Genomic DNA, 144,179 nt, shown 5'->3' with positions numbered 1-144,179 from the left:
ACCTTCACCCACTATCATCAATACAGTCCCTTTACTGTATCTCCCACCACTCCTATTAGTCTAGATCAAATGAATTCCATTTTCCATTTAATTTTGTTTTAGACTTAATGACTTTGAACCTAGATTTTTTCTTACTTTTTTCAGACTGTTAATTAAAGGATAGTTATGATTTATGGTGAATATTTGAAGACTCTCAGCATGGTTTGAAAGGAGATGGTAAAAGGAAGCCGAAGTAGAGAGCGATGCTTGTTAAAGTCCATTTTGCAGAGGGTTTTCTGCACATCACTGTATAGTTCCAAAAGCTATGAAACGGTTAAGTTACGGTTTGTAGCTAACTGCATACTTTTCTTTGACGTGGTGTTCAGCCTACTTGACTTTCATTAGCATTGCTTTGAATGTTGCTGCTGTGGCTTAAAGCTGAAATCAGCATCAGTGAAGGACGAGCATATTCCCAAATTTTCCCAGAGGGAGGGAAGTTAGTAGCTTTTGCTTATTTTAGGCAAAATTAATATGCTTTCTTTATTCCAATCACAACAAAACTACTAATGAAAGACTACGGCAAAGTCCATTTCAAGGAGTACAGTCATAATGGATGACATGTCCCTATAAAGAATCCTCTATATAAACCAATGGTTTTGATTCATCATTTCCTCCCAGTGCGGTTGTCTCACTCTGTCAGCACCACAGTCATGCATAAAGTCGCCTAGGTACAAGACCACAGAGACAGATATAAAATCATCGTATTGCAATGATGTAGTGTAAATTTCCATCCTGGATTAAGGACATAAATCAAAAAGGGAACTAGAGTTTTGTGTTTTACCCCAAAGTGCAGCTACTTGAAAACATGACCATAAAGAAAATGACTGAGCTTGAAAAAGAAGGCAAAAAAAGTATGCACAACAAAGAAAGGGTGGTGGGATATGTATGTGTGTGTTTATGTGATAAGAAAGACATTTTGTTCAAATGTTGAAGAGTTGTGTGTGTAAAAGAGAAGATAATGAAAAGAAGAGGAAGAAAAAGTCATTGACTGTTTAATTGTTCCTTCCTGCAGTTACAGACATAAAGTGAATTTCCCACTTTGTATGTGAGCATTTTCATATGTGTGTGGGTTCTGGTTGTAAAATATATAAACAACCACAACTGTTCCATCCAGCTTCTGCCTTCCTCTGCCACCCTTTTTATTCCCTCCTCTCTTCTCCCTCTTGCTCCAGGGCCTTGCTAATGTGCTTGAAAACTGAAGGCACCCCTAAAAAGAGGGCCTTTCCTGTGCACACTGGTCTTGTTGGAAGTGATTAAAAAGGGATTTGTGCTGGGAGGGTAGGGATTGTTATCACTGCATTTGATTTATCACCCCAAGCCTGTGCAGTGGGGGCCCCGCTGCTGTACGAATTCCAGGTGCATCCAGCACCTACAGTACAGAACCTCTGCCCGGGTGGAAACTGAATCCCATCCAGCACCTGCACTTACACCAACAAAACATGCCTCTCACCCATCTCTCATCCATTGTTTGGCTTTGGAAAGCACGGTGGCTTATATTGTGTATCTATTGTGGAAATGATTCTAACCTCTTAAATCACTTTCATATTCCAAAATGTGTGACACTTTTATGCGAGCATGTTTTTATTTTCAGTTTTACTGGCTTGTCGGTAAAACAGTGAGGGTGGTGCTGTTGCTTTTTTCTATTTGTTTACTCATCCTCTGTGGCTTTCACCACACACCATTGATTTGTGTGTTTGTCTTATAAAAGACCCACCTGACACTGACAGCAAATGCGAAACCTTTCATGATCCAGATGTAAATGATCACTTTAGGAATTTGGGTTAGAGAGTAGGAGAAATATTTTACATGTCAAAATGGAGTCTCAAATCTTGAAAAATAAAGATATACAAAAAAGAAACAGACATCTTTTCCTTTTTCAATTAAACTGTGAATTTCATGTCAGAACCACCTTTCATATAGCAGTGCAACAAACGCGCCAGTGACGCTCAGCTATACAGTTGTGTTTGATGCCAGAGATGTTTTCTCTTAGAGTGTTCAACTCAGTATTCTGGTATTATAGGCTGTTAACGCAGATGATCCCTTTCCAGACTCTTTTACTTTTTTCTTGTACATTTCCTTCTGATGTATCGTTCCAAATCCCAAATCTGTGAATTAGTATCACACACAGTACGATAATGGCCTCCTAAAGCACATGTACAGCACCGTTAGTGAGCCATCACTTGCAAATCCTCTCTGACAGTGGAGAGAATATTCACCTTTTTTTTAACAAGGACAGGATCCATTACTCTGAAAATTGTGGGAATCTTCTAAGATGTAAAACCACATTTGTTGCAATCAAAGACTTTTCACATCAGCATAAAAATATCTTCCTCGAGAATCCTTTTCTTGCTCGTTCATCTGTAGCTAATGGCTCAGAGTAACTTAGGGCCATCTCCTGTCTCTCACTACCGCTGCTACGAGGAGAAATAATGAGCATGCAGTTTTTTGTCAGGAATATCTGATTTTTCTTTCTGAGAGGGAGGTAAAGATATGCAGAAAGATGGGTGATATATCATGTTTTGCCTGCATAAGCCTCTTTTGATTAGAGTCCAACCATAGCACAGCCTGTGGATGACGTTGACTGTACACACAGGGGCTTGGGCTGAGTAATGGGTCAATTAATGGATTTGTGTGCGTCTGATGATACTACCAGACCGGGGGGGCTGCGTTGTGGTCAGGGAGGCAATCAAAAACTAGACCAAGAACAACAACCCCGTCCTTGTTAAGGCCAAACTATCTTGATAAAGTTCAAACTTGGAATTAAATCTTATGCAGGAACCAGGTCTAGAAGTGTGGTTTTGACCCATGACGACACTGAATAAAGTAGAGGATGATGTTACAAATACATGCATTTTTTTACAAGCGCTGCACACTGGAAATACAATACTGTTTTTATCTGTCTTTTTCTTCAGTTTTTTGAAAACGTTTTAAGATAAATACAAGTTTGTTTATTCTGCAAGATGTATTAAAATTGCATGTATGTATCATATTTTGACACTGTAAAAATCCCCTCACTGTCTCTCAACAGTTTTTTTAACCATCAAATTAGATGTAAAGCAGTACATCTGCCTGTGACTATAAGATGGTCTAGTCTGTTTTTGAAACAGCACTTTAAAAAGAGGGAAGACTGTGGGAAAGGAAAGGATTTTAACCTCCATTAGAAAGAACAGGGCCAGCCTTATGGAAGGAGACAGGGTCAACTGGGGAGATTTAGTTACATTAGTGAGGAGCGTGCTCCCTGAGTGGTGCTGGTGTGGGTCAGCCCAGAATATTAACGTACATTAGTCAGAACAAAGGGCCATACCAACAGTGGCAATGAGACGCGGGGTGGAGAAGGTCAAATGCTCCTCGGGGCCAGCTGGAAACCATAACAGCTGGCATTTTAGATAAAAATAGGGATAATATCGCGATGCCTTAGATCAGGGAGCGTAAACTAAATCAGGATGGATGGGTGTTCCACAGTGAGATTGTCAGTGTCCTTCAGGAGAGACCTTCTTATTTTCCTGTTGTGCACCCTCATTCAGTAACCTTGAATGATTTCATTTGTGGTCTCGCTCTTTGATCAGAAATTGGGACAAAGCTAATAACCTTATGAGTATGACAAGTAATATGACAAGAAAATACAGTTGGCTTTGCTGGCACAGCTGTTTAATGGGGGTAAACTCAATTATTAAGATTGAATTGACCGTAAATGCATCAGCGAGGAGTTATGTGGTGATACTGACGTTATTTATTGAGGTGTTTGGGGTCATTTACTGGCGTCTATCTAATATGAAGGAGAAAGAATCTCTCCATATGGTTGTTTAATTCCATGCACGGCCTATTACACGTTCAGGAAATTAAAACAAAGCTCATGGAGCCAAAGGCCGTCAGCTAATTTTTTGTGGAAAACAGCTCATTTTTCATGTCTTCCCCTTTCATGTTGGTTTGGGACTTTCAGTGAGTGTAGTGATCTGGAACACTGTGTCTGTACATTTTTCTTTTCTATGTACGTGTGGATTTTTGAGTGTGTGTGTGTACATGTGTTGAGAGTTTGTAGACAAGCATCTGGGCCAGCATGCATTCTGCAACCACATGATGACAGCGCCTGATGAAGTCACAGTAAACAGGGAGCCAGTCCTCATTATCACTCGTGTGTGCTTTTGGATTTGCTTCACTCCGTCACAAAACCCCCTGCTGTTCTTCAGTCAATATTCTTGTGACATGTCTCAGTACGGACATTCAGTTACAGCCCTCCAGTGTGGCCTTCAGTCCAGAGCCTCTGAACACAAAGTGACAGCTTCTGACAGCTTAAACCCTGGCCCAGATCTGCCTCCTAATTGTTGCAGTAAAATGTTTGAAGGTTTTGGAGCTGCTGATATGATATTGTTTGAATGGTAGTATGTAAGTGTATGCAGTTTTGCTGTAATACTTGAACAATGCACCACAAAGGGCTTCACCTGACACCAGCAAAATAATGATTTGAGTAATTTTGTATTGAACCTGACTTTAGTAAATACTTTACTTTACTACTTATAACGGCAATAAATGTTTAATACACCTGAAAAAATAATAATAATGACATTCATGGGTAAATAGCAATAAAAGTTAAACATTGGAGAACCATACTTATGATTATTTAATAAGAACTTAACACTCAGTAACCCAGTTCATCTGCTATATTGAGGACTGCATGTGGGATTTGATCAGATTTGACTGAAAGTGGCCCTGGAAACATAAGCAAACAGCTTAACAACTGTCATCAGTTTTAGATTCAAATATTGCTACATCATGATTGGTGCATGAAAGTATGTGAACTCGCTTTTCACCAGTTTGAAGTCCCACCCACTTCAATCTGGTGAAACAATGTTCTAATTATTCAGTGTAACCCTAACCCTAACCCAAAATGTTTTATTCTTTCTGAGCTGATGCCTCTGAAACACCATCATGTTTTACTAAAAATCTCCATTCTCTCTTACAGCAATATTAGATCTTTGTGCATAATTTTTAAGGTAGGTTGGGTGGTTATGGAAGATTTTTTTTACTTTTCATTTTGCAAATTTTGCATACTTTGACCTCTGAAGCTGATGGTTAAAATCACATTCTTATCAGTGGTAGTCAATACTGACTGGCCATTTTCCAGTTTTTTTTTGAAAGGCCAATGTCAGCCTGATATATTCGTCTAAACCCACCACACACACCATACACGCGCACACGCAACTGCTCTTTTCTTATTTTCCCTCTTCTTTTACAGCATGTGTAACACAGCCACAAACTCTTTTCATCGCCACCTCCAGTGACTTTAGCTTTACTCTCCATCCTTCTCATTAGCCAGCACTGGGAAATGAGGATTCAGTAAAAATACAGAGGATCATTAAACATTGTAAACTGTACATTTGGAATGGCAAAAGAGCCCTGTAAAAGGGCTGGAAGAGTGCCAGGGAACCTATTTAATTCCTCCAGCTGCTTGTGCGAGCTCCTGCAACAAATCACCCATGCTACAGGTCTAATTTGTAAAAGACAACAACATAAAAAATACACAGAACATAAAATGTCCGCTGAACAAAGGGACTCCATCGATATGTGAGACTTGGTTGAAATAATGCCTACCACATTAACTCTGCTCTCTTTTATGTTATCAACATACTACATAGTAAGGATGTAAAATGTAGGTGAAACCATTGAGTTAAAGCAAATTAACGGATAAATACAATGATGAATAAATGGAAACCTAAGTATGAAAGCCAACAAACAAGCTTACAGTTTGTTGGCTGATTAAAGTACAGCTGATTAAAGTTAAATATTTGGACAATGGGTTAAGGGTAGTCCTTTATGGTGCTAAGCCATGACTGTTAAACAGATTTCACACAAAAACATGAATAAAAGTAGAGACACTGTGTGTGTGTGTGTGTGTGTGTGTGTGTGTGGTGTTGTGTGTGGTGTGTGTGGGTGTAGGTGTGTGTTTGTGTGTCCGTGTGTTTTATGGCTCTTCTCTTTCTTTCAAATAAGGAAAATCAGTCCCAACTATTCAAATATGTGGTTATTCTTGTAAAATAACAATGGCAAAACCCTTTTCAAAATGTTACATTTTAGTAAATGTGTTATAAATAAGACATATAGGTCTGACAGGGTGAATGAACAAAGACAGCATGAAGAAAATGCTATTTTAAGTGGACATAAATAGTCTCTTTGTGTGCACTTTTAGCTGACGTGATTGGACGACAGACAGATCTGAGCACTCAGGAAACTCGACCAGAGTATTTAACTTGGAAGGTTGAGGTGCTACGAGACCGCCAGAGTGCTCAGAGAACCAGTTTACCTCACCCAGCCTCCCATAAATTCTCACCCTCTTCAGTACCTCGCATGCTGCAACGCCTTATCCATATTCCACATTACAGTGGAGATGAGATTCTCGGCACAGAACCGTGGCTTAATTGGAAAGTTATGCGAGTGTGATGTCAAAGTGCAGCTCGAGAGACACCGGAAAACAGACCAGGGGACTGAAAATAGGGCCGTGGACAGCAGCCCCCCCACCCCCCACCCCCCAGTGCCGTTATAATAAAGTCTGCTCCCGAGAGCGTATTTCAAGTCTGCCATTCGTCTATTTCACATTATTTTTATTTTCATTTAAGTGAGGACACAGTAAAACTTGAGTTGCCTCTTACCCTTCAGAACTCTTTATTTCAGGCGTATTACCTAAATCACTGGAGGTATGTTGGAAAAACAGGACACCCCATAAAACCCTGAAAAAGGCCTCCTGTTTTAACATACTCAGGGGGACCTGAATCAGACTCTTTGTGAAAAGAGCACTTGTATCAATGAAAGACAATGAAATGGGACAGACAAAGTTCAGGAGCATTTTGTTGTTCTTTTCAGGCTTTTTTCAAAAGACTGTTTGGTCTCAGGAGGGAGATGTACTGTACATTGTGTCCTGAGACAAAACCCAAGCAAGCTGTAAGTTAGCTGTTATTTCAGAATAAGACTTTTTTTTTTTTCCAGCAATGTGGCTGCACTTCTGAGGTTTAAAATCTAGCGGGACAAGTAAAAACAGGGGCGAGGGGTTACTGAAGCTTCAATTTTGTTGATTGACCGATGGGCCAACCTGTGGCCTTTTTATCTTGTTATCAGTGATCAGGGGGAGCAAGGAGGTGGAGTGGATGAGGAGGAGAAAGAGACAGAGAAAAATAAAAGTACATTAGGACGGTCAATATGACATCATGCAGGTTGAAGGACTTTTCATTGGTAACTCAATCTTGTAAAGTGCTTTACAGATTTACCAGATTACTTTATCCTTGCATATTTATGGGATTTGACACATATGCACTTGGCATGTGTGTAGGTTAAGAGACCAGAGTATAGAGCAGGTCATTTAATTGTCTGTTTACTCGGAAATTTGGCAATGGCAACAAAGGAAATAGAAACATTTTATCTTCCTTCCAAGATGAACAAAAAGGGTTTAACACCAACATTATCTTACAGCCCTATCTGCACTTTTTTTTTTACTTATTGGAGTACTGGATGGGTGGAACTGGTCCCATGTTTTGTTCTATAATGTTGCAAATCATTAAGTGAAATCAGAAGTGCTTACTTATTGTTTGACTGATGATGGTACACTCTTCTCTGACGTACCGTACACCATCTAAAATATAACAAACACCACATCAGGATATGTTTTAAGTAGATCTGAGATTATACTGGATGACACATTGTCTTGTTGCTCTGGTCCATTGTACTATAAAAGTGCCTATTAAATTTGTTGTTTATCTTTCACACTCAGGTGCAGTAGAGGTTCGTAATTGCCAAGTTAGATTTTCAAAGCCTTCGGCAGTAAATATATGTGAGTCAACAGACATCAACACCTTTCTCCTCAGTTTTATTCATGTTTTGCACTATGAATGTGCCTATAATATAAAATATATGATGATAAATACTACCCATGCGGTTTGGTCTGTGCATATTTCGAAAAGAATTGCCACAAATAAAAGACACGCTTGATCTGTTTAAGATCTCCTATGGTTAATCCCACACAGACAACCTTCCTCATGCATTTGTTTTCATATTGACATCCCAAACCATGCCATTCCTTTGGTCACGCCGGGCCTTTGTTCAACGGCGAGAAGCAGCATCAGATCCACCCTCTGAGTCCCAGTGCATCAGGCGAGTGGGGACTCTCTTGTTTCATGCGGTAACTATAAAACATGCTCCAAGTACTTGCAACAATTCTGCTCTAAGCCGCAGCCACAGTATTCCCCCTGAAACACTTAACAAGGGACAATTACAAACTTGTTGCAAATTATGGCCGCGTGCATTTGGGAGTTGTCAGATGACTAAAGTGGTTTTAAACACTTTCAAAGCTGAAGTTTGCAATATTGCTATTTATCTAGGCAGCAGCAGTGAGGAACGCTAGCTCAGGAAAGCTAAGATCACTGTCAAAGAGTGTTATATGATTTAACAAAAGGAAAGCAGCTAAAAAATAGAAAAAAATGCTCATGTCTTGAAACTGTGCTTTTATGTAAATCATTGAGTGCACAAAGTCACAGGAGATAATCAAATCAGGCAACCTTTTGCTCTCTTATCACATTTTTTGGCCAGCTCTTCATGGGCAGATAATGGATTCTGGTGTGTAAAGAATGAGATCGATATTTTTTATTGCCTGGTGAGATGTTTCTAACCACATTAAAGAAACCCTCTGGTGTCACAACTTAACCCCTCACAGGGATGATGTGATTTGTTCTCCTTCCTTACAGTTGCAATCTGGTAGCGATCATATTTTTTCATCTGCTTAGTGCATGTCGGCTAAGGAATGTAACATGGATCAATTGTTTTTAGATGAAGATGGATCTGATTTTCTTCATCTGTCTGCCTCACCTTAAATCATCTCCAAAAAAGCATGAAAAATGATTGGTATGCATCTTATCCTGTCAATCAGACACATTCACTCATCTTCATTCATCTTCACACACACCTTTACTGTGAATGCACATTTTTTCAGTCCCCCCCCACACACACACACACACACACACGCACACACGCACACACACACACACACATAGACACACAGTTAGGCTATAGCTAACATGCAGCAGATGCCCAGGCTGTGGGAGAGTGCAGAGCCAGTGAGCTGCAGAGGGAGGAAGTCAAGTGTAGTGTTTTTTACTCTCCTGCCATGCCACTTTTCTTTATTTTTTTTTCCAGCTTGGCCAGTCCTGTTGTGGCCCGTGATGCAGGGTCCCAAGGGCCTGGCGGTGAAATAGTAATATGGACCATCTGACACCTGTCAAAACAGCCCTGTTAGTTGAGCGTCAAGCCCTGTCAGCTTGCAGAGGAAAGTGCTACGCAGCCTCTCAATTTTCCCCCTCCTTCCACCAAAGTCTCCCTCTCTCTTCCTCTCCCCTGATCCTCTCACTCTCCAGCACTGGTTAACTCTCCCTCTGCATCTCTCTCCCCTTCACTCTTGAATCTCTTGCTAATTCCTCCTCTCCTTCCTTCCATCTATCTCTACTCTCATTTTCTCACATCTCCCTCATGCTCTGACACTCTGCTTTGCCCATTTATCTTCGTCTTTCTTACTCTCTGCATATACTCACATTGCAGATCTTCAAGCTGAACTCCAAATTTCTGCTCATATCATCATCATTTCAGATCATATGCAACAGGGTTCAAGCCACATCTGATACCAATATAAACCAATAGTGAAGAAGTGTCTTCCTGTGCTCTGTGCAAACATAGGCTCAGTCAAGCTCGGGATGCCAAAATCATGACAGTATTCTCAAGTTGATGATGTAACATTTACTTGTCATGGCAACCCTGACAAATTCATATTTGACACAAGTGGCATGTAAGATGCGTGCATCAGGATGTAATTGAATGAACAAAAAATGCATTTGTTGTTCACATTAATATTTAGAGAAGATGTTACATTTGAGAGAAACAATCTGAAGTGGACCATGTTTTTTTTCCTTATTCTCTTGCTACCCCATATGCATTCCTTTCTCTCTACCTCCCCAATTTTTTCCTCCCACCCATCTTACCATATCTTGACAACATTGGAGATAGACAACAACAGTAATACCACACTACCTTCAACAAAGTACAACAGTTTCCTACTGTGCTTACCCGCCTGCTCTTTTCACCTCACTTCACGAACAGTTTCCGCACCCCTGCTACTCCTTTCCTTACATGCCAGCAGATCCAGAGATGCAGCAGTGGAAGTGAACAGGGAACATCAGGCTCAGGGCCACTGCTAGGAAACGCGTCCTGTCACGGTCTGTGTCAGTTCAGCTCAATTCAATTACTATCAGCCCTATCTGTTTACATTGGATGTTTGCAATTGCTTTCCCAGTGTGGAACAGGAACTGGGAACAGGGGATTTATTTTGTGTGGTTAGAGGAAATTCATATTAAATCGTGGTCGATTTTTAGGCAAAAACTGTAAAGATAACTTCTTGATGCATCACAAATATTCCAAATGTCAATAGGTTGATGTTCTAATTTTAAAATAAAGCTTTGGTTCATTCCCATGGTTAGTAAAACAGATGTTCAGATACAATCCTAAACTACCTATCAATTACCTTTAATGCAATTGAAATAAAAGGTTGTTTTTGGATTATTTTACTGATCCAGGCCAAATAGTAGACAAATATGATGCTGTAAGGCTAGTGATAGGTCGTCTTGTTTTGTTCTACAAAAGCAATCGTGAAGGAAGATCACCTAAAGTATTACAGTATGGTACACTTGTTGAAAGGAAATAGTCATGAAAAGAAACAAGAAACAAACCAGCAAGTTCCTCCTCTGCTTTTCATGTGTTATTAAAAACATACCCCTGGATAATCTCTCATATCCTGCCTATTAAAAAGGCGAGTTAGAACTGCCACCACAGAAACTAAGGGCAATTGTTTCCAGTGTAAAGTCATTAGAACTCATAATGAGTCTCAGGCAGATGATTCCAATGTCCTTTTCTTTTCAAGTCATCCTTCCTGGTCAACAGCGATAGAGAAACCTTGGAATCATTGCACTGATTCTGGTCCAGAACAGCTTGAAAAAAGCATGATCTACCCTCCAGGATATGAAGTTCAATACAAGAATTCAATATCTAAACTATTCCACCCTGGAAAAAATGACAATAATATTGACAGTAATGTCTGTGACCTTAGTTGACATTGAGCAAAATCCTGCTCTTGATTGGATTTCACCGTGGCATTGATCATGACTCACATGAGGCATGCTATTGAGGTTTTCTGCTTCTAATTCAAGAACTGCCTGCAGCACCAGCAGCTGATCTTGATGTGTTTATGTTGCTTTGCTATTTCTCTTGTGTCGGCTCCACAGACAAGCACCATAAGAATACTTGCGGCAGCTTAATGATTCGAGCGCCCAACACATGCTGTCAATTTGTTCATAAAGTGATCTAATAAAGTCTTTGTTACGGAAGAGACAGTTATGCTCAATGTGGATCATCTTATAACAACAACGGTCCTTTGCAGTGCATCTACTCTCTCTTTGTCTTTTATTCTCTCACTCCTAAAAAAGTGATCCAAGGGCCCCATTAATTAAGGCAGAATGGGTTTGCGGGAGAATGGCCGCCTGTTCACAAGCACCGGAAAAAGGGGAAACAGTCCGCGTTAGATTGAATGTAATTGCCTTGGTTAGACACACCAAGAACCATATGAGAGGTTTCACTTCCCCAGCTCCCTTCTTCTCTTCTCCACACCAATAAAGCCACTCTGCTGCTCTGTGAGAAGATATTATGTACCATTCTATAGCCTAGTTACATTTAAGTACCTGCATTTGTGTGTCAGGATAATAGACCTTGGCATTGAGATGTATGAGGTGTATCTGATCCAAGTGGCTGGGCTGGTACAGAAAAGGCTGATGGGACCTTGGACGAGAACGGGTCCCAGCTAGCTTGGCAGACAAAATTATAGCAGAGATAAAAATAAACAGTCCCCTGCACAAGTGTTGGGGAATAATGAGCATAACCCCAATCAAAGTTAATGATGTCGTATTAAACAGCATTTATTGAGAGAGAGGGAGACAACAGCTGTGACATCTTGCATTCAGAGGAGAGATGGTAAACAAGATGTGGCGGTTGGTGGCATTTATAGGCTTGCGAGCAGATGATGGTGAGAGTGGGAGTGATGTTGAAAGGTCAATAAGACTCAAAGGGATGTTGAGAAGAGATTGTAAAAGTTCTTTGCTCCATAATAATGCTGCACATGCAAAGTTATTTTTTTATCCAGTCACAAATCCGCAGGTGAAGGTATCTGTTGGTTGCCCAACGTCAATCGTCAAGGGCAATTGAATTAAGGGCATGACTCATATTTAGTCTGACCAGTTATGTCTTATGAAAAGTGTGATGAGTGAACAACCAATGTAGCAGCATTTTCTAGAGCATAATAATCTGTGTGTTCATTTGTGTGTGTAACTCATATTAAATATGTGACCAGTTTCATTGAGGTTATGCAGAAAAAATGCAAATGAACCTATTCAAGAGCAGAGAATTAAAACCAGAAACCCAATTTTTATATTATTAAATTTTCAGACTAAGTATGACTAAATGCCTCTTAGTCAAATGGCGCCACTATGCTCTGAATGCACACCAGTTGCATGTACTGATCTGTTTCCTTAATCACGCTGCTCTGTCTGCACATTTTTAGAGCAACTGGGGTGGCCTCTCTGTTGTGCTGACCTGGTTTTGTGTGGGTCACAGGAACCTGATGGGGACGAGAGGAAGGCCGGAGGACGGGGAGGAGCGGAGTTGATTTTGGCCCGGGCCACAGATTTCTGAGAGGAGTTGGACCTTTCTGTTTCTCAGCTACACCTGGCCCAGCACCTAGGAGATGAGGCCCCGGACCAGCATTCTTGGCCTACATAGTCCAAAACAAACAGGTGGCGCTGGATATTTTCACGCTTGTTGGGCTGTCGCTTGCCATTGGCCAGAATAAGAATTTATTAAGGTGACTCAGCCGCTCATAAACAGCTATTAGTAGGGGATTTTCTCCAGCTCAGATTCGGCTCGGGGCTTAGCGAGATGGGGGACCAAACGATGATGTGGCAAGAGGACAACTTTCCACCTATTACATCATCGTCAAGGCACTCTGTGATGACCCCTCTAGCAGGATGGCCCGAAATAACAAGGTCAAAAATGATATGGCTTCTTAGCACAAAACTCAACTCCTTTCAACCTTGTGTCTTTGCTTCTCAGCTAGTCCCCAAGATCGTGCCTTGGGGTCCAATCCAAGGTCAGCCACAAAAATGCCCACCTAGGGAACAATCCAACAATTTAATGTCAGCAGTTCATGTCTTTTCCTCTTACTCCTCAACCTCAAAGTAAAAGAAAAATAGTGTGAATTTTGCTACATCTACAGTCTTGAGTTCTCCTTAGACATCAGATTGAATTGTTTCCAAACCTGAAATACTGTACCTCTCCCATTACCTGTCAGTTTCTATTTCGTTTTTTGGATGAGAAGGCATATTATTTTCCACTTTAATGGCATGATCTCTCAACAGTGACTGTCAGCAGCTTGGAACATGCTTTTCACTTTCACAGTTTTGTCCTTGCCTTAGTGGACAGACCAGTAAGAGGCTCTATTGTGAAAATGTCGACAAAATAAGTGCAAGAGCTGGTTTACAGCTGTATTCAGTGCAGCAGAAAAAGTGAGGAGGACGAAAAAGCGGTGATGAGTTGTATTTTATAAGTTTTCTCTTGCCGCATTGACACTGACCTCTCATTCTCGTTAACATGTTAAAACAAATAATTATGGGATTGCTGGGTATTGTTAAAATGTCTTCATCTCAATGTTTTTGTCTTGTTGAGTTACATAGAACTCTATTCTCACTCTAAGTAAGAGGATAAAAAAGAAAGTTAAAAATTTAGAGGAAAAAAAGGTTTTGCTACAGGAATTTGTGTTATTATTATAAAACTATTTGTATAATTTATGTATGTTATATTAACTTTTCAAATTGTGATGACCCCTCCCACTCTGGTGGTTCTGTGTATCTTTCCCTTGTTTCTTTGCAGGAGACAGAGTGGCAGGGGTGTGGCTATAAGATGAGCTACACCTGATTCCTCCCTGATTACGAGGTTTTATAGGGAGTGGATCAGTTAGTTATCTCTCTCTCCTTCCAGCCAGCAGGTCCTGGGTTTGTTGCTGTCTTTGGTTTGATAAATCCCTTACCTTTTTCCATACACAACAGTTTACCCATATCCACACACACACACTCACTACACTACTGACAACACTGATGTACATATATCTTTTATACTTTGTTTAGTGTGAATATTGGTTAATTAAATTTATTTTGCCTTAAACACTTTACTTATCTATGTGGTCTCCCTTGTTTTATACGAACTGTGAGCAGGTTCATGACACAAATGTATTCAAAATCAAATCAATAAACAGAAGTAATTTGGGGAAAAATAAGAGACTCATCACAGGCTACGAGCACCAAGTTTCTCACTCATCTCCCAAAACCTCACCTGGGCCCTTGATATCAAATATGCCATTAAGTAAGCACAACAGCGCTTCCACTACCTGTGGAGACAGCCTACCACCATCCATCCTTGAAACCTTCGACAGAGGCGCTGTAGCAACCACCCTGACTGGCTGTATCACTGCGGTGTATGGAAACAACAAAGCAAGACCCTGCGATGCATATTGAGGACAGCCGAGAAGATCATAGGGGTTTCTCTCCCCTCCATGCGGGACATCTTTCAGAGGCGTTGTGCCCTCCCCACCCCCACCACTCCTCTGCTCCTGCAACATACTTTCTTTCCTCCACTGACACCTCCATCATCACTGCTGTGCCTCTTATGTATAATGACCACTGGGATAATTTGTTAGATATTATTTTTACTATTCATTCTTAGTCTTTTACTAATTCATCTGTACAGCGGTAATTATTTTTATATCTATAATTTTTTAATATTCAATTCATTGTTGTTTTTACTCACATACACATATGAACAACACACTCCCATCACCCTAGCTTTTTAACTTTTGCTGTGTATGAATGTCCATTTATTATTTTAGTCCCATATCGTTTAAAATTAGTTTAAATTAATTAACATTGTTTAGTCTCTACTTCTACTTCTTACTATCATTTAAATTTGATTAATTCTGAAAGGAAGAAAAAAAGGCATTTGTGTGCAAATATTAGTTTCAATAGACAGGGCAATATTTTATTTCATTTTATTTAAGTTCTCCCACAGTTTTTTTCAGAATACTCAAAATGCTCCACCCATTCAAAGTACAACTACAACTACAGATTATTCAGTCAGTTGAATATATACATATGTAGATACAGATAATGATGTTGTACATTCCTATTAATAATTAATACTGTTTGATACGGTTCCTTAAGGTACATTTTGCAATGTGCAAAACCACATACATTTGAATTACTAACTGTTGTTGCTTCTGCTTTCTCTTTTATAACTACTGTTATGTTGTACCCTATTCATTATTTAACCTTTTTTTGTATCAAAACCTTAGCTCATATTCACACCTTTGCTGCCAGTGCTTCTACAACCTTGTCTTAATGTTCACAGAGCAAAATTATTGGAGCAACTGGAATTTGCTGCTTTGCTCAAGGATACTGACACACATGATTCCTATGATTTATGCAGGACTCGCTGTAAACATGACTACAATTTAATGCATAATTTTGGCTTTGTACAGCCTTTTTAACCTGTTTGCAAACAAATGTGTATAAATAATGCATTGCATTGTTTTAAAATACCACAGCCTGCTGGACCCTCTTACAGGTCACCACACATTGCTGGTACTACTTGCTCTGGGTGAAGATATGCATTTCTCTGTGGTGTGCACATGTTGTGGGTAAGAGTCAAAGCGCTATTTGGGTGTCGAATTAAGTTTGCTAATGGTTTGCTGAGTCCAGAAAGAGTGCTTCTACATTATAAATACTCCAAGCAGAACACTCCAGAGGGACAGGATTTCTGCTCTAGAGATTGGCTCCAACTTTTAGTTGCCCAACCGACTCTGTTAATTAAGGGCCTTTGGTCCCAGCCCCAGTGCTAGCGCTTCTCCATTCTACCACAGGGCCCCCAGGCTCAGTGGGCATCAGGGGGCCACTGAAGAACTGTGTGGGGCAATGGAGCATACTGACTATGTCACATAGAGGGTCACTGTTTTTACTCAACTGAGCTTTGCCTCTTTATTGGCCCCCAACATCAGGGTCTGCTGGTCACACAAATTAAGGGGCAATTAAGGCATTGAAACAGCAGAGAGATCAAAGTAGACTACTGGAGGAGAAGCCACTCTGGAGAGTTAAGCACTTCTATAAAGCAGCTATAGTCTGGCTTAATAGGAACCTGACCAATGAAAAGACATCATATTGTTCCCCATTATTTCCAAGTGAAACAAAGAGAAGATTGTTGTAAAATGGGTTAGCTACTGTTTAACCACTCAAGCTTGGTGTTGCAACTTAGTTGTTCTCCTACAAGATGTGCACATACACCATGTGTTTTGTATATGTGCAAAGTATGGTTCATTTCAGTAGGGGATATCTCAATCTTTCAGCCTGTCAACAATGAGAGATTAAAAAGAGAAAGGTTGGCTGGAATCAAGTCTGCAGAGAATTTCAACAGCTCTGAGCCATCATTGAAATTCCTGTATATCTCTACTAATTTCCATCAGCATGACAGAGAAAAGGGGAGGAAAAGGAACAACAAACAACAGCTTTCATCATCTCTCACTTTTGTTTTCTTGCCTTTTGCATGGCAGTAACTCAATGCCAATCTCAGACCAATCAAACAATTTCTTCAATGAAATGGGCTTCATGGATTAAAATGTAATTTGCTACAGTTAATGAAAATGCGTTCTGTATAAACACAGGAGTGCTTATTGAGTTGGGGTTTGGGAGGTGGGGGCTGGCTTTAAACAATGAGAACCAGCAGGTCTTTTGTAGAGAGGCTGTCTGATGTTTGCAGATGGGTCTTGCCGCTCTTGGGAGAAATGAGATAGCGTTGGCTAATTTAATTTCGATACGGGTGTAACAGTATCTGCCTGAGTGCATGTGGCCTTGTTTATCGTGGGTGCAAAGATGCATTTTAAAGACGGAGGCGTGCATATGTGTGTGTTTGAGTCCATACATGTGTGATTCCTCACACGTGTTCTTTAGAAACTTGGTAATATTTCATGTCTCTGTTCTATTCTTAGCAGAGCGTCCACCTGTCCTGCCAACGCCTCTTGAAAAAAAGACACAGCCCAAATGCAGTTAATCAGGGGCTGATTATAAACCATACTAAGTCTTTACTTTGAAGTTTTTCCTCTCCAGAGCGAAAAGAAAAACATCTGTGCGTGGCACTTTGCTAGACGGCCACACCTGTCTTGTTAGGACTATACATAACCGCATTTTTCAGCATGCCATGTTGCTTAGAAATATGCCAAAATCGTCATGTGACTTCTGTCTGTGACACCCAGAGAGCATATGCTGATAAATGTGTATCTCACTCAGCAGATTCACCATTGGAGAAAGCATATCCCTTGAGAATGTGTATATATAGGAATGTGTTCTGTGTGGGTACATTTGTCTGTCCGTGAGCACATTTATCTGAGTGGGAGAATATCTACTCGTTGGACTTAGTGTATTGCGTGACCGTGTGTGCTTATTCACAGAGATTTGCAGGCGTTTACAATTTTCCCATAGACCCCAGCAGCATAAAGGCATTAATTTGTATACGGCATGCCCTCATTAGGCTTGCTCTGCTATGCAGGAGCAATGCAACAGGGTAGGGGTTAGGTTATATCCACTGAGAGGCTGTGTGAGTGTGACTGTTTGTGTGTTGGGGTTTGCTGAGAATGTTGTTGGCTCTGTGTGTGCAAATCTATCTGTCTGAAAGCATCTGTCTGTCTGAATATCTTCTCGCATGTGTGTGAACATGCGTATGCGTGTCTGTGAAGAAGCAACTTGTGGCACGTCTCGTCTTCCTGGCACGGGGAGGGTTTCGCCTGCTGGGTGGAATGCACTCTAAAAGTCCTCAGAATAATTTGTTTTATGGAAAAAATTATCAGCAAAAGCCTTTACCAATTTTTCCATACCAAATCTCTAGACCACAGCACACACTCTGTTTTCATTAATGCCCACTGACACGCTACAAGAGTGAATAGAATGAGTAGAACACATACAAATTCAAATGCAGTGGTGAAAAGAATCACATTAGGGAGCCTTGCTTTGAGGCTCTTAACTGGTTATTGATAATGAAATTGATTCCTGGGCCAGGTCAACCCTTTAACCTCCTGGTGATACATTATTGATTGGAATTTGACCACAAGTCTGTGCCTTGAACATAAATTAACACCCGCTGAAGTGCAAACCCAGTCCTGCATTAGGAAGGACTTGGCACATGCTAAGTAATGACAGGTCCTCAGCAGCCATCTTGAGATTCATAACACCAGACACCAACATATTAAATATTCAAGTGGCAGAGGGGGGATGAAAGGTTTCTAAGTGTTACCACTTTGGTCTCTGTATTGACTTATTGCCTGCTTAATGCTCAAACCTGTGCTCAACGTTTGACAACGTCAGTGTGAAGGGAAAATCTGATAAGCTGGCCACTCAGAAAAAGAAATACAATCTCCTCTCTACATTTGGCCCCCATTAAAATTTGAGCAGGGCAATCAATAAGGAAAACAGATGTGTGAATTAAGTTATAAACAGCATGGGCGTCCTGACTGTTCACAGTCATGCTATCATAACACCCAGACCTCTTTTGATCTGAACCCAATGTAGTGTCTGACCTTTGGGGAATGGACTTGGAGGCGGGGGTTCGCCGCCTGTGGTAACTCTTGTGCATGTGGAGGGATGCTGACACGAACAGCACTGTCTGGATACAGAGCTTAAAATAAAGCCGTTAATAAAGACCTCTGAGGTGAGGGATTGCTGAAGGAAGGAAGGTGTCGAGGGACTGTGCCGTCCCATGGGGTCGGTGTTTCAATGCAAGCTTCCAAAAGAGGTGCTTGTTACAGGAAAGCAAGGGGGTCACAGACAGCAAGAGAATCCACACATATGCACCTCACCCCCACCCTAACATTACATCGGCATCACAGGCCTATCCATCTCATTGACAGGTCGATGGCGTCAAGTGCCAGGGGGTGTGACATTGCTGACACTGGAGTGTGCCCTACACACACACACACACATTACTGGAGCCTCAAGATCCCCCGCTGGCTCACATCTGGAGGGGGGCAACTTGATCTGTGACCACAGCTTGGGGGGTCGTAGCAGGAAGGACGAGTGGGGGCCCTTTCACTTAAGCTGATCCCTTCCATGCAACCCTGTGGCACTTACATATGAGGTCAAGATCGTAAAACCTCAGAATGTACAGTTGCTGGGGTCGCAAAGGATCTGCGGGGCCCCTGATTGCATGGCCGGTGTGTGTGTGTGTGTCGGGGGGGGTGTTGAAACCTATTTGTATCCATTGGTCTGTCGACATGTTTGGTTGTTTGTGTGCATGCTTTTACAGGATATGTCACAACTTGTCCTATAATATGGGAGCAGGGTTAGAGACGAGGTGACCCAGGTTTTCTTACTGTCAGTGCGAGCTCTATCTTCTCTGTGCACTTTGGGAAAAGTGCTTATTTTTTCACTGGGAGAATTTGTGTAAACATTCATGTGTGTGGGTGGTGGTGGAAAGCAGGAGGTCCTGGGGCAGCTGAGACTTTGCCCAACCTCAGCTGACCATATCTCCCCCATTCATCCTTGTCATGCGGATGGCATTGCATGCATATGTGACTTTCCCTCTATAATGAAAATTCCACATGTGGCACATCAGACATGGTTGACGTTAGCTGTCGTCACTACTCACTGCTCATCCTGGTATGAGGGGCCACTCAGATTGCACACTCACAAACACACACCAACACACACAAACACAAAGCCCCTGGAGGAAAAAAAAAAATGTTCTCCACTCGCCTTTCTCTGGGGAGATATAGTGACAGGCTGGATTGTTTAAGCCAGCACTTTCAAACCTTTCTGAGACAATGGGAACTTTTGATGGCACTTCTGTCCCTCAGCGATTAAAAGCCACAAACCTTATCCAAACATTTTTCAAGCTATTGTCCCTTGGATGTAAAATGAAGTCATTCTGAACAAAACCCTCTTTTATCCTCGTAGGGATTACTTTCAAAGGCACTAACAACTTGTGTGTTTGTGAGAAGCGCCATTCAAACACCTTTACAGAAACGATTTCAGAGACGTCAAAATGTGTTTGTCGATATTGCTTCGTTAATGGGTAATCAATGCGGTAGCAAGGGGATCACTTCAGTGCGAGACGCATCCCATCGAGCTGCAAATCGACCAAAGCAAATAACCAACAAGTGCATGCCAAAAAACAGCTCGTCATTGAATGTGAGTGAACATTTTCTGACATAATGTGAACCACTGTTCTGTAGAGCAGCTTTGAAAATTGCTTTGTGTTTTGGTATTCATCCCCCCCTTTACTTCTTCTCTTTTCCTTTTCTCTCACTCACTTTCTCTCTGTATGCTGTTGGCAGAGGATGGTGATGACGGGATGGGATGGATCTTTAATAGATTTGTCTCGGGCAGCACAATAGGAGGAGGGATCGCTGTTAACATTATAACGTATCGATCGCTTCGACTCCATTTCCCAAGGCCCTGTCAGACAGGAGCCATTACTCACAGCAGTCAACCCCGCTACCACCACACATACACACACATCCACCTCTCATGGCTGGCTGTGATAGTGCCTGTCTACGCCATTTCACTATGTCCATGTCGTATGACCCCTTTGATCCTCTTTTTATCCCACTTCTCCACAATTTAGTCTTTCATTTCCCTCATCTGCATGAGGACGTGATCGCTGCTTGAACGCATGCACTGTATACATCCAACTCAAAAGATGGTTGATGCTTTGTGCATGCTGATTTATACTTTTGCACTGAAGTGTGGTGGTCATGCCCAGGGGCCCAGCATACCAGTGGGTCGTTGAATGTATAAAAAGAAAAGCAGCCTTAGAATTAATTGGGAAAGTTATTAAACTGCAATCCAGCAACACAGAACATCAACCCCACGACCATTTTCATGTATTTCAAAGAACAAACAAATTACTTAAATTTTGAGGGAAATGATGGCTATTATTTTTCAAGTCTGTATTTTGCTCTGTATATCAGTCTCCTGCCCTCATGGGAACACAGCTATGCCGCAAGCTAAACACACTTCCAATAAGGTTGAAGGCAGTTGTTGACCTTTTTACTGCAATAAAAAAAATTGTGAGAACAGTATTGCAAAACAAATTACAATACAGAAAAAGAAGGAATACAAGGGTTAGATATTGTAAAAAATGTATTTGTCCAGTGACAAGGAAATTAGATTGACAAAAGTAGTCACTACCTGTCACGTAATTTATATTGTCCCTCAAATTTGCGACCACGAAGATAACAAACATTAAGGCTCCACCTATACTGTCAAGAAGAGTAAGTATAAAGAGTAAAGTGCATAACCTAACAGTAACTTAAGAGTTACTAAGAATGTTGTATTAGTTATGCCTTGGTCGCACTGCGTGACTTTCAAAGACATCAGGTACTGCACTGTTCACACTACACAACTATCCGTCTTATAATCACGAGTCTTATAGTCATTGTGGTTTGCACACTATGTGACTCATCAGCAGGGGGTCACACACTACATGATCTTTCTCAAGGTGCAATCCCAAGTCTGTCTGGTCTCCAAACTGGAGACTTCATCAGGAGTCATTAATAACACCATTAATATCAAGCACATCATATTTAATAAGGAACGTTGTTTAAAAACACAAGGGCAACACATTTACTACATACCGCTGTACAATAAGATGATAGTTAGCCTTATCAACCAGTATCAGTAATCAATATACACTATCAATAGTCAATTACTAACAGCAGTCAACATTAAACTTATACTGTATCCTAATGTTTCTGTTAGAGTGATCCAAAAACTCATGAGTGGAATATCAGGGCTAAATTGTGTGAAATTGGCATTAGCTTCAGACAGATAGTATAATGGCGACCTTGGTTAACAATAAACTGCTCTTACTGGTCAAATTAACTTTAAATTTCAATTCACAAACAGAAAACAATAAAATAATGCCCCAACAAGGGCATTTAGGTAGTAGATAAAAGATACTGGTCAATATCTACAATCCAACAAAAGGCTGTAACTTATATAACAACGTAAGTTAAGCAGCAACTGCAATAGAACGGTGCTAGTAGGGGTTGCTACTAGCAACAGAATGCCCAACTAAAGTTTCATTTATTGCAAAAAAATAACATATTCAAATATTATAACATGGCATAATGTGCCATATTGTGATTAAAACGCCCAAATGGAGGTTTTAATCCAGCAATGGCAACTATAACTGTGCCTGTAGGGACATAGATGACTGTGCCTCATCCAAAATGTTTCTACATGTGTAGATAGGCTACATGAATTAGTCTGCCTGAGTCACTTTGTATTTCTTCCATCTGTTTCCAATAGATTCTGTGTTTGTTCATAGACACTGATGGTACTCCATTAAAACATGGAGCAGGTGGAAGAAAGGCTAGTTGCTCCTTCCTAATAATGCCAGACCAATTAGGTCTTCTTCATCTCACAAAGCAATTTCCATTAAAAATCCTTCTCATTACCACCATGGTTACTGCTCTGCAGCACAAAGCGAAGGCGAGAGAATATAAAGGCAATTACTTTGCGTGTAAAAAGCACATCCCTGCCATCTAGCTTTGTGGTGCAACAGTCAATGGGATGAAGTCTACACAGAATTTCCTCTGGAAGTACCTCTAACAGCTGCATCAATTTCTTGATAAAGAAGTATAATTCAGCCTTTGTTCTGAGCGTAGTCTACCATTGAAGGACAGATATGGGAATAGTAGGAACAGACAGAGTTGTCTTTCTGAGCTGCAGATGTCTCTCAGCTGTACAGGCTGTATGGGATGGAACTGACAGGCTTGAAACTTCCAAAGACAATCTGCTTCAGAGGGACTGTCCAAGCCAATATCCAGGGCAATGGATCTTCCTGGATGTTAATGAGTTGCGATTGTTACCCGGCTACAGGCTTGACCTTGTTTAAGGTCCGAGTTGTGTGAGTGTGTGAGTGTTTGTGTGAGAGTGTACGTGTGAGTCAGTTATGTATTGTAAAACAGAAACATACTTTTTCACCACAGACACAAGAATATGTACATTTATTTTTTAAACAATTAAAAACATGCCTGTTCTCACACGCCACAGAAATCCCAGCTCTCTATCCAATTGTTCTTATTGCCTTCCAAAAAAATAAAAGCCACCCAGCAACCAGCAGTGGATCCATCACGATTGGTGAATCCAATTGCCTTGGCCTTCTCTGTCCCTGCCCATTTGATGACCTGCTGAAGATTGATGAGCAGAGCACCCCAGGGTCAAAGAAGATACCTTCTTTGCCCCACCACCATGACGGTGAAGACTTGTCTATGATCTTCAGGCTGAAATCTGTCCTCTTCTTTCTCCCGATTCCCCTTGTTGAATGATGGTATGGAAAATAGAGAGTGAGGCCTGATACTTAAATATCAATTTCCCGGACGGTCACGCATCACCTACAGGTTATCTGTCTCCTGTGTTATTCTTCTGAGGTTTGATTTACTCCAGCAGCCTACGTATGACAGGCCTGCTGTTTGTGAAATTTTAGTTTTGAATTTACTACTCTTTACTACGGAGTTGCTTTTCCTTGTTTATCTAAAAACTCTTCTATTTTAAAGGGTTAATTATTTTAAGACTAACTCTGCTGTTAAATGACTCATTAAGCATGCTTTTCAGCATGATAAAATGACATTACCAGACCTTTGATGTCAGTCACAGTTAGCTTTTTGAATTCCCTCCTCTCAGCTGAATTACTAAATGCTCAGTCAAACTTGCGGTCCATTGTCAATGTGCTGGATTATAGTGAACCCACAGCCTACTTTTGTCTGCTTGATTTCCCCTTTGAACACATTGTACTGCAGTTGGGCCTCACTTGAGCTTTGTAATGTGTGGTTGGTGCATTCCTTAAACAATGAGGTTTCATGTCAAGTTTCACGTATATATGTTTTTTTATGTAGATTTACCTATATATATTTACTGCACATATGCATAAATGTAAATTTGATCTTTTGTGTGAGATCATGTTTATACATGTAAAAGTTGTTGTATCATTGTTCATCTACGTGGCCGTGAGCATAACTGTGAGTATTTGTGCCCCCAGCACAGGTTTACCACTAGAAGAGAGAGGAATAGTGCACGTAGCAATCCCTTACCCACATCCCAATTTGGACATAATTAAAGGCAATGAAAAAGGAAACACTTTCTCTGCTGCTGAAAAAGCGTCTACTCTCCCAGGACATGTTCTGGTGCACATCTTTTGTAGACCGAGGTCCACAAAAGATGTGCACAAAAGGCTGAATGAGTGGCTGCGCAGCAGGGTTTGAATACTGACTGCAGGATGGCCCACTGAACAAATCGCTGAACGCACATTGAAAAAGGTTTCTGCAACCCCCCATAGAGAACACACTGAGTTGAACACCAATAAAATCGCCTTATGAAGGAGTCATGGCCCAGCCCAACAGCTGATTCAAACAAGCATGCCATTGTTATTTCTGTGACTATACCTGCTGCCTGAATAATATAAATAAAATCATACAATATTTAAATGTAGAGTTGTGATTACATTCATGAACCACAACGCGTGACTCCAGAAGGTCATTTGATGTGGTGCTTATACTAACAGCATAAACTGAAAAGTACAAAACAGCACAGTCCAAACAGTAAGTCAGTAAGCTTGATTATTATGTGGCTTAGATTTGTGAAATGACAAATATCATTAACAAAATGAGCATAAAAGTTGTTGTTTTTTAACTTTAAAACATAAAACCAAAAAAAAGCATGAATAATTGGTACTGAGGAAGACATGCAAGATTTTATATAAATATATATAGGCTACACATGCTGTCTAGACACAGGGCTAAAAATAAATACAAAATATACATGAGACGATCAAGTTCATTCATCATTCCATTCATTCATTCAGCAAAATAAATGGGAAGAAATATACAAATTCTAAAGAAAATTGCCATTAATGAATTGATGTGTCTCAAAGATATAAACTTTAATGCAGCACCATCTTGAAAGTTTTAAAACACCATGTAAACTTCTATTCTGTCAATGGCTGAATATTTTAGTTTCCTCCTGCATCGTAATTCAACACTATCTAATTTTCACCTGCTCCAAGGTGATTCATCACACTTTCCTGCATTCCCTCGTTTGATTATGCCAACAATATGCCCTGTCTGTTTTTTAGGAGCATCTGGCAAGAAGAAACAGTCACGGGCAGACTTGCCAGGCAATTACAGGATCTCGCAACATTCTCACATTAACTGCTTTTCTCTCACGTTTCTCCTGGCCACTCTGTTTCTGTGACCTAACTCTTTCTCCAACTTCTTTGCTCTCACTCGTCCTTCCTCATTAAGAGTCTTGCATAGTCTGTATCTCTTCTTTCATCTCCATCCCTTATCTCCATGTGCTCCCGTTTTTCTATTTGGCCAGCATTTTCCTTTACCCCCTGTCTTTTGCTGTTGTCCTACATTCTGTCTATTCTACTTTGTCAAGCCATCACCATCACCATGCCTGGTCTTCCAGAGGAGGCTAGACTGCTGTCCTTGAACTGGAGGGGGGTCGAGAAACTAATTTGTTGTTTGATTTTGAGGCTACCCAGCCCAGTCAGTGGCCCCGACCCTGTTCGAGCCGTGGTGAATTTTAATCATGGGTGAAGTTGTGCCAGGGTTGCCCACACCTGAAGGACAATCTGTGACAGCCGTCACTGCTAGCAGTTCCAGTCCTGACTGCATTTGTGTGTGTGTGTGTGTGTTTGTGTGTGTGTGTGTGTGTGTGTGTGTGTGTGTGTGTGTGTGTGTGTGTGTGTGTGTGTGTGTGTGTGTGGTGAATAGGAATCAGGCCCATGTTTTTGTAGCATCAGGGCAGAGACATAGCATACAGAGATTCACGGTGCATATTGAGATATGCAAACAAGACCTCACATACTGTGTAAACTGACACTCATGATAGTGTCCATGTCACTCTACATGTGTTAGAAAAACAGAGTGACAGAGAAAGAGATGAGGAGATTTACAGATTAGTAGGTGTTAGTGTGTGATATCCCTTGGGCAAAAGGAAGTGAAACAGAGAAACCAGAATTATTCTGATATTTGCAGAAGCACACAGGTTATGGATATAAGCCAAACAGGTGTATGTTAGTCAATCTGTTTCTGAACATGAAAAAAAAAAATCAAAAAATTTAGACTAAATTGCACTTTTATAAGAAAAAGACAGCTAAGGGCATTATACTTAAAGGCTTTTTAATTTAAAATGTCATAATCAATACATGGATTTACACAGAGTCAGTAATGATAGACTTACATTTGCACATTGTGGTAGAGTACCTAATTTTGGTTTGTGTGAATACTGTGGAATTTTGACTCAGCTATTTCTCAGCGTGGAAATGGAACAACCCCCAAAGCAGTGTATCAGATCATTAAAACATGTCAAATCCTGGATTTGATTTTAAGGTGGAAGTATGCTGTTTTGGATATTCCCTTACTGTTGACTTTTATAAGTGAGGTTTGGTTTAAAGATTTTGGAAAGATTCCTTCTGGCGCAGCTATACAAGCTCACACATTTTGTGAGATGAGTGAGCGGAGTTACTGTCTTGGCAGCCAAGAAACATAGAATTCTGATGCCTGCAACTATAAAATCTTCCAAAATATTAGACTGTGACAGTGGCAGTAGAACTATGCATTTCTTGATTTACCTGCATTTGTTATAACTTAGTAATTTGATATGAAGTACTTCTACATTGTAATCCAAAACAAGCAATAGTTTCCATACTTGTCTTTTCCCCATGTGACAGGTTGCTGCTAGATCCACTAAATGATCCCTTATATTCTGCTCCTGAGGTCCCACAAACCTCTCCACTCTTTCTCCCCTTCTATCCATCCGGTCCTCCCTCCTTCCCCCAAACACTCAGCATAGGGGTTGTGCTTGAGTGAAGCATTATAATAGCTCAAGGAAATGGCCCTTCTTGAGAAACTTTCAGGGAGCTGTCAAAGGGAGAAGATTAATGCCTGGCCAGTCTCTCCAGGGGACTGGGACACCCCTCCCCCCATTTCTCTCTTCCTTACCCATTTCTTTCACCCCCCTCCTCCCCCTTATCATCCGCACACAACCAACAATGACATGTCCCATGCAAACGAGAGATTCAGTAACAGAATCACTCTAAATGCCATGCACGCGTTCATTTAGTTTAGTCTCACTTTACTGATGCATTGTTGGTATTTTGTTATTCTGTCAAGGGACAGCAAAGAAGTGCTTTGAGATCATTGCTCATTATGGATGTTTTTATTTCACCCAGATCCAACTGGCTGTCATTTTATAATCACAATCACTTTAATCTTGTAAAGGACAGGAATTTGTCTCGTAGGCATGCGCCCATGCTCCTCACTCTTTTCTTTGAGTTTTAGGAATAACAAAGCTGAAAGCACAGAAACAAGCAATAAGCTATGGGAGTGACATCCCTCTACTTACACATTTGCCCTCGTTTGCCTACCACTGGCTGCTTCTTTGTCTGTCATCAAAACTGCACTTCATGCTGTTAACACTCCTTACGTGGAGGCCTGTATTCTCTCTAGGAAGTTCTTCCTCTTCGTTTCCTCTTGTTTTATCTCTCCACTTCGTAGCCCGCCTCTTTCTCCATCCATCCCTCACTTTGTCTGTCTCTCATCATTTCTACACATCTCAAAATTGATGTAGTTGACACAGAGGTCTGCTCTCCCTCTTTTTCTCCCCCGCATTGTACGTCTGCCTTCAGTCTTTCCCTCTGTCTCTCATCATCTCTGTACCTTTTGAAATTGATGTACTTGGCATGTCAGTCAGGTCATTTAGTCTCACACCGAGTTTATACTACAGGATGGTAGCCCTGACTTTCCACTTCCACTCGCCAACAGTTTTTGGAGATCCCAGACAAAAGCCCCCAGGTCAGAGGCAAATCTGTATTTTCTTGGCACTAGCAAATCGGCGCTCTATGTGTGAACTGTTCAAAGGCGTGATTCGAGAACTTACTGCCTCACAGGAACCCCAAAACACTTCAAGCAGACAAATATCTAGTTGTGTCTGTTACAGGTTGGGGAGCCATTCTACGAGCTACAGCCAGTGAAAGCACACACGGGCTGTCATCTGCAGTAGCTCTCTTCTTCTAGTCTTATCATGTCATAAAACATTGGTATACACACAAGCCTTTCACTTGTTGAAAGAAAATGCACAAGAATTTGCATTGCTTTCAAATTCAAGATCAATTCACATTCTTCCTAACTATATATTCTCCACGTGTTTGACATGATAGATGAATGACACATAGACTTGTTCACACACTCGTGAACTCAGACCAATCCTGCACAGCTGTTGAGAAGATGGGAGAATGATCAACTACTCAAACATTCCTGTCTCTCTAGTCCCCCCCTTCCACCCTCGTCTTCCACAGTTTTCAAAAAAGCAGGGGAAATCTCAGCGGGGCGCCCTCTCCCTCTCTGCTTTCTTGTAGAATCAGCCATCCTCCTCGAGGACTGCATGTTTGAACTTTCAAAATCAGAATTTGTAACGATACGCAGCAAAGCAAAGAAGATGCTGCCAGAACAGAGTGGCGCACATCAGACCAAGGCGAGGAGGGGCCAGATCAAACACACCCCTTAGGGAGTAATGATGAATCTCAGGGTGAAACCTCCGATCTCATCCACAAAGCATGGCTGCATGTAAGACGCCTTTTGTCTCACAAACGCGCCAAGTTTGTGACCTCAGTCTATCATTTGCATCCAAGCAGCGTAAACAAGCATGTTATTTCTGCGGCATTCCCCGGGCCACCCACCCATCCCTTCCACTGACAGCACAGAGAGAGAATTAAACCCTTGGGGCAATCCACAGTTTTTTTTTCTGCAGCATACACTTTGAACAAAGAAAGCAGACTGAAACTCCTCCTAGCAGGATTTTATGAGCCAAGATATTTCTTTTTTTACCCAATTCCAGGTCACTGTTGTACATTTGTGTTGGCTCGGCTGCAGTGGCTGCACGATAGAGATGACAGGGGTAATTACATAGCTTAGAAAACGTACACACAGAAATGAAAACAGTCATGTTTTTCTGAACGTAGGGTTGAAGCAGACGGCCGGTGGCATTGACCCCAATATCACACCATATTACTCTTCTGAAAGAAACCAGCCATGGTGCTGATTTCGTGCCACTAGGGTTCGTCTGCATTGCAGGATCCTGCTGTTTTTAAATTCTGTTCCAAGTCAAACTAATAAGTTGAAACAAACATTTCTTTGCTCTTTAAAGAATAGACTGTCCTTATTGGACACAAGTGAAACTAGACCAGTTCAGCACTTGAGAGAAAAATCTCCATATAAAAGTGTATAATCTTAGCCTGAACCTAATCTAGGTCTAAAGGGAACTTGCCCTGAGGGAAAATACTATGAAGACCTTCAACACCAGGTCTATCATGGATTATGGGAAATAAGTAAGGATTTTCTACAAGTGCTCTGTGAAACCTTTTCTGCTGTATCTAGTAACTGCGGCAATATGTAACAATTTGTACAGTGCAGCACATTGTGGTAGAGTATCAGTTTTTGTGTGTGTGTGTGTGTGTGTGTGTGTGTGTGTGTGTGTGTGTATGTGGCAGTGGAGAGATGTCTGTGGAAAACTGAATACCCCTCTAACAGCTTAAACCTTTGTGAGAAGGCCAAGAGAAGGTTACAGAGGTTTGGCTCGTATTTCACTATTTTTATTTCAATTTGATTCAATAAATGTCAGGTTCACTTCTTGAAACACCCCCCGTGCTCTGGATATGTTTGGGTTCACTCCTAAATGCAGAGAGAGTTACAAAATTGGCAGTCCTCGTGTTCAGTAAAACTTTCTGAGTATGTCTGTACGTGTTTATAGGAAAAAAATGCACAAAACATGCACAATATATGTGTTCACACGGACTACTTGTTCACACTGTGAACTGTGTGGTCCATCATTGCAGCCAAGACCACATTAGGTCAGGGCCCCACTGTAATCGCTTTCTTGACATTGGCCAGAGTGACAAATCGCTGTGCTAGACTGCTCATACTACAAAACTGCTGACAAAAAAAAAAAAGTACAGTACGTAATGGTACGACTGGGATGTCAAAGATAGGGTCACAAGCTCAAGACAGAAATTTAAGAAAGACGTTCCAACCCTCTGACATCAGGGTGGCCGACAAATAGTAGTCGAATTAGTAAGTTATTAAAGTAAGTTAAGTAAACAATGCTCATCCTCGTTTGTCATTTGAATGGTGACTTTAAATCAGCACAATCATGTTTTCACACAAAGGAAATTGGATATTATGTGGTTGAGATCAAGCATAATACTTGAGAGAGCTCATTGTCTACTGCATACAGATTGCTGTTTTTGAAGAAAACGTGTAAATATGAGTTAATTGTATTCTATTTTGTACATTTGACTGCTGAATCTTTTCTTCGTATGTTAGGACTGGGATAATCATATACCTGTGGATTGAATATATTTTATATTAAAATATACTTAATCCACAGGTAAAATAAAGCAAATTGAAAGTTATTATTTGCATTTTCAATAAAATTATTTATTAGACTCTTTAGAGTCTTTAGAGAGAATCTGAAAATGAAAAAAGATGCAAATTGTGCCCAGTTGTACCCATGGCTGCTTTTTAAGGCTCCTCACAGACATCCACAAAGACTCTGATATGGTCTTAAACTCATTTCTGGTGGGTCTATGTGCATTAGGAGTGATTAAGCATGCTTTGCTTCACCCACCAGCTCCAAGTGTTAAAGGTGTGTAAAGTGTTATTAGCAGTAGCTCTGCCTGACCTCCCCAGCACAGCTGCCTCCCCTTTAACCAGCAAGGTCGAGAAGGGTCACAGCTTAGCTAACCATGTGACTCGAAGGGGGTCACAGGGGAGAGGTTAAAAGATCAAGTCCACTTCCACAGAGGACAGAGTTTAGGGGCACCAGCCTGGTGAATTCAGTCACATGGGTATGTGAGTAATGGTCAAGCTGTTGTGTGAACATATGTTGGTTTTTGCTTTGCTATCAATATGCATTGTAAAGAAAAAGAATAAATAAAACTCCTGCCACTCTGGCCAAAACAGTGTAGTCACAGTTCATTATGGATATGTTTAGGCCTGTGGATGTGTGTGTCCTGCTGAATAAAGCATAGGCACGGAAATTCAAGTCTCTTTTCTTCTGACTTCAAAGACAATCACTGGCACACAGGCACACAAAATCACACAAGGACTCTCGCAAGTGTGTCAATATGCATACATGAATTTCTTTCCCTTTTTTCTTTGATCAACTTCTCAATCTCCTGTGTTTGTTTCTTTGCTTCCCCCATTTCATATACTCTCTCTCTCACACACACACACACACACACACACAGAAACACATCTGCATATATACGTGCACACCTTCACAGACATGTAAATACACATATATGCACATACAAAACAGACACACACACGTACACACTCACTCTCACTTCCTCTCTTCACTCACACAACCTGCCACATGGTTTGATTTCCTGATGTCTCCTATTGAAATAATAATATCTTTCCTGCTCATTTATCCAGCCTTCACAGACACGTTGCAGACATTCAGAACCATATGGAATGAGCTGATGAATTTGGAGTTTGCAGGTCTGATGAATTTTGATAAGATTCTCATATATTGGTTTGACTCCACCTGCAGAGTACAAATAAAGATTCAGGTTTTGCTATCAAAACTGAAAAAGAGAAGGAACTACACGTATTTTCCACTTGCATTCATTTGACTTACATCAGATTCAAATAAGGATCTAATATAATATTGGTAGGCTTGGCACTCAGGATGTTCATATTATCAGGCTACCACATTTTATTTTACCCCATGTAAACAAACCACTTTGTTATCAAGCCTACAAAAGTCTGGAGGAAAAAAAATCTCACTCCAAACATTTGTATATCAAGATGGACTCCTTTTTTGGTGAGCATAACCTGTCAAAGTCTAACCACAGCCCACTGCTCTCATAACCAGCTTCTGTGCCCTTCTGTATATCTCTGTGATCATGACAGAAAGCAAGATTATGTTTCACTTTACAAACATAAGAATTAACTGTGTTCTCATCTTCTTATGTTCAGACTGCAGATGACAGATACAGCAAATTGTACGATGTGTCAGCGGTCAGAAGGGACACTTTTCCATCTCCTATGGAAATGTTATGCAAGTCAAAGTTTGGACAGAGTTCTTAATTTTATAAAATGTAAATAAATATATAATTAATTTATTTATCAGTCATCATATTTTGAGTGCAGTTAATGTTATGTGTTTTGCATATATTAGCCAGCAATTGTCAAGCCATGAATTGGCCGTTAACCTTCAGGAAGTAGTGAGGAATTCAACTAACTAGTTACATTTCTGTGCCAATGCGTTTTCCATGGGGGATACAGAGTACCATCATTGCAGTCAGATAGGATGATGATATACACCTGTGTAGGTTATTATCCAAGTTACAGGGCAGGCACTATCTCACACATGACTTATTACTGCTGCATTTCATACTTTATTAGTTGTTAACATTTATCTAGCTTTAGATGAAAGGAAAGCTCTCACTTTTGAAATCCCAGGGGTTGGAGGTGATGGATTGATAATAATGAGGTTAGTTTATGAAAAATGCATTGAGGTTAAGTATAGTGGGATCAGACACATTCATTGTAACTGCCACCTTTCACTGAAGACATACCCACACACCTCCTGGCTTCCAGCAGCCTGATGCTTTACTTTATTCCCCCTGTCCACCCACCCAAACACCCACTCGCTAATCTCCTTTGCCTCATTGATGGCAATCACTCGCTGTGACTTCTGGCAGATAAAGTAGCCCCCAGATCACCTCCCCCTCCCTGCCCCCCATCCCCATTCCTTCTGCTGATTTCATCACTTCCTTACCATCCAGTCATTGGACATTTATCACTGGACTCACAAAGGAGGGCCGTGTACTTCATTCAGGATTAAACTGTTAACTAGGGTGTGACAAGTGGGAGAGGTCGTGCCTTTGAAATGCAAAGTGAACATAAATGGGAGGTAATAACCATGATGTGTTTTTTCCCTTCTCCATGTGAATGTTGGTCTGAATTTTGTCAAGGATTAAATTCATTGCTCGCTATGTATCAACTCAATTCTGGAGACTGTTTGTTCTCAGTCTTGATAGCCCTGAGGTCTGGTGTGACTTTGAAGTGGTTTTGTTCCAAAAAAATTCTGCAGCATTTCTTTAAGCCCCAAGAAATAATAAAATGGCCATAGCTGGAGAATGAAATTACTGAGCTGTTGCATTTCCATTCATCATATTAAAGGAATGTAGTCATCCAGAAAAAAAAAGAATGAATAAAAGAACACAGGGGGATCGAGTGGAATAATCCTCTACCCCACTCAAGCTTGGGCCAGTTTTTCTCTTTAATTACATGTGAACCAGGTCATTTTAGACAGTGCGGTTAAAGTAAGGATAGCAACAGCCATGTGAGGAAATGCCTCACCTCTTGTCACTTGCAAAGATTTTAACCATATACAAAATGCGTCTGGTACGTCTGGCCTTCTGGTGACAAAAAGGCACAGATGGTCAGGGGTTAGAGGTTTTACAATACCACACAGCTTTGTGCTGTGAACCAGACTGGTGTAATAGAGAGTGAACCCTAAAACCTGAGGTGACAGATGAGACAGGAAGTGTGAGCCACTTGGCCACCAGGACGTCCTGTGTGACTCATTTTCAAAGGGATAGTGGCCAAGCTGTTTTTGGATGGCTGCTCTTCCCAGAAGACTGAATGCAGGTGTCCATTAGACACTCATTACATCCAAAGCAGCCAAATTTCAAGTAGTTAGTCTGTAAGCCATCAAAAGGCTTCATGCCGAAACAAGACATGACTCTGAATAAAGCAATTATGAGGTGCACACATATAAACATGAATAATGAATGACTGCATGCTGAATAAATGCATTTCCAATCCTGGCATGTTGGCTGAAAAAGCGCCAGTTTTATGTGTTGAAAATCAAAATTTATGTTAATTTTCATCCCTTAGTATACAGCACTGCAAGCAAAACGGTTTGCATTTCAATGACAAATCCACACTGAGCCTCCACTCAGACATTTAAATCCAAAGTTGGAATTTCAATTGGAGAATTTTCAATTCAGGTTCCTTCATCTCCCCCACCCTGTTGGCATCTTACTCTCGATCTGATTGACACCCAGTCTTATTGTCTGTGGTCTATTTAATGGGATGGATGTGCATTTTACTGACAGCCACATAATGGGAGCGACTGCTGTTTATTTTCAACATGGTATGGCAGTAAAACGATCCAAATGCCAGTTGAAACCTCAGATCATGTGTTTTGCTGGGATGCAGACCAACCCACATAACAGGACAAAGAAGCTGCTGCTGATGAGAGGGCATGAGAGAAATGGTGGCCTGGGCCAAAAGCATATTACAGAGCAATCAAACTCAGCGATAACATTTCTGTTGTAATTTCTAACTAATGTGTAAAGAAAATATGGAAGATAATCTTTTATATCATACTGCTTTTTCCAAAAAATGGCTCCATGAACATGTTGTGAGTTTAGGCTTGTTAATACAAACAGAATAATGAACAAAGTCCAACCTTCCAATAACAGGTCACTGCCAACTTCTTTTTCTTGACTGCTGAGGCCACTTCTTTACATAATCAAATGAACCCTTTTTTTAATTATTTGCCAGCAAGTTACTTTTTGCATTTACATCAGTGCATTTACAATGGAAATTGTAATTTAATCATGCAATGCATTATTTATTTGAATTTTTCTAGGGCAACATATTGTAGCGTCACTGGGAGGAGAATAGGAGAGAGAATGAAAGATAGAAAGATGACTGGGATAATGAAGGAATAGCTGATGTCTGCTATAGGGTGTTGGTATGGCATCCACTCTCCTGTGTGGTAGCCACTGGCAAGTCTGCATAGTGGTTTTGTCAAAGATGGATGACATCATAATCCAGTTAGACATAAACCACATTCTCATCAGACCTCTCTCTGACCTAAAACATCTTTTAAACAATGTAACACCCATTTAATTGTGTAGTTTTGTGACAATGCAGGAGCGATGGATAGAGCAGCACATTCATGTTCTGAGGCTTCAATACTGAAACTGTTACTACTCGTGTAACCATAAAGTCTCACGTGTCATTTGATGTATACTGATTTGTTGTCATTGTCTTTACAGTAATGCAACAAGGACATTTTTTGTATAAAATACAAAGATGTAGGTCTCTCCTGCATCTTGCTTTGATGTGCCAAAGCCTATCTATAAAAGGCTGTTCAGTCTCCTTCAATACATCTACAGTTTTTGACATCTTCCATTCGGCCATGAATCTTGCTGAAACAATGCTGTATATGAGATATATCACAGCCAGCTAAAAAAAAGAGCAAAAATATCCCAACTTTGAACTTGTCAGCAGCAAACCATGTTGTAAAACGCCATGACATCTTTATGCTCTCTGAGGATCAGTTAGATCAGTTATGTTCAGACATTACGTCACTGCCAAGAGTTCATATTTTACACCATGCATAAACTTATCTGACAAAAAACCCCAAACAGGAACATCACCTCATCTCCTCCTGGCAATCAAATTAACAAACAAATCCCACCAATCAAAGCTTTCTTCAGAGGAACAGAGATAATATGTCCTCCTCACTGCTCAGCAACAGCTCTCCTATCTCCTTTTTCATTCATTATCTACCGATTTGAATGGACCCTCATCCATCAAGGACCCCACAATTAAGCCTGTGGATTCAATTTGTCACTCACCCCCTTCATTTTATTGCCAATGAGGCGGAGGACAAAATATGTCCAATTCTGACAACAAGCGGATAATTGTAACTAATTTGACACTGGCCACAAGCAAAGATGAGGCTGCCTCTGTTTTTTTAAACTGTCAGATTTGGCAGAGTAGACACCTCTCCAGGGGAATAGTGATTTTATCAACCAGGTGCCTCATAAAAGAGCTGACCTGGCCTTTAAACAAGACATGACAAGCTGTCTTAATAGATGAGAGTTTGGGCAGCTTGATAAGTATTGATTCATGCTAAAAGGCAGAGTGGGGATGCCCATATTTGCAGATTGGGCTTTTATGGCTGTTGGAGCACTTCCTGAATTACCTGCATTTACTGCATCAAAGCCACAGGGACGACAAAAAGGCCAATGTAAATGTTCTCACCTAATTGATATGGATCATGGTTGATATTTCAGTATTTTTCTTTTTTTCTTAACTGAATGTCCTACACCTCTGTTGTGTTCCACCATAGTAATTAAGTAATTCTAATCTGAGATGCAAACTTTACGAAATTAATTTTGAGGATAGAACACCATATCGGCTGTAAATTATACAGACTAGGGAATAACTAGCTTGTACTCTTGCCTCATACAAATACAATTTCTGTAAGGTGTGGGAATAAACACACCTTACAAAATGTCAGACATAATTTTAGCTTTACAGCCCTCTCTCTCTCTCATAAAATTACACCCAGGCTTGTGTGCAAGGCACAAATTCAATCAAGGAAACGAGTGTAGAGTGGAAAGGGGGGCTATTCTGAGGCTACAAAAATTTAATTTGTTTTTCTCATTCCAGGGATGGGAGCCCAAGTGCCACTCCCGTACCCACACCCATCCCTGTGAGCACCTTTCAATTTGCCAGATTAGCACCCCTATTGTACCTCTGGCATGTTCCAGAGACACTCAGCGGCACAGCAACCCCCTCCAAAACACCAGCATGGCCCTGGTTCCTCACCTTCTTTGCTCCGACCACTCCCCATCTCCCCAATCTTATTAAGCTAATTAACTCTTTCCCCCTCCACCAATTTCATTCCATCTCATTTAGTTGCTTCTGCCATCCCCGACCCCTTCTTTAATCACGTTTAAGGTAAACTTAATGCACCTCTACCAGAACCCTTGCTCTCGGGCATTATGTGAGCAGTGAGCGACGGAGATGAGCTTGCCATTATGAATGCGTTCGTTCACACTATCTCTCCTGAAAAGGAAAAAAAAATGCCTCTGTGAGACCAAAAAATATTCTGTTTCCATGGCAATATGGTCTTAGTCAAGCTTCAAGTAGCATACCATATGAGTGTTTTAAGTTAGACTTTTTCTCAAGCATGGGGACCAGCAGAAGACACTACTGGCTGAACATATTCTTATACAAGACCTTTTTTTTCATTTAAATTTTTTAACCTAACTTATAGTAGCGGCTAGCTAAGGATGTGTGCATTCATTCATTTGAAATTATATATTTTTTGTCCACTGAGACATTGGCCAGGAGAATAAAGCAACACTATTTCAAGCCAGCAACAGAAAAATGAAACAAGCAGTGCCATGAAAAAGGATAAGTGTGACTCATTCTTTCTATGATTCAGTTATAGACCTTTACAGAGCAAATTTTCCAAATGTACTGTATATATTATGTCCCCACTTCTACTCAAGGGTTTATTTTATACTGTATACTATTTTAGAAATTAATTTATCCAGTACTCACTATTAAATGTTAATATCTGTATATGTATAATGATGATAATTATCAGACACACATCATTCAGCTATGTATGTATGTATGTATGTATTAATCATGATCCACGTGTGCAGCCAGTAAAAGTTCTTTGTGTATTTTATAAAAGCCAGATTATTTCTGAACATCTGCTTTGCTGTTGGAAACTTTGTAATATTTCCATCACAAACTAAAAAAACATATCTTGAATTTAGCTTACCTTGACATGTCTATCGATCACGCCACATACCATGGATTGCTAGGTGAAATTTAAAATAAACATGTGAAGTCTACCTTTAATCTTCTCAGTCTTGGTGTTTACACCAACACATATACACACAGAGAAGAGAAAGCGACACTCCCCTTCTCTGCAGCACACATCTCGTTGCAGGAGAGGATGTGACCTTTCCCTTTCAGGAAGAAGCACTTATGTGTGATGAGAGACATTGTATGACTGTCTTAGTCAAGGGAATACAGGTTGCCCTCCTCTAGAATAACAATCGTGTAGGTAGGATTATTTAGGTATGGCATGTTTTATATAGCCTTCACAAACACATACAATCAGCTTCCTGTTAATGCCCTTTACACAAACAGGTCATATGTGTTGGTAGAAGGTAGAAGGTCAGAGAAGTAGGCCAACTGAACATTTTCATTGATAATATTCAATTGGCACTCTTATTCAAATTGTCAAAATTAATAATCCTAATTCTATATAATCATAATCTTCCTCTTGACTTTCAGCTGTGGTGGTGGTACAGGTTGCACTGACTACCAGCAGAAAGTTTGGCACAGCACTAAAAGTAGGGACATAGGTCTGGCCTTGCAAGACTACTTAGTTATCTGTGCAGAGTAGCTGGCAGTTATAAAAAAGAGTGAGATTTACTCCTTAATTTTGTACTGAATGACAAGAATTTTTTTCAATACTTGTTAGTGTTAAAGCAATTTGGTCGGTGCCAAAAAGTATTCTCTCTCTAGCTCTTGTTATTCATTCTTGGCACAACTATTTCTGACACTTCACGTAAACTAGCCATTGCAACACTGTAAATGTCTTCCAGGCAAGATTGTCTGAAAATTTGCATCATTATCCCCTTTTTTAAGTGATAGGATGTGTCTGCCCTCTCTTTGACGGCTGACTTTACAACTCTCCTTCGAGTACAGTTAACACTTCCGAGGCTGTCGGACAATCCGGTCCGGTTCCAGAAGTCCACTGCTGCCTGCCGCGGCCCATCCCTTCCCAAACACACAGCTTGGGCCTTCTTTTCCTTCATCCTCCAAGATGCCCCACCTAAACCATTCTAGGAGATAGAATGGTATGACGAACTGATATTGCACTCATTATGTAGGACTTATTGGAGTTATTTGGGTATCATATTGGCAGTGGCACTTATCATAAACCTATTACCTTTTCATTCTGACATTTTCATCTCTGCAATCTTGATTCTGCATATGTGACTCCTATTGCAGCCCCAGTTGTACACAGAGAGGGTATTTCTTTTTGCTTGGTGTCTCTGAAGGTTTCTACCATTTTCCTTCACCTATGTAATATGGTTGAACTTGAATGAATCTAACTGAACAGTTGACCATTTTGTATCTCTGGTCCAAACCTTACACCCCCTGTGAATCTTGTCTTTGCTGTCCACCAGTGGTTTAATTTTTCACATGGTTACAGTGGTCTTACCATGCAGCGCTGCTTAATGTTTCCATTGCCAGTTTAAATGCATTGCGTTGTGCCGCTCTGCCACCGAGATAGACCACCTCCGGAGATGGGCAAAGCGTGACTTTTATTGTCAAGGATTTATAGGAAATGAAATGTGTTTATCCCCGAATTAGCAGTTAAAGTTTAGCTAGCCAAGCCAAGACATTTCGGACCACACCTATCAGTGATCCTGGGTGGGGTCAGAGGTAAAACAGGCTAGAAACTTTAAAATAGAGAGAGCAGCAAAACACTGCTTTTCAGCTCGGTGTTAAGTTACTCTTAACATCATTAATGTTTTGTCCTAGTAAGTTATTCAATTACTGGTATAGTTCATTCAATGGTAAAAGCACAGGCACCCCAGTACAGACAGAGGAGACAGTGAGTGGTTAACAGCTTCATGCGAATGGTAGATAACTGTTAGTCGTGAATAACCTTGAGGGGTAAATTACAGCCTGAACCTTGAATGGGAAAGTCAGTGTTAAAAATAAAAACCCTTTCACAAGTGACTGATAAATAAGCTGTCAAAAGGTTTTCCATATTATTCAGACGTACATCACCCTTAAGTCTACAATTGAGAACTGCAATAGTATATTTACTTTTTGTAAGGTCACGTGACTTTTTTTCATTTTCATTTTGTCTGTTTTCAACTCCCAACAACCTCTTCCCTCAGCTAAACCAACAGAGCACCTTGAAAACAAAGCCACACCCTTGCCACACATCCCTAACCAACCACTGACCCTTGATTTTTAAGCCTGGATGCCTTTTCTTTTAACAACCTACTGGGCAGAACCCCCTTGAAGGATTAAAATAAGGCAGAGAGGGGAACAAGGAAGGGACAGAAGACAGGATGATCTCCTGGTAATGGGTGCTGGAGCGGCAGCTGACAGAAGCCACATTGTCAATAGGGTGTGAAATTCCTGCTTGGATGGGACCTCTGTCTGGTAAATAGCTGAAGGGACAGAAAGGGGTAGGAAACGCGTCAGCCTGTCTGCCCACACTGCTCCCATGAGCCTTCCCATCATGCCCACGGAGAGATGAGGGTTTATCTGTAGCCGCCGATGCCCAACCAGTCTTCCTGCTGACCTCTGTTGGCAGCCAGGAGGGAGGCTGCCATAAAGGCCAACAAAACACTAGGTGAAGAGGCCTTGTTGTAGTGGTGTGTGGCCTGAGCCATTACAGAAATAGCTTAGGGCACATCATAAAATAACACCACCAGTTGGGACCAAAAGAGCAGCAAATGAAGAATATGCATCACATAAATGAACACAGAGTGCACAGAATTTTAACACACTTATTGCCTCAGCATATCACTGTAATTTTTAAGTTGATGTAATGTGCGGAAACACATCCTTTGATGAAAAAAGGAAGGGAATAATGGACTCTGCTGTCAAGTCAAATGCACAGCTGTCACCACAATATGGCTTCAAAGCAGCTTGAATACTTTACATATTGCCACCATAATACAAAGAAATGACAATGGAAGCCTTTTGACAAGAAGGACCAACAGGGCTGGAATCAGTCTTTGCTTTCTGTCTGAGATGTGAATGAGGTAGACGGATGCAAAACTGAACACAGAGAACTACAAACTTGGGTTGGAAACTTTCATTAGGTTAAGAAACGACCCGGTTCCATCCTATTAACAAGGACCTCGACCTTTATTGGACTGGGGTCGCACCGCTCTACATCGCCTCACCTCAAACTCTGTGACACATTTCTCCTATAACAGCCCATTAATTAGTTGAGCGCATAACACTGTTCAGAGGTGGGACAGTTCGTTGCCTGGAGCTGGCCACCCCGTCTCAGGCGGATAGACACATGCAAATCTGTTTGTTTCATCAAGTGTGAATTCAATTTGCGAGGTTCTTTTTAATCTAGAGCACCTTTGCCCCCAGCGCATAGGAGGAGACCACAGAGCTCCCATTTTGCTGAAGTTTTGATGAAAAAGAGTAAAAGGAAGGGCAAAAGGAGAATGAGAGGAAGACAAAAAGAGGTAATGAAAGGTAAGGTGGGCTGTTGTTAGGGAGGGAGAAAGACTGAAGGTCCTGCAACCTATATAAAATGTTGCCAAGATTTTTTTCCCCATCAGCACCCATGGGAAACCTCTGAACATTCACACAGAACTGCAGAAAATACCCAAGACAAAATGACAAACAATGACAGATACTGTAGTTTTTCTCTGATGGAGACAGGGGAAAAGAGATAAAAAAAAAAAGACAGACGTTATCAGCATTTTTGTACCCATGCTCGCTGTTTGTAGTCTGTTTTGTCAGGGTGTTTCTCATACTTGTCTGTAGAATGTGTTCTGTTCCCCCAGTGGATGCAGCCAGTTGAGAAAACAGGGATTTGCTACAAAGGCAGAACACCACTTTTGTGCTGGAGTGGGAAGAGGAGAGTATCACAGTCCCTCGTGAAAAGTTTCCTGAAAGCATGAGAAGAGTGTGCCTGATTTGTTCACTGAGACGTGTCAGAATGCTCACATACATCCAGACCCACATACAAGAATGCACACACACACACAGAGTTAAAAACATACTTTGATCTATGATCTCACACACCAAACACTTTGTTGCACACGCTCCCACTCAAGCCCAAATTTTGTACTCGTTCATCCAGTCAAGTAAACACAAACCAGTCACCACATATGCATACACACATAAATAATAAACACAACTCAGACTCTCACTCATCTACCAAACTGCTGGTTCTGGTGATTAAGTGCTATGGAATGTGTTTGGGAGTCCAAAAGGAGACACCTTACTTTCTACCCACGATGCTTCATTCAGGTCTGATGTGTCAGCATGTACTGATGACAGACAGCCAGCGTTGGACCTACACTGTCAATGTCAAGGCATGCAGTGGCATGACATAGCCTGTTATCACATGAGTGTGAATCATCCCCAAAAGCAACAGACCTCAAATCACATCAGCGAAAGCAACAAGACAACATTTTCCATTTTAGGAAGAGGTTACGGGGGATGAGCAAGAGGCTCCCCAGGTCAAATGGAGATGTTGTCTGTTTATGTATTATTTTGTGGCAGCTTGTAGTTTAATCATAAGAATTATTACATTTTGTGAGTCATTGTAAGTTTGCAAAATGATATCATAGGTTTTCACATTTTCTTTTACTACACTCTGAATAGTTCATTCTAATTTGCAGTCTTTTTCAGTTGATTTTGGCAAAAAAAGAACAAGAATAATAATGTCCAGACATGCTATTTATTTCAAAATAAAATCTGTCCAAGAGTCGGTTGGCAAGCGTCACCATAAACAACACAATGAGCAATTACCACAGAGGACTGTGTCCGACTTTATGGCGCACACATTTTATCTGTTCTCTTCTTCCTTTGCCATTTCGAAAAGGACAGTAGAAAAAGGCAGCAGAGGGAGTAGGAGGGCTACAATCGGCTTGTTTGCAAATATTATAATAGCAGGGATGTAACTGTAAATATGTACATATCCTGTTTTATTAAAAATGCTAAAAGATGATGTTGACCATCTCTAGCAGGTGTGGGAAAAATTCTGATTAATTCTCAAAAATAATAGAAATTAACAGACTTATGACTTTCAATATAGTGTTTGCAAATTAATACATTTTCATTGTCATTTTTTTCTTTTTTCCTTATAAGGATTACTGTGTATTGTGTTGTGTAAAATGAACATGTATAATAATCATATGAATCCATTTAAGCTTATCAGGTATCATTAATAATTTCAACTCAGTCTACCATAGTTCCAGTATCCATTCCAGGGAAGCACTGTATCCCAAAATGTATTTGTCACAATTTCCTTTGAGCAATTTACTGTGATTTTGTTCTGTAAATTAGCCAAGAAACTAAAGAATTGGATTCAGTGTGGTCTTACCCTCTTTACTTTTATGGATGTTTAGATTTCTATCCTCCAGTGAGCAGTCATCTGCTTTGAAGCCCAGGCAACATTATTTCTGTGGGTTTCTTAGTGAGAAAAACTTAAATTGGATGAAAATGTCTCTTTTCCTTTGACCATGTAACAAAAGCTTTTTTATTCTTACAATGGATATTCTATGTGATGACCCCAATTATTTTTCTCAGATTAACAGTGTGAAGGTTTGGGATCTGGCTTAGCTCTGTGTGGTTAACTGTTCTGGTGACAAGTCAAAGCAACCCGCAGGGACGAGGACAGACAGTCTTGACACACACCACACCGCTCTACTGCAGAACCTCATAGGGTCGCAGTAATCCTACCGTATACCATTACACTTGGTATAGACTAAACACAAGGCCAGGTGAGGGAATGACGGAGTGTGTGGTGTATGTGTGTGTGCGTGAGAGCATAGTGTGCATGTACCTATGCATGCATTTTTTTTAGTTAAAGTAGTTGCGTCAAAGTGTGCGTACATGTGCGTGTGCAGGCCTGCTGGCCTGTCTCACCCTGTGTCTCTACTCCCACTATACATTTACAGTGAACAACAGTAAGTGTGCGTGCAAGCATGCTTGTGTGTATGTCTACATAATGCAGAACAGCCTTGCCTCCCACCCCAACTTGAATAAAAAAGTCACAGCCAGGAGGCCACTTTGAAATACCAGGTGCTCATTTGGCAAATCCAGGCAACTGGGGTGTTTACATTTCAGCGACTGAGAGGGGAAAAAGACCAGATGCCCCCTTGAGCTGCTCAGCAGCGTCCATACAGAGATCACTCACATCGCCATGGGTGACAGACCTCTGTGTGTGTCTGTGTGGGGGAGTGGTGGTGTGGTGTGGTGGGTGTGTGTGTGTGTGTGTGTGTGTGTGTGTGTGTGTGTGTGTGTGTGTGTGAGTTGAGGTATATAAAAAGCACTGGGCAAAGTCATTAAACACTCTATGATGACTTGCAGCAGGGTGACATGATATAATGCAACAATGCTGAAAATTAGCTACTTTGGTAACGTTTGTTTGTTTGAACAGCACCCATTTTCTGTCCCCACAAACTGCACACACCTCTCAAACGCATGCTGTTTTCTCTGTTTCTCTTTCCCTCTTTCCTTCTTATTACCCTGTTCTCCTTCTCTGGCTTTTGAATGGCTCTATTGTCCTCTCCCATTGTTGACACACTGTTTGCAAACAGCTCAAGTACTTCCTTATCAGTTAAGAAAACAACGGGGCATGAATAAGAGTATGTAATGTGGGGGTTTGGTGAATTGTAGGGAATGGATCTTTTCTGACACACACACACACACACACACACACACACACACACACACACACACACACACACACACGTATGCACACATATATGCAATCACAGAGCACCTTGTTCTGACTGGTGCCGCAGACATTTTTATTGTTTCATTATGTCTACTATCAATTTACCGGCAGTAAATTCACTCTGTCTTGATAAAACATTGCCTGTCAATTTTCTTCACAGCACCTGCTCATAACAAATCACCGAGGCATTCTTTCTGACTGATTGCTTCTTGGCAGAGCATTTTGTGTTGTCTGTTTGTATCTGCGGCAGGCATAAGGCAGCTGACTGGTGGTTATGGGTTAGTGTGTGGGTAGGCGCTGGCAGTGCAACAGTTTCCCTGTGTGTGTATCAATGCCATAAAGATGGGTGGGGCTGCTTGAGAGGGAAGAAAAGTCTGCACATTCATGACTTGTGTGTGTACATGTGCGTATGCATGCACGCGTGCATACTTAGCAAACATTTTAACATTGAACAAATCTTTATATGAGGGACTGCACCCATTTAAATATAGTACTAAAGTTCTTATAATATGTTTTCCATTCCTGCTTCATGCATTGCTTTGTAAAATCAGAAGCTAAATAAATAGCATTGGCTCCAAACATTTTCCCAAAGCTGCTTTAATGTTTTCTTAGAGAGTCAACCTGTGCGTCATGTAAATGTCATTGGGGATTGGAAAGTGGTTGAACTTGGCCACCTCCTGCGTGTTGCTGTCTGTCAAATGCTTGTTGGGTACAGTCATGTGTTTGTGTGTGTGTGTTTGTGTGTGTGCCTGCACAACTGCATGCATTCATCCCTACTGCCATGTGCATACTGTGCAGGCTTGTCATGTGCATGGGTGCACGTTCTTGAATTACATATCCGCTTTACTAAATTACCTTCTCTGCCAGGGATCTTGCCTTTCTCTTGGTCTGCCAGTCGGCTGTCGTAGCATGCATGAGTAGAAAAAGTGGGAGAGAAACATGCTACACCATTATTCCAAACCTCATATTTAAACCCGCACAACCAGCAGCAGTCTTCATTCAGCTTTTAGCTTGTGTAGCATTAAGACAAGATAGCATAGGCTAGAGCAAGAACGGACTCAAATATAAAAGATAGAAAGACACAGAAACAGCCTTTACACACTCTAAACAATGGATAAATATACACTCATATAAAGCTATATATAAAAACTATAAAAACTAAAATTCAAGCTGAATAAAAGTTGAATCAACTTTAGCAACAAAACAAGTTTACTGAAAGTCATCTGCAGTCAGTCCATGATTATTGGTTATAGGGCTGCTTCCTCCGATACCAGACAAAATACAATAGTGACTATGTGTGAAACAATCCACCTGTATTTATAGCAGCATAACTTGTTGTGACTCATAAGTAGGTGAAATAATATGAGTTGCAGCCTAGCAGCACTGGTTTCACTTGTTGCCCCAAATATTGATGATGTAATCATGTGTAAGTGCACGGACAAGTCAGAGCCCTGAGGCAAAACAATAATGTTGTTCTGCTTTGTCTGCCTCAAGACTAGTGGAGGCCGAAAACAACTGTGAAACTGCAGGGTGGCTGTGAGTGTGTGTTTCATCTATGGCTAGACTTTTATGTGTTAGGGTACTCATCTAGGCAATATGTACGCAAAAAGCAGAAAGAAATGCAGTAAAGGCAGTACAGTCATGAACATGAAACTGTGCTGCATTTGCACAGACATGACAGATATAATTTTAACTGCTTCAATAGTTTAATACTGTTTTATACTGGATTATCTGAACAGAGGTGGAGAACACATTTCTACAATGTTCTTTTTTTAAATTTTTTGGATCCATAGATGGATTTTAATTCTAGTATATTACAAGATCCAAATAATTTCCCCCTGGGATAATTAAAGTATTTCTGATTCTGATTCTGATTCTGATCCATAGTAAAGGATTGGTTCAGCCAAATTACAAAAGATATAATACCTTACATACCTAGTGTTTCGTCACCATGTGTTTCTCTTATTGTCAAGGTTGTTGAGAAATCCATGCAATAAGGACTTTTTTTTTTGGCAGAAAGTGGTTCCAGGGAAAACTGAAGTCTGTGAATTATCCAGAGTAAAGCTCCAAGTATGCTTCATCAGAACTGCTTGTTTGATCGTCAAACAGCTTTGGATATCCTTTGTCAGATGGGGGGAGCAGGCAATTTGAATCCCCATATTTGACCATATTCAAACAATAATTGTGCCTCCCACTCACCATGATGGTCGGTTTAACACTCTAGGCGAGAGGGTTTCTGGAAAGACAAGCAGTTATTGAATTTGTTAAATATAATTTTTCATTGCTGTGAAACCACTTAAGAAATCATACACCCCTCAATTGTTTTGGAACAGAAATCTTAAAGTCTGGACAAATGAAATCAAAACAATCCACATGACTAAATATGTTCTTTGGGTTATTTATGTGAACCAACCCTTTAATACTGTGCAGTAAAGGATAACAATCTAATCTCTTGTGTCTCTGTCAGTATCAAGACAGTTACTAACCTCAAATGGGGTAAATTATGCTTTTTCTTAATGTTTATGCCAGTCCTGGAAGGGTACTGTTTCTTTTTTGTTTTGTTTTTTTCTTTACATGCTTACTAGTGCTCAGGGACTATCTGGTGTAGAGGAAGGACCTAATAGGGACAAACACATGCACACACATACGCAATGCCATGCCAGGGTAATAAGTACTTAGGTTACATTACACATGGGCTAAGGTAATAAGGACTTAACACGCACACACACATACACAGACCACCTCACACTCACCCACACTGAGGTAATAAGGGCTTGGCTTACACATAAACACACTCACAGACATACACACTGAATGACTACAGTCTTGCGCCATCTTGCCAAGTGTCTGCTCTCTCAACACATGCTCAATAGTCAGTGGGCCTAGTAGAAGACCATTGATCATTGACACCCTGTAACAGTACCACCTCTGCAAAACAATCAGCTCTCATTTAGATGCATTTATTCAGGTTTCAGATCATTCAGCAGAGCCCTCTTACCCATAAAGTCATTAGAAATATCACAAGCATTCAAGATGTGGATGACATTTCCTATTGGGTGTCCAGATTTGGGTGGTGGTGGTTAAGGCTCTCTGCTTCGCATTATGCAGCTTTTAGGTCATGGTATGTTTTATACGTGTGGTGTGATCGTGCAGAGAGAGAGAACGACCGGATGGGAGCCATGTTGTATGGTAGCGAGGGCTAAACTGAAACCATGTGCTTTTGTGGTTAGAAACTTTGTCATGACTAACTACCTCTGGGAGAGTTGGAGTACAGCTGGACACTGAGGAGAAAGAAAATCCCTTTTCACCTGACTGACAGTAACTAGACAGGGACGATTTGTTGTGATTTGATGTTCATAAAAAGTACAAACCAAAAGCTATTGACCTGTGCTTCTGTCGGTGGCCTCGAGTCTTCTGTACGACATATGAGTGTATCCGTAACTATTTTGATGTTCTTTGAAATGGCAGAAAATTCCTCAAGGCCTGTTTAACAAGTTCATTTCCTGACTTGTTTTTGAGGGATGTTTGTACTGATCTCCAATGACCTACAGTAGAGAGCATCTGCCACCATTTGCCACTGTTGGCAACCCTCTGGTCACAGACTGCATGGAAGACTGCATTTTGCAGCTGGACATGCTGAAAGGGCAAGGGTCAACAGTGGATTTCTGGGTATAGAGGAAGAATGGCGCCCCATGAGGGAGGCACTGTGTTGACATTGTGTTTGGACACTTTGAACAATGTTATCTCAGACAGTGTGGGGCTCTGCAACAATCAATCATTCTGTTATTGGACCAGCACTGGTGATTATTCATCCTGGACCTTTGATATCGGCCAACGTCAAATGAGCCTTCTTTTTTCCTTCTCTGTCTGGACTTCGTCCTTGGGAGTTTGTCATGGCTGTATTTTCTTCAAAACATTTAGTTATTAAAGTAAATTGAGTGCTCTTTTCTCAGTCCAACATGAAAGTAATCTACTGCCACAATGGAAACGTCCAGAATATTTATTAATCAAAAGCAATTTTGTTGGCACAAGTTAAGCTCTAGATATTTCAAACTCAGCCATGGATGCAAGGAGACAGCATATAAATCTGGAATGTACAGGGAAGCGTACCTTGGGAACAGAGAGGGAGCAGGTCGCACATTGGGGAGGCCATGCATTTACAATGGCGATGATAGTAGCAGCACACAGAATTTGTCCATCGTGTTAATGGGAAAAGCTCTGAAGCGTACAGCAGTGTTTCTGCTGGCCAGTGCACCTGCCTTGACCTCCAGGCACCTTCTCTGCCACGAGAGCCAGATACAATACTGTAATACAGAGAACAGAAGCTTTGTGTGAAAAGAACAGGCAGAGAAAAACATGTTTGAGAAATTAAAGGTTGGGAACGAGGTGTATGGACTTACATATGTTTGCTTTTGTATATGACTTTTAGCAAGTGCTTTTGAAGACCATATCCAATTTGGAAACAAGTTGACCTACTCCTCAACAGATGAATGTGAAAACAGCCTTCGAGTGTCAAACTCTGCATATACAGCATTCTGAGCAGTGAAGGTCAAACATTCAAGTGAAGTAGCAATAAGCAAAACCCACTTTTGAGTGTCCATTTTTAAATTTTCCTACTTTCTTTTACAGGATACAATTATGATACAGCCTATACCCAGTTCAGGTTTTTTTTTCCTTCTGATTTTTGAAAAGGAGAATATGTTAAGACAAAGTAGTGATACATACTCTGTAAGACAATTTGTCAATATATACATACTCTGAGAAACATACTGTGACAAACTGGACATACCTATTTCAAATCACTTAGAGATATTAGCTCTTTGAGTTCAAGCAACTTCTATTAAGGTTAGGCCGCTGAAACCTTGGTTGGGGTTAGATTAAGGCTTTTTTGGATGCTTCAAATCTTCACTTGTTGTTACAAGCTTCCTCTGAAGTCAAGAACTGAACCTCAGTTGTCAGAGTAAATGTAATCACTTATCCACCAGCTCTATCTCGATACCTGAAATTGTCAACTGTTTTTGTCTGTGTTCTCTATGTAGTATCCGGTCATAGGTTATTTCTCTCAGTTTTTGTCCACACAGCGTGTAATTTGCATGCTTGGGCTATTTGTCAGCCACGCATGTGTGGGCCTGCGTGACACAGTGATCCTCATACATGTATGGCTGCGTCTATCTATGACTGCCTGTCTACCTAAATGCCTCCCTGTCTCTCTGTCTGTCGGCACAAAGACAGCGGGGTCGGGGTGATGGGAGGTTGACTCATAAATCTGCAGTCAGTTGAGACAGTGAGGTATATCTTTTCTGTGTTAGGTAGAGGAGGTGCTGAAAGGTGATAGATACTCACCAGAGACAGACAGTAGCTGTTTGTGGCAGAAGTTGGGGTGTTGGTGGTGGTAAGGGAAGAGGAGAGTTCAGGGGAAAAGGGGGGGGTTGGCAAGGAGGTGCTGATTTACAGCAGCAGGACGATAGCTGGAGGCGAGACAGTGGATGTGGTGTTGGGTGTGTTGGTGCTGGTGTGTGTAGAGGAGGGTGGTCTTGAGGGGATTCAGTTGGGGCTGCATTTGTGATCCTGTGTTAAGTGCTCGGTCAGTGGTGAAGGCCTTTAGGATTAAAACCCCACCCCTTCCACCACCCCAAAAACTCTTGTAAACAGCCCCCCCCCCCCCGTCTCTCTCTCACCTCACACACACACACACACACACACACACACACACACACACACACACACACCTCCTCTCTGCCTGGATTCCAGCTTTGAGCCCTTGTGAGATTCTCCAGAGCCACCCACCACCAATTCCTCCTCCACCAGCACTACCAGTACTCTTTGCCTGTTCACTCACACACACACACACACACACACACACACACACACTAGTGCACACACACATGTCAAAAGACACTCTAACATACCAATGGCTCACCATTCCCTTAATATTGCCAGAGTAAAGCGATCCCCTCACACTCACATCACATTAGTGCTGCTATTAGACCATACCCAGACATAAGAGCTACAGGGTGTGTATGTGTTGAGTTTGTGTGTGTCTGTGTATGTGAAGTCTGCCAGAGTTTTATGCATGCTAGAGGGGGCGACTGTGTGTGTTTGTGTTTGCGTCCGGGCATGTGATTTGTGAGGGAGGAAAGGGTAGAGAAGTTTAGTATGTGTCAGAAAAATCCAGGGTCTATGTTTGTGTGTGTGTATCTATGTGTTGCGCTTTAAGAGAGAAAGTAGAGACACTGATATCCTGGCACGAGATGAGTAGGAAGAAGGATGGATGAGGTTAGCGAAGGTCTGGCGAGGGCGCAGTAGGTGTAAGCTTGAGAAATTTCCATATGGCAGTAAAATGTCTGCCACTTTACTTATTGAATTTCTAATGTGTGCCAGGTGCTTCTCACGAGCACTTAGTGGACCATTTATGTGTGTCTGACTACAGTATGTGTGTATATGTGTTTGTTTTAAGTCGCATTTGGAGCAAATTGTGAACTCCAAACCAGGTCAGCCACCGCTTCAGGGCAAAACTGGTATCCATAATTTTGTTTCAGAGCATTTCAGACACAGCTGTAATATCCTCGTCCTCATCGGGGTTAGATTATAGGGTAAAGGTAAGGGCAATGGTTAAGGTCAAGCATGTTTTTGTTATGGTTAATGATTACGCTAAGTCTCCAACAAAAAAAAAAATCAATGCAATATTTCCAGAAATAAGCTATCTGTGTTTGTGTTGATAGGCTTTTCAGTACCAATCTTGACCCATTACAGTCATTCTATAACAACAAGGCTGTATATACAGTTTTACTGCTGCCATTCATAGACTAGAAAACTCTCAACTGTCAAACCAGACCCAAATGGCACACACTATAAAACATAGAAAAATAAACCTGCTCCATAGGTTTTATAAAAACCCAAGCTATAAAGTACACAAACGTTGATTTATTAATGTGGATGTTCCAGTCAATAGCAAAAGATTCCCCCCCCAGCGTGTTGGTTTGTACCAAGCCCATATTTATGGTTTAACACACTTACTTTTTACACTGGCAAACAGCTGGGGGTTCAGGAATTCTTTGAGACTTACCCCATGTAATCTTTTGTTTATCATAGACCAATATATTTTGCCTCCTTATCTTCTGGAAGAAACCTTCAAAGGTGTAACAGACTCCGGGGCAAAAATCTGTAGAATCTATGTTTTCTTTTCTTAGCAAAGTTGCTCTAAAGTTTTTCTACCTCATTTCCTTTTAAGAGCAGCCATATAGAAGTAACAGAGGTGGCAGTCGTGAACTCAGTGTGCTTCTGGTTGCCCTTTAATGGCGACCAGGCAGGAGCGCTGGGGCTTCAGTGGTTTTGGCAACAAATGAGACAGTCTTCTTTGAAGCCGCCACAGATCCTCTTACCCACGTCGCTTCACTTATAAAATGATTTTCCTTTCAAACGGCCCTACGTCGTTGTGAGGCATAAAGGAATTCATATGAGAATATGACAAATTTTGTGTCAGTGAGACCTACCCCCAAAATACCTTAGTCTGAGGGAACATTTAATGCCTGTTTCTTTTCTGTTTCTAGTTTCAGAGTATTTTAGCATATCAAGACCAAACCGCTAAAATTATTCATCATAGAAATATAATGAAAGTAGTCATTGTCTGACAATAAATGTTACTGTGAAATCAGTTTTATTTAGAGAATAAAAAACATTCTCTTGATTCTTTAAAGACAATATATATATATATTTAAAGCAACAACCTGTATACTACACCAACAGCCATGTGGCATAAATAACGCCATGTGTTGTTAAATTACAGTAAATATACATTACTTCCTTCAAATTAACTGCAGCAGTGACATCCCACATGCTGGCCTGCTATGTCATAAAACAACAGCAATAATCATCACCAAAACAATTAAAGGAAATGTTGCAAATGCACTTTATACTATCAGCAGAGTTTACTGTTGCACTATTTCCTTTTGCATTTTGGTTGATCTCTATTCATAATAAGAACAGTGTGGATAATCTTCTGTGTTTCTCTTATCATCTGTAAAGTCATTCTAAAAAATGATCATACCATTCAGACATGAGAGAACACAAAGTAAAAACATTCAAGTTGGCCTGTAACATCAAGCTGGAAACCTTTGAGGAGTTTCTCAATCACACTGAGTAGTCCAAACTTTTCTTCATATTTTTTTCCCCTGATATCAGCCAAAATTTTGAATTCAGTGAGGGAGATTGAAGTGTTCGATTATTTCAGCCAATTGAATCCTAACAGCCTGAGAGCAGAAATGCAACACTTCAACACTTTGTAAATTATCTTACTTAAAATGTGTTCTCCCTTTGAAAACATAAATTATCTGGGGGAGCTATAATGCTAATGATATTGTCTGTTATGGATAAAATCAAAGTACTGGTACTATTTATTTGTACGTCAACATTTCATAAACAAGCTTAGAGGTAAAAATACATTTACTCAAAAGCCTAAAGATGAAGTGAGAGTTTGGGTGAATATAAGTTACACAAATCTACCAAATGGCTTAAGATTATCTTTTTAAACAATTTATTACCAGCCAACTCTGTGACAGTGGCAACACTGACACGTGAAACAGAGAGACACACAACAGAGCACATGGTTACATCTGTCTGCTTACACCTCTCAGGAAATGGCATACAATCACCTTTCAACTTCCCACTAACAGACCAGTCATTTGGCTTCACTTTGACATTTCACAGGTCTAGTTTCCTCACAACACACCTTAAACATTTCTTTATATGCCAGCAGAACAGTCGGCAAATTCCAGTGTGTTGACATAGTTGTTATTCTTTACATAGGCCTACAGAATAAAGTTAGGAGTTTAGCTGGCCTGCAATACTGCAAATCCCTTACATTAACTCTACTAACTTTATTCGAGGAGCCGTGTTCAACTCTCCACTTCTTTCTTATCTCCAAACACGGAGGAGAACACACCAGTATTCAACATAATTTATAATGTAATCGACTTCTTCTATTTAGCAGTTTATATTAATGCTGAGTGTGCCAAGTTCAGCCTCTCATATAACTGTGCCTGCCATCTCTGGCTGGTTGTTAATGGCTGGCTTAATTAAATGCATCAGTTGGTTATTACTAAATTAAACAAAACAAATTGGACACAATATTAGCAGCATTAAAGTAAGTGTCAATATTACTGATGTATCCCCCATACATAAGGGTGTTTCTAACTTGTGTGCTGACTTGGCTTTTGTTTTGTCAGCAGTGTTATATTTTCCCCATAGATCACAGGATTTTATTTGAGTGACTAAATGCATTTCCGTTCATTTTAAGCACAAAAATGACCCAATTAAACTGAAAGAAAATGTGCATAAAGCAAAAATATTATTTTTTTCTGCAAATAAAACATTACTTATAATAAAGGTTGCCATTTGGACTAACATGCATATGTTCTTGGCAGATTCCTTAACTTTGTTTACTGCTGTTTAGAGTAGAGACTGAAGTACTTACAGATACAATAAAACGACTGTAAAGGCAGAGAGATTGAGGAGAGAGGCTGTAAAAGCCCGGTCGTGACTGGATGCTCCTTCTTCAACATATCCAAGGAAGAGGAAAAGTAAATTGCAAGTCTATAATCCTTGAGGAAAAAATACACTGCCTGCTGCCTTTTGCCCGAACGATTGAGTTAATTTTTTCTCTAAACACAAACGAGCGACTGAGACAACTGTGCAGTCATTATGTTCCGCTCAAGTAAAAAAAGCGTCGCGTCTGAAAGTTTCTCAGCTTTGATTATTATTTCAGATTCCAGAGTAAAATGTGATGCCACGGGCTTTTTATTTCTAAATTAAAATGAGTGTAAAGCGTTGATGTTTTTTCCTGAGCATATCATTCAATTTATAGTCTTACATCGCTATTTTATTCATCCATATATATATTTTTTAAACGAAGTCTAACGTAGCCTACAAAGGCACTGGATGTGATGATGTCACTTTCATACTCACAGAAAGTCTCGAAACGGGCGAGATTCTTTTTAAATGATGGGCTGGTGGGGGTCCAGTTTCCACCGAGCTTTATTTTTAGAAATGTTTTTTGTATTTTGAAGTCACGCAGTTGTCTTTTTTTTTTTTTCTTTAAATCAAAGCAAAAACTCAGCAGAAACTTCCCTTCCTCAGTTCCTTTGCATCAGAACTGAGCGACCCGCGGGGAGGCGCTGTGCGTCCATGCCTGTGAATGGGCTGCTGAGAGTCCCAGGAAAGGAAAGGCAGAGTGACACCCTGCAGAAACGGAGAGAATGGAATAAAAGACCAACTTCTGACAATTAAGCTATTCATTTAAGGCTTGCAAATATTATAAATAAAAATGCAAGTGAAGATTTCAAAATGTTGCGCAAATTTTAATTAAAACATCTTCTTTTCTCTTTTTTTTTCTTGTCCCAGAAATGTTTTATATCAAGTGTCTGGAAGAGAAGATCGTTTGGTATGCTGCTACGATTGAGTTCGGATGCCAGAAACAAAGACAGCTCTAGGAAGAAGTAAAAAAATAAAAAATTAAATAAAATAAATGCACCCATTTTATACTCATAATTAATATGAGACTGTGTGATTGTCAAGGTAGACCTTTTTTTTTCAATGCAGCTGCTGTAACTGTAACCCCTCCTCCTGCTGGTGCCCCCCTTTCGTCTCTCTCTCTCTCTCTCTCTCTCTCTCTCTCTCTCTCTCTCTCTCTCCCCACCTCTCCCGTTATTCCTCCACAGCCGTGTGTGCTTCATTCCAGTGCACAAGCCGAGCGAAGCAGACGATTCACACAGCGGCCAAAGCTTGATCAATTCGCTCAGGGAATAAATATCCATAAACCTCCGCGGCTGTTTCTTTACGGGAATACCACTTGATCGCGGACGCATGTGAGCGTACACATGCCTAGCCGGGACTATACACCATGATTCTGACACAAGTGCGGCTGTCTCTGCCTCTGCTCCTCTGACCACAGAGAAAGTCTTTGGATCACCTCGAGAAGGCTGCTACTTCTTTTTGTTTCCACCCCTCACTGACTATCTACGAAATATTGCTGGAAATATTCTCTGGATGGTGACCACGGACTGGACTACCTGTTTAAAGCTGATTCTCTCTAAGCGAGGGGAAGGGACTGGAAGACTTGCGCCCGTTGCCTTTTCTCTGGTTTAATAAGGCACGTTGGAGATCACTGAGAAAGGAGAGGGGCTGCTATATTCACACATTTTACACCAAGGGTGTTATTTCCTCCCCAACACTCATCTTTACGTGTTTTGGTGAATGGGGGTAACTCTGTTCCTGGAGGCTTGACACAGCTGGGACTGGGACAGGGACTGGGTGCGTGGAGCTTCGGATCACCCAGGATTGTATTCCCTCCTCTCTCGTGGGTCTATTTACATGTCCGACCCGACTGCTTTATGACAATGGATTACTTTCTGCTTTTATGCAGCCTCTTGCTGCCTGTGGTGTCCACCGTTGAAGGTAAGACATTTCATCTTCAGTTGTTGTTGCGTTGCAGAACGCCTAAAGCTTATTTTTCCTTCGTAGCAAGTGAGCCAGCACCCATTGCCTCTCAGCGTCTGTGCGCCGCAGCGGGTGAGGCTCCTGTATACCTAAATACTTCATTTTCTGTCATTTCCCAATTAAAACTAACGTTTCATTTTCTAAGTGGCCATCTGGCTTCTTTTTAGGAACCACTAATGGCATTAGTGGCTTTACGCAGCCAGGCGCTGCGACCGGTGCAGGTTTCAGTAGACAATTGTTATGCGCGTCAACGAGAGCTCATCCATTTGAATGGTAGTTGTGTATTCTTTTTTTTTTTTTTTTGTTAGTTCAGCTATTGCCGGCTGCTAGTGCTTTCTTCGTCGCTTAAGGGAAATTAGCTCCTCACTGTATCTCATCGGGGAGTCGCGGCTCCGAGCCCCCCCAGACACTTTCCCCAGGTCCGCCGCGTGTATTTTAGGGCTGTGTGAGTGTGTGGCCTTTTGACATGAGTTGACTATCAGTTGGGGGTCAAAGTATACATTATAAAAATCCGATAATAATCTATTTTGAAACTCGGTTGTTTTTGGGAAAGCTACAAAAAGGACTTTTTTCTAATTTATCTAAAATTGCTGTGAAAAGCAAAATATCATTCAGTAAATGAAGTCAAAACGAACTGCCATTCATTCCTCTCTGTGTTCAATTCATTGTTCAGCTTTGTTATGGTTTCTTCTTGAAGTGGCAATGATTGATTATTTACAGTTATATTTTATAGCAGTTGCTTCCAATAACAAAACCATCTGTTAAAGCTGAGTGTTGATGTTTGCCGTGCGTAAAATAAATGGGGAAATCTAGCTTGCTGTTTTTTCCTCGGCGAGGTAAAGTCCCACTCTTTTGTTATTCCTTTCCTACATTTTCGCTGTGCTCTGTTTGGGAGGGACAGCAATAAGAAATAGTGGAAATAAGGTTGAAAGGGGCCTAAAGCTTGAACTATGAATGCTGGAGCTCAGGCGAGGCTCCCGGTTGGCTTGTGATGCCAGTAGAAAAGTAGGACAGTGGGCCACTGGCTCAGTAAACGCCTTTCTCTCTCTCTCTTTCTCTCTCTCCCAGCTTGTTTCTCGACCTGTCCGCACGATGTCTTAGGAGATTTCTTTCTTAAAACAAGTGAAATACGCCTGTCATGAAGTTAAAATGACAAGTTTTTTTTTTTTTCATGGCAACTTTTACTTTTGATTAATAATTTTCCACTTGGGGTTAATGATTTGATACATAAGAGAAACAGCTATGTACAGAGGATATGCTGCCTATATACAGTAGATACAGCTAAGACAACATAAGTAGGCTATATAGAAAACATGTATTTTACTCCACTGCGAGGTTGTGGTACTTATTAAACATCCATAAGACTAAATCCTTGAAATTGACCATCGTGTTTTGCAATCTGGTACGACACCCCTCTGCCTGCCTTAGATTCAAGCCTATTTCTCTACTCACCTTCCACTTTCTTGACCCTAATTTGAGAAAACATCCGCAGGCCTGTTACAATCGGTGCAGCGTAAAGATCACGCTGCTTCTTGAACTCTTAGAAATCACCATTCAGACTACATTTATTTCCACCTCCTGCCAGGACAAGGCGAGTACCATTAGTGAAAATAATGTAAACCATCTCTGATAAGGTTTATTGTTTTATTGATATATAGCAGGGCGACATAATAGGCTGTGATAACAGTCCCAATACAGAAGTGACTTATTCTCTCAAAGATTTTACATTAGATCCACATATGGAACTTTAGATCCAGTTTGGATGTTGTTGAATAAAGTAGGCTACTGAATTAATTACGGCCCCACTCTGCATATGGACAGGTATGACTTTTAGCATTACAATAGTCTAATACTAACTTTTCCCGAACAAAATTATTTTGAAATTGTAGTTCTTTATTATTGTAGATCTTTTATTTTGCCGGGGACCTCCCCTGGACTCCTCTCGGTGACCCATGCAGGTCACTGGACCCCAGTTGGGAACCACTGACTTAAAACACATGGCTTGAATGGATGAGTGGATTCTTGTTGTGCAGAAGCTGGGGGGCTCCAGAGGTAGATACAGACAGAGAGAGAAGGAGAGAGGAGGGGGGGAGGTAATGGAGAGAGAGAGAGAGGTAGAGACAGGGAAAGAGAGCTCGGTGTTTTCTTGACAATGGTAGCGAGTTGGCTGCGCGCAGGCTTGAAGTTGATGTATTTCGTTAGAACAATCTATTCCCTACATAAGTGATGCCATAAATTGTACCCGACTGACCTGGCTGGGGGTTTACCAAAGCTTTTAATACAGCCGGGTGATTTATGGCCCCTGCTAGGACTTCTTTCGGGGATATCTGGCTTTATGGCGATTTAGGGAGAAACAAGCGGCCTGCTGGGGAAGTTTCCCCGGCCCCACAGTGCGTCTCTCCGGGTCCTGGGGTCACACAGCCCGGGGAAAGGCTCTTCATGAATTCATATTTTCTTTTTCCTCCTTGCATGTTCACATCCGCTCCTTAAATTCACATTATAGTTCAAACCCAGCGTCTTTAATTTTGTAAATTTAGTTTGCTTTTAATTATTTAATTATGGGCCTATTACACCCGGGGTTTCGCCCGTTTCTGAGTTGTCAGAGGCTTCAAAGATCAATGCTGAAGAATAATTTGAATCTGCTCATACATTGTATCCCATTTAACTGATTGGGTGCTTTTACGTGGCTCAAATAAGCCCCTTTAAAGGATGACCAGTTGTTTTGCACAGGATTTGATATTCCTGCCATAATGATTGTTTTGTGGCTCATTTTTAATTTGATGGATTCGGCTTTTTTCGGTTTTGATATTCAAATGTGTTTCATGTATTAATTGTCTAAGGAGCACGACCTCTAATTCAACTTCACTTATTTTCTGTCTTCAGAAAGTGAAATTCATTACGCATTTGTCAAAAGAAGAAGTTGATCTTCGCGGTTCTGTTGGGGTCAGGCTATTCGATGGCCTCAGTGGGTGTATGAAAGGCCTTGGTTGTTAAACTTAGAGCTGCTATCTGTGTGCTGAGGAGACAAATTGCGCCGATGACAGTCCTGTGTAGCGCACAGGCGGCATGGTTACTCCTCGGTGTAAATTACTTGTGATGGGTGGAGGAAGCACAGAAAAAAGAAAAAAAAACCTTGAACATAGGCAGCATAAAAAACAGAGCAGACTAACGAGCAGTATGCACCTCGATGCCGTTTATCTGAGATTATTGTCTCAGTGCACCCCTGCTGTGTGGCATTCTAGTTCACATGATGCTGAGAGAAGAAATCACTATTTTCTTACAAGCATGTGAGCATCAGAGTTTCAGATGAACAAACTCACTCTAGATCCCAGTTAAGGCGCAACAACTGAACAAGACTTCATTGAAAAAGTTTTGCGTGTATTTATTATGATAAAAACGTCGACGCCATTATGCTTGCACTTTAGCCCAAACCCAAACCTCTTAGGACGACTTCCAGTTGAGCAACTCTCACCTGGAATAAATTGCTGTCTAAACTAAGACAAATGGGCTTTTATGGTTGCAGCTCAGGGTTCCCCACTCACTCTCCATGCCTTTTTTCTTCCTATTTATGGTGGTGTATTTCGTGGAGTGATTACGCACAAGCAGTGCCTTTGAAGCGCACATGTTTATGTTTTTACGTGGGTGAGATCACACCTCCACAGGAGCTTTCCTGTGCCTGTTTGCAGTTGGCAGATTTCTCAACCAACTCTCGGCCATAATTTATTCTCTCCTGGTCTTCTTTAGCAGAGGAGGTCCCCTCGTCATCATTATTTGATTAGACATATTATCCGGCAGCGAGGCAGTGGTAAATCATAAAAGGTGAGGGAATGGAGGGGGGGGTAAATTATTATTTCCAGTTGGTCATCATCAGGCAGAGAACATCCTTACAAAAGATTTTTTTTAGTTTTAAGAATAGAAATAAAAAATTAAATAAAAAATTAAATAAAAAAATCTATCTTCTATCTTAATCTAGCAAGGATATCAGGCGCAGAAGGAATTTTCCCACAGAAGAGAAAAGTATGCGTAAACTCCATTCCCACAAATATAAACTAAATTTGAGGTGAAGTGATTTTACGTAGATTTAACTGATGCGGGTATGCTTAATTTATGTGTTTTTCCACCCCTAATGACAATTAAGGAAACAGCTTATGTGGAGCCTTGTTTGATATATGATCCCTCCGATAATAATAAAAAAAACTACAAAATCAAATGTATCAATTTGACCTTTTTAGGGATTTTGGAAGGCTGCGTCTTGCCAAAACCTCGATTAACATTAATGATAAAGGGCGTAATGGGGCCATTTTGTCCGGCACGCTTGCTGTCCGAAGGCCTTCATACACCAGGCTTTATTTAAGAGCGCAGCATCAGCCTGTGTGGCCTGAGAGGGACTCACAGTGGATGTGCTGTGTTAAACTTTACTGCAGGAGCTCCTCTACATACCATTCTAAAGCAAAACTACCGAACAAATGTGTTTAGGGTCACAATTGAAGTGACAAAGAGAACTATTAGTGGCTCTATGGTGGCTATCAGTCAGACCATTCAGGAGCTGAGTGGAAACGTACTAAAGAAGCGTGAAAGTGAATTTGCAAAATAAAAGCAAAGTCATTCTGGCAGTTCTACTAATGAACCATTCCTGGGGGAAATGTGGAGGTCAGCAAAATGGTAAATCACCATCTATCTATCTATCTATCTATCTATCTATCTATCTATCTATCTATCTATCTATCTATCTATCTATCTCATTTATTGTAGATATAAAATACATTTTAATGGATGTAGGCATATCAAATTTTGATTTTGTTTTGTTCATCATAAGAAATAAAATAATGTTGTCAGAAATGTAAAGAGATAGTCGCTTAGGCGCACATACACAACACACACACACACACACACACACACACACACACACACACACACACACACACACACACACACACCAAGTGTTCAAAGTGTCAATGGATGCGGTCTTATTGATTGAGCGAATCAGCGCTGCTCAGCCTTTTAAAACCGCAGAATCAGGTTGGATGCGGGAGATTGCCTTGCTGTCTTCTTAGAACCAATTACCAATTCATAAGGATATTCATCAACGCGTCCTGAATCAATTGCTGGGTGAGGGATGACTTCGCCTCTTGTGCAATAGCAACGAATGCACACTGGCCACAAAAGGTTTCTCTAATAATAATAATAATAATAATAATAATAATAATAATAATAATAGTAATAATAGTGGGGTATCGCAACGAATTATTATTATAATCATTAATACATTATTATTATAATATTGTTAAAATATTCTTATTATTTTTATTCTTATTACCATAAATAAGAGTTTTGACTATTAGATAATAAAGTCCAGTTATTAGCAGAGAAATACTAAATAATAAAAAATCAGAATATATAAAATGCTCAGAATTATTATTATTAAATTCGTATTATTATTCTTATTCTTCTTCTTATTATTATTATGAACATTAAAACTGAACTTATTTGAATTTCTAATATCTTAACAAATTAGCACAGCAAAGCAGACTGATCTCAATGTTCACAGACATGCACTTGTTTACAAGAGAAAACAAAACCATGAGAAAACAACAGCATCAGTCCGGTATCCTAGTGTATTGACCTCAACAGAGAACCCAGCCAGTGGGTAGGTCATATGCTAGGCAGCAGCCATGTTGAACAGATGTACATTGACTTAGGTTCAGATTGGCGTAAGGAGCTCAGGAAGAAGGGGGAGCGGATGACGACATGTTGGGAGTTGGGGTGGGATGGTATGGGGGGGAGCTGTGAGGTGGTGGTTGGGCTCTGGGGTGGATTTGGATCAGAGACCCAGAGAGCAGCAGAGTTGACAGACTTTACAGATGCAACGGGCCTGCGGGAGCGCTCATGTGCACTGACTGATAGTTCGTGGCTAATATGGCGGCGTGGAAAGATTCATCGAGCTGGAATTCACACATGTACGCTAGCAACAGCCGTGTTAGGCCTGCTGAGGCCTTCACACACCAGGAAGTGGACGAAGCCGAACGACCGGTGAAAACAAGGCAACAGGGATGAAAATAGGGATGATGTCAACTGAGCTTTTATCCTGTAGCACTGTATTGTGTAGTTTAATTGAAGATGAGACTAAATGTGACACCGGCGATGTTGTCAAGTCATGTCAGTTTCACTGTATTTGTTTAGGGCTTTGCAACACAAAGGATATTCTAGCATAGCTTTCAGAGCTTACAAAACAGGCTCAACAGAGGCAGAATATAAAACCAGCTGCAAAATTATACAGTTGTTTTGTAGGTTATTAGTGTTAGTTTACAGTGACCACCACATGTATCCCACCGTCCTTTTCAGCTGACATTAATATTTAGATATTAATGTAAATGGCTATGTCTACATGAAGCAACAACTCTAGTGCTAGTACTCAAAATATTTTAATCCAGCCATTTATTTATTCTAAGACTATTTTCTGGACAGTTTCCAAAGGTGTATGTGTGTATGCAGCTTGTGTGCATGGCTGTTTTTGTACATGGCATTTTGTGTGTGCAGTCCATCCTGGCACCCGACAGAGGGGCCTTGTGGGATGGCAGGTCTTTGACACCCACTGTTGAGAGCAAGCAGAGGACGGTGAATGTGTCTGGGCCTGCCCACTGCACAGACACACTGCTGGTGTCTGTAGTCAGCCGAGCAGAACAAGGGAGAGAGAGAGAGAGAGACACACACACACACACACACACACACACACAGACACACAGAGGGAGAGAAAGAGAGAGAGAGGGTGAGATATTGCACACACAGGGAGTGAGGTTGGGTGGTAGGTCCACCGGGTAGGAGTGTGCATGTATTTGTGTTTCGGAGGTTACAGGGGTATGGGAGTGTTTGTGTGTGTATTGCTGGGGATACAGTATGTCGCGGTATGTATACTCCTCTAACTATGGTGGAGCGAATTAAAAATAAGTCACATGATGGCAGCATGAAGAGATTTAGACAGCACCCTCTGCATTAGTCCATTTCCCCTTGAGTTTTCAGATCTTTTTCTTGCCCCAAAACTACTTTAACCATTTTAGACTCAATATTCTCTTATAGTTTGATCTAATTAATTCAGAACTTGTTCATTTTTGTCATACGAAAGCCCAGCATATTAAAGTTTTAGAGCATGTGTAAATGTGTGTGTTTGTGCAGATGTATGATGGGTATTTCACATTTCTCAGTTCACTCAGACAGGGATATGCCCCCTCTTCGGTCTTTCTGAACTATATTAATGGCTTTCAAAATGCTGATGAAATGTTTGGTATAATATTTATGGCCACCAGTGTTGCCATTTTATAGGCCCTGTCGGCACCGGATGTCCATAAAGTGTATTAGATATTACCATGTGTCAAATCTGTGTCCAGATTATAAGTGAGTTAGGACCTGCTGTGCTTTCCACCCACTCTCAACCCACGTCCTGTGACCTCTATCCAGAGGTCATGAGGGGGGCTGCTTGGATGAATTTGGATTTGGCTTACTCCCCAGGGCTAGTCTCCTTCCTTCTCAACAATAGCTGGCCTAACACAATCAAGCTCCAGGAGTTATACTTTTCCAAATGGCGAATAAAAATACACAGAAAGAGGATGTGTACATTTAAACGGGCCGACTGAGCAGCCTTTCATGGCTCGTTGACACACATAAACACTCACACAAACAGACCAGGTCACAAGCACAGCTGGAGACCGGGTCAGAGGTGTGCGCTTGACTTCTTTTTGTCATGCTGGCTCATCAGAGCAGTACTATTTGCATGTATGACCTGGGGCAGTTTTGAGTGATGACTAATACACATCTATACACCGTGCATAGATGTGTGAAAGCCGTTATGCCGCTCATCACGTGGTAAGCGCAGAAGAGGCAGGGATATTCAAAGGAACGCAGGGCGGAGTTTGGGGGAGTAGTAGACTTCTCCTAGCAGCAGTCTGATCCACCTCGGGGCCTCCTCCCACAATTTCTTTACGAGCTACAAACTCTTGTAACAAATTTTGCCGATGGAGCATAAAGACATCTTTGATATTCGTCTTTAAAAAATAGCCAGTTACATCTGTCTGGAGAGCGGACGCCGCAGTAAAACAGTGAGCCTTGAGGGGGGAGAAAGGCCACATCACCTGGTTTCAGCCTTTGCCGGCCTTGTTAACTATAAGAAGAAAAGACAGATGGGGGAAATTTCTTTGTTGGGTTTAACCATAGCTGGGTGGTTGATGGTGGGACTTTTTTGAGGCACAGGGCCTAGCTCCAGGCCTTGTTCCCTTCAAGAGCAGGAAAACAGCTTTTGCTAATTTTCAAACAGCATACAAAGCCTATGTGTGATGATAAGAGCTGCTTTAAGAGAAAAGCTGAAGTAATGACTGACATGATGGGCTCAAATGTCCATTGTAATTAACCATAATGCATCTGTGAGAACAGGAGTGTTTTAACAGTGTATATTTTACTTGGTAAGGGGTCTGTGTATGAGTGTTCCAGTTCACATTGAGTGCAGTGTTGCAGCAGGCCGCTATTACACCTTATTCTGCCCCACTTCTCATCCTTGATGTCAAAAACACTCACCACCTGCACTTCATCTACACTTCAAAAGCCCCGCAGGCAAAAGGAGGACTCCCCACTTCTATTAAATATTTCTCCCTCCCCCTTTTTGTCTTCTTGAGAACAGCAGCCGGTTTAACCAGACCCCTGCTCTCTTATCAACAGTGCACAAAATTCAGTCGGAACATCTTAAACACACTCTCTACAGTACAGCTCACACACGGTGAATCTAACACATTTCCGTGGCAGCAGCGCCAATCACACGTGACCTTTTGTCAAGATATTTACATAATCCCCATGGTTCCACATTGCAGCCTCCTGGATGCACTGCCAGCTGTGGGGAGCATTTATTTAACCTCAGCTCAAGTCGAAATGGAGTTTCAGTGACACAGTGACTTTAACATCTAAATGAGTGCAATATTTAGAGGGCAATGAAAGAAAGGTCAAAAAGCCTAACTGGCTAATATTAAGGCAAGCATTTCATTGGGGCAATCTAGCAAATGTGGAGGTGTTGCTTTTGGTCTTTTGTTACTCAGATGGCCCTAACACCTGTCCATTTGGTAGAACAGTAGATGGCCGAGAGCTATAAAATGGTGTGTGTGTGTGTGAGTGTGACACTCAGCAGCAGACAGAGGGAGGGAAGGGCGACCACCCTGTGGGTTTGCCATCAGCTTCAGTCAGTTCAGAGAGCTGTTTTTCCACTGTTACAAGAAAGTCTGTTCTCCAGCAGACTTTTTTCCTTTTGATAGTAAGATGTGAACTGGTTGAGTATATTCATTTTAGATGTTTTATATCACAGATTACTTTTTTTAAATTTGTCCACATAATATTTGTTCTTACTTTAATACTGTAGGCTTCATTGCAAACTCAACTGTGAATAAATACAGTAATTGATATATATCATGCAATTTCAAATGTATATTCACAGTTTGTATGCCTGTGTGACATGGTGGTTTTAGCTGGGATTTGACAACAAGTGCTGTGAAAGACTAATTGCAATGAGCCAGATGAAAGCACTGGACAATATAAGCTGACCCCCTCCCCCTGTGCCAAGTCAGGCCATAAACAGGTTCCCTTTCCACTCTCACACCCTATGGAAATCCCGTCTGACCTCTTAACACACACACACACACACACACACACACACACTTAACACACATGAAGGGTGACAGTTGCTTAATCGCACATCCATACACACGCATTACCTCCGCCCAATACACATGCACACAAGCCCCCACAAAATTTTCACCCACGCACCCCCCTGCTTCTTAGGGTGAGGGCCCACATCTACATCCGCTCACTCCTCTGCTAATGAATCAATCAGCTGGTTCCATTCATTTCATTGCTGTCAGACCCTATCGATCAGCCCCTTTCTCCCCGTCCCAACAGAGCAGCAGGGGAGCTCAAAGATTGGGAGGAGAAGAAGGGGCTTGAAACATCCAGGCAGTTCAAAGACTCCTCATTTCTTATCCGCTTTGGTTCCCCAGAAATATGATGTTTTGATGATGTGTAGCAGTGTGTCTGTATGTGTGTGAAATGAAAGAGAAAAAGGGAATTAAAAAAAGATCAAGAAGGGAAGACGTCTTCTCCTAGAGTTTATACATGGTATCTGACCTTCCTTTTACCTTTGCAAGACTAGCATGTTCGCACTGTGGATTTCAAAATAACGAGAAGGCTGGACATAGCAGGTGGCGGATTTCAGCCAGGTGCAAGCTCATTGACTTCCAGGGATGCCCCCTGTTTGCCATGAGGTATAAACTGCCCCGCCCTACTCTGGCGTTTGAGCCTCTAGCTTGGCTAGGTGAGCGATGTGTATGGTGGGTCCAACTCTCGCCAAGCTTCTCTCCCCCACCTACCGAGTCAAAGTCAGAAAGGTTATCAGTTATTAAAGCCCCTCAAAGATGGAGCTATGTGTATGTGAGGCCATGCAGCATGAGTGAGAGAGGAGGCAAGAAGACAGGGTTTTCATTTTCAAAAGCCACTTAGTTCTGTTTATTGGCCAGCCACTTCATTTTGAAAAGTGTTGAGAGAAGCAACTATGCAGGACAGAGGTTGCAGGAAGCCAAGGTCAATTATGTTGAGGTTGGGGGGAAAGCAGTGGAGGACAGGTAGGAGGCGGAAGAAGAGGAGGACGGAGCGTGAGTAGCTTAGGAGCAAAGCAGCAGTAGGTTCTGACACTGTGAGATCCATCGAAGCAAAGAAACAGTAATCTCCTGACTTGGATGCTGTCCACCAACCTATCGTCCAAGTCTCCACTTTCACACCATGCAGCTTCCTCCCAGATACAGGATTGTGCCTGCCATTGCTTTCCATCTTTCACAATCTTTTACCCTCAACATCCTGCTCACACATACACTCACATTGGTCCCAGATGAAAGGTCTAGGCTTTGATGAAGTCTGGAAGGAATCTGCCAGCAGTTTTTAATGAATCTGACAAGCAAGCCAGGGCAGATCAATGGAAACATTGTGTGACGATTTCAAGATGCAATCTCCGATATTGTCAGAATGGGTGAGTCAATGGCAGATGGAACGAAATAATTAGAGTGAACAAAAGGCAGAGGGAGTGAGTGAGTAAACACAAATCTCATATGAGCTATGATTGCAAGCTTAACCGATAGCTGAGCGTTGTGGTTTTATTACCTGCTCACAGTTAAAAGTCTGAGAAATTCAAAGCCTTGTTAAACCGGGTTATCAACAGGAACAAAGCATGGTGTCATTTTTCAACATTTGCTTTCTTTTTATAGAGTGGCAAAGTTCACCTTTGGTTCAGATGGTCATTGATTTATATGGACCAATATATTGTTTTGCCATTTGATTAGAGGAAGTCTGGGGTTGTATAACTGCAATGGTGGTTAAGCACAAGTTAAACAGGTACCAGCAACTTCAAGGTCCTTCTATGCATTGTGCCAGCTAGACAGCTTGGCGCTCTGGACTGCCAAAGAGGAAGAACTGAAAGATTCAATGCTTTCTACCAAAAAGGTGGGCATTAAGCAAAATCCTCTGCAGACAAGGCCTCCTTTTATATTCTGTTTACCTTCCCTTTCTTCACCTCCCTGTCATTCTCTTTAGCCTTGTCCCTTTCCCAGCATTGCTCTCAGCCTATGATCTCTCCGCCACCTCTCTTTAACTGTCATTCCCGTCCCTTCTTCTTTCGTCCCATCCTCTTTGTCCATCGTTCTGCCCTCTGCCCCTCTTCAGTTCCCTCTCCTGTGACCACAGCTTATCACAGTTACAGTAGGTCCTAATTGCAGTATTATTTTCCTTTTCCTCTTATCTCAAGCCCTTGTGATATCAAAATCCCAACAGTGACAGTGAGGAGCTGGGAGACAGACACTATTTACTGCTCAAAGACCCTTTGTTGTTGTCTACAACTTGATAAGGTCTTGACTGTCAAGATGACTTTGTGTATGGAGAGAGGAAAGTCTGCAGTTGAAAGGCATGGCAAATGCATGTCATCTCCCCTCATTCCACTGACCGAAATTGTTTCCTTACATGACAGGTCTGACATGCACTTTTCTTTCAGTATGTCATTGTTGCCCTTGGCTTTTTCCACAAAACATGTTCCTTGCCTGTCAACTTGGACAATAAAAAAGATTAGCACAGAAGGAACGGCTACAAAAAAGAAAGGCAAGGGTGCCTCAGTGGGCTGTAACGCAATATGTTGCTTTAGGTGGCAGAGGGTGTCTAAGTGGGAGTTGTATGAGGTGTCTGGGTTTTAAATACCTCAGCCAAACAGCTTAGAGTGTGAAAACAATCGGCAGAGACATGAAAGTGTGAGCGAGAACACACACAGGGGTCAGATAACCCCTGGCCAGATGGGGATGGTCAAGTGAGCAGGGGAGAAAGGTTGTGGGGGGTTGCAATGTTTATGCCACTAGTGTCAGGAAGGGGATACAAAGGCATTACCCCCTGTGTCACTTTTGTCCTCTGTAAATCCCCAGGGGTGCAGATATAAAAAGGTGGTGATGATTAGAGATTCAATTTGGCTTGCTATCAATCAATACCACCAAGATAGACGGCATCGCTGTCGATAGCCCATCCTTGCAACCAGATTGGGTACGTGCCTCCTGTGGGATTCACGCCCTTTTTTCACGCTTTGTTAATTAAGCGACCAAGCTGCCCCTGCACTTACTTATTTATGAATCTTGGCTTTCGACCGGTACTGGAGACCACTTGGTCTCCCCTAATTAGTCCCTCACTAATGGCCCTGCTTTCAGACAATCTATACAATCTCAATACAGACCGCTGACCCCCATTCTGTCAGTGCACACACAGAACCATAACGCCCATATGACCTTGAAGTTACACAACCCACGTTGTCTGGTGTTGTGTTTCTGTGGTACTGGATAAAGTGCCCCACATGGGATAATGAGGCAACACTTAAAAAAATCAATTTCCATCTCCGTCTGTTTAGTAATTCCTCACCTGTTCATTAACCCAAGATAGAGCAGCCTGGATGTGTTGAGCCTCGACAGTCATTAGTTATGGAAGAGAACCTGAAGGACTAGAGCGGGAGGCTTGATGTTGGTGAAATATTAACAATTTCACAGAACGGTAAGGGCTTTGCAGATTTAACTTTGCCATGATTTATTGATATGTGTATCCTCTTTAAAACAAGAGCTTGTTGCAAGCAGGGAAAAACAACAGATGTGTACTGTTGACTTCATAACACCCCGATCTTGTAATTACTGTAACTACCAATCAGTCCTGCAAACACCCTGCCCAAAAGCCTTTTTCCCTTCCTTTCAATGAAGTCACTGTTCAGGGTCAGTAATCCCATCCGCTGTGGCCTTGTTTGGTGCGGTCTGAATCCCATAAACACTGGTCCCGAGTCAGATTTACTGGCCAGCAGCCCTGGGGATTCATTTGTATTCTGCCCACTTTGGCTGGTTCAGGGTCAGGGCCGATGACTAATCAGGTCAGTGCTGATCCACACCCTGCGGTTGGAGCATGAACAACCCCACCTAGCTCACCGGGACCACCAAGAGGTCTGGCTTGTGTATATGTGTTCAAGGTAGATGGAACACATATGAGCTGAATGGAAACATACAGATATTTTTGGTTCATCTTATTTCCCATGTCTCCAGTTGGGGAGAAAAACAAACTTGCACGTCGTTGTTATTTATTCCTTTAGACTGTATCACCACAGGCCACAACAAAACTGAACCCAGCTGAACATTTGTGCTAATGGGTGAGTTTAGGCATAAACACTGGGATTGTTATTTTTTAACTAGCTGTTTGCCAGAGGCTGTGTTATAAGGATCACAATAAGGCAGGTGGGTAGGTAGGGGAAACTTCTGGGTGGGTTATGAATATTTAACCATTGCTTCTCTTGGACAACCATGGCACAAAATAATATTTCTCTTACTTGTGTTAACTTGGAACGTACACACAGATGGCCATGTGTACATGTATATTTGAAAAAGCAAAGAGGGAAGTATAAAAAAAAGTAAAAAAGTTGTTCCTTCAGAGTAGCTCCAAACATTGTTGTCCCTTCTCTTTTTCACTGTGGCACAATTTATCCCATCAGCCTCTCTGTTAGCCCAACAATATTCTTTCAAAATTGAGTTGCCTGTCAAAACAGCAAAGGTTAATGTATACACTGACTAGTGACTGTCCCTATAACCTGACCTTTTAACCACTGACACCTGCAAATCTATTAGATCCTTTTGATTTACTTACCATCTTCGCCTACTGCTTATATGAATATAATTTTTTAATGTATGTTCCCTTTTCTCCATCATTTTCTTTCTAGGACGTTTGACACACCATAATACTTATGTATGCACACACACAGCTGCTGCTGTTTGCCAGTGATAATGTAGCATCTATATAATACTTCTGTGGCCCTGTTGAAATTCCCAAATGACCTTCTATGTCCCTGTGCTTACAAAAATACACACAGATGCACATCCATTTAAGATGGAAATCCATGTTTTAGATACAGGAAAATATGGGTGTGTGTGTGTGTGTCTGTGTGTATGTATGTGTGCAGACATGCACTGTGTGTCAGCACATAAATCAATGGGTGCCTGGCGGCCTTGTGGCTAGAGCTACAGTGTGCGTATGTGTGTGTGTATATGTGTAGGTCGTGGTGGTGTGAAGGTAATTGGTGACACCCCGCTCCCTCCAAACTGCCAGCTTTAGTTACACATCAATGAAGGGTGAATAATACATTAGCCAGGGTAGCCCATATTCCTCCTACATATCCCAAGAGAAAGAAAAAGGGATGGAGATGTAAACAGATGACAAAATGAAAAATATAGAGAAAAAGCAAGGTGGAACGGACAAGATATTTAACACAGAACTCTTCTTTCCTTCCCTAATCTAATTTGTTATCCACATCATTCAGTTAAACCATCAGACTTCAACCTTTCTTATTTCTTGTTTAGATAGTGTCCCTCTCCTCCTCCCCTGTCCTGATGTACGGCCAGCTACTTTCTCTTAGATGTATGCTGCTGTTTAGGGGCTTTAAGGACAACAGGACACCTTCAGATGAAAGAGGAGTTGAGGCATAAACTTTAGGCCAGTCAGATAGCTTGGGTTTAGCAGACTTGCTGGAGTGTGTGAGGGTCCTTGAGCATGGATCGGTAAAAAGTGGTTCTGTAATCATGGTGCGATTATTTAGACATCCATCTTACACAGGGTGATGACAGGATGAGTTTCTGTTTGTGTATGTGTGTTAGAAAAAAGATAGTTCATGTTTCTATGTGTGTGTGTGTGTGTGTGTGTGTGTGTGTGTGTGTGTGTGTGTGAACCCCCTGCATTTTGGGACTTGTGTCCTTGCCAGTCTGTCTGTTTCTGTGTGTGTGTGTGTGTGTGTGTGTGTGTTACTAACCACTGTATGGTTATTCCATCTTTTTCTGGTGTTGTTGTCTGGGGCCTCTGTGTGTCATGCCAATGCACAGAGGTCTTTATGTAATTGAAGTGGGCCTCTGAAAGCCCCCTGCCATATGGACCCCAGCAGCCTTGGATGTCTGTCTGTCCATCCATCAATTTCTTTTAATTGCCCAGAGCCAGGATTCTGTGCTGTGACTATCTACCCAGTGGTTTCTCCAGGTTAAGTACATTAATATGTAATAAGGTTGGGGACCTTACCAATCCCAGACCATGGGATTGACCAGATAATGCTGAGCTGGGCTGAGAACAAGGCTGTAACCTGGCTGTAACTTTCCCTGTAACTTTCCCTGTCCTATAATTTATAACCATTGCATTTACATCTGCTTTTCACAACTATTCTACCTTCATTCTCCTTTTTAAAAGGTGATGAATTAAAAAATAAAAATGTTTCTCAAAGCTACTCCTGAATTTCCCATTAAAAGTAGGAGCTGCTGCTTCCCCCTTCACCCCCTTTATTTATTTAGTAAAAAAAATATGAACCAAAAACAACCTTTCATTGTATTGAGATCATGTCGTTGAAATCGTGGAACTAGAATAATGTTTCGTATTGTTTACAATAAAAATGTCATTATTGTTTTGTGTCATGATGTTAATCCCCCTGTGTACTGTAAAGATATAAAGCCAGGTTCCTGGAATGTGTGTGGCATGAAATGTGAAGTTTATTTTGGAGGTTAGGGGTTGCTAATCTTCACAGCAGTGATTTTGTTTATTATGGTAATTATACTAATGCCTTAAAATGAGCATGGTAATAATTTATTGGGGCAACAGAACAACTAGTCCCTTTCAAAGCCAACTTTTTCTCCATCTCCTCAGCTCTTATGCATTTACTTCAAATTGCATCATACCTCTGGAGTCACACAAATGTTTTGTTGCATCTGTTGTCAGAACAATGTTGCTGATGTTTGCAGTTTCTCATATCGTCTTGCAATGCTGGCAATCTAGAAACTGGCGCTAGTTCTACAGTGACGCTACACTTACAACAAGCCACTTTGCACATGTACACGTAAGGTCGAACAGATAATAGCATTGATATGGCCATGTTTTAAGCATTTTCTGGATGCTCCTGACACTCTCTCTCTCTCTCTGGCTGCTTCATTACTGGTGCTTTTAGCTGCTAAAGAGGCGAAGTCCATTTGCACAGAGGAGGTCTAACAAGTCAAGTTATTACAGCAGCCAAGTGTGAGATTAATTAACTCAGTGGCGATTAAGAATGCGGGCCCAACGAGAATCTTGCTGGAAGCGAGGGGAGGGGAGGTCGAGAGAGGGACACACAGATAGTGCGAGAGAGAGCTTCCACTCCAAAACAGATCAACGTGATTAATCTCACCCAGCCATTTGTGGGTATGTGGCATTGAAAAACAAAATAGCAATAAATAATAATGATCTCTCCTCTGCACCTCTTACTCTGAGTTAATGATGCCAAATAACAAATAAACACATTTATCTGCCACCACCCGCTTCAGAAATGAAATAAAAGCCCGCTTCCCAAAATAAATATATAAAGCCTTTTCAGTAATCAATCTGCAGCTGTTTGTCATCATAGATCATTAACTGTTGTTCACAGTGCAAAGCATGAGAAAAGGCAGACAGGAATTAGGTTGTATGCAGTTATCTCATGCAAGAGAGCAATGCTGCTGCCAAGGTTTTGCAGGTTGGAAACTTGAACTTCTTCACCTCCAAAGCTGGTTAGTTTATAGCCAGCAAACACAAACCTTGGGAGGAGAAAAAGATTGGAGTAGGAAGAATTGTGGTTGCAGGATATGTGGATAGACTCTGTCATAAAGGTAGAGACACACAAGAAAGGAAAGAAGAATTTATGAGGGAAAGAATAAGAACAAAACCAGCCAACCTGCCCAGTTTACCTTGCCCAGTGTTTTATATAAGCAGCATCTGGTGTGTGACTGCATCTGAGCCTTTTCCTGTTGGGATTTGTATATTATTGTATGCAACATTAGAATTTTAATTCTTTTACATACCAAACCACTCCCCAACTTCTTTTCTAAGTGAAGTTACAGAGGAAGAGATACCTGTGCTTTCATGTGATCTTTGTGTATATGGATTTGCGTGGCTGTAACAGAAAGGGTGTGTGCATGTGTGAGTGTCTCAGTCACACAGGCCCGCAGAGCCCTGACCTGGCGGGTTGCATTCCTGACTTCAACTGCCCTAACCTCCCTTTTGTTCTCCATGTCTTTGACCTGAATGGCTAATGACTGGGCAAGCAGGTAAACTGTAACAAGCCCTGTGTCTGCTTAACGAGCTGGTGCGAGCCTGCCCGCAGGGTCTGCACGTCACCTGGTCCTCCTTATCCTTCCTTTTGAAAAAGACAGGACAAGGTAGTGGGGGTGTGATGATGTGTATGTGTGGTGGTGGTGGGGGTAGAGTATAATTACTCATCTACTAAAATTCCCCATCTGCCATTTTCTCTCCCTTTTTTTCTTCCCACCCTTCTCTTTTTTCTTCCTCATAGGTAAACGAGGGCATACCTGGGAAATTAACAAGACTGGCGGTGATAATTGACTTGATAATTACCCTGAAACATCTTCATAAATCATCTGCGGTTGCTCGATGAGCCAAAAGACGGCTTTTAGTATGTCTAGCTGGAGTTCACGCTAATAGGGTAGTCCCCAGCTCCTATTTTGGTTCTGTTTTTTGTTTATCCTGTCTGTGAAAGTTTCCGAGGAACAGCAGAAAAGAAACAAGCAAACCTCAAAGACTTTTGGTCCTTACCACCGCAGTATTTTTTAAACTGTTTTAAAGTAATTGGAAGCCACTGGCATGCGGAAAATGCCGACCACATTGGGGCTTTGCCCCTCACTGCAGACACATGGGCAGCTGTTCCGGGTGTAACAGGAAGTAGCCATCTTTAATTAGATTCAGCACGATCATTACATGCTGCACTGGAAGTGCATTGTAAGGGGATCTGATATGTTGGCAGATGACTGTATTAGGAGGGACTGTATTAAGAGAAACAATGGTGGAGGGAGAGCGAGAGAGAGCGAGAAAGAGAGAGAGAGAGAGAGAGAGAGAGAAGGCATGTGTTTGTGAGAGAGACTGAGTGGCTATTGAAACAGAATGGCAAAGCTGGGTGCTAAGCCCTTTTCTTGTGGTGCTCAGCCATTCAAAAAGCCACGGCTTTTATTCAATGCCCGGTTCCAGCTTTTTCTAGGCTACACCCCCAGTGAACAAACAGGATTTGTGTGTGTGTGTGTGTGTGTGTGTGTGTGAGTCTTAATAACATGTCTCATTTTCTATTTATATGTGTTTTACTATTATTATTGTTTAAATAATGTATTATGCATAATGTGTATGCATTAGCATTAGGTAAGTGTACAGTATGGGTTTGTGTTCCCATGTGACTGAGCTCTGTTTGTTGAGTCAGCCACTGCTGACACACAAAATTGCCTCAAACCTGCTATTAGAGTTGTGAGGTAACTGCCATACACAATCCGACTGCACAGGCAGCACAATAGCCCACCTCCTATTGAACAAAAGTGTGTGTATGTGTGTGTGCATGTTTATGCTTCTAGTGCCTCTGAGACACAGATAATCACCAGCTTCACCCCATACAAGCAAACACTCATTCATTCACACAGGTGAATATGTGCCTGCACACACAAAATGAAACGTTTCCATTGAAATTCACACATGGCTCTCCAAGGACAAGTTGTTGCTATCACATTTTCATATATTTGGTCCAGGAATCTGTGCGGATATTTTCTACACATTCTGTTGCCAGAGCTATCGAGCTGTTGTGAATGGATGCCCTGGTTGGCACAGGGGCAGAGGAAGACAGGAGAGGAGAGGAGAGGAGAAAGAGACAAACTAGAGAGGAGAGCAGAGTAAAGGACAGCAGTGAAGTAGACGATGGCTCCCTGGGCTGCAGTACGGCAATGAGCAAAAACAGTTCCCATCAGGCTGCATGTTAAACACAGACACTCCAGGCAGACACACAAACATGCACAGGACATTTTAGACGTCTATACACACATTCACACACAACAGACACACAGTCTCTGAAGGCCACTGGATGTCAGCATGCCAAAAACACAGTGGCAATGAAAGAAGCACAGGGGCTGTGGGGAATACAAGAGAGCGTGTACCAACTCTCCATCCTCTCCTCTCCCTCATTTTCTCTCCTCAGTGTTCACTCCTCCCTTCTGCCCCCCCTTTGTTACCTTACTGCCCCCCCTGCCTTTCATTCCCATCTCTTTCTCTGCTTTGCTCCCCCCGTCTCTCTTTGAATATCGCTTCTTTTCTTCATCTCTTGCTCCCCCTTCCCTCCCTCTGTTTTTCCTTGACTCCTACTCTTCCTCCTTTTCTCTCTTTCTCTTTCTTCTTTCACTGAAATCTACGGAGACTTACAAGCAACGCTGGTATAAATGAGTGTGCACTGAATTACTTATTTTTTTTTAAATTACAAGCAGCCACACCCAAAGCTGGGAATCTCTCGCTCTCTCCTTCTCTCCTCGCTTATCTCGACAAATAAACCCATATTCAGTAGCCATTTCCTTTGTGCTGTAGCTGTGCAGGCAGGGAAGTAATGCATTGAAAATAGAGGAGACTGTTGGCACATAGTCTATTATTGTTTTCACATGGGTCAATCCTCATTCATTGCTTTTTGTATCTGACGTGGATGTCCCATTTAAATTGCACTGCACTTAGTCAGTTCTGATTGGTGGCAATCACAGAGCAAATAGAGGTTTCCTTCCTTTTTTAAGGACATTTTACCATTGGTGATCAAACCTATGATGCTTCAGTTACAGCATGGCCACTCTCACAACAAGTCTTTGCTCTTATTAAGGGACAAACATCTGCAGAAATGTGACGGGGGGGGCAAATTATAATAATAATAATAATAATATAAGGGCAAATTGTTCGCTGCCAAAACCCCACTGGCAGACTTGATATGCTAAATGTGACTTGGATGGGGTTAGTGAGTCCTGACACTCACCTGTCACAATGTTAGCTGGCACCACTAATACCCAAAATCCCTTAGAGCGGCAGAGGCGCCAGGTGAATTTCTGCTCACCAACAGACACACGCACACAGACTAACATAATGCTGGAATGCTGTGCTCCTTGAGTAAAGAAAGAAAGATAGATAGATAGATAGCAGACAGGTTATGCTTGAGGTTGTATACACTATTTGTGTGCAATTGCAGACGTCTGCCTCTTATACCTGCATGCCTCACTTTGATTCAATTTAATTAGATTTTTTTTGAGGATCCCAACATTTAAATGAGACTGTTGAGTAAGAATGAAACTCATTTCAAGTGTAATTAAATCACAGTATATCTTTCCCTCTTCTCGTTTGACCTTTGAGGCACTTCATATTTATTAGTGTCTGGTGTCTACGTTACCTCACATGATCCTTATCAGGGTTGCGAGCGCGGTTTGTTCATTAGCTATATCCACTGAGGAACCATGAGAGCACTCCGCAGGTTTAGTCAGACAAAGCAAATCAAAGAATATCAGCACTGTTTTATCTCATTGGGTAAATAACTCCACCCCCCTTTATGCCTGTCTATTTGTAGATGAACATATAATAAGGCAATTGTTGAACATCAGTAACAAGCTTTAAGTGCATGCCAAAGTGCATGGAATAGATGGATAAACACAGAGTTGTATCTGTTTTATTAGATTTAGAAGAATATTTTTTCTTGAGTTCTTGCTGCATGCTGGTTGTATTGAAGAAAGAGTAAGGAGTATTTTAGGGAATTCAAGAAGAATTTTTTCTGTGTTTTGAAAAATAATGTCCTTTTTCTGTAACCTTTTTGTGATATACGGCAAATTGTCTGCAAAGCAGTTTGTTGTTCTTTCCCCTCCTTCTACTGCAGTGCCCTCGAGCAAGGCTTTAAACCCACCAATAGAAAGGAAATCAGAACAAAGACAGAGAGAGTTGTTTTTACAGCATATGGTATATATAGGTGTGGTTGAAAGCTAGGTAATGGTGGAGCGTATGTAAGGAGGCATGTTGCCTGCTTGTTATTTTGGTATGTGACAAAGAAGTGTTTTCACAGAAGTTAAAGACACACACAATAGTTAAACGTGCACTTATCTGTGTTCATGTGTGGTGTATTTGTTCGCTTTTCATCTGCGCGGCAGACTAGTAAATCAATCAGGGCTTGCTGAGCTTGCAGGTACACTGTAATGTGTTTTAAATATGAATCGTATTCCAGGTATTGCTGCCCCCCAGGGAGCATGAGGTGAAACGGAATGAAATCAACAGCTGTGCTGTCACACGCACACACTCTATCATACATAAACACACACACAAATAGACACCCAAATTACTCTGCCTCGCTTCCTTTCTCACTCTGACTCACACAAACATACATACACGCACAAATACCCACAAAACACGACAAGGAGATCTGTATTTCCATATGCAGATCCTCTGGGCAAAAGCGAGTCTGCTCCTTGCTTGCTTGTTTGCATTTTTCAGTCGCAGTTGGCAGAGTCATTTGCCAGGAAATCAGATGATGGCATCTAGGCATCTCACGCAGGGGCATACACCGCACCAGTCACTCCGCGTTTGGTTTCAGCATTCTTAATTCATGACTAGGGTGTTATGCCTAAACAGTGTTTACTGTCAAGCGTACGGCGTTGAATTTTATTGGTAAAATATCAAAACTCAGACTCAGTTATAAAAATTTTGTAAAACATAGAAAGAGAAAGAGACAGAGAAAGAGAGAGAGAGAGACATAGAGAGAGAGAGTGTGGAGAATTTCCGGGAAGGGTTATAAGTGAAAAATCGCTTCGTTTATGGTAAAGGTTGAGGCAATAGTTTCCATGTTAGGTGATGTAAACATTGCGTCTGCCGATAGAAATCTGGTTCTGTGCCCGTTTCCTGGTGGTGGTTAAACACAGGCAGACCTGATGCCCTTAACATAATCATTTGCAAATGAGGAACAAGCCTTTCCAAAATTAAATGTAAGCGGTAAATGTGACACCAAACCTCATAAAATCATTGAATCAATGAAGAAATACTTAGTCTGACTTATTTTAGAACCTTTTTCAACTCATTAAAAAATCCAAGAAGGCAAATGGTTGTTTGCAGTGACAATATTCTCATTTCCTGTAAATGTAGGGGTTATATTTCCATTTCAGGTGATGTCAGGATCAAATATGTGGCCCCATGCTTGGTTTCCAGTTGGAGCTGAGTTAAAGCACCAGCAGGCCTAATTAGATTTCATATGACAAGGCCAAACATTTCAGTGACGTAAATCAGCAGGGTCTGGGATGACTCCTTCAGAGGAATATTTCAGCTGGGAATGAAACCCAGTAAACTTCACGTCACACAGGGAGGCAAGATTGTAAAAAAAAAGCCAGAAAAAACAGAAAAAACAAAGGTGGTTAGGTCTTCTCAGACAAAGGCCCAGAGCTCTGTTATTAAGTCACAATAGTTAGCATCAACAGTTCGGTAGAAGCAGCACACGCATGTGACGATAGCTGTGTTTGTGCTGGGAAAAGGGGCAGGGAGAGACATAAAGATAAATGTGGAATGTTATGGACAGTGAACAAAAGCTTTCGCATTACCTTCTGAGAGCAAAATGTTAAGTGCAGCCCTCACAGTGTGGGAAATGAAGCGGTAACGGAAAGGTTGCAGGTTCAAAGCTCGCTTAAGTATTCAGCTGAAAACACGTCAGACAGCTGTAGTTACACTACAGATCTCGGGCAATCTGCTGTGCTGTGATTACATCTGTATTTTCATTTACAAGCGAACAACAACAAAAAACTATTTGCTGATTAGATCGAGGGACACAAACAGCAGCGAAGATGATAAAAAGCAGCCATCGAACACTATCGAGGATTCCCATTGAACCTTTCCAGAATTGGATTTTTAAGGTATTCTAAAGTTCTTGTGCAAGTGGCCAATAAAACAAGTGCTAATGGCTCACCCCCAACCGTGAATGTGTGTGTTTGTGTGTGTACGTGTTATGTTGTCAGTATTGTTGATGAAGGGGCTGTGACTTATTCAGTAGCAACATAGAGCCATGGCACAATGCACACAGCTGTGAATGCTGGGTCTTGGGCAGGGTGAGGGGTTGGGTGGATAACAAGGTTAAGTTGGGGAGGAGAAGGTAGAAAATGTACACATTCATCAACATGCACATATGAACACACACACATACTCAGTTAGTGAGTGTTCTGTTTTTTAGCATTTCCGTTTATGTCAGTTAGAAAATGTAGTTATCTATAGTGACTTACTCTGAAATGTAAAATGAAATAAGCTTCAATTCCTAAGTGGTCAACATTAGAGCAACCAATTCTAAGAGGTACAAGGTTGAGAGCCACAGTGACAATACAGTAAACAAAGCTCCAGTTACATTTACGCATAGATCAATGACTCAAACAAGCACACATACGATCATACTCATCATAGCTAGACGCCTGTTTCAAAAGGCTGAACACACACACGTGCACACACACACTCATTCAAACACACACGCTGACGCACATGTATTCACACACACGCACACAGAGGCACACCTGGTTTTGTAGACGGCTGCCCTTAGGGCTACCTGTTCGTCAGATCCTCTGTGCTTTGTAATTAGGAGAGTTAGTGAGAGAAGGGGATAGGGAGGGGTAGAGAGAGAGAGAGAGAGAGAGAGAGAGAGAGAAACGGGAGGGGGTAAAGACAAAGAGGCCCATTCCATCAGCAGTACAGGAACTAGACTAGACTTCATAACCCCTAAAAAAGGCAACACGCTCCTTGCGGCGCACACACACTCATGCACATATATGTAATTTTCAAAAAGCAGCTGCACTAGCTCACGATGTCCTCCACTCTGCGATCAAAGCGCTTTCTTTTTCCATTTCAACTGCTTTGCTCCCTCAGAGCCTCTGATAGAAAAGAACATCATCATATTTGTTTTTGTTTATTTATCACGAGTCCCAGGGTCATCGGGTAAGAGCTGCTTATCAGAAGTTGCCTCTGCAGACAAGATGGGCCAAGCAGGCAGACAGACAACAAAAAAAAAAAAAAGCCACGCTGTTACAACCCAAATAGTATTCAGCTCCGGGGTATCTTTTGACGAGGGGAAAATAATTGAGAGCAGGGGCCCAGTGACAAATGCAGAGGGCAAAGACTTGCGTTCATTAGACTTCCCCATGGGGGGAGATGGTACAAAAGTTAGACTGAGTAAGAGGGAAAGGAAAAATAGGAAAGGAAAGAGAGAGGCAGAAAGGTAGAAAGAGAGCTTATTTCCTAGGCATTGACGGCGCAACCCTGTTAGCACACACACACACACGGGACAAATCTCTTATGTGACAGCCATTGTGGGATGACTGACAGTGAGTGGTAGCAGGCTGAAGTATGTGTGTGTGTGTGTGTGTGTGTGTGTGTGTGTGTGTGTGTGTGTGTGTGTGCTGATGGAGAGAGGGGGTGGGGATTTGTCATGGGAGGCGAGTCCGTTCAGGAATTCCACAGAGGAATCACCTCCTTGGCCTGTCCATGTCGCAGCAACCAATTACCGTGACTGTGAGTGTGTGTGTGTGTGTGTGTGTGTGTGGGTGCTGAAGGGGAGGTCTCGCCATAAAATGGAGGGGACTTCTCCTAATCATCGCACTCTGGCCCCGCACAAAGGCAAAAAGGCTGCTTGGACAATTTGAATTTGAATAGCATCTCTCCTCCTGCTCTCTTTTTTTTCCTGCATCCCTCTTCCTCTTTCTCTGCCTCGGCTTCACGTTGGACGACAAAAGCGGAGCCAACAAAGATAGCGCACAAAGCAATCAGGCTAATAGCGCTAATAAGTTGAGCGTGGGGTCCTCGCTCTCAGTGTTGACACATTTCAGTGTTTCTGTGGCTAAACAGAGGCTCAAGTGTTTGGCAACCAGACCACATAGTATTTTAATGGAGTGGCTACCCCATGCAGGTTGCCATGTGCTTGGTCTGTTTGACTGTGGAAGGACACAACAAAAGCAAACTCAGAGAAGAGGTGGGGAGAAGATAATTAACTAGAGGAGAAGCCTGAAGGGAAGGATTTCAGGGAAGGAACCATTAAGGGCTTTAAAAAAAAAAAAAAAAGTATTACTTTTTTTTAAAAATCCTGCTGTCATCATGTTCCAATAATACTGCAGTTGCAAGCAGTGGCAGAGGAGAAGCCATTTTGTTTCGTACTTATACCAGGAAATCAAGGTAACAGGAAGCTATTGCGTCAACAAAAGGCTTTTTAGTTAACATTTCAAACGTTGCTTTTCTGTATAACACCCATATCTCCAAGGTTGTCCAGACATATTTGAGCTCCCCCAGGGTATGGTTCAGGTATCTTTCAGTTGTCATCCGGACGGGGTCACGCTAACAAAGACGAGCATGCAAAAAAGCTCAAAAGCATTCGCGGCTAGATCCAAGCTAAATCCCTCACCTGTCTGCTCCTTGCGTCCCGGGGACTTAGCCCTGTGAAAATGACTACACATTCCTTTCTCTCAATAATAGCCTTTCTTCCCCTTTCCTCTTTCTGTCCTCCTCTCTTTTCTTTTCTTTTAAGAAGTCTGCTTGTTTGAACAAAGAAATATTTTAAGAGGCTTGTAACGCTGGCTGTGCGTGTGTGTGTGTGTGTGTGTGTGTGTGTGTGTGTGTGTGCGCGAGAGAGAGTGTGTGTATTGGATGCGGCCATAGGGACGAATGCTTCAGTGCCCTCCCCTGTTATTAGACCTGCCCTGTCATTACGGGATTAGAGTGCAGGGGTTGGCTTTGCCTGTGTGTGTGTGTGTGTGTGCGTGTGTGTGTATGCTTATGTTTGCCTGTATATAATCTCTCCAAGCCTGTTTGTAATTTTTGGAAGTTTTCTCACACAATCAGAGTTTGCGGAGAAAACAAATGTCACTGCCATTTTTCCCCCAGCGCTCATCCCGGGTGCATTTGACCTCTGTCATAAATAACACTTTACTAAAACAATCCTCAGGTTAGTCAAACAGCGACTCGTTAATTGAAAAGTCTTCGTAAGCAGTAGGAGGTTGAAAAATATTCCCCTGTACGCCACATGTCACATCCATCACAGCACAGCGTGAAAAAACACAAGCACAGATACAGAGATCGGCAAGAAAAGGAGGAGGGAAGGAGAAAGAGCAAAAAGACAAGTGAAAAGAGGTCAAACCTATCACTTCCCAGTGGAGGCAAGAGAGAAAGAGAGAGAGAGAAAGTAGTTAGAGAGCATGTGATAAAATGGGGGTAGATGAAGAAAAAGAGAGGGAGATTGGGAAACAATGGGGAATTAGATCCATCATTTCACTGGGATGATGAGAAAGACGTCGAAAATGAATGAGAGAAAAAGTGAGAGTGTATGCGAGGAAGATGGATTAAACAGCCTTGTGCATCTGTGTATCCTGATCCAGTGTTACCTCTCACCTCTGCATGCTTCACTCTCACTCTGTGTGTGTTTTATGGCAGTAAATTTGCATGTTCATTTGCCTGATTTTCTCTTTTTTCACGCTGCAACCTACGATCTTTCTGATTTCACCCTACCAGGATTTGAAAAGGTGGAAGTTAAACGGGTAGAGCTAAAAGGCAAACAAGAGGGTTTGTGGAGGGTCTTATACTCACACTGTTGTTATTTCTCCCTCAACCTGTCCTTCTGGTTTTCTTTTCCGCCTATTTTTATTTTTTTTTCTCATTCTCAGCCGGGCCCATTAGGCAACCTGCCATAATGGTCTTAAAAGCTTTTAAAAAAATACCTATCTCTCTTTAATCTGTCTTCCTCTCTCTCATCCTTTATCATCCATGAAGCTCAAGTTTGTCGGTGTTGCCCAACGAAAGCAGTTGCTTTGTGCGTGGGCATATACCACTTTATTTTCTGGTTTCTTTTGTTTCCTGTGTGTGTGTGTGCGTGTGTACGTGTGTGTGTGCACGTGTGTATTTTCGGTGACTGCGCAGGTGTCTGAATTTTCTGTACGGTCATGAATATTGCAGTTTGCTTCTACTGGCCTGGTGTGTTTTTCACACACACACACACACACACACACACACACACACACACACACACACACACACACACACACACACACACACACACACACACATACACACACAAACATGGTCTGCAGAGACAAATGAGCATAACAGCCAACCGCATGCACATACACGCACCATGCACACACACACACTGACAGAAAGGGAGCAGCCGGGTTAGGTCAGGGTCATCTGGTGCTTTTGCTTTGGCCCATTGACTCAGGATTGGTGCTCCACTTTGGGCACAAAGCAGGGCTTTGCACCAAATACACAAACTCATACAATTACCTTCCCACGCAGACATGCATACATTCACACACACACAAACACACACACACACACAGAGGTTAAACAATGCAGATTCATCGAGAAGGGAAGGGTTACTGCTGCACATGCACTCCCGAATGACCCACTGTCTAAACCACTGAGTCAGACTGCACAGCTGTGTGTGTGTGTGTGTGTGTGTGTGTGTGTGTGTGTGTGTGTGTGTGTGTGTGTGTGTTTTGCATATCTCTCTTTTTGCTATCTGGTTCTCGTTCTTTCTCTCTCATCTCTGTCTTCCCTTCCTCTCACCTATTTTACTCTCCTGGTCTGTCATTGTGTTTCACTGTGTTGTCATTTTCAGCAAGGTCAGCTCTAATGACAAGCCAGCACACACACAAGTACACACGACTCAGTCATAACAATAAACACCAGGCAGTGGAGGTGTATCATTTCCACCACACCAGCTTACCTACCTGTGTAGCTGTAGGTAACAGGTCCCAAATCACACACTGTCATGGTATGAGTCAGGGGGAAGTCCCACAGCTAATATGCACTGACACATTTTCTGATGACAACAATAGCAGGCCCTTATTTTCTCAAGTGACAGATGTGGCTCATTTCGTCTGGTTACAAAAAGAGCTCTCGGCAAAAGCAGACTGCATCCGTGAATTATTTTAAAGCATTTCCACTAACAGCAGAGAGAGAATATTGGAGACTGACATGAGAGGAAGAAAAAGGAGTGTTTGTGACAAAGGTTACAAGCTGGATTGGGCCCCATGCTGCTGTGAGTAGATGATATTCACTCCAGCTCCCAGAGCCACTCCCAGAGAGACATTTCTCACTGCGTAAACTGGCTCACAGTGAAGCTTCCAGACCATTTCGCCTGAGGGAAACAAGCCAAAGCCACATTTGAAATCTGACTGTACGTGTTTTTTGCAAGTGGGGGATATCTCCCTTTGGCAGGAACTCTCTTGGAAGTCATGTTTTTTCACCAGTGTAATAGGAATATATACATGTCAGAGACTGTGTCACTCCAAGCATGAGGGGGTGGAATTCAATGGGAATTCCCAGCTGTAGGAGCATGCCATCTCTACAGAGCTAGACATAATTCGCAAGGGGTCTTTGAGTTCGAAGGTGTTTTCGTTTGTCAAGGCTGGTGCTCTTGAATGCAGCAGTGGTGGCAGCAGGTATTTGGAGAAGGGATAGTGAAATCCTGGGCTTTACTCTTTTATTTTTCTCCCAAGTCCCGTTTCCTGTCAGCTTACCAGGCGTTTTTTTTTTTTTCCTAAGATGAAAGAGGTAGACAGTGGCAGTGAAAACTTCAGAGATGGTGGCATAGTAGCAAAAGTGAGTTGAGAGATATCTTCAGGTTCATCCCCTGCAACTGAGGCTGAAAAACTGAACATCTCACACTTCTTTCCATGACCGGCGACAGTGAAAGCTCACTTTGTGGCCGTGCTGTTTCATCATCTTTTACTATCTTGTAGAACAGCACAGCGGTTGAGATAATAACGGTAGCTGCATACTGCGCCCTGAGCGCCAGGTAGTAAAAGATTCAACATTTATAGTCTCCCTTCCCCGCTCTCACAAAGCCGGCGTCATTGCCAGTAGAAACAAGAGAGTGGAAAGTGTTGAGCAGAAAGGGGTTTTGCAGGAGACTCCATTTTGTGCGTGTGTGTATATGATGTGTGTGCCGAGAGTCTGGCTTGAAAGTAAGGTAAACTTGAAGTATTGACAAAAGGTAAATCCAATTGAAGTGTATTGACCTCTGTTCCGCTCAAGAGCTCCTCTTTTGTGACACCTAACTTTATAACCCCCCCTCTCCATTCAAGCCTTCGGTTCTGTCGGGTTATATATCTTGTGGAGTTTTACAGCCTGTTACTTAGTCCATGTGTGTGTGTGTGTGTGTGTGTGTGTGTGTGTTATCAAGTGTGTATGTGTTTGTGTGTGTGTGTGTGTGTGTGTGTGTGTGTGTGTGTGTGTGTCTCGCAGTGCCCTGTGGGAAGCGGAACCATTTCTCAGTAAGAGTCACTGTTGTTTCCTTTCCCCTGTATAAAAGCAAACGTCTAATTGAGACTAATTAGCCAGACAAGGAGCTGCAATAAAATGTCACATAATACCTCACAGATCACCCACCTACATCTCTGTCTCACTCTCCCGCTGTCTCTTGGTCTTCCTGTCACACGCATACAGTACTTCATTGTGTAATTGAATCTAATCACTCTTAGCCCGCGCTTTTTTGTCACCTAGTTATTATTCAGCCAGTTATCTGAGAACTACTTTGGTCAATGCATCTTATCTCTTCCGCCCAACACGTTTTATGACATTGTTGTAAAGCTATTGAAAGTTTCTATTGATCTCCTCTGTCGCTGTGTTCCTCTTTTCCTGACCTGGTTGTTTTCTTTCTGCTTCCGTTTTCAGAGACACTGATGGACACGAAGTGGGCCACGACAGAATTAGCCTGGACTGCACACCCTGAGACCGGGGTGAGTTTACTGAGTGTGTGTGCCTTTGTGTGTACGTGTGTAGAGTAAGACTGATTTTTTTTTTAACAGAGACACAGATGGTGAAAGAGAAGAGATAACTGTGTACCCCAACATAACTGGCGTTGGATTTTTCTTTGTAATTTAAGTGTTATTTTATACACATGTTCATATGTCGACAGTAACTTTGATTTGTTTCTGCATGCCACTTGGAAGTCTTGCCGTTCATCAGCAAATCACTCGGCAGGATATGTTTTAGGATTCAACAGGATGTACTTTTTAGCATGCAGAAAAGGATAAACTGCAATCCAATTTCACTGACCCGCCCAATCACAGATGTTCCCTTTGCCTTGCCTCACTGCACTTAAAAAGTGTGAAAAACACCAGTTTCCTCATGAACTAACCCTTTAAACACTGAAATATTTCTTGGCGTTGACCCATTGCACACCCAGGCATGCAAATCTACCACACACAAAGTGCCAGTGACAACCTCATCTTGCTTTCCCATGTGGTCTCCACAATGGCCTAAAGAGGAGCAAAAAGAGTATTGACCCCTCCTCAGCTATACTTCAAAGACTCCTAGCACTCCTCCCCTCGCCTTTGTGTGGCCCTCTGACTTGGCCCTTGTGTTTTGAAAGGTGGGCCCCCATTTTTTATATTTTGTTTTTACCCCAACGCTTTTGCAGCGAGATTCCACCCAGCTGTTAGAAGTCACCCGCCCTCCGTATTCTCCCCTTCCTTTACTTCCGAGTAACTAAGCACTAATGAAGCTAGACACACTAGCCACATCAGCTGCAACAATCAGTTGGACAAACCCCCTCACAGCCGTTTGTGCCTTCCTTCCCTCCTCCCATCCGTCCATCTTCCTTTGCCTCTCTCTACCCCCCTCCTCCTCATTAAGCTACAATGCAGCAGCGATGCTCCCATCAGTCCCATGTGGAATGGCATAGGATGGAAAAAAACGCCTCCCCGTTTCTTTTCCAAGCAATCCCGCAACAGATGCTCCTTTTCAAGACGTATACATACAGTGGAGAGCCTTTTGCACTCCAGATTTCCCACATTACCAACTGAAAGAAAGAAGAAAGAGATGAGTTTCTCCATCGCCTTGTTTTTTTTTTTTTCCAGCAGAAAATGTGCCCCAGACAGTAGTTGTCCATGTGTTATCTTCCCACCCTTTATGTGTACCCTGCTTTTATTTTTCTCTCACTCAAGAAAATCAGTCCCCCCTCTTGTTCGTCTTTATGCACAATGTATTGTATGTGTGTTTATGTGTAAGCTTTTGTGATTTTGCAGCGGGAACCTCGCAGCTTGTTTTTGTTAGGGGTGACGACGAGTACTTAAGAGGAACCGATACAGTGGCTGAGAGGACAAACAAAACAACATACGGAGAGAGCTAGAAGGGAGGGGGAGAGTGGTGGGACTGAGATTAAGTAAAATCCAAAGAAATGTCCATACGGAGAGTATATAAGAGAAAAAGAAAATCAATTTCTCAGAAAAAATCTTAGAAATAGACTCACTCACAAACAGACTACACTCTCTCCAAGGGATGCTGCCCAGCCAAGTCTGAGTCACAGCATCTCTGTCTTGTTTCAGAGTGTTGCACAACACATACAGATAAAGCAACAGACATAAAGCTACACAGAGGAAACATAAGCTGTGTCTGTTGGTGACAGCGAAACCAGAGACAACCGGCATATAGGTGCTACTATTAATGCCACCACTCTTGGTGTAAAAGCTAAGTGCGAATGCCATTTGTGAATGTGATTCTGTAAAAGCACATTCAATTATTGATATGTACACAGCATTGCCTTCACATACCACATTATGTATGGACATGTGTGTACATGTATACCATGCTTTCACCTTTGTGTCTGTACTTTGGTATGTGGATTTCTCAGTCTCACTGTCTGCATCTATCTGTATAGCCTGTACCATCTTTGGGCATCATGCATGTTTGTGTTGCTGTGTGTATGTGTGTGTGTGCACATCAAAACCTACCTCAAGCTGCACTTTGTTGCTTGAATTTCTAATTTCCCCAGTATTGTGTGTGTTTGTCCATATATAGCTTACCGTATCATTTGTCTTCCAAAACAGATGGGCTATGGAAGGGAAATTCCACTTTACAGGAGGGCTCCCCTCAGACCTGAAATGACACCCACAGGGTTTTCCATAAACATACACTGATAACAGTATAAGTTAGTCAGCTTGTGGATGTAATAACTATTGTTAGTGTATCACTGTCTGCTTCACAGGCGCCCAGCATGCTAAAACATGTTATGAACAAGCTAAAATGTCCTAAAATTAGCCCTGGAGAGCTTATTCATACCAACAACAAACAGAAAAATAAAAGCACTCTAATTGTTAGCGCTGAGTTTGTTACAGAATTTCAACTAATGCTAGTTAATCTAAGTTGTTGTCAAGGTTGCTTATCTTCACCTTAAATTCATCTAAGGGGGAAGACCAAAAAAAGGTATCCAATGTCCATTAAAAAGTCTTAAAGAACAGCACAACCTGTTCTTTATACTCTATTCATTTCCGTTGTTCCGAGGAATCATAGTTTTGCCGAAATACAGCAAAATATATTTTTCCAGCTGGGCTTCCGACCTCCAAGGAGGGCAATAGTGCATCACATCGTTCATTGTCATCTGAAAGTGAAATTTAAAGCTTTGATTGGAAGAGACAAAAAGAAAATGGAGTGCATCGCAAATCTTGCATAACGATTCATCTTGTTGGAAATCGATGCCAAGAAACTTGACCCTTTTTCACATGACCTACTTAATTCATTCAGGCTTGGTAAGCAGGCGCTCAGAGTGTTTGGCCATTGGTGCGTGTCTCGGGGGGTATGACCTCTCTTTAAACACACACTTACACATACAGCACCCACCTACACATACATACACTCAAACAAACACACAGAGAAAGAACACATTCAGGCAGAGACAAACTCACACAAGCATATTTAAACAAACACACACAACCTCATACACACACACACCCACAAACACTTTGCTGTATTGCACTTTTGCAGTGGGTGATTTATTACACCAAACTAAATACCCATTGACACTTCATGCTTTTAGCCATCTCATTGACCTGGCTGGTGATTATCGATTCCCTCTGGTCGCTTCCTTCTCCCTCGCTCTCGTCGGGCCATCGTTTTAATGCCATGGCCGAGCAACGCCCATTCTCCCTCTCTCGCTCATGGCCTCCAGGGTCTTGGATGAATAGCCTTGTCTACACCACATCCATATCACAGCCTTAATTAAGATGCTCAGAGCTCAGATGGAAACAACTGGCTCTGGAGAACAAATTGGTGCCTTTATGCCAGAGTTTCGAGACAGTCAAATGTTCCGCGGCAAACCTCGGTCCTGAGAGAGCAACCATTTAATTTTGTTATAGATGTCTTGGCATTTAAAGTGGCAAGGAGGGTGAGTGATTTGAAAGACCATCCTGTAATCAGAAGGTCACAGGTTCAATCTCATGGATTTAGATAGCACGTCCAATGACAGCCATGTAAAGTAGTACAAACTTTTATTCCTTTGTCTAGTTGTACCATATTTAATTTATTTTTGAATTACTTAATGCATTGCCATGCCTCATGCAAAGCACTAGGTGCTAGGCAAATACACTTGCCAGCCCTTGGCTTAGCTAAAACATAAATGCACTCTGTTTGTCTGATAGGAAAGGAGAGCAGATCCCTCAGCACACACGCACAAAGATATATTATACACACAGGAATCGCTATTTGAAGTGAAATGATTTAATCGTGGTGTCCTCATTCGAGATTGAAAAATGCATTAGATTACAGTGTCTCACAGCAAAGCTTTTACAGTCTAGTTTGCTTGCGCTCATTTAATGAAGCTGGTAATCAAAGTTTAGAAAATTTAATCCCATTTTATCCAGAGTAATTCACCCCCTGGGTACTGTAGTAGCATTGAAAGATGTAGAGGACTGTAAAAACAGAAAAGCATGAAGGTTAACCAGCGCCTTTTCCCTGCCTTTATTAGAGGACGTTGCGATCATTGCTCTGTAATTGAAGCGTAATTGGTTGTGAAGCAATGTGGCTGCTACTTCCAAACAGATATGAGGTAAACATGCTGTGCTGACTCTGTGGTGAGGAGGTGACAGGTTGCTGTAATTGTGATGAATTTGCAGTCCTTGTCCCTGGCTTTTCGCTACACTAACCAGAGATGAAAGGCGTAGCATGGCAAAAGCAAGAGAATGCAATTGAAGTTACCCAAAAAGCAACGAAAAAAAAAACCCCAATGTTTTTTTCTTTCTTGGTCCTAACCTCTGCCCTTTTTCTTTCATTATTTCTCTATCATGCAAAGTGCAAAGTGAATATAGCAAGGTGTATGGAGATGATAGATAAATATGGTGAATGTACATTGCAGAATTCAACGACAGTATGTTTTATTGAGTATCTGTCAAATATATTAACAAACATTTACAGTCTCTAACCTGTTTATGTTTCTCTTCTACTTACTTCTCAGTGGGAAGAGGTGAGTGGCTACGATGACGCCATGAATCCCATCCGGACGTACCAAGTCTGCAATGTACGTGAGCTCAACCAGAATAACTGGCTACGCAGTGACTTCATTCCACGAAAGGATGTGCTACGTGTATATGTAGAGATGAAATTCACAGTGCGTGATTGCAACAGCATTCCTAACATCCCAGGCTCCTGCAAAGAGACCTTCAACCTCTTCTACTATGAGTCTGACTCAGACTCGGCCACAGCCACCAGCCCTTTCTGGATGGAAAACCCTTATGTGAAGGTGGACACGATTGCCCCAGATGAAAGCTTTTCCATGCTTGAGTCTGGACGCGTAAACACAAAAGTTCGAAGTTTTGGGCCATTGTCCAAAGCTGGGTTCTACTTGGCCTTCCAGGACCTTGGTGCTTGCATGTCACTCATCTCAGTTAGAGTCTTTTACAAGAAGTGCTCCACAACCATTGCCAACTTTGCCGTTTTCCCAGAGACAGCAACTGGGGCTGAGGCAACGTCCTTGGTCATTGCGCCAGGAACTTGTGTCCCCAATGCCCTGGAGGTGTCCGTGCCACTGAAGCTTTATTGTAATGGAGATGGCGAGTGGATGGTCCCTGTAGGAGCCTGCACATGCTCCTCTGGTTTTGAACCAGCCATGAAGGATACCCAATGTCAAGGTGAGTGTTTTCACAATAGATATTCTAGGTAGGTCCAGGATTTTATTACTCAGTGGTTGTGACGGTGGATTAATCTAGAGGCTAGGGAGAAATAATTCAACAGGGTACATAAGGCCCTATGTCAGCTACTGAATTCACCAAGGGCAAGTCATTGAATTTTTTAAAAACCGACAGAGAACTGTGCTATTTTGTAGCTTATTCCATAGTCTTGCAGTACTGGAAGATGGTGGTGGGTTTGGAGGGATTTCCCTGTGGCAATCAATAATGTATCACATTAATGCTGCTGAGAAAAGTTACATTTGCATTTTAGCTGCATAGTATCTGATGGTTCTACGCAGAGTGAATTACAATGAGTGAGTAGTAAGGGGTCAAAGTCTTGCTGAAGGACACTTCATCTCGATATATGTGGGGACACACTGATTGTTGCAGAGATTGAATTGGTATTGTTTCAGCTACAGGTTACAGCCTCAATCACTAGATTGTCCGGCTGCCACATTATTATGAGCCATTTATTTATCCTGTATTCTTTGACACATCAATCCAATGACAATTGGGTAGAATAATACACACTCAATGACATTGTCAGCAACCGGCTGTTCACTTCTCTGACCTCAGTTTTGCCTGGCAGCTGGTTGCTAAATAAATGGAAATGCAGGAGAGGCTGTCTGTTTCTGAGAGCTGGGAGGCCCTGTGATGGTTTCAGGTCTGATGGAAAACATGACAGGTTCAAAGAGGTTGAGAGCAAGGTGAATTTAAACAGCCATGTCTTGGCTAAAATTGAGTGCAGGTGATGGCAGGAGGAGAGCGAAGGATAAATGGAAAATGTGCATGTGTTGAGGGGTATGGGGGCGTAAAATTAGGCTTAGGTCAAATGGAGAAAGCAGAATGCGAGAAAGAGAGACAGAGGGAGGGGAGCTGGGTTATTGATCAGCGGGGTTGAGTTTGAGGTGTCTTTGCATGAACAGTTTATGTACTATATGGTTTGCATGTCATCCTTGCCTGGCTGACTAGGTTCAGAGGGTTCATTCCTCTTCGCATAGCAGAGAGAGATGAGGCTGAGAGGACATTTAGTTCAGCACCCATACAGGTGATCAGGCAGAGTGGGTGGCTACTTTACACTGGCAGCTTCTGGCGGACCCTAAATATTGAATCTGTGCTCACCTTTAGAAGGAGAGTGTATGTGTTTGTATGTGTGATAGAGAGAGAGAACATAGTAAATCTGAAGCATGGTGTGTGTGGTTAAAAACTCATTTGTTTGTTCCTGGCAGCCCAAGGTTAAAGCCCTGGCCACTGGGCCCTGATAAAATGTTCTCTAATCAAGCTTCACTGAAAACTACAAGGGATAAATCTCCCTCTCTTCTCCTGAGGTCCACTCTCCTTTTCTCAATTCTCCCACTATTTTACTCCATACTCATTTCTCATCATCTATTTACAGTGACTCTTTCTTTCTCTGCTTTTGTGTCCTCATCCCAACATGAAGTATCTTCTACAGCTACCTTTTTCTGTACTAGTTTGTACCTCCCCATTCCTTCCTAGGCTGAAGGCCATTGGTCTCATTAATACCCCTTTGGTGTTACAGTAAGGATGTCTGGTTTAATATTAATCGATGATACTTTTTTTTTGTCTTTCCACTCATTTACTGCACATTTTTCACCCCCAATATTCTTTACTTTTTTTCTTCATGCTCCACACTTTCCAATTTCAGCATACATTCTAATCAGTTCCTTAAGCTCTATGTTCTGCATGAGAGGATAAGACACAGGGGAGTGGGGAAGGGGGGGGCGCCTACAGGATTAGCATTTTCTATGCTTCCACCTCTTCCACCTCTCCCTCCATTTTTCTCCAGCCCCCATGTCTCTCTTTCTTCCTCATTCTTTAGTGGTTTCTCTAAGGGGAAAATGGATGAAAGGAAGAGGATGACCCCTTTACTTACTGGAAATGATTGATCAGCACTTTCAGTCCTTCCCTAAAAAAAAAAAAAAAAACCCTCTAATGGGAGTGCTCCCTCAACATCTTCTGTTAGGCTAACATGTACAAAAACCAATATTCAAGCCCTGCGAGAAATTGCTTATAGTTTACTTTGTGTTGCACGAACTTAAATTAACTTGCATGGGTCATGGTAGCAACTCCCACCTGGTAAAACTCGAGGTCGTTTCTTATCTGTATATCAAGCAGTACTTCCTGTTAGCCAGTGGTGTGGATGACTCTGATTAATGGTGGAAGAACAAATACACTCAGTGCTAATGTACACGGTGCAGTCAACTGGTGGTTTTGTGCTAATATTGAACTTTCAAAAACCTTGGAAAACAGCAGGAGCAGGAAGTGGTCTGCTGTAGATTTGACCTCCAACCTTGGTTGTTTTCAGCAGTGAGCAAAAACAAACAAACACGGGAGCTATGGCGATAATTGTCATTCAGAGGGACAAACATAGCACTGTGTCCTTGACATTGACGAGCTAACGCACTAGTGGGTCAGCTAATCAACTGGCCCCTGTAAACTTTGCGTGTCTTACCTGCTCTCGTCTTTTTTATTAAGCACTGCGGCAAACTCATTCATCTTTTAACAAGACAGTTTATCAAAGATATGGAGCCTGCCAAAGTGTTCTGGACACAGTGCCGCCGTCAGTGTTTCCCTGTATGTCTGCAACTTATCACCTGAGTTGTAAACGTCCAAACAGCTGCTATAAATGGAGACAGGGCACATACAAAGGCTAGCAGTGTTTTCATCTGATTAACTAGGCTTCACTGATCAACTACCGGTTTAGGTGAGACTATGCTAAAGGTAGTTTTGTATTGGTCTGTACAGGGAATTTTGAGAAAAGCATTTTTGTATTGAGTCCACTGAAGTGACTTGAGGGCAGGATAGTGTGTGTGTTTGTTTGTTTGTTTGTGTGTGTGTGTTTGTGTTTGTGTACAGACATGTATCTTTGCACAGTTTTTTCACAGGCCCATGTTTGTGTACACATCAGCATGTCATGTGTGCCTCTCTGATTCTATGTGTGTATGTTAATATGTATTTCATAAAAGACTGAATTCAGATGAAAGCAACATGCCGGCGTTTTAGCTCTGAGGGTTGTGTATGTAATTTGGGTTGACAGTCTCTTCGTGTGAGCATGGCTTTATGCAAACAGCTATATGCTGCACATAAACCCCTCTCCTTTTCCACTGTTGTTGAAAATGCACTCTCCATAAGTGAGGGAAATGGGAACATGTGGGGTTGAGGGGTCAAAACCAAATCATGTGCACATGCACATATGTACATAAACAAACACATGCTAAACACATCAAATAGACATTTTAATCATGTCTGCCAGTGAGCTGGAACAGTTTTTCCAATGCAAGCAATGTGACCATAAAATGAACCACTACTTAAGACATTACATCCTGTTGTCAACACTTGCTAAAGCCAGGGATAAGGGAAAGTCAAATTTGTTATTTTCATTCCAGAGAAAGTGGCCAATTGCCCATTTGGAAAATGTGACTCACATAACTGTAAATTGTAAATTAATGGAGTAAAAATAGTTAAAAATAAAATTGTTATATATTCCTTCAAGTGATCCATGGTTACTTTCTAAACCCTTCCATTCAGTGTCAATATCTAAACTTATTATTCACACTTTCTCCATTTTTCTATCTTTTGCTATCAGCTTGCAGCCCTGGCACCTTCAAGTCCAAACAGGGAGACAGCTTATGCCTGCCCTGTCCAGAAAACAGCCGTGCCACCTCAGGAGCATCCAGTGTCTGCTCTTGTCGAAACGGTTTCTACCGCTCAGACACCGATTCTCCCGACTCCCCCTGCACCAGTAAGTAAAGACTGCTTTCAACTGACTAAATGAGAAATGCTGTTGTTGCAATCCTTTTGAAAACCAGACTTCTGCATGTTTTTGTTCCCAGTCAAAATACAAAAATGTGTTTATGCCTCATATTCAGACAGTAATCAAATGTATTGGAAGCCATAAACCAAAAGTCTTGATGGTTCTCCCAAACGTCCCTCTTTGAATTGTGCCCTCAGTGGCTGAAAGCAGTATGTTCCCACCATGCCACACAGATGGCAAACAAGTCTCCTTGTTCCCAACATTATACAAAACTTTATCTTCCAACCCCTCCCCGCCCGCGTCTCCTGTTCTCAATTCTGACACCCTTTTACAGACAGACAGTGAAGGAATTTTTCTAGTAACAGTGCCTTCGTTAGGAGCAAACAAGCACACGTAGGAGCTAATTCATTCACTATTGAAGAGAGAAGAAGATCCTTTTTTTCTGTTGCTGGGGTGGGGGGCTAATTCTCCCACAGTGCAGTGAGAGATAAGGCTCCGGTAATTGGATAAGAATTGCCAAGGCTCTGCCAATAGTTTGTCTCGCTCGTCCCCCCCAGCACTTTACACACACAGACACACAGTGGAAATGAGCATGCAATTCAAATTTGAACTCCTGTCCTCTTTTTTCTCAAAAACTGCTGGAGCAGTCTCTTGTTATGTGGAAGAAACAAATGTTCTAGTTAATGCATAAAAAATGTACCAATACCACAGCAAAAGGAAAATTCTTGGGTCATGAATTGTGCAGCTGTTGAATAATGAATGTTTGTGTATAATGATATGTAAACTGTGTTTCGCAATATAAATCTCTGTCTATTGTCAGTATATCTCTGCAGTGTCACCAAGGCAAATTTCTTTACACCTATTGTGCATGGAGATTAAATTCATTTTCATTCTAAACCTATTTTCCTCAACTCATCCACGCTCTACCTCCCTTTCGCAGCTGTACCTTCTGCACCGCGCAATGTCATCTCCAGTGTGAATGAAACCTCGCTCGTGCTGGAATGGAGCGACCCACGTGACTTGGGTGGCCGTGACGACATCTTCTACAACGTCATCTGTAAGAAGTGCTTGCCGGAGCGGGGAATGTGCTCACGGTGTGACGACAATGTTGACATCTCGCCACGCCACCTTGGCCTGACCCAGCGCCGCGTGGCCGTCCGTAACCTACAAGCACACACACAGTATAGCTTCGAGATCCAGGCGGTCAATGGGGTTTCCAACAAGAGCCCCTATACCCCTCAGTTCTCTACAGTGAACATCACCACAAATCAGGCCGGTAGGTACAGCTGCAGCCTCGTGGCTACCTGTCAAAGATCAATATTGAACTTGTAGGCGCTGCCAACTTTCAAAAGAATGTCAGAGAATACATTCTGTGTCTGAGAAGTAGAGATCAATTTCTTGTATGCATGTAGGAGTATGTTACATATTTTCCCTTTGAACAGGGATTGAGAAGGAAGACATTCTTCTGAATGAGCTTAGAAAGGGACCTTTTTCACACGCCCACAGCATGCTCTGTACTAACACCGCTGCAAATAGCAATAGCGAGGCAGTGTGTATTCAAAGTGTTGAACCTTCAGTATTCTATCTGCCCACTGCTTCCAACCCACCACTCCTCCAGCTCACAGCAACAACAGTAACTAGGCCAATATAGCAATCAGTGCTGAGATTAGATTTTTTAGGTTCAGAAGATTGAACCCAGCTGATGTATATACACAATAACTAACTTAAAATAGGTAGATAGGTATGTGGATTGGTAAATGGCTGAATGGATAGATTATTTTTTTCAATTTCTGAAGAAATGTGGTTGGTTTAGTTTATCTTATATGACCTCAAAATTTTAGTGCTGTTAAGATCACGATACACTTTTGTTCTTGTGAGTTGGTTTCTTTGTTGAGGTTCTCCCAGGGCTCTTAAGTTGTGCCTTGGATGTGTTTAGTCGCTATGTTAACTTTGCTATTTCTGCAGGCTTAGGATTATCCCTAGCTCCTTTCCCCATCATCTCTCTCTTTTTCTCCATTGCCTCACCTCTAACCTTGTGTTCCTGCTCCTAAAAGCTTTAGGAATGCCTTCCGTTTGTGGGTCTAGGATCCAGAGGGCATACAGGGCCCCAAGTGAGGGCTTCATTGTTTTATGAGGAGTGTGGTATTGGGCTGACAGGGACCACTGTCCACCCTTGGGTGATTGGGGTCAGTTGAGTGCAGAGAGAGAGGTGAAGGGAAAGGAGGGACAAGAGAGCTGTGATCAGATTATCCCCTGGTGTAGTCCCAAGACCATCCCTGCATGTGCATTCACCTTTTAAGAACCAAAATAAATACTAGGGCGGTGATAAGCCCCAGAGGCCACCTCCATGGTTACTGCAACGTCTTCTCTTGGAGGAGGGCCCCTAATCCCCTGGCTAGAGTAACCAGGGGATCTGTCTAGGAAGCATTGTCTTCTGGGGAGAAAGAGAGACGTGGAGGGCCTGTGTGGAAGGGGCTGGCATGGGAGGGAAAGAGGCAGGGAAGGGAAGGTTTGGGGGGCAAAGAGAGAGAGAGAGAAACAGAAGGATGTCTGGCCACAAACACAGGCAGCAAAGGGAGAAAGGAAATGCAAGGGGGAGGATCAAAGAACTAAAAACTGGGGATTAAAATGCTTGAAGGAAGGCAGTGAGACTGAGACAGAGATGGAGGTCTGCAGTGGTAAAAAGGAAGATGAAAAGTGAAGAGCTGAAGAGGACAGGGAAAATTAAAGATGATTGTGTGAGTATAGGAAAAAGTGAGCAACTTTATGTTTGATGAGAAGGTACCACTGGAGATAGATAGTTGAAGTTTTGAAACAAAAGCGATGGAGTAGACTGGGAGGAGGGAGTGAGTCAGAGGTACAGAACAAGCCTGAACTTAGAAAAAGAGGAAAGCGAGACAGGGAGGCAGACAGCACTTGGCCATTAATAGGCACATGTGAACAAAGCATGAAAAGCTCAGGTGGGTGGAGTGCCATTGTGTTTTGTGCTCTTCTGTGAGTGTGTGTTCGTGAACCATTGCACACATTTGTGTATTTGTGTACACATTATATAAGTGATGTAGTCTATATAGTGTGTACACATTGGTTTGTGTAGTAGCAGTACATACTTTCTTATAACTTAGAAGGCTACCAACAGAGGAAAACATGACTGTTCCCTAACATTTCCTCTAGAGTACAGAGCAAAAGGGCAGCAGTAGTTCAGGAAGCATGCAGTTAAAATTGCTGTAGTGTGTGCTTGTTAAACTTGCCGACATTTGCTGTATGGTAGTTGGAACTGCATGTACCAGAGATGTATCCATCAGTTTTGCGGTTTGACTTTCTTGTCACAGTAGAATTAGACATCCCCTCTCCCTCCCCAAGGACTCTGGGAGGGAGAATCTGAGCATTAGTGGAGAATGGTTCTGCATACTAACTATTGGCCAAAGCTTTTCACAAAGCCCACAGCCTAAGACTTTGTATTTGGGCTTCTGTGGACACACAAAGGGCATAGAACTTGAAAAGACATAACACAGAAAACGATAAATAAAGCGGATTTTCCTTTATTTGTTTTGCCCTGTGTAGCTCCATCTGCAGTGCCCACAGTTCACCTGATGGCGGCCACAGCGAGCACCATGAGCCTGTCCTGGCTGCCTCCAGAGAAACCCAACGGAATCATTCTGGATTATGAGATTAAGTACCATGAGAAGGTAAGCAGCAATGTAAGTCAACGCCTCTAATTCAATCCAATTTCATTGACTTGCATGGTTTCGGTTTCATCTGTGTTTCTGTAAATGTGGAAAACAATGCCTCTGCTGATAAACACATGGTTGCAGTGAGGCAATTCACTATTTCCAATCTTAGCTTGTATGATCATCCTTCCCTACTTATTCCCCTCTATCCATTCCTCTATCCATCCTTCCTTTTTCTCACTTTCTCTCCTCCCAATCCTTTCCCATATTTCTATTGTGTTCTGCCCTTTTCTGTACCCCTAATTCCATCTCTCCCTCTTGCCCTCTCTCTTATGCCCCATCCTCTCTCAACCCATGCATTAGAAAGTTTCTGTATTTTCCAGGGGCCCAGGGAGTTGTGACTGGATTCGCCTCAGGGAGAGAACAAAGACATTCCATGTATATCTGCTCTGTTTGTTGTCTTGTCCTTCTCCCATAGGATTAACACACCAGCTACAATCTGTTTCTTTCTATTTTTCTCCCTCGATCTTGTCTTCATATTTTTTTCACCCGCTTGCATGGTTAGATTGGTCAGTCATGTCAGGGGGGAAGAGCATTAAAGGGGGGGATGATGATGAATGGGACTGCACAGTTGGCTGCTATTTGGCATTTTCATCTCTGACTGTCTTTGTTTCTGCAGGATCAGGGTGAGGCCATCGCCCATACTATGACTGCCCAACGGAGCAATGCCCGCATTGAAGGTCTGAAGGCTGGTACGCCTTATGTGGTACAGGTCCGTGCCCGAACAGTGGCTGGTTACGGCCGTTACAGCAGCCCAGCCGACTTCAGCACCAACCTGCAAAGTATGTTACTCCCATACCTATTTCATTATCCAGGGATATATTGGGATATTTGTGGCTTACCAGCAATACCTCTATGATAGTACTGTGCATAAGCTTCTGAACATAATGGAGGCTCAAAAGCTTATTGAGCTTGAAGTTACTATGTCTATTTTTGATGCAAGAAGAACAGAAATCCTTGTAGAAAAACTGACTTTAAAGTTTTGGTGAAAATCTACCATTTCTTAGCATTAGACAAGGTATCAGCCTCAGTCTTGCTCTACATCATATCCATCATTAAGAAGAAAAGTAAAATAACTGAATAGTCTATTTTGCAGCCTTCATAAATGCATTTCCAGTTTTGCTCGCTGAGAGCACAAGGGCATGGTTTTACACATGTAAGCATACAATTTTGAAGTAGGCATGAGAGGCATACAAGCTTATAGATAGACTTTCGACAGAGCACACGGAGTGGTACAGTCTTCAGCTATACACATGGATTGCAGCTAGTGTAGGTGTATGTTTGTGACAAATTCTCCAAGTAACCACTCTCTCTCTTTGCCATCTAAAGCCGACCCTCCAAAGTCATGGCAGGAGCAGCTGCCACTCATCGTGGGATCAGCCACCGCCACCTTGGTCTTCATCATTGCAGTTGTGGTCATCGCTATCGTCTGCCTCAGGTCAGGACATAACTCCTCTATCATCCTCTCAAAAAGTCAGAGCGAATGAAAGATGAGCATTAGCAACTTGGGTAGCAATGGTAAATAACAGTGAGGCAAAAGAGTTCTAAAAAGAGTTCTAAACTGACTCATTTACTTGTGTCTGGCCTACAGAATATGTTCAAACAGCGAGGACTAACAGAAACATTTGTGAAAAGCATTTTCCCCTCAAGATGAAAAAAATTGAGATAGCTTCAAATGTCAACTTTGTTTGCATGTCCTCCAAACCACCCTAGAACAGTCTCAGCGGATTGCTGTGCCACCTGTGAGGCCACTGAATGCCAGATTAGCCTTCTGAATCTGTGAGTAGTAAACAGCTTTGGCCAAAATGCTACTTTGCTCACTGGACACAGCATGGTGGAGCAGCTGTTGGGCCTGATAGGCCTGCCCTCATGGCCCGGCACTCAGAATCAACTGTGCAGTTGCCCGACCACAAAGAACCCAGATGTGTCCCTGTCTGCTAGGCCCAATTGACTGGGAAGATGCGAACGGCTGCTCCGACCTTTCAAAAAGTCTGACACTGAATCAACTGGGTCTAACCACACTCGTTTATCCTTATACCTCTCATTTGTCAAGCAGCAAATGCAGTGCATGTGTGTATATATGTGTGAAAGGTTGGCACCCACCGCTGACTGGCTCCCACTGGGTTCCCTCCACAAGCCAGTTCAGGCAGTGGCTGACAAGCGTGGGCATCGGTCACGCTAGACTGAATAATAATCTCCCTGGCTGGCTCCCCCTCCTCTTCTTCTCCCTCCTGCCCCTTCGTTCTCTTCTATTTTCACACCGCTACATTGTGTCTCTCTCTGGGTCTTGGCTTAGCCGCTGTTCTGACTGCCACAGAAGAAGAAGGGGAAAATAGTAATAATACAAAACACAGAGCTTCGGCATATTCCGGAACCAAATTAGAATTTGAAATAAGATGCAAATCACCATCGGGTATTATTGCCCTGGTTACTGGTTAGACAACAAAGGAAGCACATTAACATGTAATTTCAACAACCCAGCCCCCTCGCTCTGTCATCGTCTTTGTGCCCCCCCTCCGGTGCAGAAGGGACACATGCAGGAAGACGAGGATACAAAAACTGGGAGACATGGGTATAAGAGAAAAAGAGAAGAAGAGAAATGGATTAAAAAAATAGGAAAGAGGATGACAGCAAGAGAGTGAGTCCAGGAGACGAAAACAAGAGGCAGATTGAATTGAAATGAACAGTGTGATGTCTGTAGGGCGAGGAAGACGAGACAGCTGAGCTTGCTGTTTGAGTCTGCTTTTGTCTCGGCTGTTCGTTTTAGAGGTACCAAGAGTGAATGGCTTTCACTTGCTGCTTCAGACAATGGTATGATATCCTTTTGTTTAGGCTCGTGTTACAGTCCCCAAGTATGAATCATTTTACCACCAGACATTGATTCAATCTTTATCTACAGTGTATCCCTTGCTTTCAGTGCAGAAACACAAGACATCTTCACCAAGCCACATCGTAGTGTGGCTACATCTCTGCAGACATTATTAGGGATCTGCTTTCTCCTCATGCCTTTGTTCCTTTCCAGTATTTGCTCCCTGCTGTGTTGAGTCCACGTGACTCAGTTTGTGTTTTCATCTTTCTCAACAGAAAGCAGAGAAATGGTTCAGAGTCGGAGTACACAGAGAAACTGCAGCAGTACAGTAAGTCTCTTTGCTGAGATGCCGCTCCCTTTTCCATTATTCACATTCCAACAGCAGTATTCCTATGCTTCAACAATGACTGAGCATTCCCAACCATTAAAGAAGAGCTCACATAACATGAATTATCTTGATCATCTCGTACAATAAGAACATATTATGAATGATCTTGTTTTGATCTAATCTTGGTTGATAAAGAATATGTTTTCAGAACTTAGTTGATAGCATAGATTCACGTTCCTGTTCTTGCCACTGAATCCCCAATAGTCACGCCGGGAATGAAGGTCTACATTGACCCCTTCACCTACGAGGACCCCAACGAGGCGGTGCGCGAGTTTGCCAAGGAGATCGACGTCTCCTGCGTGAAGATCGAGGAGGTCATTGGCGCAGGTAACCCACCAAAGCTCCTGAGCTACAGGGGGAAGACTGCTAGTCACCTCCAGGCCATACCGTTAGAGGACTTCACACCAAGCGGTACTTTCACTCAATTCATCGCTAGCCCTCTCCTTGCTCCCTCCCCTCCCACACTCGTCACCTCTTAGGAACCCCTTTAAAGTATTACAAATGTCTCCAGCACTGTCCTGTGTTCTGAGCTTTACTAGCTACAGTATGTCCTCTTTAAGTTAGCCTGACTCACTGTCCTAGCACCCCTACATTGTTTACCATGACATGTGCATTTAGAGTAGATGTATACCTTTTGAATGGTGAATTATCATTTCACCCATGTCCTAAAAAACAGAGCCCAATCCTGGAAAGAGAATTGCTGTGTAAGCACATTATTTATTTAGCAGTCATTGCTAATTGATTCCAAAAATCTTCGTCATCGAATGAAAGAAGATTTTGGACAATGCAAGCCCCATACAGACAGGATTTATTTCTCTAAGGGAACTTTTAATCCTGTCCAAGCGCATGTGTGTGGTTTTTCTCTTATCTCTTCCAGTATTAATTACAGCCCTATTGTTTTTCTGGCACACTTGTTGGCCTTCCATTTTTTTTTACTTCCTATACAGATAGACAGATTGTATTTGAATTACAGTAATCATCCATATTTGAGTTCTGCAGGGTGTAATAAAAGACATTTATACAGTCCCATATCCCATTATTTGATTACTGACATACAGTTGTTATTGAAAGTCCATGTGCATGCGCATGTGCTTTATGTATAGTAGCCTGGGGAATGTGTTGGGTTGTATAAAGCAATTCATGTTAATATTTGTCTCTTGCATCCCTCTAAAACATTAATCCTGTCTGGATGGGGCATACGATATTAAAATGTTTCTCGTCCAGGATTGGCCGTCTCTGATCCTGCCCACTTTTTAGTGTCTTGAAAACCTCTTTATTAAAGAGGAATTCTACTGGATCACTATATTTGACCCCTGTTCCTGGCACTTACACCTCTTCCACAATGTGGTTGTGTCCCCTCCTTTAGAAACCCTTCCTAACATTTGATGTGTTAGATAGTAAAATATTTTATGTATTTGATATGATAGTGTAATATCTCTGCTCAAAAGCTGCAGGACTGTGCCAAATGAGGTTGAGTTTTCTTAGCATTGTATCTGAGCCAAAATGGAGGACGTTGTGTGATGGCAGAGATGGGAGTCCCTACTACTGCTTCTGCTACTACCATTACTACTGCTCCTACTACTACAACAACTCTTCTACTGCTGAGGCTACTACTTGAAACCCGTCGCTTCCCAGCATTCGCCTTTTAAGTGACGAACCCTCAACCCCTGTCTTCCCTGTCCCCCTCCTCTCCTCTACCCCTTCCTCAATCCATCCCTCCATTCCTCCATACCCTTTCCCTCCTTCCCCTGACTTCCCCCACTTCATCACCTTTGCACCCATGTTGACACACATTGCTCTCATTGCCTAATTTGTCTTGCATTCCTGCACACGCTTGGTGTAGACTCTAAACGTAAAGCGTCCACAACCCCAAGAACCCCCAAACTTCTGTCTCCACCTATCTCTTCCTCCTGTGCCCGCTTCTCTGAAGCTTAGCACCACCCCCTGAACCTTGTCCCCTTCCTCCTCTGTCCCCTTGAGCTCCTCTCACCCTGTGGCCCTACTTTATCCTTTTTGTCATTTCAACATGCGTTTTTTTCAACTCATCATCTCAACATCATCATCTTCTCATATTCCATCATCATGCCTCACACTCATCATGCTGTTTCCTTTAATCTGTTGCATAACAGCACAAAGTCATTGTATGCTCCCCTATCACCACCATCCTTTGACACTGGCCTAGAGTCCTGGCTTCTCTTGCAGTTCCCCCTGTCCCACCCCTCCTGCTACCCTTCCCTGGCTCCTTGGTTCTAACCAGTTAACTGTCCCCTCTCCCCTCTTTTCCCCCACTCTCCTCCACTCTTCCGTCATTCCTCTCTCCCCTCCCTCTTTCTCTCTATCTCCTTTTGCTGTTTCTCTGGCTGTCTCACGTGGGCTCTCGCAGGAGAGTTTGGGGAGGTCTGCCGCGGTCGCCTAAAGCTGCCTGGGCGCCGGGAGATCATCGTCGCCATCAAGACTCTCAAGGTGGGCTACACTGACCGCCAGAGGCGAGACTTCCTGTCTGAGGCTTCTATCATGGGCCAGTTCGACCATCCCAACATAATCCGTCTGGAAGGCGTGGTCACCAAGAGTCGGCCAGTAATGATTGTGACTGAGTTCATGGAGAATGGAGCATTGGACTCCTTCCTAAGGGTGAGTAAAAACAGGCACCCACGATCACATTACACACAAGAATAACTTGAATATTAGCTACTTGTAATTTCATCAATAATGCAACACTTTCCGGCAAATAAGCCTTCCCAGATCTGTTTGATCTTGCTTTTAGTTATCTCACTTTCTTTGGAGCCGTAAAAGGTCTTTTTAAGCTCTGCTGCAGAACCCACAATGGTTATCTTACAAATGCTGTATTCCGGCAATTGGTGACATTTACAAAGGGCTCAGTCTCCAATGAATCACTGTCTCAAAGTCACATCATACATTGTCTGCCAGAGAAGGGGGAGTGATACAAGGAGATATAGAGAAGACAGGAATGGAGGATGAATAGGTAGAACTGAGAAATTCGCCACAGTGTAAAGTGATGGGAGATTAAAGGTGGAGGTAAGAGGACATATGCAAAGAAAGTAAGAGACACTTAAAAATGAAGATAGGTAGGACAAATAAAGTAACATATATTCCTTTGAAAATGCAATCTTGATCTACAGTCAAATTCATCCGTCATTCCCATTTTTCCTTTGCCAGCTAAATGACGGGCAGTTCACAGTGATCCAGCTGGTTGGCATGCTGCGAGGCATCGCAGCAGGCATGAAGTACCTGTCAGACATGAACTACGTGCACAGGGACTTGGCTGCCCGTAACATCTTGGTCAACAGTAATCTGGTGTGTAAGGTGTCTGACTTCGGCCTATCTCGTTTCCTCGAGGATGACGCTACAGACCCCACCTACACTAGCTCCCTGGTGAGTCAAGATATAGATGTGTGTATGTGTTTGTGTGTAAGTGTATTCATGTTTGAAATCAATATTTAAATGTGCTACATGTAATGTTTTTTAACATCAATGCATCACTATTATGTTCATTTCAGCCCCTTTTACAAATTAATCCACAAAATTGGCAAGTATGAGTGCATTCAAAAAATAGATCTGTGTCAAATCTGTTCCCATATGACATGACCATTATGGGTAGGAAGGGAGTTATTTTATTCTCACTGTAAATGGCAGGTGCAGGTGGGAAAAATAAGAACAGTTGGAACAAAGGACTAAGCCAAATAAATTGCAGCTGAATTGATGTTTAAATTACATTTTGGAGTCACACAAAAACTCCAGAGACACTTTTGTGCCTATGTAAAATTTTACCTGGAAATGTTGGGTGTTTCCACTGAAGCTGTAAGAGATTTCTAGAAATGTAATGAAACAAAGATCCTTGAGTTGAACCTATTCGAAATTAAATATTTTGCCTATTCTCACATGACACAACATGTAAAACTGGCAAAGCAGGTTATGGCACGTGGGAAAGGGGACTTTAAGACTATAATTGTCATAAAAATGGCAATTATATAATTGTCAGAACATGAGCTCTGGTATAAAGATAGAAAGCCTCCTCCGGCCTGTATACAAAGTTTAGTTTATGTGAAAAAGCAAAAACTCTATACTCCATACTGCTGGCATGAGATGCCAATCACCTCACCTACAATTCAGTTTGTCTGGTAGGTGTATTAGATAATTTGATGATTATGATATATTGATGTTAAAAAATTGTTTGTAGCACGTTAAATATTCTCCTAGCTTCACAAGTTTGTACATATCATTTTATGTAACTGTGTTACTAACCTTGTGTGTATGTGGCGTTTGCGTTGTACTGCATGGACCCATGTGTTGTGGACCAACATTTCCCTTAGACTGTTTTTCTCACCCTCTTTCTTCCTCTCGTATGTGTGTGATCCTGTGTTTGTGCTCCATCCCTCCAGTATTTCATGCTCACCTACTCATTCGCATATCCACAGGGAGGAAAAATCCCCATTCGCTGGACGGCTCCTGAGGCGATTGCCTACAGGAAGTTTACCTCGGCCAGTGATGTGTGGAGCTACGGCATTGTCATGTGGGAAGTGATGTCGTATGGCGAGCGGCCGTACTGGGACATGAGCAATCAAGATGTAAGCTGATATGAGAATTTTTTTTACTATCATGTGATATATGCATACTTAATGTTACATTGGTATTGATCATTTGTAAAAAACTTTACTGAAATACTCAACATAACAGTAGCATTTTGCGGTAGAAGATATAAATATAGTTTTTAAGCACTTTTGCTTCCACTATCTAAAAGCAGTTCTCTCTCTACATACCCACCCACAACTACCACTCCTCCACTCTGGACCTTATATCTATGTATTCCCTAAAGCCTTTTTCATGTTTATCTCTGACTCTCCCATCATTTCCATCATTCATCCTCTTCTGTCCTCCCTCACTTGCTCTTTTCATCGACCCATCTCTCTCCTTGTGTTGTCCATCCTCCCTCTACACTATATTCCGTAATTGGAAGTGATTGTGATTTCTCTGTCGCCCTTCCTCAGGTGATAAATGCCGTGGAGCAGGACTATCGACTGCCCCCACCCATGGACTGCCCCACAGCACTGCACCAGCTCATGTTGGACTGCTGGGTGAAAGAGAGGAATCTGCGACCCAAATTCACCCAGATTGTGGCCACGCTGGATAAGCTTATCCGCAATGCTGCCAGCCTCAAGGTGGTCACCAACAGCACACAGTCTACTGGGTAAGCTGTAATATTAGGATATACGAAAAGTGTGATGGTCACATTAAGTTCAGAATCAGTATGAAAGCCCTGTCAAGTAAAGCAAATGCTGAATCTTGTACAGTATGTGTGGTGGAGCTGATGCTGTTTATCTTTGTTTCCCTGGAGATCCTTGTTGAGTTTTATTAGGTGGATTAGTGATCTTCATAAAGGGCAACAATATAACAATACTATCTAATTATAGTCAAAGCATTATGGATATTAGTGTTGATCGCTTTATAAAATCTTGTCTGGTTTTCTCAAATCATATGTTGGAGGAGACCTGCTGGACTTTTGTGATAGATTGCAGTTGCAGGTCATTAGTTTATAGAATGAAGTCAGTTGACTTTTTAGCCGTGAGAGTACTGGCTGTACCATTTCATTTGCACCTGAGCCAGAGCAACTGCGATAATGATTTCCATTGTACAAATATTCCTTATCCAAGTTGATACAGTGTATGTGAATCACTCTGACTCAGCTGTAACAATCTCTCCTATAAAGTGCACATTTCTTCCCATACAACTCTGTAGTTCTCACAAATGCAGCCTTGGCCATTATGCAAATCCAAATTACCATCGCTCAATGCAGCCCTTAAAGCAACTCCCCAACCAACTGGGAGCTCAATCAATAATGTCACATCTACATTTAGCTGCACTACCTCTCTCTGCAAACTGTTTCTTGGAAAGAGTTTGGAGAATAGAAGGTGGCAGAGTTGGAGCAATAGGGAGGGGGATGACCTACCTATCTGTCCCTGCATCAGGGTCTTTCTGTCTTGAGGGAGGGCCGCAGACAATCCTGGTTTGGGCTCATGGGGAAAACCAGGGTCTCGGTTGGCCACCCGAGTGACGTTCTTAGAAGATTAAGCTTGCGGTTAATTAGCTCGATTAAGGCGATGCAAAAAAGAGATGGGAGCGCCTTTTAATTAGCCACTAACGAGATTTTAAACGGGCCAGCGGAGAGGTGGCCTCCTGCCGACAAACCTAACAAGGGAGAAGTGAGAGATGATACCGTCGTCCTGTTCGGTGTTGAAGGGTGGCTGGAGGTTAGCTAACACTGTCTGGCGTAAAAGTCCTTTGGTTGTGTGTGTTATGTGAACTTGATATGACTGCATATTGCTTTGTAAGTGTAAAGTATAATGAGTAATTGAGCTTTGGTGACATTAGGTTTCCGGCACTGTAGCATGAGTCACTTCTGTGTTTATCTTTCTACTGCTGAGTGTCTTTCATTTATTTATTTAACTTTTATTTAACCAGGAAGTCCCTTGAGATTGAAATCTCTTTTCAGAGGGAGACCTGGATAACACAACAAACCAATTTAAATAGAAATTATACATAATTGTAGAGGGAAACAAATCACACGCACAAGGAAGGACTAAATCAAGCTCAAATAGGGCAGTTACATTTCTCAGTTACATGGACTTCTAACATGTTTTTAAATTCTTCCGAGGGCATTAGATCATAAGATGTAATACGTTTTGCAAATTATTCCAAGACCAGGGAGAAAAGCAAAGAACGAAGCTGTTGTAAATGCAGAAATTCTTACTTGAGAAAGGAATCACATCCACTCTCTAAACCTCTTAAAAATGCAAAACAGACAACCCTTTGGAGAAACTGAAACTCGCAACAAGTGAACTGGAATATGGGCTCGGCCTGTAACTGTCTCACCAGCTAGCGTGCAGTATTACCCAGCTTTCCTGCTGTGTTTCTGCTTGTGGCTCACACATGGCCAGCAATGATCTGGACCCTTTTGAAGCCAACTTTAGAGGAGGACTAACAATACTCCATTAAGAGAAGCCAGAGTCTGGCGTTAAAGACGGCCTGAGGCCTTGGGCTCCGAAGCACAGGCCTTATTAAAAATTGCTCCATCTACACCACTCAATGGAGCCTCTGTATCACTGTTATTAACTCCCCCTCCATGGCTTTTCTCTTTTTTCCCTCTTTCTCCCTTCATTCCTTTTTTAATTGTTAATGAATCTAATGCCATCAAAAAGGATGACAGGGATCAACAGAGCAGAGAGGAGGGGAGACAGTGGTGCTCTTTCTCTTTGCCTGCTCCCTCATCTGTTTCTCCTCCTTCAACCTCCCTCCACGTCCTCTCTTGTTCATCCGCTCCACTTCGCTCTGAGTTGTAGCACAGTTTTATTAAAACTCCTAAGGTGGCCTCTCTATCTACAGCATTGATCAGTGCACACTTTCTTCTTTAGAAAAGCCCTTCTGCGCTGTCAACAGGTGCGCAGCAACATGCAGAACACACTCAGGAATACACACACACACACACACGCACACACACACACACACACACACACACGCACACACACCAAGTAAAGAAACTGTCTCAAGACTAAATTCAGTACATTCATATACACACAGCTACACAGTCAAACGCTCCTTCCATGTTGCCAGCGTCCACAGGTCAGAGTCAGTCCTACCATGCACCACACGCACATGTGAACAACATCTGTGTTTACATTCCACAGATTATATCTCCATTACCATTAAGTATTTTTTTCCTCAAACACACCCTGAGACAATGCACATTAAATGCAATAACAATGTACTGTACAGCATATGGCTTATATCGCACTAGTTAAGCTCATGTTCATAAAGGGAGCCCAAATCTGATTTGAGCTGACCAGCAAAACCGCATGGAATCCAATCTTTCCAGATCATATTTAAACCACATTTGTAGGTGGTTTGAAAGTGCAACCCAGTACAACCACTCAGATTGGATTTCATGTGGGATTTTATTTTTGTTTTGTCAGTCCCCATGCAACACACTGACATCTCATTGCAACAAGGAGAACAGGAACCAAAAACAGAAACACAGCTATCAAGATATCTCCTGGATTTCATAAGGGTACATATGGGATACGTGGGAGAATTTTGTCCACATAGTTACTATGCAACCTGTTGTTTTAATGTTTGATGATAGCAAATGTGTATAGTTACTTCTAAATCTGATGCAGTTCCTTGTAAATTACAATGTGGTTAGTCATCATTCAAGACCAGATTTGACATGTTGTTCTGTGAACACGCACCACCTCACCTCACCAGCTGCAGCGCCAGCATCCACCACCCGAGCCTCCAGCCAGTCTCTCCACAGTCATAAACGTGCCCCCCCACACGCCCCCAACCCCTGCACACAACTCCTTACATGTGGAGGAGAGGAGAGGAGAGGGGAGAAGAGAGATGGAGAGGTGGCGCTCAGTGGGGGGCGTTTGGGGGTGAGGTTGGCCGGTAGAGGCAGTAGAGTGACGACCTTAACCCTCTCTCTCTCTCTGTTTCTCTTTCTCCCTTCTCCCTCCCCCTCCCCACTGTAGGGTCTCCCAGCCCTTGCTGGACCGCTGTGTGCCAGACTATACCACTTTCACCACTGTGGGGGATTGGCTGGACGCCATCAAGATGAGCCGCTACCGTGACAACTTCGTCAACGCCGGATTTGCTTCCTTTGACCTGGTGGCCCAGATGACAGCAGAGTGAGTGTAGAGGGAGTAGATTCAGCTAATCAGGCCTAAAGTGATTGACTGGGCTGAGTTTGAGAGTCAAATTAGTGTTACACAGATTGACCTTGAGGGAATAAAAATAGTCTCATGGCTAAATTAAACATGGTAAGATGTGGAATGGGCTCTTATAGGCTCAGACATCAAGTAATTTAGGATGAAAAAATCACATTTTACTATATTGGTACATTAAGCAGACATTTCAGAAGTACATTTGTAGTGCTTTGAAGATAAATCATGCCTTGAAGACATACAGTTCCATGCCTTTTACTGCTCCAGTATTTATGTAGACATAATGTAGTGTATGGAGGTAGTTTTAAAAAGGAAAATGTGATTTACTGGAAACACAACCTTCCAAGAGACACGAGAGAGAGAGATTATCCAGGGGATGAGAAAACATAAGATCATCTGTGCTTTTCCTGTAATTTGGTGTGTAATTGACAAATCAGGGTAGGTTTGCTGTAGAATGGGGAGGATTATGCAATCAGGACTGGACTAGTAAGAATCACTTGCTTCAGAAGCTAACAAATTGGATAGACAATCAATAAATGCACAATTTAACAGTGCAGTACAATTTTTCAGCAAGCACTTGTAGCTGCTTCCTTAACTACAATCTCCAGTTGACCTTGGCGACTCACCCACCGTATGCCGTGTGTACAAACAGGAAATTATGTAATGGAAGTCATGGAAATTGAAGGCGAGTGATGATCAAATAAATGAATTAGGATTATAATGATAAATACATTATCCTCATTAACTGCATAATAGGCAATGGAGGTGGGGGTAATTTGTTTCAATTTGGCCAGGCTGACAGGTGTGGTGTACTGTGGCTCTCTGTTGCCCTTAATGGCCAGTAATTCCTCTAATGGTGCCCATTTATTATCATTTCATCCTCCATTGCTGCACTGATGGGGATGACGAAATATGAAAAAAAAAAAAAAAAAAACACAATTTATTTGTGTGAAATTAGGATGATGCACCTTTATCTGGCTTTGAAAAGGATGGGTGTGCAGTGCGGATCTGGGTGTGTGTGCACTTGCACGTACTGTATGCCTGTGTGCATTTGTTCATGTGTGGGTTTAGGTACACACTTTTGTACTACAATAGATGGAGCCACAAAGTCATTGAGACAAGCAGAGTGTATGGTGTCTGCGTGTAATATTAGGTTATCCAGTATTTGTGTGTGTGTGTGTGTGTGTGTGTGTGTGTGTGTGTGTGTGTGTGTGGTTGTGTGTGTGAGACTGAACGGAGAGGACGCAGACTGTGGCAGAGCCCCAACAGTCGGCTAATCACTGCCCCAGACGCCGTCCGCTCTCTCCTCAGCTATCAACTGGGGAAATCAAACAAGCGGGCGGAAAAGAGAGGTTCTTGTGATGTTATTGTACAGTGTTAAATCAACATGGCCATGAAGATTAGATTATGGCGTCTGACTAATGACGACCAAAGCAGGTGCGCTCTCCCAGGCCTTTTTAAGGATGTAGTAATGTCTACTGTATGTCAACATTTTCATATTTTCCCACTGCACCCTCAACCTGAGGTTAAGACCCTTACTGTACAGATCACTCTTCCCAGCTTTATTGTTTGTAGCTTTTTCTGAAGAATGATGCGCAACAGTGACCAAGTAAAAGCTGATTTACTGACACACAGACCCATGCTATAAGTATGAATGACAGGCCCCTTACTGAGTAATCTGTCTAGTATCTTACAAAAAATAATAATTCTGTGCCTCGTGGCAGGCTGGTGACGACTCTGTGAAGTCTGCCAGCTGCCAAACAGTAGCTTGGTTTGCTCTTTAATCATTAACTATCCCATTATGGCCCTTTGACTCGCCTCCTTTTGCCCACCTGCTGGGCAACAGAAGTATTTTGCATTAAGAACAACATTCTCTATAGCTTGATGAGTGTCCCCATTTTGTTGACTCTCCATCAGTTATTTTATGTGTGATTGCCAAGGTGCTTGCCCATTCCTGTTCCCACCTGGTAGAGTGTGTGTTTACTTGTGGGAAAGTGAAATTTGCACTTCAACTTTTGACACGTGATGTTTGTCCACTTTTATTTTTTTATGACTGAGCCACCTGTTCTTATTTTCGTCTCTTTTCTTCTCGCTCCACAGGGACTTGCTGCGGATAGGGGTAACGTTGGCTGGCCATCAGAAGAAGATTCTTGGTAGCATTCAGGACATGAGACTACAGATGAACCAAACACTTCCTGTCCAGGTGTGAGCGACAGGACATATACAGACCGATGCAGTTGAAGGACAGCCAGACAGGAAAAAGGGGGAGGAACTGTGCCAGAGAGAGCCATTGGAAAACCCTAGCTGCCTGACCCATCTCTGCCAATTAGATGCTATGAAACTGGCTTGCAGTGCCTCTGACAATTTTTTTTTCTTTATTTTACTACCACTACCATTTCCTGTTCTTGCTCTTTTGTTATTCGTCATTGTTTCTTTTTCCATCCAATCAGAATTAGTGTGTTTTTGAAAGAGGAAGAAGACCCCCTTATATCCCATGCGTGCCTCACCAGCTCTGGTGTGGGTTGACGTTTGCATGCATGTGTGTTTTAGTGAGGTTGGCCTTAGCCTGTAACTGAAACGTCACACTCTGTTCCTCACGCAAGAGTCCCTCCCCTTGACCTCTCAACCCATCTTCAATGGACGTAATACATAGTGAAGAAAAAGTGAACAAATGTTCACACACATAAAAAAATGAAACAAAAAAAAAAGAGGACCCGCAGGAGATAGAGGACAGTTCTTTCCCTGATAGAAGTTGTTTTACTGTGCACATGTGTGTGTGTGTGTGTGTTTCTCCATCTTCATATTGAAGGTGTGTTATCTAAAAGGGCACTTGCTGGAGAAGGGTGAGGTGATGGAAGAGGTAAAATGAGGTCAAAGGTCAAGAGGATGACAGAGGTCAAAAAGGTCAAAGGATGGCAGCCACATTTCTGGACGCTTGTTTTGGCTGCTGAGTCCTCAGTAGGTCACCAGATGACCTCTTCACCATGACCTGAAGTGACTCAGGATAGTTCCACAGCTTGGGATCACCTGCTCATCAACTGTATTTTGAAGCATACAAATGTTTTATTTTTGTTTGTCCACGCACCATTTTTTTTTTCTTTTCCGTTTTTGGCTTTCTTACACTTTTCCTTGGGAGATTTGTGGTTTCAAAATGGCCGGTCAAACCGAAGTACCCCCACTGGACGCTTGAAGTGATTAAGGGGAGACAAGGACTGTGGCAACACTATAGAAAGACCACTTGGCCTTTTGTGTGCGATTTTGTATGTGTGTGTGTGTGTGTGTGTGCGCATGTGTGCGTGTATGTGTGATTAAGTGTGCTTGGATGTACGGGTGTGTCAAGTTGCACACAAGTATACTGTACAATACAGCTTCCGCTATTTGCCACCGTGGAGAATTAACGCATGAACTGAACCGTGACAAGGAGCAAATATATCTGAAACAATTACGCTATATTCTGTGGACAACTGTTAAACATTCTTTTTTATTGAATCCAAAAAATGAACTTAGGACATACATATATATATAAAATTATATATATATATGCATCATGCAGAAACTGAGAGAAACCATGATGGACACCTTACTTTCTACTTACTATTATCTGGATTTAGAAATAATCAAAATTCTTGTTTTAATTTCTTGACATCCTGCCCTATGTATTTATTTGTACCCCACCAACACCCAAATGGATGGTAGGCCATCCAGTGGACTTGGAACAATCAGAAGGAAGAGAAACTCCAAGAGGATTCACCTAATGAATTGATGGTTATTAAACAAAGGAAATTGCATATAAATTGGATATTGTATTTTTGTTGTTGTTCTAAACAGCCTGTACATGTTTTGTAACAAAAATACGATAAATGACAAGAAAAATGGTGTTTTGACAAAATGGAAGTGCTGTTGTGAAATGTTTGATTCAGAGTGAAATTAACAGAAAGCAAAGGAAGAAGAGAGAGAATGGGGAAAGTCAGGAGGAAGAAAACACCCATGGTTAGAATACTGGTAATAACACGTCGCCCTTTTGCTCTCCGTCCATTGTTGTCTGAGTGTCTGTGTAGGTGTGTCCACGTTTGTGTGTGCCACCTGAGCTGGATATTAAGCTCCCCCTATTCATTCTCATTCTCAACATAAAGAGTATTTGTGAAGCACCGAGCTGTTACTAATCGTCTTCCAGGCACATTGTTTTCAACTCAGAACCTCCTGCAAACCATTCTAGGGCAAATCTGTGGTTTATCTGTTTTAATTTTACTTATTTACCATCACCTCCAACAATGGGATCCTCCCAACCCATCTTGTCAGACTGTTGAGGAGTCATTAGGGGGATGGTCCAGAGATTATGCAGCTTACCTACCAATCATTTCAATCACCCCAGAGGTGGAGCTCCATCACTAGACTTTCAGTTTGCAACAGGATCCTCATCAAAGAACCCAGAGCTGTCAGAAGAAAAAACCTATTGGTCTTTGTCTGTCAGGTCGATTAATGCAGCAGCCAATCTGGCATCGCGAGGATACGAGCATGCAGAGAGCACAGACATACGGCAGGCTGACCTATCATTATCTCTCTTCATTTCCTGTCTGGCCTGCAATCATCCTGTCTCAGCTCAGGCTGCTGCATGATTAGTACAGTGCAGGATCAACAGCCCTGGCACGCAGAAAGCCAAAATCTGCAGGCCCCTCATCCTAAGTGATAACAGCTGCATCACGGAGACTATTCTATTTGCACTTCTCACAGAGGGGTGTTTGAAGGTAGTGGATGAAGGGATGGGGCTGCATCACTAGTGTGATCTTCCAGACAGTCTCCATATTGTTTGGGTTGGAGCTGATCAATGCAATATGTGAATATTATTAGTTAGGTGTGTAATGATAGCGTGATGTTAGTGGCCATGCAGTGTGTCTTGCAATATTAGTTTTGTCAGCCGTTAAGTCCCTTCCAAAGTCGTGGATGATATTATGCAAAACAACAATGTGTTTCCCGTTTTATATTGTTTCATCTTCCACACACATACGTTTTCACTACTGCTAGTACACTCTGTAAAGGGCTTACTAACCAGTAACAGTTGTAGTACACAATTAAGTAGTAATTTAATTGTTGTGTACTCAAACTACATTATCCTTATATATCCTTCAATATCCTTACATTTGTTTCATCGAAGCATCAGTTAAGATTTCCGATACAATGGCTGGAGAATCAGAAACGCCAGTATTGTCAGCATGATTTGTTATCATGACGTGAAAAGGTTGAAAGTGCCTGCTAGACGAGCAAACATTTTCTGCGGAATTATTTTGCTTCTCTTCAAAGCAAAACAGCATTTTGATCGGAAAAGAGTGATAGAGTCTACCTTTGGAGGTGACAGAAGAGCAGAATTAATGCAATCAGAAGCTCACGTTTCCCCAAAGTCTCCCAGAAATATACAATATTAATCCCTCTTCCTACACTCAGCTCAATCAGCTAAGCCCCTCTGTTGCAAATTTCGCATGTGACACCAAAAAACAGTTGATGAGCATAAAAAAAGAGAAGGGGGGCATATGGGGGCTAAACACAATCAGATGGCAGACATGCCCACTCATGAAAAATAGCAGCGCTTTGGAGCTTGCATGAACTATTGATGAGGTGCACATGCTGCTCCGGGGTCTGGAGTTGTCTTCACTAAAGTCAACCGGCCGTGAGTGATGAGCTCAACTGGCACTGTTGCACATCTTAAAATGATTAAACTGCCACCACATCAACTGCAAACAATTAATCTTTAAGTGGATTTTTCACACATTCATGGGAGTGTTTAATATTCAACATTCACAGAGAGGAAAGAAGCTCACTTGTGTTTTTTTGTTCTTCCTTCTGACTGCATGTTGCTGAAATGATGATGGACTGTTATGTTTGTGTGTGTGAGAGAGTGTGTGAAATAAAAGGATTGCCATTTTATACAGAAACACTTTGATCAGCAGAGTTTAGGCTTTGTCAGATGTGGTTATCTCTATGTGTGCCAATAGGATCCAAACTATCCCAACATTCCTTCCACCTTTCTTCCCCTATTTTACATGATCCACGGATCATCAAACACACCCACCCTCTCCGAAAACCCCTCCACTTACAAATTTTCTTCAGTTGTCTGTTTTAAATAAATATATACAGTACGGTCTTTTCTTCTGTCTTCTAACAAGGTCACTCCACATCTGTCTTTTGGTCACTTTTGAAAACCCCCTCTTTATACAAGGAAGTGATGTGTTTCAGAGAGAACTGTACATGTGTAGTGAACTTGGAGGGGGGACGGAATAAAGCGCTGAGAAATGCAATTGTTAATTCCTCTTTGAAAAGCATTAAGATGTATTTAATGGTGCAGACATACACAACAAATTACTAAAAAATGATGATGCATTCTTGTAGAAATATTTTTAAAAGCCCTTTTGCAATTAAATTATTTAAGAAATGTGACCCGATCTCCTGACTGAGTCTTTATATTGTGTTTTGAATTGATAATTCATCCATGTGGACTTAAAGTAAATTGTTCTTCCGTGAGGTACCGTGCCAACACATAATCACAAACATGTTCTCCAGTCAAGTAAATGCCCAAGACAAACACATTCAATTTCACTGCTTATCATTTATGGCCGTCTCTCGCTCCTATAATCATTACCAGAACTTCATGTAGTTTTTTTCACAATAACGTGGTTTTCACAATAAGTGGCATCAAAAGCCTCAGTTCAGATAACTATCTACTTCAGATAAACATACCGCAGTCCCAGCTTTAAGTCTGCATATTTCTTTAAATGTGCACAGTGTACCTGTAAGCAGGAATTTCATCCAAATCTGTCTGATTTGATGTTTGTGTTTCAGACAGGTTGAGGCTGCATTATTCCCACTGCCTCGGAAAAGCCTGAGGACATTCAAAGTAACACTGTCTGTAAAAATATATATTTTCTAATGCTTTCTTTCATCTTTATAGCTACCGGCACCTGATGAATGGATATTGATCCTTGGGAGAAGTTGCCCAGAGTTCATCTATTTCTAATGCTCCTTCAGTTGCTAAGTTCCTTGCTATTACTGATGTTGTTACTTTGAGTTAAAGACCACTATTCTAAAGTAGATTGTCTAATTTAGCAGTGAAAAGCCTGAATTCAATTGCACATCTGTCCAGCGGAATACCAAGATGTAGCGACATAATTCCAAATCAGTTATAATTTCTCAAACGTTACTGTCACAACAGGGTCGATATGCTCACAGCCTAACAAGTTTGCAAGATGTTGTCACAATCAAATCAAAACATTTGGCATCCACACTGGAGCTATGTCAATACCACGCAACACCAAAGATCCCCATATTGTCTTCCAAGCCCACTAATTTATATGAGCTCCACTCATCTCTGCAGGCACTGAGCCAACAGTCTTGTTTTCCAGCAAAAATAGGAAAGATGCTCAGATCATAGATTCTACCTCATCCGCCCCTCGCATTGTCCCATGGCTCCCCTCTTCTCCCTTTCCCTGTCCAATTAAATACAGAACTTTGGATCGGGTGGTCTCGGTGTCTGGGTAGAGCAGATATTTTCGAAATGCTCCCCCCTTGATGCGCTCTGAGAAGTTTCAACAGAGGATTATGTTGGTTCTTTTTGTGTTGCAGCAGGCAGAATACATTTCATTTCAGATCTCCACAACTTTTACAGCTTCTTGTTCTCCAGTGTTGCTGCGATGGATTGAAGGGTCCAGCAGCATTTCACGGACACATAATCTGCATTTTAGCCTATCTTCTGTAGTTATTTGGTATCATAAACCAGTTTTTATTATTTCATTGTGGAACCACTTTGGCTAAGGAAACTTAAAAAAACCCACAAAAAGAAATAAAATTAACCACGCCATCTGTGTGTACCCTGAGACAGACTGGGGACCATATCATAGATTATGAGTTGTTTTGACTAGCCCAGATAGCAGGTGCTCCAGTGCTCAATACGTAGTATGATCTGTCAGTCTGAAGTAAATATGGACCAATGCCAAGATGAACTAGACCACTGTATACTTTCCTACGGCTGTTGACACTGTGTCACATTACTCCAAGCTGGAGATTATTGATCGTATGCAGGCCTGTTTCAATCAAAATATGCCATGTAATGTAAGGGAGAATTATTGAGACGTCAATAAAATAAATAAATAAATAAATAAATAAAAATCGTATCCCTACTCAGTCACTGAGACGGCATTAGCATACATATCACCGTGCATCAGCATGTCTTCGGCACATGTCGGTCAGGACAAGGATCAATGCAAAACATGATCACACAGCAATAGAAAAAAAAAAAAAAAAGAAATCCGCTCTCTTACACCCTCCTTACCCACTCCTTCCCCTCATTCCCAAAGCCAGACACTGTCTCCCTTTTATTCTCCCTTATTCCCTAAAGACTATCCCTCACTCTCCCCCTCTTACGAGCTCCACACACCACACCCGTTCTCTTTCTACTTTTTCATCCGCTCCCATCTCCTCTGCCATAATCCCTCTCTTTCACTTTAGCTTGGCACAGCTAATTGGTCACGTCTGTACTGTGACATGGGGACCTGACATAATTGCTGGACAAATAGCGAGGCGTTTAGCTTCGGACCTGTCTCAGCTAAGCTGTACACAGACACCAGCCGACTGGAAAGTCTAATTACCACTCCAACCCCACAACTTGCTAATTGGCAAATACTTCCAACAAAGAAGTATGTGTGTGCCTGAGCGCAAGTGTGTGTGTGTGTTTGTCTGAACCTTTGTTTCCTTGCTTTAGTTAAGGGTCCTGTGAAAGCATACAAAAAACACTAGACAGAACAAAATATTTTGTCATTAATTCTCTTAGATTCCATTTCCAATGGTCATCTGCAAAGTGTCAGTTTTAGTGCGTCGTACGTCACATTTCTTGTTGCTGTTGTTGTTATTTTGCTGTCTGTCATGACAATGCTAATTACATTTCCTGTTTGATTAGCTTAGATTAGCTCAGTCCAGACTTTTTTTGTTTTTCTGTTTTCACTTCCACACCATCTTTCCAACACATGCTCTCACTTACAGACCCGATTGAACTGATTTACACATCGCAGGGTTTTTGACATTTGATTATTTCCTGTTACTTTAACAATTAATTGTGTTGCACAGATTGCGGCATGTTTTTCTTTCTTTATTTGTCTTGGTCTTTTATCCAGTCATGAAATAAATAAATGAATCAAGAAGTAAAGAAATAAATGTAAAATGCACTGTTCTGCATATAGTATAGTACATAACTGATGGAAATATTCATATGTCACAGTGTTTTGTGCAGAACATATTGCTCAATCTATCTATCCGGTAAATGAATATTTCTAAAGTGGAAGGATGCGCTTTTCACGTCGTTGAATGCTCCCGAAATCTGCAGACGATCGCTTCCATTCAAAGGATCATCACAAAGGATTATCCTATTGCAAAACCCCTGAAATATTTTACCACCCGCTCACATCACCCCCTTCCCTAAAAGGGGGACCCGACCTTTTCTGTCCTAGAACAAGCATTCTATTGTTGAGTGTTTGGGTGCAGCTGCATGGTCTTTCTGTCTGATGGGTTGGGTATGTCTGCCAGGGAAACAATGTTCGACAGGACTGCACCCGGGGACCATGGGGTGACTTGGAGTTCACGGTCAAAGCTGGACAGTTTGTGGGAATCTATCACATGTAAGAGGTATGGTGGCCTTCAGGTACAGCGAGGCCATTGAACAAGCACATCAAAATGTCGCTGTGGGAAGATAAGATGTCCTCATGGCTGCAGTTATCAAGATAGAGCCTTAATTTACTGTAAACAGAGCATAATGCCAGTACCGTAATCCATAAATCAAATGGCCTAGCATGAAACCACGCTGCCTGCTTCTCTGGGGAATAAGGCTCACATGCACAGCAATGCATACATGATGCTTAGTAAGATAATTAATTTACTTTCTTCCAGCCCCCTGCTGAGCTCGTGTCCTCATCACAGTTCAGCAGACATCTAGCTGGCTTGTGATTGTCTTTGTGGGAGTTTTATGCACTGTAGTGTTTGCAAAAGGCTTCAGGCATGTTTACTTTACGGAAAAACCGTGCTGTGTCATTATGCTAACCAAAAACATAAATTATCTCTCTATGGAAATGTATTATATTGATGTTGATATTGATTTTAAGCTCAACGATGGGCTCTGACTTGTATGAGCAGCACAGTCAGTAGCCAACAAACATTTCGGATAATCTTTTAATCAGCTAATTGACCTGCCTACATGAGCGTTTTGTTGACTACCGACGAAGAAAATCATTGTACTGAATGAAAAGAACACTAATCCTTCTCAGTTAGCTGACGTAATTATGAAGAATAATATTCCAACAAACATCTGCTGGCCACTATTCCTTTGATGTGAATAATCCAGCTGCACCATCGATAATCTTGCTCACCAACTAAACATAATTAATAGCTCGTGCTTTGCTCTTATGAAAGACAGTCATGACATTGCCATGTCGAGGTCATTTTTCCTCTCCATTGGTGTCATCGGTAGGCATGAAGGGAAGGGCCTTGTTCCTGCCTGACATCTCATTAACTGCTTGTCGATATTTATCAGTCTTAATCAGAGCTGTGGCAGGTCTGGTGTGATTACTTCCACACCTCGTCCTCCCCACTGTCCTTGATTTACGGAGGGAAAAATAGTCTGGCAAGTTTGAGGAAGTTTGAGAGGGCCATGTAAAAAGAAGATGGAATTGAAAAGAGCACATTCCCAGCTTTTGCCTTATCTCTCCTCATTGCATACTGCACAAGATAAAATACATCAGCATCCAAGCTTGGCAATAATGACAGACTATTTGTTTTCTCTCTTGAAAATTCACTAAACGGTTGTATTATTGTGTGTCCACAACGAATGAGGGGGTTTAGAAAACTGTCAACTGATTTTACATCTCGGAAATGCAAAACATTACCTGGCCAGAGGAATTTTCCCATTTCATTCAGAATGGAATAAAGATGGGATTATTTTCATGACCATTCCCCCCCCCTAAAAAATATATATTTATTTTTTTGTCTGGGAAATCAACATATTGTCTACCGTGAACTTCATTTCCAAAACGATTACATGCATCAATTATAGGTTGACAAATCAAATGAAAAAAAAGATGTCACAAAAACTACCAAAAGTTATTTAATATTTTTGACACAATGGATCACATTTAATCTGTTTTCACACTAGAGGTAGAAAATATGTGTAAAAACAGCAATGATAATGTCAGCAATTGCTCAAAAATGCCAAAAAGGAACTAACAAACACAAAAAACATTTTACTGAATTTGTGTTTTTAGAATTCAGTTAGTTCAGTTCTGCTAGTTTAAGCAAATCATTCTTTGAACAGTTTTGATCACAGAGTACCCAACAACAATGGAACCATTACTTCTATTAAACCTTGCACCAGTTTCCAGTGGCTGGAAAAACCTGTGTGTATTATGGTTTTATTTGAAGAAACTATTTTCTAAAGAAATATAAATCGTACAAAGTTCAACAAATGTGCCTCTATACTGGATCAAAATAATAATACTAAAAAAAATGAACCCAGATCAAGGGGGCAAATTAATTATTTGTTCAAACACAAACTATAGTCGTTTACGTCTAGCATCAGGTGTCCAATCTTACCCCTTGACCTCACTAAAGACCTCTAACAAGGCCAAAGTGAAGCAGTCTAATGTCAGGTGGCAGGCACACAAAGGTGAGGCCATGGGGGGTGTTGGATAATGCGCTAACATTCTTGTGGGCTGTGCAGCTGTGTGGGTTCGAAGGCCAGTGAGGTGTTTTTATGTGGAACCAAGTGTCAACTCATTACGGACTCAGCTTCACCCCTCTGCACTGCCAATGACCTGTAAACAGTACGAGTCGCCCAGAGTTGTCACAAAACAAAGGCGGAGGTTAAAAAAAGTGCTGCTTGAGTGTAGGGCAAACGCAGCGGGAAAGCAAAAGCGCTTTCTGTCCAATAAAATAAGATGAATCATGAAAAGTGGGACAAATTAAGAGAGTTTTTGTTTTGTTCTTTTGCCGTTATGTTGCATTCGCTCTGCGACGCTACGCCTATCGCGTCACCGGGTTCTGTCTCACGACCAGTCACAGCCAGTCAGCCCCAGCACTGCATTCTGATTGGACAAAAATGGCCGATGTGTGACCCCGCCCGCGGCCAGACACTCTCATCATGGCGGACGAGGTCATATAAAGGCCACATCGTGATGCATCTTGGGTAAAATGTGCCCTCTTTTTCCGAGGAGAAGGAGGGCAGTTGTGAAAGCAAAATGTAGGACAGCTGGTAAACAGAGAAGCCATCATTCTGTTGAACTAGACACAGATTTAAATAAACTAATCAGACATTCATGCTAGTACGATAGTTGTTGCCCTCATGCTACACCAGTGAGCGTTGTGTTTAATAGCTGTATTGAGACAAGCCTAAACACACAGTGCTCACATATCGCTCATTAACAAAGATTTGCATCAGGCCTAATTTAGCAGAGTGTGCTATCAGGGTGTAAATGGTGTCCAATAAAGAACAATAAAGGCTTTCGATAGAGGCGTAGTTGGAACCGGCAATTACCTCTCATTACATTCTAGATCGTTAGAGCCGTCATATTAAACACATGGAAAATGTGAATAAAAGCTATGCTCCACACATCAAAGGCTCGCCATGAAAACAGCTTCTATAATAAGATTAGAATGTGCTAATTTGTGAAGCAGTATTTTCTAGTACTATGTTGCAAGTGCTGATAGAAGAGGAAGAAAATGTCAGACTTGAAGGGGAAATGGTGTAAGAGCATTTTAACAGCAGTGATGTCCTGTTTGTCCACTCTTTTTTCCTTCTTTTTTTTATTGGTGTGCAATTACAGAGGACGCTTTAATTACAGAGCCAGTGATTTTCAACAATTGTAGCTTTTACCACAGTCATTGTGGTATGATAGTCAAAATTTTGACATTTGATTTAGAATTTTGACCTCATCTGCTCTCAACTACAGCTACACGGGTTATGACTTTTGCATCCTTCAGATGGTTGCACCTAGTACTAGACAGGTGTGTGTCTGAATGTGGCTGTGTGTGGTCATACCTCTGTCTGTTCATGGTTACGTCATGTCATACTCTGCTGCAAAAGTGTGCGTGTCTTCAGAGGAGACGGTTTTGCTTTGTTGACACGCTCCCTCCCTGACGGGAGCAGAAAAAAGGATTAACAGCAGGTTTAAAAAAATCGAGACATGCTTGACAACAACAATACAAGAACGCCTCCTACCACACATGCTCCAGCGGTCCCGTGTGATGTGATAAAAACCATCACATAGGCTGAGAGGCATGGCAGACAGTTGGAAGACATGCACAGGCACAGCACAATCCAATAGCTATCACTTCTCCTGGCACATTATGTACCACTGAACTGAAAAGAAGCGCACCTGCACCTTACAAAATGGGTTCAAAAGCACAAATGTAAATTTAATATGGTGCATTATTCAATTCAAAGTATAACATTTTATATTTTACTTTGATTTGATTATCTACTGTACTCTAATGCTTGAGTGTGAATATATCATGTTTACAGAATAGTGTCTGCAGTACCTACATGGAAATTAAAAGAAACGTTGGGCTCTCTCACATTGTGTTTAATGCAGCAAATGATTAAGTGAATGTTTGATTTAATTTTACTGGTGTACCCACTTATCCTTAATCTTCCATGGTGAACATACTTCAGGTAACAGGTAGCAGATGTCCAGGATATTAAAATCATGACAGTTTTATTTTCAGTCAGTAAATGTGTGAGTGCTATATTTTGGTTTCACATGTAGATACAAAGGTCTAAAAACAAGAATATGTGCTTTGACTTTTTTGAGAGGCTGATGTTCACTACTGATTTACATAGCTTAAGTGTTTCTTTGGAATGCTATGATAGGCCTTCTTGAAATTTCTCAACATGCCATCAACAGTTCATTAATTGGAGCTAACACTACCAAATAACAAGGTTAAAAAAATGCCAGAATTGAACACATTAGTTCTTAATTGTGTCGAGTAACTGGATGGATTCCTTCAATTAGTATTAAATCTTATACACACATATTTCCTAAGAGCTGACCCATGTGCATTATTTTTGTGCCACTGGCTGTTAAATCGCTCCACTTATAGTACTTAGAGGGTCACGTCTCCTTGCCCAAGGGCAGAAAAATAGTAATGACAGGGTGAGTTTGAGAGGCAAACAGACATCTCTTACACCTTCCTGTTTAGACTTTCCAAATCGGTTTGAACTGCCGACCCTCTGGTCAAAAGCTCAGTTCTCTCACCGTTAACATGCCGCTGTGTGTAGTTGAGATAATGTGGCTGAGACGTCTTTTCTTTAGGACACACACCTCACTGGACTGGTGATTATTGCCAGACTTTATTGCCTCTGCCAGGGAACATTCTCTGCACGCTCACATACACACACAAACAGGTGCAGCCTTCACACACACACACACACACACACACACACACACACACTGTATATGCAAGCACAAAACATGCATTCCTGCACACAAGAGCTCATACAACTCACCTTGAACACAAAGATACTGATGTTTCTCCCGAAGGACTTTGAGAACAGTGGAGGAGAATTGAATCGATTTGATGGTAGTGGAGAAGCGGTGATTATGGTAATATGTCTTTGTTATGGCATATATAAAAAAAGAAAAAAAACACAGCTAAGCTCTAAAAGGGACACAAATTTCTCAATACTCTCCTCTTTTGTTGCCTACTCTTTGATCCCTCACGCATTTGCCCCCTCCCTCATCTGTTGCCTTCATTTTAATCCTCATCACCATCTGCCCCTTGCCCACAAGGGTCAAAGAGCGGTCATGTTTGCTAAAATGGAGTTTAGCTCTGGTAAGAAATTATGACGTACTGTAGGTTTATTACAAAGCCATGCTGTTCCTTCCCTCGATCATGTGTTTTTCTTCCTCCACAGACTCCCTCCTCCTGAGTCTTCCATCATCCTCCCCGCAGACACAAACTCATGACTTGGGAAATTAAGTGTGCGTGCCATCAATGAAACCTGTAGGAAACACACTGCACATGCTGTATATCTCTTCCCTCAGTTTCAATGCAATGTGACAGCACGCTCGCCTGAATGTTTCCTACATTTCCTTTCATACTGTTGCTTATCTACAAGTAATGTATATGCACATATAAACAATTTGAAAATTTCCATGTCTGTTGCTGTGCCTTGATCACTAACAGTAAAGCTGATGTCACGGTAACCACTACTATTTATCTGGCTTGTTGGAACAGTGTTTTATTTTAACATCGTACTTCTACCTCGTCGAATTACATACAGTGAAGAATGCAACTTGATGTGTAGTGTGTATGACCAAAGATAGAGGTAGAACAGAATATTTCCACAGTCACCATCGACACGTCCACAAAAACTCAATGTGGTTTGTATTTATTCCCTGAGTACTGAGTGTTTACCACATGAAAGCTAAAAGACCTTTGAGCAGTAAATACAGGCATAGCCCGATTCGCTCTGTTCTGAAATGTAAGAAGCTTTTTGCGGAGGACTGAGACGTGGCACACGTACGTGCACAGCGCAAAAGTGAGGAGACTGCCAACTGTGATGAATAGCTTTCAATCAGGCCACAAAATGGGTTCACACACCTCTTGGAAGAGGTTTAGTCAGATAATTGCTGTTCAGAAGAAAGGCTATTCGGATTACTTTGTAGGAAATTCATTACAATCTGATGGGGCTTCATCAGTGGTAGGCATAAAAAAACATTTAACCTTGTGAAAGATGGAATGTCTTTTTAAAAGCATTTTAAGATAATTTGTATTCGCCTAAGATCAGTGAAAGTTAAACCTAATTTGTTTGAGGTTTGAAAGTTGTTGAGGTTAGCGAGTGCTTTGCTGACTGATGACACATGCTGTTATTGCCAAATCCATCTGTAGAATTTAATCAAGCTGAAGTGAAGTTATAGTTTCATTTATTTTTATTACTCCATTGTGTAAAGTTATCCTTTATTACTGATTACTGCTAATTCTGGATTAAAGAAAACCAACAAACAACAAAAGTAAGCAGAAAATTGTGAGCAATTTGGCAACATATGCATGTCACTATGGTATACATAACCTCTCTCAATGACACATTGCTGGTTTAGCTTGCTTAGTATGAAATGCCAGCCTTGTGCATCTTTCCTATTATAAAAAAATATGAGGATTGCACTTTTAATGTCTGAGGACAACAGAAACTCAAACTTGATCAACAAAAAACAAAAAATTAATTAGTATCACCCACAATTATCCAGAGATCACTGACAAGTGATGAGTGATCTCTGTGGCACTGTATAAGCACAGGTTTATCCTCTAACCAGCTCTTCCACCAATGCTGTCTAGGACTGTAAATCAAAGCTTCTGTGCCACTTATCATGCAAACCTGGAAGTGGGCGTGACATAAACTGAACAGACAAGAATGCTTTGTGCGCTGCTTTCTGCCTGGTCTTTGTTGCCACTGTCATGTGTTTTGATTGATTTCATTATATCAAATTGTCAGTAAATACATTTGTGGCAAACGCCCATGCTACTGATATTTGAACAAGGCTATGTGGCAACACATGTAGCACACACAAATCAAAAAACAAACCATAAACTGTTTTGACAACTGAAAGGAGAAACTGCACTCCAAAAGCAACTGTCACTCTCTTTCACACCTTTGCTGTTTGTCTCCCCTGTGTGTCAGTGAGCACAATTTAACCTGTCCCAAGCCTGTTAACTTGATAAGGACAGGTGTGCCAGCTGGAAAGAAAGCAAAGTCATCCTGTTCCATCTCCAGCTAGCGCTTAAAGCTTGCCCAGCCATGCCACGCTGTGACAGTGTGCAAGCATACTTTGCTTTGTCCCGAGGCAAGCAACTTGCTTTGGAATGGGAGGATGGAACCACATCCTGTCTGTGCCCTCAGCCAGTAATCAAAACACACCCCATTTTAACGCAAAGCTATTAAATAAACTTTTTACAAGTATCATTTCATAATTCTGTTGAAATTAAAGATTACAGAGACACTGCAAGCGTGTAAAGCAACTTTAGTTCTAGTGGTTTTCAGCTTGTGGTTATCAATAAAAGGAGAAACAAATCGATTAGTATTCATATTCTGGAGAGTGTACATTCCAATCACTGATTTCATCTGGCATCTAGAAAGTCACTGACTCATTTAGCAACATGGTTACATAGAGCTAGGGTTACAATATGTAACTTTTTTTCACACAGGCTCAAAATCCGGCAAAAGAGAAAGTACACACAACAAGTTGATAAAACAAGCAGGAAAGAGACATCATGTCATCTGAATGACCCCTGAGCTGGTACTGAAGGCTAAACTGTCCTCTGCGGATTTCAGTGCTGGTCAGTTTATAGAAAGAGATGGACCCATGCCACGTTTAGAAAACCATACGGTCATAGGAAAATGAGAGTGATTCAAAAATGGTAGTTACCATCAATATCCAGTGGAACAAACCTCAGCTCAATGGTATTATATCTATCACAACCATGTGACCAAACCAGGTTGACATGTGGAGGTTGCAAAACAGTTAGCAATAAATCAGCTGTTCACATATAATGTGGATGAAGCCTTAAAGATCCCCTCTACTCAAAATGTGTTTTTTTTGTTTATGTCCCGTAAAATGTCAAACCTTGACTACTGATGACTTGTATCCATGCAAAGATTGAAATGAGGTACAACACATAAGTATGGGGATTGCACGCAAGACCAACCTGAATAAACTTTTTCCACACACCTGTCAAGGCCAATGAGACTGTTGCAGGCATTCCCCCCTTCCCCTGGGGTTATAAAATACCCTGCACAATCTCAACTCCTCAATCTAAACTGCACTTCAAGGTGGTGAGGGGCTACCCTCCCTCAGGGAACATTGGTTATATTCACCCCCAGTTCCCTTTCAGTCAGTACACTTGGTAAAACATATCAGTATGGGGATATTGTATCATGTCCCGCGACACCCCTGCAACTAGACTGGGAAGATACAGCCCTGGCACAGCAGTAACTGTGATGTCAACCACATCACTTTCCTGCAGAGAGCACAGAGTGACATCCTGTACTGTCACAACCAGACAATTAAACTTTATGAATGTGTGTGTGGAGAAGTCCAGCTTGCAGCAGAGCAGACATCCTCCACTGAAACTCCTTTAAAAAGAGCCATAGATACAGCCAGGCCCCTGGCGGAGTGTGCGTGAACCTTCCGGGAATCTGTGAGCCCTTACATGCGTAAGCATGGAAAATCACCTCCACAACCCAATGAGGTAGTTGCTGTTTGGACATTGCCTTCCCTTTAACAGGGTAAGCAAAGGAGACAAAGAGCTGGTCTGCATCTCATGCGTCCTGTCAATGTATACACATAGGGCGCACACTGGACATGAATTGCAAGTGTTGCTTTTCGGCCAATGCAAACGGGGTGATGAAAATTATGTCAGTTCACAAACTAAGGTCTTATACAACAAGGCAGGCACCTTAGGTATCTACTCTACTCTGCAGTCTTCATAGCCAGGAAGAACATAGATACCCTCCAGGTCCGAGACTGGGAAAAAAGGCACAGAGAGCGGGGCCTTGGGTGATGCCCAGGACCATGAGAGCTCCAGTGTAAAGTCAGGGAAGACAGGCAGCTTGTGTCTCACTGTTGCGGGGTGTTGAGGGAGAAAATTGTTCCCTGCCAGCCATGACTGCTCGTCTCCTCCGGCTTCACGTCCCCTTCTGAGAAACCTCCTGAAGCGGACAGTACACCTAGTGGTACATTATCCATGGTGACGGTAAAATCAACTGGGTCTTCATCCAAGCTTTTGTATTCAGTGGTAGGAAGGATATCATCCATCTGATCTGCCCATGACTGTTTCGCTCTGCTTCCATAATCCACACTGTCAAGTTCCAACTCCGTGGCTTTGGACAGCAGAGGGTCTCCACAGGTGGCTGAGCTTCCCAGCACCTTGACCAGTACTGGCACATGTCTTTCCAAGGTTGTTTTCCCATCATTGTCACTGTTTTTGAAAGTGCACACAGGACTCTAGTCTAGCAAGAGCACCTTTCACACGCAACATGCCAACACTAGTCATCTTGATGTGCACTGCTCATTCACAGGTCAACTTAGCAGCAGTGATGAAACACCCCAAATTACTCAAATTAGGGAAAAAGATTAGATTCAAGCCCCTAATCAAAGCATACTTGTATCTAGAGGGCAACTTTAATGGTGTATGTTGGTGGGGCAGACCTGCTTAAAGCAGCATACGCTAGCTGTCATGGGTCCAGTCTAAGTTTGCGAACTACAAATAAAACATGCACCAGTGAAGATTACACCTGCCTCCATGTGTTCTCCATCCACCCCTCAGTCAATGTTTTACAGGAGCCAAAAGCAAATGCCTGCATCTTCTACTCCCAGGTGGAGTGTTGTAATAGTGAGCAGCTCAGATAATTCATTTTTTGGACCCAAATATATGCATTCAACAAAGGAGCATTATTATAATAATGCTTCACATACATTTTCAAAATGACATAAAAAGGGGTTTACCCTTTCATTTGGAACTTGAGAGACCTTTTTGTTATACATGATTACAAAATATATGGCCGTATTTACACACATTTATAACCGACTCTATGAATTATTACAATCTTAACCATTATATTTAAATGGTGTATCACAATAATATTTATGATTAATTTGTGTCGGCCAGCAGTTGGCCAGACAAAGGCAGAGAAAGATGATAATGAGCATGGTCAGGGACAGAACAAACTTTTTGTGCATGGTGAGCAGCTTTCACAGGAATGAACAGGCCACCATATTTAGAGTCCTCATCCAGTGTGTCTATCGATGTTGAAACTCGAGCAGGGTGAGGTAGAGACAGGTCAGACATAAGCTGACATTGTTGGCCTGTCTGTACCAGTAGGGAAACATAACGAGGTCATCACCAAACTGGGAGCATGGCGCCAGAGGTCGCCATGCCGTTGGGGGTACAGGACATCTTGTGCCCTTGCACCCCAGGGTGCTCGGACATGCAATCAACTAGTCACCTTTGAACTGAAGTCCAAACACACATCATAGTAGTTATTGCCATGGCCTCTGGGAAGTGACACAAGGTTAAATGCTAATAGATTTAGTATTTATTTCTTGAATCTGAAGAGATTATGTCCATGGTGCATCCTACAAAGTTCAACATGACACAAATACAAAGAAAAAAATAACAATGAGTAATTATGGTTATGGTATTGTATATTTCTGCACAAAAGTTTAGATGTTGATTATTTCTGTCAGCTCTACAGGAAAACAGATCAGTTTTGGTTCCTTTAACCAACTTTGTAAAACAGTGAAGAAAGACTTTGATCCAGTTTAGCCAGACTGCTTTAGACAGTCAACCATTGCTTTCTCATTTACCTTTTCCTTACGTTTTTACTTTGATAACAAGGGATACCAAGGTATATGTCAGGATGGCTTTTTTTATTTATTGTCTTTGTGGCTTTAATTTAATGTGATAAATAAATACAGTATGAGATTAATTGAAAAAAATATAAATCAATGATTTTATTATGACAGCATAATAGTACATGATCTACAACTATTCCACCTTTGAAACTCAATAGTCCATACAACTCAATATTGTTTCATTCGCTTTCCTCAAAGACTGGTACATTATCCAAAGCCATTACCTTCCTCTCTCCAATTCAAGCTTACTTTGCCCCAAAGTGGAATAAAACACGATTAATGATTTCAATTACTCTGACCCTGCTTGCCGTTTACAGTGCCTGAAGTCTGGGCGAGGGAGCTGTGCTGCATAAAAGCCGATGTTGAAGGACATTTACTAGGGGAATGATTCAGTGAGGGGACTGGCAGTTTGTGCTGGCTCATCAGAGGGGGAACAGAGCTTCTCTTTGTGCTGGAGCCTTCCTATTGCTCAGCTTGGAAACCACATTGTAGATTCATCCTGCTGATGCTCCTGGCCTGCCTTCTTTTACAGGTCTCAGGATGGGTTACCTGTGTAATGGCTGATTGGTCTTATAACATTTCAGAATGAGCAGAATGTCTAATGTGCCCTGGGCACAAAAAAATTAGAAAAATATATTTTACATCTACATAAAACACAAGGAGGGTAAGTGAAATTAGATTATTTTGATACTGAAATGTCATAAAGGTAAGGAAGGAGGAGTGGTGTATATTTATCCTCATCTGTGACTACATGAATTCAAACTTATGCAAAGCGCACGTTTCACAAGTTTTTTAAAACCTTAACACTAATTAAATTAATTCACCTTATGTTGTCAAAGCAGAGGAAATATTCACCGATCAGCCATAACATTATGACCACTGACCACGGTGAAGTGAATAAAACTGATTATCTTGTTATCATTGCACCTGTGGTGGGATATATTAGGCAGCAAGTGAACATTTTATTGTCAAAGTTGATGTGTTAGAAGCAGGAAAAATGGGCAGCGTGAGGATTTGAGCAACTTTGACAAGGGCCACAATGTGATGGCTAGATGACTGGGTCAGAGCATCTCCATAACTGCAGCTTCTGTGGGGTGTTCCCGGTCTGCAGTGGTCAGTACCTATCAAAAGTGGTATAAGGATGGAAAAGCAATGAACCTGAGACAGGGTCACTGATGAACGTGGGGAGCGAAGGCTGGCCCGTGTGGTCCCATCCAACAGACGAGCCACTGTAGCTAAAACTGCTGAAAAAGGTAATGCTGGCTCTGATAGAAAGGTGTCAGAACTCATTATTCAGCATTAAACCTACATTCATCAATATATTTCATATCAAAATTGAATTCTAATGTTGCTTTCAGTCTGCTAGACTTGAAAACATTTGCCATAGTAAATGTATAAATATTTTTTACACAGTCTGCTGTGTAGGGTTTGGTGAGACTGTGTTGTGTCTCTCTGATTCAAGATTGTATGGTTTCGTAAAGAAATTAGTGAAAAAAGATGAGAAAAATAAGGTTTTATTCCCGCAGGGTTTCGATTCAAACAAGTGCCCCCCATACTAAAAATGCAGACACGATTATTACTGTAAGGTCTTTTGGATAAAAGCATACATCGTATGAAAAGAAGATGAGGCAAGGAGATAGAATAAGAAATGTGAGAAATGCTTTGAGAGTTTCCGATTGAGAGGGGTGAGGGGGCCATTTGCTTGGCTTTAGGTCAGAAATACCTTTTCATTTTCATCTTTACAGACAAGGCTGAGAAATCATACGGCTACAGATTAACTGAAGCAGACATCCCCATCATTTTCACATAAAATAATCCTTTAATGACAAGATTGCATCAGGACACCTTGAATATTTAAGAGTGAAATAAAAATACAGACAGCAGCCGTGTAGGCTTACAGCAGGTTTTCTTAATAACCTGAACTGCTTGTCACAACCTAAACACCTGAAACAATAGGAGCCGGTGAATCGAATTGATTTAAATATTAGTTCACCGTTTGTAGTTGAACGCTTACTATCCACATTGGCCGGTGCATGGGGAGTTACCTTTTAAAATTGCCTCAGTAAGGTATAATTCGCTGCTCCAGGTGTTCTTCCCCCTGCTGCGCCATTGGATACGAGGATTTTGTGACCCGGACCGATCGTCATGTTCACAGAATCCAAGCTTGTCATTCAGCGGGGTGTTAAGTATCAGTGTGTTGAACAATTATAACAACAAGAACAAAAAACAGGTGTCTCTCTTCGAGCTTCACTTCAAAGCACTACAGTGGCCTTTGAAGTCATAGCGTGCCAATACCTGGGTGCAACAGATAGACAGCAATCCCATGTGCGTATAATGTCTCCTTTTCATACGTCCACCGCTGAGCAAATAGGAGAAGAAGAATAGATAAAAATACAAAACAAAAGTGTTAAGTGGATTCTTTCGTCGTCTGTAATCTCCCTGCGCTGCTGAAATGCCTCTGGAACTCGGCGATGAGGTCGGACAGTAACAATGTCCTTTTCAGCAGGCGATGAAAGAGTTTCAAGTCATTCCCTATTCTGTGTGGGCCTTTGTGCCCCTTATCCACTTATTCAAATCAGTATAAACGGCAATGTGTCATATTAGCAGGCTAGGCAAAAGAACTGAAAAATGCTTTGATATGTATGGAAACAAAAGTGAAAAGACTAGCAGAGAGGGCAACGTGAACACACAGGCCCAATCCACTGATCCTCTCTAGGCTGCTTTGTGACATTCTCGCTTTGGTAGAGGTTACAGTGTGTGTGTGTTTGTGTGTGTGTGCGCATGTAGTCGACTAGTTGTGCATACATATATGCCCTTAGGAGCAATGGATTTACAAGTGAGGCCTTTTTTATATGCCACATACAATGCTGTCCTCACACACAAACACCAGATAGAGGGAAAGGAATTCTGGGTATATCAGTCAGCCAGATTGGGGCCCAGATTGACACAGCAGACTTAAAGTGACAGACTATGTGAGAAAAGAGAGAAGGAGGCTCCGGGAGCAGCATCAGGAGGCTGAAGATGTCAGCACCATATCCATCATCCTGCATATTAGTGAATGCAAGAACTATGAAGCATAATCGTTAATTAGCTGGGGCATGAACTCGCCTTGAAAGAAACCCTGAACATTCCAAGGTCTTCCCACCCTCCCCTGGGCTTTCATTCTGCACCCCTTCCCCACTGGCCCTATCTCTCTTTTTACACAAGTGAGGATAACCGTGGCCCCTCTTCACCCAGCCATCCCATTTTATCATTTGAAAAAACAAAAGAAGAGGGGAGAGAGAAAGGAGAGGGGAGGGGATGGGGGGAAAGGCCATTCAGAGTTCTGAGAATGTTGCTAAACAGGATTAGAATTGGTTAGAATAGGGGTAAACAGTAGCATGCTGCATGGGGGGCCAATGGGATGAGAGTTTGCTCTGAGGGGCTGGATAGGGAAGACAATAGTTAGATTAGCCATCTGTGGGGCTTCTGGTGCCCGGCGTCATTAACCGGCTTAGGGCCCCACAGTAACACCAGACACCCTCCTTCCCCCATGCATTAAGTATCAAGCCTTTTGAGACTTATATGTGTGTGTGTGTGTGTGTGTGTGTGTGTGTGTGTGTGTGTGTGTGTGTGTGGAGATGGTTGGGTGACAGGGGGAGATAGTTTTGACAAGGTAATGTCTGATGAAGCTGATATTGCATATACAAACACATACGCACATGCGTATACTAAACTAACGTGTTTGCGCACATCTGCTTGCACACTTAAGCCCTTGCCAGCACGCAGACACACACACATAAATTTAGCATAACCTCCCCACGACACCAACAAGCCCCCACCTCTACACCCCCCTAGTCCCAGTCCCAGTTCAGAGGAACACAGTTTGACATTTGCTTTGTCTCCTTTTTTGTCTCCTGAGTAGATTGGTGCCATTTTGCATATCACTGCGCATCGGTTGGAGGGGACACATGACTAATACTGGGACCTCATTCAAGTATTTACCACAGAGCAGAGAGGAGGGATGGTGAAGCATAAAATCTAGTCTGTTCTCAGTGGGCATTGATGCTGTTTTTAATTCCCAAATGGGGAAATTTGATGTGTACGTGTTGTCTGCCACGTCCCCTTTATCCATTTTGTGGATTTTCTCTTCCATTTCACATTGGTTGACACTGATCTGTCATAATTTTGTTGTATACCTTTTCATCTATTGCTTAGTCATATCTTTACTATAATGATGCACTGCACAAACAAGTGATTAAAATTGCAACAGAGAAAAAATAAAGATTGAACTGATGAGACAAAACAAAATAATAGGACAAATACAACACAGTGACTGAGATGAACAGTTGCACGTCCGGAGTAATATTTTAACTTAACTGGCCATTATCTTCACCATGACTATAAATCATTTAGGACTGCCGCAGTTAACAGCTCTCCATGTTGACTCATTAAGGCTTACCCCCTGTCAAGTGTTTATATTATGGCTCTGACATAAATACATGGTTCACTGTATGAGGTGGAAATGCATGCGGTGCACAATAACTGCAGTGCAATTACAGTGATAACCTGGCATTGTCAACTTCATTTGTAAAGCTTAATGGCTGTTTCTGTCATTTTTTTTTTACAATCAACATCTATTGGTTTCCATCACTATTCTTTGACTGACATTGTCTTATTGGCTTTTCATCTTATTGACTGTTTGTTTTTTGATTTTTTAACAACCGTTTCAAATTATTCCACTGTTTATTCCACTAACATATGAACTTGGATGGCGTTTATAGTAAAGGTCAACTACTGAATTTGATAAACGGGCATACACACTGTCTAATAATCTTCAGTGGTTACTGTGGTGAGTCGCCCCACAGAAGATGTGATAGTGAACCTACTACCTACACACCCTGGATTAATCACTATTATCACTGTATATGTACGTCTGCACAGATGGAACTTTACTGTTATGATGAAGGTGTAATCCATCCATTTGCCACAGAGCAAAGGGCTTCTAACACTTTCTTTTGTTACACATAACTAGTCACTATCTTTTTCACCTCTTGCCATCTGGCTCTTGACTAGAGGTTACCTAATAAGGTCAAGGCTGGGACAGCATATCTCCCTCTCCCTTTATGGTTAGCAACAAGACACCTAGGTGTGTGTCTCCTGCTTTGTATGTGTCATTGTCAGCTCAACTTGTAATCATCCCTGACATCTCAATCCTCAATACTGGTTAAAAGGTGGCCTATATAGCAGGCAGAGAATAGACATTGTTTGGAATAACTGTCAACGTGCTGTCCCACAAGGAAATGGAAAAGGAGGAGTACCGGCGCTGAGGTACTCGTAGATTATGTAAGATATGAGGAATGTAATGTGCTGCATCGGTTTATATATGATGGATAGGGGTAGAGGAGGTGATATGCACTGAGGTTTGACTATATTCAGCTCATGTGAGCACGTGGCTTTGGTAAGAGCGGGTTTGCTTTGGTTTGCTTTGGTTTGAAATCTCCCTTAGGTGGTATGGATGTCATTCCTGAAGCAAGATCACACCTATAAACAGTGTTATGCAACGTTATTCAATAATTGTGGGAGTCATTGTAAAATAACTGCTCAGGATTGCATATGAGGCTATTGTTATGACATTGATGTACAATGATACTTTTAAACTCAGCACCCCAAAAGGCCATTTCCTACCTGATTGCTGGAGGAGAGCTGTTTGGTTTAGACTGATTAACGCCATTGTCTCCATTAACTCTTCTGATGAAGCCACGCAAACATGCAAACTCAAGTGCCACTTTGTGACGATGGCCATGGACAAACGAGAGTCCGATTAATGGATCATAGAATTGTTCATTAGCACTCCACCTGCCAGAGCGGTGCTTGAAAAATGCAAATTGGTTGTTGTTTTTTCCTCCCCTCCCCCAATCACCTTTCAAGTGCCATTTGAAGTGCAGCCGTGCTATTAGTAACATTTGGGTGTGAGCAACTGGATAAGGGTGGAGGTTCAGCGCAAAAATTGCTTCTTCCAATACAAACCAGAGCTCCCTACTACTTCTTTCTGGCAAGTCATTATAACAGAATGCTCAAACTAGATGAATGTGTTCAGATGTCCTTCAGTAGCAGCCAATTGAATTATTAGATGTCCGTCCTTGCAGACCATATCTGATTCTAAGTGTTGGAGGCGTGACTGTACAAAGATCAGATTCAGAGGAATGTATTATTTATTGTCTTTAACACTACCTCGTATCCCAGACCCTTACTGGATATGAGTCAAGGACAGAATTTTAATCTTTGGGAGAGACAGTGACTGGAAACTGCTTCACCAATGACAGTGTGTTCTTAATGGGGTACTATTCATCCACATTATATAAAGCACTTAATATGATCTCCTGACTGGAAAAGGATATTGCGAAAATAGCATGCAGGTTGTGATTTAAACAGCATTTGTTATAAAAAGAATAACAATAATAAATGGATTAAAGTTCAAATAGAAAATGCTGTCATTGATTACGCCTACGTAAAATCCATAAAGTTCATCATGCGATCATGTGTGTGTGGATACAAATGTGCAGCTGAATATTGTCCAGTGGTTAACAAAGCTGCTTGCCAGGGTCACATTAAAACATAAGAGCTCCATGTTTCTTGGTGCGTAAAAATGCAGTGTTGCAACAACAGACAAAATATTTAAAAGGAGGATCTGACCCCACAACCCGTCTCTTACAAAACCTGGTTCTCAACTAAACAGCTATTCGAGAATCCCTTACTGTATTAACCCTCACACAGATATAGAGGTCACATAAGAATATAAGATGGATCATAACATTGAAACTGCAAAACAATTATAAGGCCCCCAAACACTGGCACATTTCCATTCTGCTTCATCGATGAAGATTAATAGAGTTAATTCAGTGCGACAAATGATTTCTGTGAAATTTGTGGGGATGACATGTCTCCCTATCTCATACAATTACACACATAATATCAGGTGTCCCACAAGGATAACCATGAAAAAGCAGCCATGAAAAAGCACCTAGGAGAAAAAAAACCATCATCATAGAGTGGCTGTCAAGTACAAATCTCAAGTACAGAGCAGTAATAATGGAACTGCAAAAATAATGCAATATTCTATTATACAATATCTTCTTTCACCTCAGCACAGCCAGTGAAATAGTAATTTGTTCTAATTTATAAAGTGCTTGATCTTAGTTAGCAAAATTTGATAAAACAATTTAAAAAGTCATGATTGTTAATTTTAGTTAACAAATTAGAAAGATTATTGAATCTTTTTATGAAACAAGAAAATACATTTTTCTACAGCCGAATGTGTGGACTAACTGAGTAATATTCTTCAAAAGAGAGTCATTACAGTGTAATCCAAAGAATTCTGACCCTAAAAAGAAAAATTCACATTTGCTAATTGTCTGACCACAGAGAAAAATCCTAAATCAAGAAAAGCTTTGACTACAGACTCAGCGAGCACAGCCTTGTAGAGAAGGGTCACCATAAACAGAGCTGGCTACCAGAAGAGTAGAGGCAGTGTGGCAGGTAGAGACATAGCTACACTTCCTCATGCTCCAAATACCAGTCTCTGAGAAAAAAACAAAACTGACAAAAACACATTCAACTTTAACTCACACACAACTAACAACTTCAACACACACTTCCACAATCTCTGTCAAACACACATGCGGGAAAATCTATTGTCTTTGTTAAACTCCAATAAAACGCCAATACAGCAAACTGAATTCCATGGAATTGAATGCACACTGACAGTACTTAATATTACTTAATTAACCCTCAGATGTGGCCTTTGAGGCCTGTTGTGGCCCAGTTTATTTTCTTTGACTCTCCAGACTGTCATAATGTCATAGTGCTCTTCAGGTACTATTCCTATCCATCTGGGAGTGATGGAGAAGGCTCCGTGGGGGATTGTGGAGATTAGGTGTCTTCCTAGATTAGGGCTGACAGTGTGCCACGGCTCATCCCCTCTCTCCCCTGGGTATTTACACAGCACTTGGCTTACCCACAGGTGGCTAATATGCCGTTAGCTGGGCCTCCTTCACCCCCTATATGGCTTGTGTACATATGTGTGTGTGCATGTGTGTGAAGAGAAAAGAGAGTGTGATAGATAGGAAAGTATAAATGTGCTGAGAGGGTGCTGGATAATCAATCAAACAAACAGATAAAGAAGTGTGCACACACAGATGTGTTCACACTGCAGTATCACACAGTGGAATGTACATACACAAATACACTTACACACTTTTACAAAAGCAGTCAGTGCTCCTCTCCAGCCTGTAGGCACCGAGACTAAAGGCTTCATGTGTTTCTCTTTTCTGAATGGTTGCAGGTGGTGTGAAAGGCAACTGAGCCCAACAGCTGCTATGTAAAAGTCTGCAGATATGTTTTGGCCAGTACAGGTATTGCCTGTCAGATTGTTTTGATAAGCATTACTAACAAGGAGTCACTAATCATATATGTGTCTGATCAAAGATAAAGTTCTGTAGCAAACAGGGGATGGTAAACTATTTTAAGGCAATAATTGATCACTCGTCCAGTTCTTTGGGATATTCAAATACTTACACTCTGTCCTGTTTATACAGTGTGATCAACTGAATGCCTGACTTGCAGAACACTGTCTGCTTATATATTCTACTGCCCAAAGAGTTGGGCCCAAGACATTTTAAAGCCCTGTTTGCATAAAGACATAAAAGTGTGCAGTGAGACATGGTTGGTTGAGGTTGCCAAAAAGGTACTCTTTGGCCTATTGGGCTCCCAGCCTTGTCAGACTTCTGTTTTACTACCAGCAAGTAGGTCAAAACAGTTGAGGATTTGGGTTGGATGACGCAGAAACTAGGACAGTGACCGGTCTCATTACAGTAATAAGGACATCCTGGCGTTTTTGGTAATCTTGTTTTTAATAAAAAAACATTTTTCACTTTTTTTGTCAAAGCACATAGAGTTTTGCAGTCTACAACCTAAAATGGTTTTCTGACAATGCACAGACTATGTTGAGAAAAAAGTCTGAGTCTGTCTGTCTGGGTTTTACAACCTGAGCTGGCAGGAGGAGAGTGAACATGTACTTGAAGTCGACCTCCCTAATGGAATGGAGATTCTTGCTTCACATCCAGAGAGAGTGTTGGTTAATCTTACAGATGGTTCTTATCATGGCTTAAAGTGTTTATTACTTTTTTTTATGAATATTGAAAACACATGGAACATTGTCGAAGCTCAGGTAAAGCAGTGGAGCTGCATCAGCCCATAAAGGTTTTTTTTTTTTTTGGCCGATTTTTGTCATTTTATTTAGCTAATTTACAATTACAGATTGAAGGAAGTTATATAAAATTGTTGAACAGATATAGGCCTAATGTCTTTCTATATATATATATATATATATATATATACACACCAACACTAAGAAATTAAATACTATGTACTAGACTAATGTAATTCTTAATCGCAATAAAATAAAAAAAATATATTTTTTAAATATTGATCAGTTACTTATAGTGATGAATGAGGTACCACTGGAACACACAACTATCTATGTGTGCCTCATTTCCTGTCCGCAAAGATTACATGATTGTGAGTTACACATTGATGTGCAGCATTAGAGAGCAAAAGGAATCATTAAATCTTATCATTCCAAAATCTTACATGATTACATGCAAACATATTTATTTTGAACATATATGCCCTGATGCATTCTTTCATCATCATGAACCTTGCGCATCTATCAATTTTGGAGTTGCAATTCTTTATTCAAAGCTTCTTCCACGCAGTGTAAATTAATTTGATTATTTCCGACCATTAATAATGTTGCTACTGAAAATGTCAGAACAGATATGTATGTCACGTTATGAAAGCATATAGATTAAGAGTTTGTGACCTCAGATCTTGAACAAACACTGATCTTAGTAGTGCGCGTATGTGGGCTACAGCCCCCCTCGCCCACAAAGTGAATAGAATGACAAGAGCTGTACTGGATGAACACAACTCTACTCTACATGTACAGTATGTCACATAGTTTAACGAGTTGCACACACGGAGCTGTTCAGCTGCCAGCCAGACACTTAATGGATGTTTTCAACTTGTGATTATACAGTTATGTAGTGCCAATTTTTATATTAATTTTTTTTTTTTCTTTTGAGGAAATAAGGTCCAGACCTTGGTGATGACATAGCTGGCCATGGCCATGATTACCAATGGTCAAGTTGTTCAAAACAGCCTCAGGCCACCGGGAAATGTCACTGTGCTCCCCATGGGGTGTCCACCACTGCCTCATGCAAAAGCTCCACCACCCTAACCCTATGGGTTGAAGCTTTTGGTACCGTTGACTAAAATCAAATATTCATGTAGGTGTGAGTTATGCAGTGAATTAGTTTTTGCAGCAGAGTCCTGGTTGCTTCTCAGATTTAGTTTATTGTTTAGTACACAGTGTGAGTGCATGTGTGCTTATACATCTCCCGGAACACTAAGCAGAAACAAACCAACCGCGTGTTTCGTGTTGCCTCTGTGGTCCAATAATGGGTTTTTGGTGTTTCTCTGCCTCTTGGGGGCTTATTCATATAAGCAATTAATTTTATCTTGTGTATTTATGTCAAGTAGAAAGTATTGTTATTAATCATCTTGAGTAAGTGTAGCTTCTGGTTCACATGCCGTTTTAATACATTACAAAGTGAGCCTGCTATGACTGTAGAGAGGATGAAAGCAAAAGAGAAGGGAAAGCCCAGTAAAGTAACGCCTATGCACACAGTAGCACAAGAGGAAAAGGGGCAGATGGGAATTTCATCAGGTGTTCCAAGCTTGGAGATCTCTAAAGAGTGTTTCTTCTAATGAAGAAAGCAAGGGTAAATTGATGGGGAGCGTAAGATACAAGTAGAACACCGCACCCAACTTTCAGGCAGCTTTTCCCTGTTGAGAAAGTGAGGCTGAGGGCCTTCTTAAACAAGATGTGATTCATCTTATTGAAAACAAGTAAAAGTCTTGCAGCAGAAAGACCTTTGGGTAAGAAACCAATCTAATTCAACATAAAGTATCCTTTGAAGAAATACATATTTGTTTACATGTTTTTCATGTGCAAGACAGACATGAAATACAGTTTATTTTGCCACATGAAAGCAGTTAGTGTTGAATATTACATATATGTCCTTGCCTTCATCATGTTCACTCTGTGGGAGGACATTTTCTGAAGCATAATCAACTGTGCACAGTCCTCTGTCCACTATTCCTCAAAGAGAACAAGACATCAGAAGTGTCCAGGAAAATATAGATGACTTGCATTTTAATGGTAAGATTTCTGTGGTAGAATAAAGGCAGAGTGATTCAGTGAGTAGGAGTAAGTAGCGTGGGTTTATATTGTTGTGGGATGAAGTCCAGCTTATAGCTGTTGCTGTGTTTCCATGAGCTCTCCCATTTCTTCTATCGCTTCCTTAAAACTTATTTGGAGGAAACCGAACCACATGAACCTTATTAGAGCCCAATTTTCTGCCAGGCATTGGCCTCTGCGGAAGTGTCCATGAGCAAGAATCCCTCCTAGCACTATAACATTTCTGTAGCTGACCCTGACATCCCTGCAGAGGCAAAATATTCTATTTTACAACAAAGGCACATCAGATATAAAGGCCCTGCTTTGTAATGATGTTGTGTTTGTCTCATTGGATAAATATCACACTAATATGCAGCATTACCATACCATATATAGGCTATTATGTATGCCTGCCGCGATTTCCATAATTCCCTCTAAGTGTCTACTGTTATGTTTGTTAATTAATTTACAGCAAATGAGTTTATTATCTGGGCCACTGTGACTGAAGGACCATTAATTTCTTGATTGAAGCAGGAAAACAAGGTCCCATGCCACAACAAAGAAGAAACTGTTTCAGCAAAGTTCAGAAAGGGGCCAATAATGGTTACACCTGTTATAGGAAAAGCCATGAAGACAGCTTCAGGCTTCCAATTGACTGTGCATAGGAAACAAACTGCAGACTTCTCGGTCTCTACCTGTCTCTATTTTTCTATGAACAGCCAGTATCAAAGCTGTAACTGTTAGAGTTTTATGGATGACATAACTCTTTAAGCATTTATCTATCTGGAGAGTACCTCTGCCTTTACAGTGCACATACACAAACAGTGAGGTAACTTATCCAGAATTTTAAGAAAAACTCTGGACTGGGGGCAATACCCAAATATATATAAACCTAAAGCATGCGCAACAAAACACTGTATTGGTAAGAAAAACCTTCAATAAGAATTGGAAAGCTTTCTTAAAAATAACCGATGATCCCCTTGGCAGAGGTAGAATTTGTATCTAATTTGTCCCTGTTAATGACCTCTATCAAGTGCGTCAATAAGTGCACTTTTAGCGTGATAAAACTGTGGCTTACTGGTAAACAAAAGTCCAAACCTGATTACAAATTTAAACTCGGCACTGTCTGCACCAATGTAAACAATGCAACAGTGATCATCAATCAGATTAATTACAATTTAAAATTAATAAATGTCTCATATAATTGCAGCAAATGTCCCGTACATCACAACCCTCTTGGTATGGCTTTCTACCTGTGTTATAATGATATATTTAGAAATGATGAACATGGTTTGACAGCAGAATGGTAAGAAACCTGATCACTCAAAAATATACTTGTGCATTCAAACACCTTCTGCTCAGCACATTATCAAACAGCATTGTATTGATCGGGTTGCGCAGGAGCATTACTGCACTAAGTAATAGAATGAATAAAGTGCACCCTCAAAGTCCAAGGACAAAATAAACTGAAAATAATTACTCTGATAGAATGTCTCTGATTGCCGGATGGCATATTTAGATTAAAAAAAGTGAGAATGAAAACGATAAATCATCTTTTCCTCCTCCCTCTGACCTACAGCTTTCCTATTTGAAGGAGTGTAAAGTGAAAAGCCA

The 144,179-nt window shown here is 41.7% G+C and overlaps 1 protein-coding gene across 13 annotated transcripts; it reads left to right on the top strand.

The window, feature by feature from the left end:
• The first annotated feature begins 55,289 nt into the window (after positions 1-55,289).
• On the top strand, positions 55,290-117,278 carry LOC127349865 (ephrin type-B receptor 3). Of its 13 annotated transcripts, none has more exons than XM_051375896.1 (16): positions 55,291-56,033; positions 86,148-86,212; positions 90,703-91,375; positions 95,022-95,177; positions 96,130-96,465; positions 98,751-98,875; positions 99,537-99,699; positions 100,247-100,355; positions 102,002-102,054; positions 102,307-102,525; positions 104,498-104,745; positions 105,292-105,507; positions 106,515-106,700; positions 107,121-107,320; positions 110,658-110,813; positions 112,950-117,278. In XM_051375896.1, the coding sequence occupies exons 1-16, from the start codon at positions 55,970-55,972 to the stop codon at positions 113,056-113,058; spliced, it is 3,078 nt and encodes a 1,025-aa protein (XP_051231856.1). In that variant the 5' UTR covers positions 55,291-55,969; the 3' UTR covers positions 113,059-117,278. The 13 variants fall into 13 exon arrangements, with proteins under 13 accessions (XP_051231867.1, XP_051231865.1, XP_051231856.1 ...); XM_051375901.1 differs by having other exon boundaries at positions 98,751-98,887; positions 102,319-102,441; XM_051375897.1 differs by having other exon boundaries at positions 98,751-98,887; positions 102,319-102,525.
• The last annotated feature ends 26,901 nt before the right edge of the window (positions 117,279-144,179 follow it).

The sequence above is a fragment of the Dicentrarchus labrax genome, unplaced genomic scaffold, assembly GCF_905237075.1.
Source record: "Dicentrarchus labrax unplaced genomic scaffold, dlabrax2021, whole genome shotgun sequence".
Lineage (NCBI taxonomy): Eukaryota > Metazoa > Chordata > Actinopteri > Moronidae > Dicentrarchus > Dicentrarchus labrax.
The sequence above is the reverse complement of the archived record's forward strand: the minus strand, read 5'-3'. Positions and strand labels throughout refer to the sequence as shown.

Bases quoted from the DNA above. Each gene is read 5' to 3' on its own strand.
- LOC127349865 (XM_051375894.1), top strand. From the start codon at position 55,970: ATGACAATGGATTACTTTCTGCTTTTATGCAGCCTCTTGCTGCCTGTG. The intron at 102,055-102,306 runs GTAAGTCTCTTT...TTCTTGCCACTG, and splicing joins AGAGAAACTGCAGCAGTACA to AATCCCCAATAGTCACGCCG. The intron at 106,701-107,120 runs GTAAGCTGATAT...GCCCTTCCTCAG, and splicing joins GGGACATGAGCAATCAAGAT to GTGATAAATGCCGTGGAGCA.